The 144,179-nt window shown below is 47.9% G+C and overlaps 1 protein-coding gene across 2 annotated transcripts; it reads left to right on the plus strand.

The window, feature by feature from the left end:
• Window positions 1-3,473: 3,473 nt before the first annotated feature.
• Window positions 3,474-86,282, plus strand: LOC146829966 (uncharacterized). 2 transcript variants are annotated; one of them, XR_014961120.1, is made up of 2 exons: window positions 3,474-3,510; window positions 14,009-14,419. XR_014961120.1 is itself a non-coding variant. In XM_085603999.1 (2 exons), exons 1-2 carry the CDS (start codon window positions 3,483-3,485, stop codon window positions 86,232-86,234), a joined length of 972 nt encoding a protein of 323 aa, XP_085460125.1. In that variant the 5' UTR covers window position 3,482; the 3' UTR covers window positions 86,235-86,282. The 2 variants fall into 2 exon arrangements, 1 of the variants encoding a protein (XP_085460125.1); XM_085603999.1 differs by lacking the exon at window positions 14,009-14,419 and adding an exon at window positions 85,291-86,282 and having other exon boundaries at window positions 3,482-3,510.
• Window positions 86,283-144,179: the final 57,897 nt, after the last annotated feature.

Here is a 144,179-nt window from a genome sequence, read left to right on the forward strand (position 1 = left end):
TGGGAAGTTCTGCATTGGAAGGGGTTTTCTTTAAACTTTATATATGCCCTACAGTCATTGTATATCACACCCCGTGCAACTCTATCCATAGCAGGGCTGGTCTCAAGACCTTTTGAAAATAGCAGGGGCACCAGGCGGGGCTGCCCCTGCTCGCCCCTGCTATTTGCTCTGTATATAGACCCGCTTCTGTGCAAATTTGAGCTCTCTCCGAATATACTCCCGGTTAGGGTCAATACATTTGAATTTAAAATGTTGGCATATGCCGATGATATTATAGTGTTAACTAGCGATGTGTCAACCTAATTTTCAGCTGTAAAAAACTTAGCAGAACAGTATGGTCACTGCTCGGGTTATAAACTCAATGTTCAGAAGACTTAGGTGGTTCAATCTACGGCTATGGGCCCCTCTGATGCACCAGTAGTTCATAGTGCAATGTACATAGGGATAAGAATAACAGCCGCGGTAGATAGGCTAGCTGATATAAATATCATACCCATTATAGACTCAATTAGTCTTACTTTATTTAGATTGGATAATCTACATTTATCTTTGTTTGGCAGAAGGAATGTGCTAAAAATGCTTATATTGCCAAAATTTCTTTATTTATTTAGGACCATTCCGTTAGAATTTGCTCAGTCAAGTATTGCTCGTGCAGAGAGATGTTGTAGTAGGTTTTTATGGCGCTCTCGTCAGCCCCGAAGGGCAGCGAAATGGATGCAGCTACCACCGCATAGGGGTGGGTGGTCAGTTCCCAATTTGCTGCTATACAGTTGGACAGCTTTACTTCAACACTTCACTGTTCCACTTTTGGAGACAGAGCAATACTACCACTATGCCGTGCACCCTCCATCTATGAGATAGGTTTAGGAGAAGATGCTAAGGGAATATTATTGTCAGTTCTCAAACCTAGCTATTATAAAAAAACTAAATTTAAGGTTATCTTGTCAATGTATTCAGTCTGGAGGAAGGTACGGCATAGGTGGTCTATCCATAGGATTAACTTGTATACCCCCCTGTCGGCAGCTAGACTGCTACCCTCAATTTTTCAAGATCAAATCACAATTTGGTGGAGGCTGCATGGCATTGCTGTCCTGGGGGATTTAGCACATGAGGAGAGTATGGCCTCCTTTCTGTTTCTAAAAAATACATTTACTTTAGATATGCATGAATTTTTTTAATATTTACAGGTTTGAAGTCACTTAGTTAAACTTTTGCATAATAACCCTACTTTGTTTGTTAAGAACTCTCTCATGGATTTGATTCAGAAGAATTCACGAATTGGGCCGCTTTATCAAAATCTAGTGTCAGGTCTCCCGGATGATCTACTGCTTTATAACACTAAATGGGAAACTAAGCTAGGCACCTCTGGTATGGATATTGCACATGCTTTAGAGCTATCCAGTATGGTCTTAATCTCAGGGACCCCTGCGCTCACAAAGCTATATGGCCCTATATGATCTCTATTATACTCCAGCTAAAATATATAAATGGGGAAGTAGGGGGGGTCATAGATGTTCGAGATGTGGCTTACTAGCAGCTAATGATGTTCACATGTTTTTCACTTGCTCTAAACTAGATCAGTTTCTTCAAGAGGTTCAAACATTTATTAATTCAAATCTTAAAATTTCGGTGGTTTTATCTTCGGAATTAGTAATATTAGGATGTGAGACTGATGCTGGGTCATTTAGAGCAAGTCATACTGCAGCTTTAATCTTTATTGCTTTGTCTTTAGTACGACTATGTATCACATCGGAATGGATTAGCCCCATCCCCCCCACTTTTACGAACTGGAGAGCAAGGATTTTGGCTCTCCACAATCTGGAATTATCAGTGTTCATGAGGGGGGGTAGAAGGAAACGGGAAAGAGGGGTACAAATATGGGCTCCAATTACACAATGGTTGTATAGCTGATGAGTATAAGCAGTTCTTCTAAGGGCATATATTTTTTTTCTTTTCTTTTTCTCTTTTTTTTTACTGGGTTATAGGGGCTCGGGGTGGTTTACCTCGGGGTCTCCCTCCTACTGCATATGTCTGATGCTATATATGAAATGTTAATTTATATTGATTTCCATGATAAATTTATGTGATATAACCTACTGTATTATTTCCAAGTTGTAATAAAAAAAAAAAAAATTTAAAATGATTTTTTTTCAGTTTTTTTTTTTCAATTTTCAGAAAAAATATATTATGTTATTTAATGAATAAAATATTTATAAATAAACAGTTAAACACGTGGAGAAAATCAATAGAAAAAAATAGATGTTACTACTATTACACTTAAAAATTAGCATTTAAAAAACCTTTGAAATTCACTGAAAAAACCATAGGTTTCAGACACGTTATAGTCAGAAATTAGCATTTAAAAAGCCTTTGAAATTCACAGAAAAAAATACATAGGTTTCAGGGGCGTTATAGTTAGCTGGACATTTCACTCGTACAAAACCATAGAAATTCCTCCATTATAGTTAGTTCTTCTAACTATAACTTGCGCGCCCACAATGCACTGCTGATGATGTCACATATTACATAATTTATGACAAGATGATTGATAGATAAAGTTTATTGTTGAAGATATGCATCATATTACATGTACATGCTGATTATTGATTATTAATTACGATATATTTTATTTGTAGTTACCCCTGACGAAGGACTCACGTAGTCCGAAATGCATTGGGTTTTAATAAAAAGAACATGCCTGGGATGAATCATGCGTTTATCGTGTTTTTGACAGAAATCCGGATGGTCTCATCAGATACATAGGAAACCTGGGAAATTGCATGATGTTCTTAGTGTGGATCAAGTGGAGTCGAGTTGAAGCAGAAAATTTAATGAATAATTCACTAAACACGGATTAACTTAAACATTTGTGGACTTGTGCATGTTGCAGTGCGACTGGTTTTGGGGCGTAATGACGCCCCACCCAATTCATAGTATATCAAGTGCCATCAGGGCAAGGCACTACACCAGCTTTGCACGCACTCTTGGATGACTTTTGACAAACATTGGAATCAGAACTGAACTTTGGTGTGCATTCCCATTACTTTCATTCACGAATTATGGTTTGCACCCAGCATGTGAAGCAGGAGAAAAGACGGAATGGAGTTGGAAGCTCGTTTCACACAAAGGCTTTAACATCACGTTCTTTTTTAATTGGGGGATACAAGTTAAGCTGTCATTTCAACAAAGAGGGAAAGCAGCATTTTGTAAACAGCATTTGTTCCGTGCATGTTCATTCAATTAAGAACAGCTTTATTTTGGAAATCATCATTGAAGCACTTCTATGTTTGTTTAGGCATTGAAAACACGAACAAGCAAAGCACTTTGGGGATTGTAGTTTCAATTAATTGCGGAGTAGCAAAGGCTCTGACCAGGTGAATAATTAGTACACGCACACACCAGAGAGGGATTTCAATTTTCACGCGAGGTTTAAAAACCGAGCGTTTCTGAAGGCGGGTTAACATTTTGTTTCCGAGAGGAAGATGGAGAGTTTGCGATATCCCAGGGCAGGTACGTTTGTATTCAGCAGAATGCATGTGGGCAGGACCGTTTTAAACAGGGTAAATAGAGGGAGGTGTATTGGATTTAACGGGTGGAATGTCTCATTACGTGGTGGCAAATCATTCACAAGAGTCAAACACTGATGCTTTAGAAACAGAGCGCGATGGATAGTGGAAACTTACATCAGTTCAAAGCGAGTGGCTGTTTTTTGAAGGGTTTTTTCATTAAATATACACGGGCCATGTTGATGGTTAGTTAAGAAACTCCGTAGCATTAGGCAGAAGGGCGCTAGATAGGGGAGACTCACACCAGTTTTGAGCGAGTGGCTGTTCTTTGAAGGGCTTTCATTCAAATACACATGGGGTATGTTGGTAGTCAGTTAAGAAACTCCGCAGCATTAAGCAGAAGGGGGTGTTCACGGGGGCTGGGCATGATAATGAGGGGGATGTGTGTATATTTCATTTCATTTATTTATTTATTTTTTCGTTTTCACATTTGTGCACAATAATTCATGGAGTGCAACAAGATGATTGATAGATAAAGTTTATTGTTGAAGATATGCATCATATTACATGTACATGCTGATTATTGATTATTAATTACGATATATTTTATTTGTAGTTACCCCTGACGAAGGACTCACGTAGTCTGAAATGCATTGGGTTTTAATAAAAAGAACATGCCTGGGATGAATCATGCGTTTATCGTGTTTTTGACAGAAGTCCGGATAGTCTCATCAGATACATAGGAAACCTGGGAAATTGCATGATGTTCTTAGTGTGGAGTCGAGTTGAAGCAGAAAATTTAATGAATAATTACCTAAACACGGATTAACTTAAACATTTGTGGACTTGTGCATGTTGCAGTGCGACTGGTTTTGGGGCGTAATGACGCCCCACCCAATTCATCATTTATGACATGTCATGGTAACTGATGACATCATCCATGTGACAAGCTAATCCGCCTCATCACACACAAGTATAACCTTTGATAACTCACTATACAATACGGAGTACCATTTTTTAAACCATTTACATACCAATACTACATACCCACTCACTGATTCCTAGGTCTACACACACAACTACCCATTCACACACAGAATAACTCATACATGCAGTCACTGATCAATAGAACACTATCAAATGCACTCATACACCTATATAGACATTGACAAACCAGCACTTATCCTAGTCGGTTATGCAGTCATCCTACTCATTCAGGCAAAAAATCAATCCCACTTACATTTACTCACATATACAGTTATACACACAACACCTCATTTATTCATACAAATAGTAACTCATACTCACTGTGCTATAAAATCACTATTACATGTATGCACTCATCCATACAGTCACTCTAAAAATCACTAACTCTTACTTATAGCTATTTATATACACTGCTTTTTATTTTTGTTCTTCATTAGAGATGTACCACTGAGACATATTTTCACTCATCAACACACCCAAAAAAACACTCACTCACCTAAACAACTGTTCCCACATGTACTCTTAACCCCTTCGCTGCCAGGCCTTTTCCCCCTCCTGTGCCAAGCCTTTTTTTGGATATTTGGGGTAGTGCGCGATGAGGCCCCTGTAACTTTTTGACCACATAAAGTATCCACGCTAAATTTGCGTCCTTTTCTTCCAACATCATGGGGATTCTAAAGGTACTCAGGATTTGTGGATTCTCCTAGAGGGGTCACAGAAATGAGCCAAAATACAGCAAAATTTTGTTTTTTTTGGGAAAAATGGGGAAAACGGGCTGCAAATGAAAGCATCTGGGTTTTTCCCTGCAAATGTTATCAAAAAAGGGTTTGTGGGGTTGAAATCACCATTTCCCCAGCTTTTCGGGGATACCAGACTTTTGTCAGAAACCCAACATTTTTTACACAGTTTTGGCATTTTTCTGGGACATAGCCTATTTTTGCTATTTTTTGTGCTTTTGACCTCCTTCCAGTTAATGGCAGAAATGGGTACAAAAGCAATAATGGATCCTGGAAAGATATACATTTTCGAAAAGAAGACAAAATTCTGAATTCAGCAAGGGGTCATTTGTGTAGATCCATCAAGGTTTTTTTATAGAAACAAACAGTTAAATATAGGATAAATTGAAAATTAGTTGAAAAAACAGCCTTTTGTGTCAACGTTTTCACCTGTAACTTCTTCTAATTATGACAATTCTTTGAAAGCAATATACCATTGCATCCGCTGGACATTATCTTTCCTAAAAGATGCGTTATCAAATTCTGAGTTCAGGGATACCAGACTTCAGCTTCCCAACTTGCTCCTATTGGGAGATATGCAGGTACACATGGGACACAGCATTCCCCATTCTATCCTATGGGCAAGATGGCCTTTCAATAGTGAAAAACGAAATTGGCAGTATTTCAATATCAGGACATGTTACCCACACTAGAACATGTCCTACCTTTCACATACACTGCACCTTGCCCAGGGGGGTACCTTGGGCCTACCATAGGGGTGTCCAATGTGTAAGAAAAGGAAAGGGTCGGCCAGGACAACATGGCAGTTCACAGACTGCGCACAGGCACTGCGATGGCAGGTCTGAGACACCATTTTAGGGCTACTCAGGTGGGTGGCACAATCAGTGCTGCAAGCCCACTAGTAGCATTTGAGTTACCAGCCCTGGCACACTCAGTGCACTTTCCTAGGGACCTACTGGTAAAACAAATATGTCAATCATGGATAACCAATCACAATAACAATTTAACAGAGAGCATATGCACTTTAGCACTGATCAGCAGTGGTAAAGTGCCCAGAGTCCGATTGCCAACAACCACAGGTCAGGAAAAAGAAGGGAGGAAGAAGCAAAAAGTTTGGGGATAACCCTGCAAAAAGGGAAAATTCCAACAAGAGACCAAAGATGTCAACAAGAAATAAAAGTTAGTTATGGTGGCTTCAGAGCTATTGCTGTAGATGGTTATTCAGGAGTAACCATTTGATTTATTTTTTGATTGAGGAGGTCAAGGGGTTAGATATGATCTCGGGAGGAAGAGTGATCCATATTCTTGGTGCAATACCAGAGAAAGCACAGTTGTAAGTTCTCTTCTTTTTGAATTTGAGAGGTTTCAGCAGGAGCATGTTAGAGCTTCTTAGGGTCCAATTCAAACCAGATAGTTTGAGTTTTTTAGCAAGGTAAAGGGGGGTGTTATGATGAAGAGCTTTGTGCATCAAGCAGGCTATCTCGAACTGAATCCTTGCTTTGATCGACAGCCAATTGAGTTGAATTAGGTCTGGTGTGATGTGGTCATGTTTTCTAGAACCAGCGAGGAGTCTGGCAGCAGAGGTCAGAGTGGCTCTTAGATGTGCCAATCTAGCTTTGGGTACCCCGCTAGGGGCACCATTCCATACTACAAGTGTGAGATAACGAGGGATTGGACTGCAGACTGAATGTCCTCAGAAGGCAAGAATGGCTTGATTTTTCTTAATGGGTTGAGCTGATGATTGGCTCCCCTTGTTGTAACACTGATGTGATCTTGCATATCCAGGTATTTGTAATACAACAAGTAGAGAGAGCGAAGAGTTTGAGAGAGCTCGTCCTTTTCCCCTGGTTAATATGAATTAATAATTCTCACAAAATGTCAAATGCATCCAAAACTGAGTCGTAAAAGGGAACAACCAATAGGTTTTTGAAAAAACTTTCACCCACTAACCTAGTTGGTGGCATGCTTCATCATTGGGTTCCCACCTAGGGTACAGAGTATATCCTAGGTCTGCTTCTACGCCTGACTACAGTGGAGCAGGATCTCTATTTTGGGTGAAAATTTGTGAAAAAGAAGTGAATTTAAAACGGTCTCCAGGAAACTCCTCCTATCTAAGAGAATTCTTTAATGGTGGGAGCCTGAGGCAGGGTTAAAAATAAAATGTGGATGTTTTTGAGGTGTGAATGATCTCATACATCCTACAACTAGTCTACATGTTTCAGCCAAATAGAGTCGATTATAATGGCTTTCGTCAGGACAAAACATGAAAACGTCAAAGGAAATTAAACCTTTGGTGATGTGAAAGCACACGCACTAAGGTGTGCTTGAAACGTGAAGCATATTATCTCTATTTTCTGCTTGAAACAGTAACTTACTGTTTCCACCTTAATCAATCAATCAATCACTGCATTTGTAAAGCACGCTACATACCCAAGAGGGTCTCAAGGCGCTGGGGAGGAGGGGGGTGCTACTGGTTGAAGAGCCAGGTCTTGAGGAGTCTTCTGAAGGCCAGCAGGTCCTGGGTCTGTCGTAGGATGGTGGGGAGAGTGTTCCAGGTCTTGGCAGCGAGGTAGGAGAAGGATCTGCCGCCGGCAGTGGTTTTTTGGATGTGGGGGACTGTGGCGAGGGCGAGGTTGGCTGAGCGGAGGCTTCGGGTGGGGGTGTGGAAGCTGAGTCGGTTGTTGAGGTAGGTGGGTCTGGTGTTGTTCAGTGCTTTGTGTGCGTGGACCAGGAGCTTGAAGGTGATCCTTTTGTTGACGGGGAGCCAGTGCAGGCCTCTCAGGTGGATAGTGATGTGGCTGCGGCGGGGGACGTCGAGGATGAGTCAGGCCGAGGCGTTCTGGATGCGTTGGAGTCGTCTAAGGAGCTTTTTTGTAGTTCCTGAGTAGAGAGCTTTCCCGTAGTCGAGTCTGTTGGTGATGAGGGCCTGGGTAACGGTTTTTCTCGTGTCAAGTGGGATCCATTTGAAAATCCTGCGGAGCATACGGAGGGTGTTGAAGCAGGACGTGGAGACGGCGTTGACTTGCCTGGTCATGGAGAGAGTGGAGTCGAGGATGACCCCCAGGTTGCGTGCGTGGTCCGTGGGTTCCAGGGCTGTGCCTAGTGACGTGGGCCACCAAGAGTCGTCACAGGCTGATGGGGTGGGTCCGAGAATGAGGACCTCCGTCTTGTCTGAGTTCAGCTGCAGTCTGCTGCCCTTCATCCAGTCGGCTACAGCCTTCATTCCTCTGTGGAGGTTAGCTTTGGTGGTGTGGGTATCTTTGGTGAGGGATTTGATCAGTAGGAGATGATGTTGAGGTTGTGTTGTCGTGTGACGTGGGTGAGGGGGGCCATGTAGATATTGAACAGCGTCGGGCTGAGGGAAGATCCCTGTGGGACGCCGCAGATGATCTTGGTGGTTTTGGAGCGGAAGGGTGGGAGGCGGACGCTCTGGATTCAGCCGGAGAGGAAGGATGTGGTCCAGGCCAGGGCCTTCTCTTGGATACCGGCGTCATGGAGGCGTGCTGATAGGGTGCGGTGGCAGACCGTGTTAAAGGCTGCTGATAGGTCCAGGAGGATGAGGGCGGCTGTTTCTCCTTTGTCCATCAGGGTCTGGATGTCGTCAGTGGCGGCGATGAGGGCGGTCTCGGTGCTGTGGTTGCTGCGAAAACCGGATTGGGAAGGATCCAGGATGTTGTTAACTTCAAGGTAGCGGGTCAGCTGTTTGTTGACAATCTTTTTGGTCACTTTTGCCCGGAAAGGGAGCAGGGAGATGGGCCGGAAGTTCATGAGGTCCTTGGGGCCCGCCTTGGGCTTCTGCAGAAGGGCGTTGATCTCGGCGTGCTTCCAGCTTTCTGGGAAGTTTGCTGTCTCGAAGGAACAGTTGATTGTTTTCCGGAGGTGGGGCGCGATGGTTGCGCTGGCTTTGTTGAAGAAGTGGTGAGGGCAGGGGTCCGATGGGGATCCGGAGTGGATGGAGTTCATGGTTTTGATGGTGTCTTCGTCGCTGACACTGAACCAGACAGTCAGGCGACTGGTGCGAGTTGTAGTCGCAGGGGTGGTGCACTCGGTGGTGGGTGCGGGGGGGTCGGAGTTGAAGCTGTCGTGGATGTCAGTGATCTTGCGGTGGAAGAAGGTGGCCAGGGAGTTGCACAGGTCTTGAGATGGCGGGAAGTCGTTGGTGTTGGAGCTGGGGTTGGAGAGTTGTTTCACGATGCTGAAGAGCTCTTTGGTGTTGTGTGCGTTGTTGTCTAGGCGGTCCTTGAAGGCGGTCTTCTTGGCGGTCTTGATGAGTTGGTGGTGTCTGCGGGTGGCGCTCTTGAGGGCTGTGTGGTTGTCTGGTGTTCGGTCGTGGAGCCATTTCTTCTCCAGCTTCCGACAGGTGTGCTTGGAGATCCAGAGGTCCACGGTGAACCAGGCGGCTTTCTTGTTGGTGTGGCTGGTTGTAGAGGTCTTGAGAGGGGCGAGGGTGTTGGCGCAGTTGTTGATCCACTGTGTGAGGTTGGTCGCAGCAGTGTCTGGTTCGGTGGGGTCGGTGGGTGGTCTCAGGGCGAGGGCGGTAGTCAGTTGGTCCTCGGTGACCTTAACCCCGGCAGCGCCGTGGTAGCTGTTGGGTGCGGTGGTGGGTTTTCTGAAGGGGAAGTGGACGCATCTGTGGTCGGTCCAGTGTGGTTCGGTGGTGTGGTTGAAGGAGACGTGGGGGCTTGCGGTACCTGTAGGAAAAAATATGACATAATAATTCAAGTTCATTACTGTACAGTACTGTTTTTGTGATGCAGTCTGTGATGTAAAACCACCATCACACATAATCATAGGTGCTTGTGCATGCGCACAGATAAATCATCCCAGCATGCACAAGCATTTCTCTTTGTACATGCATAGGAAAAAAACCTGTCCGGTAACTTAAAGTCCGTTCCGGCACTCACAGGTTCCGTTAGCATGTATTCAGAAGTCAGCGTTCCAATTAGGTCATTGCAACCTCTTTTTTAAAAGCTCAGAATGTAATCACTTCCGTTTCCCAGGCAGAGAAATCTCGACATCCTGGTATAAAGAGAATGTTTGACACAATATTGAATTGCTTATTCAAGTTATTTTTTAATCAAGTAACATGGGTCCCGGCGAGGGGCGGTGTCTATAGTCACACTCTAGACAGGGGGCATAAGCAAGTTTGTTAATTGAGGCAAACCCATCAACCTTTTGGTGGATTACTGAGAAAAATCGATGCTCTCCCCGAACCAGCTTACTTCGTCAAGGTCCACCTTCCGTGTTGCATAGCTACTGCGGTCCTAGCAAGGAATACCGGAGATGCTCTGGTGGCTGCCTCTTGTGTCTAAATAATTGTTATTTCTGAAGTGCGTTGGAAAGAAATACTTTAATATGATCAAAATAAATCAATACACTAGGGGCCAGATGTATGACCCTTTCATTTAGCGCCTCGCAATTTTTGACTCATTGAATGAATGAAATGAAATTAAAAGACATTTGTAAAGCGCATGGCTACCCGGGAGCGTCCCAGCGCTAAGAACCGACACGGGAGAGGCGAAAAAGCTAAGGAAACAGAAGAGTCTTCAGATGTTTACGGAAAGCCAGATGGTTGGGAATTATACGAAGGTGTAGTGGCAGGGAGTTCCAGAGTTCAGCAGCATTATAGGAGAAGAGTTGTCAGCCGCTTCTAGCCTTCTTGATCCTGGGGACCTCGGCCAGCCACAGTTCGTCTGACCGAAGTTTCCTATTTGCTTTGTAAGGAAGGATCATGGCTGAATTGATGTGAGGCCCAATCCCTTGCATAGATTTCTGCGCTAGGCATAAGGCCTTGAATCTGATGCGTTCCTGCACTGGGAGCCAGTTGAGAGAGCAGATTGATGGTTTTGCCGATTGTCTGTTGGCGGCTCCCGTCAGAAGTCTGGTGGTACTGTTTTGAACAGACTGTAATTAGGAGACTACTGAGGTGGGGGCACCCAGATAGAGTGTGTTCCCGTAGTCCAACCTAGAGAGTATAAGGGATTGGACCTGTACCTTTTTTGCTTGGGGGGGAAGGAGAGGAAGGACTTTGCGGGCCATTCTGAGCAGGCCATAGCAGATAGCAGCTATCTTCTTGGCCTGTGTTTTGAAGTTCAAGTCCTGATCCAACCAGATGCCCAGGCTCTTGATCTCCATTTTAGGGACCGGGGTTGGACCCATGCCAGCTGGCCACATGGAACTGGGCTTAAAACTGAGGGAATTGCCCAGTATCATGAACTCAGTTCTTCCACCATTAAGCTTAAGCTGAGACGCGTCCATCCATTTCGAGATGTCCTCCAGACAAGTATAGAGGCCATTGGTATTATGGTCTGCTTGGTTAAGCGCTACCACCAATTGCGTATCATTGGCATAGGTCACCATGTGGATTCCAGAGGGGTCTACAATGGCTGCCAGAGGAGCCATATATACATTAAAAAGGGTTGGGCTAAGCGACGAGCCCTGGGGGACTTCGCTCATCAAAGGGGTGGGTTCGGGTGCAATGTTCTCCTCAAATACCTGAAAGGTTCTACCCTCCAAGAAGGAGCGCGGCCATTGGAGTACTGTGCCTGTTACTCCTATACTCCTGAGATAGGGCCTCATGTAGGTAGCGAAATACCGGTCGGTAACGGCCGATTATCGGTAAATATGCCGTTACCGACCGGTATTCAGACAAGTGAGATGTAGGAGTCCAAAAACCACTTTTCGGTAAATATGAGGCGGTAAATACCGATTCATAGTTACCGAATTCCAAAATACCGATTCATGTTTACCGAATACATAATTAACGAATCGGTAAATATGAAGTGGTAAATATGAAGTGGTAAAAATTTAAAATGACATGTAGGAGCAGGCGGTAATTAAGAAATCCAGGAAAATCGGTAAATAAGAGTCGGTAATTAACACGGATTGAAAGCAGGTGGTAACCATCAACAATGCACATAAGCAATCCCAAAATGCAACAGCGTGGACTACATGGCCGCCATGTACGTCATTGCAAGGCGCCTACGTCTACAGGCAGCAGGACTGAGGGTGTGGCGACGGGAGGAACAAATCTACAGACAGCGCATCACACTATTACAGCTGACTGATGCAGAGATACATGAGAGGTACAGGCTACACCCCGAAACCATCATGGACCTGATAAGGGACCTGCACCCACTCCTGGACCAGCCAACAAGAAGGTCGCACGCCATACCACCACATGTGCAGGTGCTCTGCAGCCTACATCTACTGGCATCCGGCAGTTATCAGGTGGTGATAGCTGCGGTGGGTGGTGTATCCCAGAGTTGCCTGTCCCGTTTCTTCAGGAAGTTCCTGGATGCCATGATGCAGAGAATGCACCACTACATAAGCTTCCCAAACACACAGGCTGCACTGCAGAAAACAAAAACAGACTTTTATCACATGGCACAGTTCCCCCATGTCATCGGCTGTATTGATGGTACACACATCCCAATCTGTCCACCAGCTGATACAGAGCACATCTACAGGAACAGGAAGTCCACCCACTCCATCAATGTGCAGGTGATCTGTGATGCAGGGAACATCATCACAGATATTGTTGCAAAGTTTCCTGGGAGCACCCACGACTCATACATCTTCCAGAATAGTGGGATCTACACACGACTGAGTGCCGGCGAATTCGGAGAGGGATACCTGCTGGGTAAGTAACAGTGACGCCCCTTGAAACCTGCAAATCAGAGTGTATAGAGGCATGTAACTGATGGTTCCCTCTTACTCATCCAGGCGACAGTGCATATGCATGCCGTTCATTCATCCTCACTCCCTACCTACACCCAGCAACCCAGAGTGAGAGACGATACAACGTGGCCCACAAAACAACACGCAATGTGGTGGAGCGCACGTTTGGACTACTGAAGAGCAGGTTCCGCTGCCTCCACAAGAGCGGAGGCGCACGCCAGTACAAACCCATCACCTGCTGCAAGATTATTGCCACTTGTGCAATGCTGCACAACCTTGCCACGAAAAAAGGTACAGATGTGGAACTAACATATGTTGAGGACAACGAGGATGAGTCAGGCCAGCCAGAGGGCAGCGCAGCTAGAGTGCCAACTGCAATCGATGGGAGAGAGAGACGGGCAGAGATCACATGCAACTATTTCTGAGTAAGTGAGGGGACACAGCGAGTTGTGAGAAGTCATGACGTAGTTTAATGTGGCACCACGCCATGAACACATGAACAGGCCAATCTGGCAATATACCATCTATACAAGGAGTATGTCCAGGGTTACGTCACCCAATGGGAAGTGGCTAAGCAGGGCCACATCAATGTTTGCGCATACGCGCTGCAGTGGTGGATTGCACGGCCTGTGCATCCTCACTAGAGCCAACCCCAAGCCGCCTGCTGCTCCTGCGTGCTTCTGGGACGGGGGGTGTGATGCTGCTGCTGGTGTCGATGCGCTCCGCAGCATCCCCTGCAGCAGTTGTCGACGCCTGACTAGTCAATAGCACCCCTAGTGCACTTGTCACCTGCACCATCCCCCGAGACAGGTCGCTGCAGCACTGTGTTAGGCCCTCCTGCATCGTCACAGAGCGCCGGCAAAGTAGGGAAGTCGCAGTTGCCAGACGGTTGAGTGCCCTGCTGGTAGTGTCCCTTCTCTGGCGTTCCCGGCGCCGTGCTTCGATGTCAGCATCTAATTTGCTGCCCAACTGCTGGATTGACTGGGACATGTCCCGAATGCCCGCAGCCATGCCGCCAATGTTTGTGTCCATGTTGACTAAGCTTGTCTTCATCACCCGCATGTGCCTCTGGACTGACATAACTGCCTTTGATTGCAGGCGCTGTTGCTTCAACATTTGGCCCTCGAGCCCCAAGAAGACACCATGGCCGTCAGTGGGTGCTGGTGGACTCTGGACACGCGACCTGCGGCGCCCTCTTGCTCCCGTCTTTGCTGCCTGTGAGGTGTGGGGCACAGTGGGATGGCTCCCTTCCTGGTGCCCGGTGCGGTCTTCTGGGCCCATGCTGTCGTCTGACGAGGTGTCGAAGGCTCGTAGCCTGGCTGCTGGACGCCTCCTCATTCTCACACCTGCAAGCGGAGATGTGGCCGGTGATTCGAACATGAGTGGCGATGCTGGCTGTGGTTGTGGTGATGCTGGCTCTCGGTGAGGTGATGCTGGCTCTGTGTGCGGCGAGGCTGGCTGTGTTGGTGGTGCGGCTGCCAGTGGGCCTGCTCCCTGGTCTGAACTCGTGCTGGCTAGAGGTGATTTTTGTGGCAGGTGTGCCGTCTCCCCTGCAGCATGCCCTGTACTGCATGATGTCACATCTGTGGACAGAAAAACAACATTGGCTCAGTGTCCCCGAAGGGCTGCATTGCAAGCGTCACAATAAATCATTTCACATTCCAATCTGTCCTCTGTCTCCTTGTGCCTCGAGTGCGTGACATGCCCTGTTGCCCTGTGACATTTACGTCATGGTTAGTGTTGCCCTGACTACATCTCCCGGAATGCATTGCCTGTCTGCACTGACACGTGTGGACTGCAGTGTGATTCTCGTTTCACAATGGGGGATGTGGGATAGGGGTAGGGGGGGCTACATTGCTGTGCTTTCGTCTTACCTTGGTGTGTTGCGGCTCTGGCAGAGCTGTCGGCGTCCCCAAGACCCACGACGCTCTCTTGCTCGATTGTGGCCGCCACCAGCTCCTCCAGTTCGGTGAGGGCAGGTGCCCTGTTGGTTCCACCTCCGGTCTGGCTGGCCTCCTTCTGGATGTCGCCCATCTTCCTCTTGGTCACAATCCTCAGGTCATACCAGCGCTTTTTGAGGACCTCAATGTCCCTGTGGGTCACTCCCACAGCATTGACCTGCGCCTGGATGGCCAGCCATATGTTGCGCTTTTCGGCCTCAGGCACTTGCAGGGATTGCCTCCCAAACAGCTTCTGGTGCTGCTTCACCACCTCCTCCACCAGCACCTGGAGTTCCTTGGGGCTGAATTTGAGCTTCCTCCTCCTTTCCCCTCCGTCTTTCTGTGTTCTCTGGCTGGACATGCTGTTCGTTTCCCGCTCGCACATGCAACTGCTCCCTGCCTCTCCTCTGCACTCCAAGCCTCTCCAGGGTCGGCTAATTATGTACACCTGCCTGGGTGTGGCCACGTCGGCTAATTGTGTACACCTGCCTGGGTGTGGGCAGTTCCTGGTTGGGTGGGCTGTCGTTGCACAGGATTAGCTGTTTCGTCAAGTCATGTGATGTTATTTACCGAATCCGTACATACCGATTCGGTATTTTCCGATTCGGTGGATACCACCTCGGTATTTTCCGAATCGGTAGATACCACCTCGGTATTTTCCGATTCGGTAATTATCACCTCGGTATTTACCGATTCGGTGAATTCCGATTCGTATTTACCGAATGTTACCGAATCGGTAACTGTTACCGAATTTTTACCTACATATAACTTACCGATTCTAATTTACCGATTCGGTACGGCTCGGTATTTAAGAACCGGTAAAATTTATTTACCTACATGAGGCCCATAGTGAGTCAGAATCGTATGGTTCACCGTGTCAAACGCTGCACTTAGGTCAAGGAGTATGATGGCTGACGAACCTCCCGAGTCTAAAGTTTTCCTGCTTTCCTCCACCGCTGCTAACAGGGCCGTTTTGGTACTCTGACGCGGTCGGAACCCTGTTTGAGAGGAATGGAGCAGGCTGTGGGTTTCGAGGAATCCCGAGAGGGTTTGCTTAAAGTATTTCTCTACCACTTTACCTATTCCCGGCAGGAGAGAGATAGGGCGGTAATTGCCCAAAGCTGTCGGGTCCAGGTTAGGTTTCTTGAGTAGAACTTTCACCATGGCCTTTTTCCAGTTGGTAGGAACAATTCCTGTGGACAGTGATGCGTTAATATGGTCCGTCAAGTTAGGGGCTATTGTCAAAGCTACCTGTTTTACAATGTTAAGCGGTGCAGGATCCCTAGGTGATCCGCTCTTTACCGAAGACAGCAAGGTAAGAAGAGTTTACCAGGGCAGGGGAGGGAAGATCTCTAGTGTGTGTTCAGAGGGGCGTGGGTCGGGATCCATCTGCTTGTATGTGGTCTCGCCCTCGTCATCCCACTACGGCAGGGATTCCAGAATATGTTGAAGTTTAGCGGTGAAAAAGTCTGCCAGTTTGTTACACCGTAGGCCGGAGGTGTCCGGTGCTATTCGTGGGGCGAGAGCTTTAAGTCTTTAATAATGATGAAAGTTTCTCTGGGCGAATTGGAGGCTGATAAATTCTTGCCTTCGTAATAGGAGGCCTGGGCTTTTTTCGTTTCTGCTTTATAGACACGGATAGCTGCCCTCTATTCCAACTTTTTTATGGGTAGGAAGTTTTTCCTCCACTGTCTTTCCTTGACCTTACAGCGCTGTTCTAAGGTGCGCAGTTCGGAGGAGAACCAGGGACAGTTATGAGACCCGTCTGTCTTTTTTATCCTAGTCTTTGAAAGAACCAAGTCAAGTGACTCCTCTATCCAGTTAGAGAAGTCCTCATTGGCTTTCACTGGGCATGGGTTCGGTCATTTCAAGTTCCTGGGTCTCCAGGGGGAGCTTGGCCCAGAAGTGGTCTTGGGTCCATATTGATAGAGCAGTGGGTTTAGTGAACTGTGGGGACCAGGAGAGGGCGACAAGGAGATGGTCTGACCACAGGAGAGGGGTAAGATATGTCCCTTTAAGGTCTTCTAGACTAGAGAACACCGGGTCAAGGAGGTGTCCCTTAACATGAGTGAAATGCAAGATTTTTTGGGACAATTAGAGAGCCATTAGGTCTCTGGCCAGCTCGACTGCGTTTACAGCCTGTGTATTGTCAAAATGGAGATTAAAATCTCCAAGGAGAGTGAAATTAGCCGCCGAGCTTGCCATGTTAACAGCTGCCTCCAACAGTGATTTGTTGAAGGATCCTATTACTCCAGGGGGACGATAAATAAGGATGCCTGTGAATGATAGGAGTGGCGTGAGTTCTATGATGAAATGGGCATTCTCACAGTCTGCAACGGGGTTCCCAAGCAGGCCGCAGGTGAATTGTTCCTTATGGATGATAGATATCCCACCCCTTCTGCCTGTTGTACAATCTACCCTCTGCATCACGAAACCATGAGGTAGTGCTTGCACAATATCTGGTTCAGAACTGGCATTAAGCCAGGTTTCCGTGAGAAACAGCACAACGGGATCAGAGTCTTTAAGGAGCATCCAGATCTCTGAAGTGTGTTTAGGGAGGGATCTGCAGTTTAGTAGAAGGATACTGAACTGGTCCTTGGATGTGGTGGGCCCTGAGCTATTTGAAGAGAAGTTATACCTGCAATGTGGGCATCTTTCGGGGACGTTATCCAGAGAGATAGTGTGGGCGCAAGTCGTCCCCAGGGTGCCATTTAACTGCTTGAGCTGAGTGCTGTAAAAATGGTACTGAGTTGAGGGAGGAGATGCAGGGGTTCTGGCCCCTGAGCCTAGTCAGGCATGGACGGGCGCAGACGGGCTTGACTTAGGCGCGCCCAATGTGCACGTCCGCTGCACGATCGCGTCATCAAACGCCTTTATACCAGTAAAAGCTGCGCCGGGACCAGCAACTAGACTGCTGACCAGGCGATCGGAAATGCAGAAGTGAGTGTGCCCCTTGAGCCCCAGAGCATTGAACACAGCTCTGCCCCCACACATTGCAACAAATACGTATTTAAAAGAAAGAACACAGTTAAAACAGCAGTAAAAGAGCTTTTTTTTAAAAAACACTGACCTACAGACTCACTCTGTGTGCAATAGTGATTTGCCTCTGGCCCGTGTCAGGCGAGTCGCAAATTGCGAGGCACTAAATGAAATGTACAACATTGTTATTATAGCGTTTCGCAATTCCCACTGGGGTCGCAAATTGCGAGGCTCAATAATATTAATGAGCCTCTCGCAATTTTTGAGCCATTGGGAATGGCTGGCCTTCCCAGGAATGGTGACCTGCTGGGCTCAGCAGACCACCATGTCTGGGACTGCTTTTTAATAAAGCAGTATTTTTCTTAAATGCAGCCCGTTTTCTGGATGCATTAAAAAAAAAAAAAATGAAACATTTTCGTTTCATTTTTTAAGGGCAGCCTGTGGTTCCTGGGACCAATGCCTGCCCTTAAAAAATATTTTTAGAGACAGTCACAAAGTGGAAGGGGTCCCCTGGGGACCCCTTCCAAATTGCGACTACATTACCACACTCTTGAAGAGGGTGGTAATTTGTGAGAGTTTCGCGACAGCAAATGCGATCACAAAACATTCACACATGGCATTGCGGATGCAATTAAGAAGGGAACGCCCCTTTCTAATTGCGACTCGCAGTTCCTAAATCGCGATTCGTAGATACATTGCAACTCGCTATTTAGGAATTGTACATGGATAACATTGATTTAGCATGTGCAAATGGGTTTGTGAACCCGTTTGCGCATGCAAACACATATCATACATCTGTCCCTAAATGAATCATTTTCCACACAGTTTTGTTTGTGCATTGTATAGTTTTATTAGTAAAACTGTATGTCTGTGCAAATGTAATGGTCAGTTCAATTGAAAATGTGTTGTCTGCAGTGGCAGTGCGCTACCCTACCAGGCATACTCCGCTCTACACCATCCACTCTACGTTCACAACTCCACACCACTGCCCTGTACTCTGCACCACTCCACTATACACCACACCATGCCACTGCACTCTGCACCATTCCTCTCTATGCCACTTTGTGCTACACCTCTCTACTCTACCCTGCACCACTCTACTCTACACCACTGCACTCTTTGCAACTGCACTATACAGCACTCCAGTCTAGGCCACACCAATCTACTCTTCACAACTCCATTCTATGCCACAGCACTCTACACCACTCTGCAATGCTGCACTCCACGCCATTGCGATCTGTGTCAATACACTTTACTCTTTAACACTCAACTCTGTAACCCTGCACTCTACGGCAATCCTCTGTACGCCACTCTAATTTACTCTGCACCACTGTACTCTATGCCACTGCACTCTATGCCACTCAACACAACTGCACTCTACCATGCACAACTCCCCTCTATGCCACTCCACTCTACTCTGATCCAATCTAATCTACGGCTCTGCACTCTACGCCACTCTACTCCACTTCGCACCACTCCACTCTATGCCACTCTAATCTTAACAACTGCACTCTACACCAAGAATCTCTTCAACAACTGCACTACATGTCACTGCAGTCTACTCTGCATCACTGTACTCCACACCACTATGCTCTACGCCACTCTAATACACTCTACAAAACTGCACTCTTATTCTCTACTCTGCAACACTGCACTCTCCGTCACTGAACTCTATGACACTCTACTCTGCACTACTGCACTCCACGCTACTCCACTCTGCCACTGCACTGTACAACAGTATACTCTACTCTGAAACACTCTATGCCACTCTACTCTCCACTTATCTACTCTGTGCCACTCTACTCTGCCCACTCTACTCTACACTACTCCGCTCTGTGCCACTGCACTCTATGCCACTGCATTCTACAGCAGTATACTCTACTCTGAAACACTCTTTGCCACTCTGCACCTCTCTACGCCGCTGCACTCTATGCCAATCCACTCTACTCCGCATTCTACACCACTGCACTCTATGCCACTCTACTCTCCACTTATCTACTCTGTGCCACTCTACTCTGCCCACTCTACTCTACACTACTCTGTGAGAAGTTGGCCTGGCATATGCTGGTCACTAGTTCTAGTGGCCACCTTGCACCAGTCCAATTCGACTCTTGGTAGATAGGTTTAAAGACAACCTTTTAAAAGAAAGCTATCCTAGTGGTAGCTGTGGAGAGCAGCCTTCAGGCTAAGTCTCTGAGGAATGTAAAGCAGCTTGTTTTACCTTATAATCTCTTGAATTACCAAATGAAAAGACACCACACAGGTATATATATGAAATATATATGTATTTATTACTAAATATACTCTACTAATCTCTTTATGAGATTAGTCCCAGGTAAACATTTAAAAGATCAACATTTCTCAACAAATTAAGCACATAAATCACTGTAGCCCTAGGGGCGTACCAGACCATATACTAAGTAAATGGTATAACAAATTCGACAAGCAAAATGAAGAGGCCTAGGGCCTTGGGAATCGCTGGGGCTTCACTGCTGTAGTGTTTTCAGGTAAGTAACTAGCCCACAGGAGGCGCGTGCAGTGTCTAAACACGCACGCGAGTTTCTCATAGACTTCAATGCAAAAATGTTGCGATTTGTATTTTAAAGTTCTAGGGCACGTCTGAGTGGACAACAAGCACACAACTTACAGGGTAAGTATTTCGATAGCCAATGCACACTTGGGCACCGTAATGCCAGAGTTACCTCACCCAGGGAGTCCGGGTGCACAGGTGTCCTTTGGTGTCGGGTCGCGATGCTGATTTCAATGGGAATCGAGGTGTTCTTGCTGCTTGTGTCGTCGAGAGAGGTGTCCGTTCGGTTCCAACAATGGATTGGAGTTGCAGGCGACCTGGAAATTGAGGGGACAGAGTTCAGAGTCACTTGCCAGTGACCGGTGGCCTTCAGGATAGATGACCACAACTGTTGCGTCGCTTTCGTCGCTGATGGTGTTTTTGTCTCTTTGCCCACGTCGTCCAGGAGGGATCGATGATGACCAGCAGCTGGAGTTGGAGGGTCCCACGACGTCTGCAGCTGTTGGCGGTGTCGGCAGTCGGATTGGAGCCAACAAACCTTGGCAACTGCAAGTCTCGGGGAGAGTGAAGATGGTGGATGGCTCAGACCAGCAAGGTCCGAGGGACTTACCCAGCGAGGGTAAGTGAGGGTAGGCCCAGAGCAACCAGGCCAACCCTTGGAATAGTTGAGGATGTCTTCAGGAGGGCTACTAGCCAACGGGCAAGCAACCGCGAAGACGCCTTTGCTGGAAAACTTCAGCAACAGCCCACGGTCACTCGGGACGGGATAGGCCGCTGATCTTTGGTTCAGTACCTGCTCGGGACTTGGACATTAAGTGGTCCAAAGCACAGGTTTGTAGTTCGTCGTTCAGGGCTTGCACTCGAAATCAGTGCACGGTTCCCTGGTATTGTCGTTCCTCGTCACTCGTGGGGTCCAGACGCCACAGCTTTGCTGGGGACTCAAAATGGCCGTAGAGAGGTCAGGAAATCGACTTCAGGGGACACAGGGACTTCGGGCTCCGGCGGGAGCGGTAAAGTTTGCAACCGTTGTTCAGTCCTTAAGGTACCTGCAAAGCAGGGGAGCCACTCCTTGGCTCCAAGGGAGATCCTTCGGTCTTCTAAAGGTAGTAGAACGTTGAAGGGACCGGATTCTTCTTCGTAGAGCATCGTCCAGGTGTAATCTGAATTGCATTGGCAATGTTTGGTATCTTATACTGTAAAGATGGGAGGGACTAGCTCTATGGCCACTCCTCTAGGAGGGCCAGGGTAGGGGTGGTTACACCCACTTCCCTTTGTCCAGTTTCGCGCCAGGACAGGGGCAGAGGCCCCTGAACCGGTTTGAGCTGGCATATGCACAGAGGAGCCTACTGCTCCCCCAGTGCAGGACTTCAAAGGCACTCTAAGAGTGCACCCACCCAGCTCCAATACACTAAATCCTGTCTGGAAGGTTGTGACACCTCCCTGTGACAGGAAACCCTTTGTTGAGCTCCCTCCACTGCGAGTTTCGGTCAGCAGCAGGAGGGCAGCCCGGTGTCTGTGCTGGTGGCATCCATTTTGTGATGCCAGGGCTCTAGAAGATTTCTACCGTTTGGTACAGTGGGTACATGTCGTCCCCTCTAGTAGGGTGGGATCATACTCCCACACCAGTTACTGGTGTGGGGGTATGATTCCAAAACGTTTGACACCAAACACGACATGTTTTGATGCAGTCATTCCAAAGTTAGCATTAACCGGGAGGTTATAATGCACTTAAGAGTATATGGTTTAACCGCATCCACAAACAGCAGCAGAGAATAGACTCTGCCAGCTGCAGAGGGGTCCTGCTCAGGCAGAAGCACCCCCTCACATAGTAAACCACGCACCCTGCCCTTGGGATTGATAGGGCCTACCATAGGGGTGACTGATAGGTTCATATGTGTGTGTATGGTGAGATATAGAAACCTATACCTCAGTGAGGAGTGCTAACACTACCTCACACAGGCTGCTGTAGCAGGCCTGTGGTGTCAGATTGAGAATGCTTCCCAGGGGTGGCATAATACATGCTGCAGCCCCTGGTAGGCCTGTGAAGTACCAATGCCCTAGGTACCTAAGGTACCATATACTAGGGGCTCACAAGGTACCACAGTATCCAATCACTAGTGCACCTAGTATGCACATCAATCATTTTAGGGAGTAAGCAGATAGGCTGGGGTCCTGAATAGCAGGATCCCAGCCAGACTAGTCAAAAATCACTCAAACACCAGGAAAAAAGTGGGGGCAACCATATAGTCAGATTCCACCTTCCTACATAACCCCCCCCCAAAACGAAAGGAGATAAGGCTAACCTTGTCCAGATAAGCCTTTATTTCCTGAGTGGCCATATAAGGAAGAACCTGCACTAGCATGGTTGCTCCCTGTCTCATGGTCCACTTGGGAAATTCTACCCCAAGGGGTTCTAGAGTTTCTCCAAAGTCTAGGGAAATTACCTGTATTGGTTTTTGGGTCAGAGGTGGGCTGGTGGGGTGTCTGAGTCTGGAAGTGAGGCCCTATTTGGGTTGGTCTCAACCTCCTCAGACCACTGGCCACTATGGAAGCCTTTCTGCCCATGACTGTGTCATATCTGGCCCTAAGGGTCAACCTCTGGCTGCCTAAAGCTGGGGGTTGGATCCCTTTGGTTGGAATAGTGGAGGGCACTGGAAGGTTTGGGGCAACTAGGCCCCAGGTTTCCCTGTGTTCAACAACATCCATTTGAGGGGTGCCTATACCTAGGGGTAAGGGGGATCCCTCAGGTTGTAGAGGAATTTTCACCTGGCTAGAACTACTCTGCTGGGTGTCCCTAATCTGCTGATGAGGGGGTTCCTCTGGACAGGGGCCCATTAAGGGTCCACTGACCTCCCTGACCTCTGCAGCCCTGGGCTGACTGAGGCAGGGTAGAGAGGGGCAGGATACCTGCTCCAGACTGGGTACCACCTTGGAAGGATCCCCTGCCATCAGAGAGGTGACCAGGCCAGGCCTGTCCACTTCTGGGGCAGTTACTTCACAAGGGGCAGGATCAGTTCCCTTAGAAACTTGACCCTTGCCCTTGGTCTGGTGGGGGGAGGACTGTTCCTCTCCCCCTATGCTCTCTGTTTGGGTAGAGTGATCCATAGTTTCAGGCTTCACTCCCCTTACTTTCTCCTGGGGTGGAGGTGAGGCCCTCAGGGTCTCATCCACTCTCTCAGGGATGCCTAACATTCTTAAATGGGCATTGTGGTCTACCTCAGCCCAGGCTGAGATCTCTAGATCATTCCCCAGTAAACAATCTACAGGCAAGGTTGGGGACACTGCCACTCTCTTGGGGCCAGTGACCCCTCCCCAGCTGAGATTTACTACTGCCATGGGATGGTCTGTCCTAATTCCATCAATGTTGGTCACCTGGTAGCTAAACTCAGGTAAAAGCTGTTCTAGGGGCACTAGTCTCCTTGTCACCATGGTGACACTAGCCCCTGTGTCCCTGTAGGCCACAGCCTTCTGACCATTGATCATAGGCTCTTGTCTGTACCTGCCCAAGATATTGGGACTCATGGTAAAGTTGGCAAACCCCATGCCACCATCACAGACTAGAGTTGCTTGTGTAGGGGACCTGGTTAGGCCAGAGTCCACCTGTGTTCCCCAAGAAAACCCAACTAAGTTTTTGGATGCACTCCCACCACCTGGGGGATTACTACTGGTAGTAACAGGAGGTGTTGGAGCTGCTTTGGGAGGAACATTCTCTTTATTGCCATTCTTTGGACAGCTGGAGTCAGTTTTCCAGTGTCCAGGTTGCTTGCACATATGGCAATATGGTTTCTTATTGGAAGAGAAAGGATTTTGGGACCCACCCCCAGAACTTGGTTTTTGGGGCCCTTCAGAGGACTTTTCTGTTTTGTCATCCCCACCTTTCTCTTTGGGCTTAGTGGAATCTTTCTTCTGGTCACCACCTTGGTTCTTGGGCTTAACCCTGGTTCGGACCCATTTGTCTGCCTTCTTTCCCAATTCTTGGGGAGAGGTCAGATCAGAGTCCACCAGGTACTGGTGTAAGAGTTGGTTTTGACAATTATTAAGGATCTGCTCTCTCATAATCAAATTATACAATCCCTTAAAGTCAGTGACTCTACTGCCAACAATCCAACCCTCCAGAGCCTTGGTAGCACAATCTACAAAGTCCACCCAATCCTGAGTCTGTGCTTTCTGGGTATCCCTGAACTTCAACCTGTACTGTTCAGTGGTTAAGCCAAACCCATCTATCAAAGCACTCTTCAGGGATTCATAGTCATTAGCATCCTCTTCTCTAACAGTGAGGAGCTTGTCTCTACCTTTATCTGAAAAGGAGAGCCACAAGATTGCTGCCCACTGTTTCTGGGGTACCTGTTGAACTTTACAGGCCCTCTCCATAGCAGTTATCCATTTGTGGATATCATCCCCACTCTAGCCTAGCTTCCTCATACTGTAGCAACTTGTACCTTCTCTCAGAAGAGGTCTCCCTGGGAAAGTTGGAGTTCTTCTGTGGGACAGATTCTCTTCCAGAGTGGTATGAATGGTCAGATTCCCTTGAGAGGGACCTAGGCCTCTCTCCCACTCTGTCAGTTCTCTTAGAGAGAATTCCTCTGTTCCTTTCAGACTCTTCTGAGTCTGGCCCTTCAATCACAGACTCCAGGTCATCTTGATTTTCATCATCAGACCCAGAGACTATGTTTGACCCACCCCCTGATCCAGACCCACTTGCTCCTAGAGCTTGTTTCAGGTCATCTGCTACTAGCAGATCTATCAGGTGCTGTGATGAGGGACACCTGCCCACCCTCAGTCCTCTTTCAAAGCATAAGGCCTTCAGGTCAGTGTAGGCCAGGTCTTTGTACTGAGATGGGATGGACCCACTGGCTCCATCCTGGTGAGGCATACTAGTGTTGTGCAGTGTTGTACTACCTACACTAGTTGTGGCCAACTAAACCTAGCTTGAGCTGTAGCAAGGGTGTGCTTATCCCTTTACACACAGCTCTAAGTTCAGTAGAACTTATTGATACTAGCTTGACTTTATATGTACCTTGAGTACCTTAAGTGGTTTTCAGTTAGTAATTCAAATTGAGATTTTCTGGTAAAACAATGGCAAGCTGTAATCCCACACGCTGCCCACCAATGTGAGAAGTTGGCCTGGCATATGCTGGTCACTAGTTCTAGTGGCCACCTTGCACCAGTCCAATTCGACTCTTGGTAGATAGGTTTAAAGACAACCTTTTAAAAGAAAGCTATCCTAGTGGTAGCTGTGGAGAGCAGCCTTCAGGCTAAGTCTCTGAGGAATGTAAAGCAGCTTGTTTTACCTTATAATCTCTTGAATTACCAAATGAAAAGACACCACACAGGTATATATATGAAATATATATGTATTTATTACTAAATATACTCTACTAATCTCTTTATGAGATTAGTCCCAGGTAAACATTTAAAAGATCAACATTTCTCAACAAATTAAGCACATAAATCACTGTAGCCCTAGGGGCGTACCAGACCATATACTAAGTAAATGGTATAACAAATTCGACAAGCAAAATGAAGAGGCCTAGGGCCTTGGGAATCGCTGGGGCTTCACTGCTGTAGTGTTTTCAGGTAAGTAACTAGCCCACAGGAGGCGCGTGCAGTGTCTAAACACGCACGCGAGTTTCTCATAGACTTCAATGCAAAAATGTCACGATTTGTATTTTAAAGTTCTAGGGCACTTCTGAGTGGACAACAAGCACACAACTTACAGGGTAAGTATTTCGATAGCCAATGCACACTTGGGCACCGTAATGCCAGAGTTACCTCACCCAGGGAGTCCGGGTGCACAGGTGTCCTTTGGTGTCGGGTAGCGATGCTGATTTCAATGGGAATCGAGGTGTTCTTGCTGCTTGTGTCGTCGAGAGAGGTGTCCGTTCGGTTCCAACGATGTATTGGAGTTGCAGGCGACCTGGAAATTGAGGGGACAGAGTTCAGAGTCACTTGCCAGTGACCGGTGGCCTTCAGGATAGATGACCACAACTGTCACGTCGCTTTTGTCGCTGATGGTGTTTTTGTCTCTTCGCCCACGTCGTCCAGGAGGGATCGATGATGACCAGCAGCTGGAGTTGGAGGGTCCCACGACGTCTGCAGCTGTTGGCGGTGTCGGCACTCGGATTGGAGCCAACAAACTTTGGCAACTGCAAGTCTCGGGGAGAGTGAAGATGGTGGATGGCTCAGACCAGCAAGGTCCGAGGGACTTACCCAGCGAGGGTAAGTGAGGGTAGGCCCAGAGCAACCAGGCCAACCCTTGGAATAGTTGAAGATGTCTTCAGGAGGGCTACTAGCCAACAGGCAAGCAACCGCGAAGACGCCTTTGCAGGAAAACTTCAGCAACAGCCCACGGTCACTCGGGACGGGGTAGGCCGCTGATCTTTGGTTCAGTACCTGCTCGGGACTTGGACATTAAGTGGTCCAAAGCACAGGTTTGTAGTTTGTCGTTCAGGGCTTGCACTCAAAATCTGTGCACGGTTCCCTGGTATTGTCGTTCCTCGTCACTCGTGGGGTCCAGACGCCACAGCTTCACTGGGGACTCAAAATGGCCGTAGAGAGGTCAGGAAATTGACTTCAGGGGACGCAGGGACTTCGGGCTCCGGCGGGAGCGGTAAAGTTTGCAACCGTTGTTCAGTCCTTAAGGTACCTGCAAAGCAGGGGAGCCACTCCTTGGCTCCAAGGGAGATCCTTCGGTCTTCTAAAGGTAGTAGAACGTTGAAGGGACCGGATTCTTCTTCGTAGAGCGTCGTCCAGGTGTAATCTGAATTGCATTGGCAATGTTTGGTATCTTATACTGTAAAGATGGGAGGGACTAGCTCTATGGCCACTCCTCTAGGAGGGCCAGGGTAGGGGTGGTTACACCCACTTCCCTTTGTCCAGTTTCGCGCCAGGACAGGGGCAGAGGCCCCTGAACCGGTTTGAGCTAGCATATGCACAGAGGAGCCTACTGCTCCCCCAGTGCAGGACTTCAAAGGCACTCTAAGAGTGCACCCACCCAGCTCCAATACACTAAATCCTGTCTGGAAGGTTGTGACACCTCCCTGTGACAGGAAACCCTTTGTTGAGCTCCCTCCACTGCGAGTTTCGGTCAGCAGCAGGAGGGCAGCCCGGTGTCTGTGCTGGTGGCATCCATTTTGTGATGCCAGGGCTCTAGAAGATTTCTACCGTTTGGTACAGTGGGTACATGTCGTCCCCTCTAGTAGGGTGGGATCATACTCCCACACCAGTTACTGGTGTGGGGGTATGATTCCAAAATGTTTGACACCAAACACGACATGTTTTGATGCAGTCATTCCAAAGTTAGCATTAACCGGGAGGTTATAATGCACTTAAGAGTATATGGTTTAACCGCATCCACAAACAGCAGCAGAGAATAGACTCTGCCAGCTGCAGAGGGGTCCTGCTCAGGCAGAAGCACCCCCTCACATAGTAAACCACGCACCCTGCCCTTGGGATTGATAGGGCCTACCATAGGGGTGACTGATAGGTTCATATGTGTGTGTATGGTGAGATATAGAAACCTATACCTCAGTGAGGAGTGCTAACACTACCTCACACAGGCTGCTGTAGCAGGCCTGTGGTGTCAGATTGAGAATGCTTCCCAGGGGTGGCATAATACATGCTGCAGCCCCTGGTAGGCCTGTGAAGTACCAATGCCCTAGGTACCTAAGGTACCATATACTAGGGGCTCACAAGGTACCACAGTATCCAATCACTAGTGCACCTAGTATGCACATCAATCATTTTAGGGAGTAAGCAGATAGGCTGGGGTCCTGAATAGCAGGATCCCAGCCAGACTAGTCAAAAACCACTCAAACACCAGGAAAAAAGTGGGGGCAACCATATAGTCAGATTCCACCTTCCTACATACTCTGCTCTGTGCCACTGCACTCTATGCCACTGCATTCTACAGCAGTATACTCTACTCTGAAAGACTCTTTGCTACTCTGCACCTCTCTACGCCGCTGCACTCTATGCCAATCCACTCTACTCTGCATGCTACGCCACTGCACTCTATGCCACTCTACTCTCCACTTATCTGAAATACACCAATCTCAGGGCCCGATTCACAGAACTAACTTAAGACAAAATCCTAAACTTATTACCATTTTGGTATTCACAGAACGTACTTACTCATTTTGGTATTCACAGAAGGCACTTACGCATTTCGGTATTCACAGAAGTTAGGACTCCTAACTTTAGGACTCCTAAATGCCTTCTGTGAATACCGAAAGTCTTAAAATTAGGATTTTTCTCAGTTTAGTAGTAGTATAGTTAGGACTCCTAACTTTAGGACTCCTAAATGCCTTCTGTGAATACCGAAAGTCTTAAAATTAGGATTTTTCTCAATTTAGTAGTCCTAAATTTAGGACTCCTAACTTTAGGACTCCTAAATGCCTTCTGTGGATACCGAAAGCCTTAAAATTAGTTTTTTTTTCAGTTTAGTAGTTGTAAAGTTAGGAGTCCTAACCTTAGGACTCCTAAATTGAGAAAAATCCTAATTTTAAGACTTTCGGTATTCACAGAAGACATTTAGGAGTCCTAAACTTAGGACTCCTAACTTCTGTGAATACCGAAGTAAGTGTCTTCTGTGAATACCAAAATGAGTAAGTGCCTTCTGTGAATACCAAAATGGTAGTAAGTTTAGGATTTTGTCTTAAGTTAGTTCTGTGAATCGGGCCCTGAGATTGGTGTATTTCATTTACTGTCAAGCCTTAGTATAGTGCACAGGGGTGCCCGGGACGAGTAAATCAAATGCTGCTGCTGGGTTTGCCGCACCGATTGTGCCACCTGCCGGAGCAGCTTGCAAAGTATGACTCGGGCCTGCCAACGCAGAGAGCTGTACGCAGCCAGGGGCTGCTGTGTGACTCGGCGAGTGCAACCACTCACCGGTCTGTGAACCTTCCCTTTAACGCATGTTGGTCACCCCTACAGAAGGCCTGGGGGCAGGGTGAGTTGTATGTAGAAGGCAGGTCATGCCCTGGAGTGTATGGCATGACCTGGTAGTGCGTTACCCCTGAGAGCATTTTTCACTATTGAAAGGATACCTGTTCCCCGTAGGCCAGAATGGGCAGATTGGTTATAGCATCCTATAATGCCAACTGACTTAGGGAACCAGGTAGAGAATCGAGTTTAGTATGCCTGAACTCAGAATGATAAGATACATCTTTTAGTAAAGTTAGTTTTAACATTCTGTGTTTGAAAATACCACTTTTAGAAAGTAGATATTTTCTTGCCTGACCATATAGCCTGCTTCTGCTAGCATGTGTATTGTGTGTCTGGGTTTTACAAGTGACAGGGCTGGGGGGACTCCAGGAGGTAGGGCATGAGGGCACTAGGCTGATCATCCTGTGAGTGGTGGGAGGAGTAGGCACCTGGGTCTGAATAGAGCTGGAACATTTCCTCCAACGCTGGCTCCGCTTCCTGTGGTGAGTCTGAAGACCCTGGCCCACCCGACAAAGGAAGAAGACACGCACTGGTAGAATGCACCTGAAGCTGGTTTTGACCAGGCAAAGGACCCTCTGCCTTCAGAGGACAAAGGATTGATGTGTATAAATACAGGGGCCCAGACCCCAAATCTTTGCAATCACTCTGGAACGAACAAGACGACCCTCTGCTGAGGAAGAGCACCCGGAGACCGCAGGAGTTGTACTGCCCCTCTGCCAGAGCACTGTAGTGGGTTGGCCTGTGGAGGTGTCTCTCATGCCAAGGAGAGGTAGAAAGGACCAAGGAAGAAACTTTCATCATCTTGCCGATTATTCCCCGAGGGCTAGAGTTCAGCTAGCCTCCTGTTTGAGGACGCAGGTATACCGACGACTCCACCTCTTCTGTTAGAGCAAAGCTGGAACTGCAGTTTCAGCTGCTACAGAGGAACTCTGCAACTCAAGCCAGCTATCGTCACCGCCATCTGCTAGGAGACCATGAGCGCTTCTCCGACTCGCACCATAGACCGATGTCTGGCGCTGTGCAGCAAACCGACTCCGAGATCGCCATCTGGGCGGAGCCGCTCATCGACAGGAGGGACCAAGCAAGCGCTCACTGACTCAATGACATCAGCAACGACCTGTGGTGCCGACTCTACCGTAACGTCACCTCTTCTCCGGTAAGGACCTAAGTGGCCCCCTGCCTGCATCTGCCTGCCAGGGTCCCGCCGCATCGCTTTCCCCCGAAGCAAGGAACCGACGCCACCAACGTGCCACACGACATCGCAGCTCCCTGACACTGAGAAGAGCCTTTGTTTGTTTTCTTAAAGGTACTGTCCCGTGAGAGTCTAGTTGTGGCTCTGGGCCAGACGCTGTGCTCCTCACAGGCGGACTATACCCTGAGAACTCTTTTGTGCGTGGAAGAGATAACTCCCGTTGGGTTATCTGTTGCCAGAGACACTTGAAACTAAGAACCTATCTTTGAGTAACCGCAAAGCATATTCGAACAGTGGATTGTAGCTGTTAAGGTCTTGTGTTAATTATTTAAAGCTTACTTATTTTTTTATACATCCCGGTGTGGTGTCTGTTTGTAGTGGTTCATCTATATTACTGTATGTGTTCACAAGTGCTTAACACACTGTCTCTGAGATAAGCCTGTCTGCTTGTGCCAAGCTACCAAGGGTGTGAGCAGGGGTTATCTACAGCGTGTAAACTCCCTTGCCCTGACGTAGACGAAGGGTCCCTACTTGACAAAGGTGCATACCGTTGCCAATTAGAGACTCCGGGTTCAAACAGTTATTTTGAGCCCAAAGAGGGGGATACAACTGAGACATTCTTTAGACCCCCTTAGACACTGCTTATGCTCACAGATACAATTTGACTTGCATTTTGACAGCTTTATGTGCCCGGGTTAGGCCCATGTTGCAAAGCTGCACATTGTCCTCTTTCCAGCACAATAATGTTATAGATGTGTCAATGTTGGATTAGTTTCTCTGCAACTACTTTTGTTTACACATCTGGCTTTGCATAACATTATCACAATGCCTCAAACACTGAGTACAAGGCCTTTTACCGCAATTTAGAAATATTATCCTATCCTTATCCACGGCGACAGGGTTATCTGCCTATCCATAACAATGCTAATCTATACGTACATTGCAAGTATGCTTTTTATTATAAATAATAATAGGCATCACAATGGAAGGGCAGAGGAGGCACTTCAGCTGACACCGAGGGTCCCTGCATGCTGAGACGTCACCACGCAGCAGTATGACATCTTTGTAAGGGATGTCCCATTCGGGACCAGGATGGGGTCCTACATTCTCTCCCACCTGGTAATGGGGATGGATTGTCCCTTGGGGGGATTCTTGGCTCTACACCAACATACATTGTAGGCATCCACAGAGTAGGGCTTACATAGTAGGAGTACGCGTAATTACTACCTTGTATAATATGCCTGCATATATATGCTGTCTTGGCACCATTGTGTTAATGTTAATGTTAACAGGATTTATAAAGCGCACAGATACCCGGAGGTGTCATGGTGCTGAGGACACAGCATGCAAGGCTAAAGTCTAATTCATGAACAGCCAGGTTTTTAGTTCTTTCCTGAAGGTGGAAAGGGAGCTCGCCTTCTGAGCTCACTCAGAAGAGTGTTCCAGAGTTTGGAGGTGCTGCAGTGAAAGCTGCGGCCGCCCCAGCGCAATGTTCGAATTCTGGGCACTGTCAAGAGTCTGGCCCCTGTTGAATGGAGGTGTCTTGTTGGTTCATACCAGACAAACAGGTTTTGCCGAAAGGAAGGACCTCTCTGGATCAGTGCTTTATACGCCAAACAAAGAGCCTTAAAATTGATGCGTTGTGACACCGGAAGTCAGTGCAGATTACGAATCTCATTAGATACAGATTCTCCCCTAGGGATGTTGACCAGCAAATGTGCCGCTGAGTTTTGAAACATCTGAAGCTTTTTAAACACTGTTTCTGTATATTCAGGTAAAGCCTGTTGCAGTAATCCAATTTAGACTGGATTAGCCAGGTTACCACAGTTTTCCTGGTGTCTACAGGAATATAAGGAAAGATCTTCTGTATTTTCTTGATAAGCAAGTGGGAGGCGGATACAGTTGCATTTATCTGCTGAGAGGGCGATAATTTGTTATCAAACCAAACTCCAAGGTTTTTAGCCATAACTGCTGTTTTTGGTGGTTCTCCCATCTCTGCCGGCCACGACAGATTACCGCCGTTTGGCTGCATATTGCCAAAAATCAGGACCTCTGTTTTTTCAGAACTAAGATTGAGACAGTGTGTACTCATCCATCTGTTTATGGTACACATACTGTTCTTAAATTGTTGAATCGGGGGAGCCTGGTTTTTGTAGGCAGCCACCATTTTCTGGGTGTCGTTGGCAAACGTCATCAGACTAAACCGAAAGTCCCGGATCAGAGGAGCCAGTTCGGAGATGTGGACATTAAAAGGAGAGGGGCTCAAGGAGGAACCCTGTGGTACTTCACACGGTAGGGTGTAAGGTTCCGAATGATACCCATCGACCAAAACTGTTAATCTCCTATCCTTAGGAAAGGAAGACAGTAGGGCTAGTGCCGTGCCTCTGACCCCCAGACACTCCAGTCGCTGTTCAAGGAGAGAGTGGTCAACCGTATCAAAGGCAGCTGACAGATCGAGGAGCACAAGGGCAGCTGTGCCTCCTCCGTCCATCACCGCTCTGATCTCCTCATTGGCTTTGATGAATGCCATTTCCGTGATGTGTTTTTGGTGGAAACCAAACTGGTAGTGATCCAACAGGTTGTTTTCACGAATAAATTGTGATTAATTGAGTATTCATGATTTTGTCTATTATTTTGGCTGGCATCGGCTACCGGGCTATTGGTCGATAGTTGTTCAGGTTAGCTGCGTCCAGGTTGGGTTTTTTTAGCAGCGGAAGGATGGAGGTATCTTTCCACCTGGAAGGAAAGTTGCCAGATTCAAACATGGAATTAAAGATTTCTCTGAGCCCGGACTCACCAAATCTGCTATTTATTTCAGAAATGCTGGCGGGCATGGGTCGGAGGGAGATACTGACTTAGCTCCTTTATATATTTTTCCACTGCTTCAGATGAAATAGGGGAGAAGCTGCAAAGGGTAATAGTTTCAGAGACAGGGCTTGTCAGTAGAGTAGTAGGGAGATGAGCTGATGCATTCTCGAAGATCTTAAAAATGTCCAGGACTTTGGTTTTGAAAGCGACTACGATGTTGTCACAGAACTTTTGATTGCCTCTAAACTCAGTTTCTTTGGGTATAGTAAGCTTATTTACTGCTACAAATAATGCTTTAGAGGACTTTTTTGCGTTCTCAATCTGTGTGGTGAAATAGTCCCTCTTTCCTGAAATCAGTAAATTTTTATATTGTATTAGGGCCGTTTTGAACGCTTTCCTTTCAGGTGAGTAATAATTTGCTCGCCAACACCTTTCTAGTCGACGGCATTTCTGCTTCTCTTTCCGTAGTGCATTAGAAAACCAGGGGGCAGAGGGGGTGCTCCTATTCCCTGAAGATTTTTCAGAGGGTACTGAGGCCTTGACAGCTTCATTGAGCCATTCAGTGTATTTGGTGGCACCTAGTTCTGAGTGACCATTTAATTGGGGTCGAGAACTCTCCAACTGTAAACAGAAGTTATTTTATCCATTTTACTCCACTCTATATGGGTGGAGACAAGGGACTTGGAGATAGCTCCGAGCCCGACCGTAATGTCAAGGAGATTGAACTTAATTAATGAGTGGTCTGACTATGTCAAAGGGAGAGTTTCTTTGAGTATGAGACCATGAACCGAGGTAAAGATACCCTCTAACGTGTGTCCCGCCTCATGAGTGGGGGTCTGTACCTGTTGAGTTAGGCCTACAGCTCCCAATGTGTCTAGGAGAGTCCCTGTCTCCCTGTTATCCTTGTCTACAAGGTAAAAATGTAAATCTCCAAGGATGGTAAAATCATTGTTTAAAAAAGTGGGTTCCAGAAGGCTATCTAGATTAGAGATAAAAGTGCTTCTAGATCCTGGAGGCCGATACAATAAAATGCCTCTAAAAGTCAGCCTAGGGTTAAGTTCAAGAGCAAAGTGAAGAGCCTCATACGAAGGTGTAAATATAGGGTAGTAGGTTATTGGGAAGTGCTCCCCAAAGATGATTGCTACTCCCCCACCACGTTTAAGTGGCCTATCGACCCTGATAGCCCAGAATACGGCAGTGGTTGTGGGTGACAAAGTCAGGGTCCGAGGCAGCATCTGCCCAAATTTCTGTTAAAAAAAGTATGTTTAAGTCTGAGTTTAGAATCATATCTGCAATTTCATACTTGTGCTATGACAAGGATCTGACATATGTGAGGCCACAGTAAATGACAGCACTCTCTATGAATTTGGAGGCGTCAGGACTACGGAAACATTTTGGAGGCTGAAAAGCACTAGTCCTTTAAGGAGGTGGGGGCGTGAGACCGCAGGGACAGTATATGCTACCGTCTCCAGGAAATGACGGGCAGCAATTCTCCTTGTGGTTATTAGGAGGTGCAACTCCCTTGTGGTATATCTGAGCGCAGGAGGATTTAAAAGACATGGGGTTCTGGCCCTGTCCAGGCGCGGACTGGTGCAGACAGGCTTACCTTAGGCGCGCCATCTCGGCGCGTCCACACCATCGGGCATTTTATACTTAGTTCCGGTGGACGACTGGACCGCGTCCCAACCAGATGTAATTTGCGGGCGAAAGTGAGGCGAAAAGTAATGGTGGTGTGTCAGCCCTCCGCGCAATCGGCACAACAGCCGTGGCGGATCGGGGACGGCACTCAGGACTGAACAGATTAAAGTGCAGGCTAACGGTGGGTGCTATAATACCATAAGGAATTAGCAGTGATAAATATCTAAAACAAAATTAGCAGCAGTAAATAGCTAAAACACACAGTTTGAAATGTACAACCAAAGTGGAACTGTATCTACTATTTAATATTTACTATTTACTATTTACACCCCCCACTCCTGACACCCCCACTCCTGACACCACACAACCTACACTCGACAGCTGGTCCACCCTCACCATCGAAGACACCCTGAAGACCATGAAGTCTACCCACTCTGGGTTCCGCGCGGACCCCTGCCCTGACCACATCTACCACAGAGCCACTGACATCATCGCCCCCGAGCTTCAATAAATCATCAACTGCTTCTTCAAGACCGCCTCCTTTGCCAACGACTGGAAACACGCTGAGATCTACCGGCTCCTGAAAAAACCCTCGGCGAACCCCACTGACTTCAAAAACCTCAGACCCATCTCCTTACTCCCGTACCCAGTGAAAGTCATCGGAAAAGCCGTCAACAGCCAGCTCGCTGCCTTCATTGAAGGAAACAACATCTTGACACCTCCCAATCCGGCTTCAAGAAAAACCACAGCACCAAAACCGCCCTGTTTGTGACAACAGATGACATCCACTCCCTCCTCAACAGAGGGGAGACTGTGGCTCTCATCCTCCTGGACCTCTCTGCAGCCTTCAACCCAGTCTCTCACCGCACCCTAGCCTGCAGACTCCAAGACGCAGGAATCCTGAACAAGGCCCTTGACTGGATCTGCTCATTACTCTCTGGCAGAATGCAGCGGGTCAGACTCCCACCCTTCCTCTCAGACCCCACACCGACCATCTGCGGAGTTCACCAAGGATCCTCTATCAGCCCCACCCTGTTCAACATCTACATGGCCCCGCTCGCACATATCGTCATATCCCATGAACTCCACATTGTATCCTACTCAGATGACCCCCAACTCATCCTCTTCCTATCCAACGAACCCAACATCTCCAAACACAACTTTCAAGAAGAAATGGAAGGTGTCCCCAAGTGGATGAAGAACAGCTGCCGACAACTCAACATGGACAAAACCAAAGTGCTCATCAAGGGCCCACACCATGACACCTGGAACAACAACTGGTGGCCCCCTGCCTTAGGGAAGAGGCCCTCCCCCACGGATCACGCAGGCAGCCTCAGAATCATCCTGGACTCCGAACTCACAATGGACCGCCAAAACAACGCAGTCTCATCCTCCTGTTTCCACCCCCTCCGCTTCCTACTAAAGGCTTTAAATTGGAGCCCCCTCAAACACAGGAAAACCATCACCCACACCCTCATCAGCAGCAGATTTGACTACGGCAACACTCTATCCGCTGGAATCAACAAGAATCTCTCCCGTAAACTTAAGAATGTCCAGAACGCCTCCACCAGACCCGTCCTCAACCTACCACATCACTGCCACATCACCCAACACCTGCAGACACTGAATTGGCTCCCCATTGAGAAGATAATCACCTTTAAGCTTCTCATCCATGCCCACAAAGCCCTCCACAACACTGGACGAGCCTACTTGAACCACGGCCTCTTGTTCCACACACCCCAAAGATCCCTCCGATCAGCCCAGCTCTCCCCCGTTAGGATGCCGCGCATCAAGAAGACCAGAACAGGAGGTCCCTCCTTCACCTTCCTCGTGGCCAAGGCATAGAACATCCTACCACTCCACCTCAGCCAGACGCCAATACTCTCCAAGTTCACGAAGGACCTCAAGACCTGGCTCTTCGACGGATCACCATGAACTTCCAGGATCTTGCGCTCCCCCCTCACCACCTTGAGACCCTTTTGGGTGAGTAGCTGCGCTTAACAAACCCATGATTGTGTCACCTCTCGGTTTCTCCTGTCGAATCCTCGGGATCGATTTGTGGCTCAAGTGGGTCCCCCCCTGGATAGCCTCAATTCTGTTTGCTATGATAGCACAGAAGGTTAAGGTGATCAAGAGAGGGAAGGAAAGGAAGGGGACAGCAGGGAGGGAGATCTGAAACGAAAAAAAACACCTTTGAGTATGGACAGCAATGTCTAACACATATAATGCGGAAACTAGCGTACCTATTACCTGTAAAGAAAACAACACAATCTTGTGCAAGAGCATATTTAGGAATGTCCTATTCCTATTTATCCAATGATGAAGAGATAGCTGAAATACAGAACTAAGCAATGAGGTCCTGCACAATGTTATACTTCATCTCTCTACATCCGAGCAGTTAACATTTGAACACACTCTCTCACGCTGTACCCACCAAAATGATAATGAAAACAGGCATCACAGGGGATGAATCCTAGAAAGACCTCATAGCCCCCTGTTAGGAAACAATAATAAACAATTATACTTCGATGGGTTGTGGTTGTGAGTGCGCGATATCTGGGTTACACTGTGGTAAATAAAATTCCTTTACCGGGACTGAATTTGATACAGAAACATTATAAAATAGCTCAGTAAAATGAGAGGCAGAATCCGTGATATTAGAGTTTCGGAATGGGCTTTATTCCAATAATCGATTATAATCGGATGCTTCAAGTTCCATCACCCCGAAGGTTCAGGAAGTGAAGTACATACATTATTGACATGAAATGGCTTTTATAGAACATACATTACAATGAAGCGAATACAGTAGGCGTAACAATTGATAAGGAAAATGACAATTTGTCTGCGTAACCAGAAATGGGTGTAATAAAGAGTAAAAAGGAACATAATTGGTTGTGATGTCATGTATAGGTGGATCTATAAGATAATACTTGGCATAGATGCGCGCGCAGCAGTATGACGTGTAATTGACGTGTAACTAGGGGGTGAAGGGGACTTGACATTTAACTCTACATGTGGAGACAAAAAGTCTGGGGGGTCAAGTCAACCTAATCCCAAATCATATCTAACATCCTATGTTTAAAGAACTATGTTATCCAAGAAAGAAGGACTCTCGGACAGAATCTATTCTATACTGACTGTGCGTGCATGTACAAGCGTCTAAGTGTCTACACTGAATGCGAGGGGGTAGGAATATTCCATGGTAACAGGGCTATGAATTACTTGCATAAGGGCAGAGAAGCCGGGCCTTTTGCTCGGTGACTGGAAGAATGTTTACTTAAGCTACTAGGCAGGAATGCATCGGCTGAGGGGGAAGCAGATAATTCGAAGGTGAAATACAGTTCTTGGCAGAGATTAGGCTGATGTCAGGCTTCGTGAGCCGCGCAGAGAATGAGACAAAGTTCATGGTCACAGATGCAGGCTCAGACTGGAGCTTTCAGAGGCAGAAGGCAAAAGGAGTTTTGATGCCAGAATCAGGGCCTACTTGCCTGGACTGTAAAATGGCATAAGTGAGCCATACAAAGCCGGTGGCCTTTCATATTTAGGAATGGAATATCCGGCCTGTTCATGGCGGATCTGACAGAGGACATGTTGACGGTGGACGCATATGTATTTGCGTCTTCATAACTGGAACTGGAGGGAACATACATGTACTTGTGATATGTACATAGAACTGTTGGGGTCCAAGATAGGGGACATAACTGACCAGAAAAATCCATATTTCCACATTCCCTCCTTGTCCCCTACTTGCCCTTCAAGAGATATCAATCTTCATTAATCCATTGATCTGTTCATATAACATCATTTGTTCTTCTTTCTTCTTCCGTGACGAATGAAATCTTGGTGGTGGAATACACGATGTGGTACACAGACCACAGATCGCTGGTCCACATTGTAGACATAGACAGCAACTGAATAGTAGGAGAAGGCCAATACCTAGGAAGGATAAAACTCTCCATCCCCAGGCTGATATCACATTCCAAAACCAACTGGACCAAGTCCAAGTGCCTGGGTTCTGGTGTATCTGGCTTACAATCTTATGAAGGCGAGTGATGGCTTTATATACAGATGACGAATTTTCTGGTATGAATACGCAGCAGCTTGATCCGATGACCCTACAAGCTCCGCCCCTATCAGCCAGGATGACGTCAAGGACAAGACGATTTTGAAGCACAACAATCCGCATAGCAGACTGCTCTTCTGTTAAATTGCCTAAGGCGGAAATAGTCTCATTCACTACTGCTTCAAGGGTTCTAGTTAATCTACGTATCAGCTTACTATTGGTAACTGTACCTATATAGGGAAAGATGCCTTTATTGAAATCTACATACTTGTCCCATGCCGTCTCAGTATAATCGACAATTGGGAGATCTCTCCGCTCTCTATTGTGTACTAAATGAATATTTCTATAATAATCAGGAGGAGCTAGGAAAACAGGTGGCAAAAGGAATGCAATGTAGCAGGTACCATCCCAATCTAGAGGTAAACGCATATATGCAGTCTGACCACATACAAAGTAGGAATGGCGAGAAGCTCTAAATGAAGATTTGCCTTGATCACTGAATTCTACTGTAGTGGTGCATTTACTATGGCCCATATGTATGGAACCAACTTTTCTTACACATAATTCACCCTTCGCTGGGAATACTGACATGGTGGGCAAGACTAGTTCAATTTCGGATACGACATTTAGAATCATGAGATTAGGTGTAAGATTACCTAATCCATATACTTCATTTTCTAGATCAGTTCCTGTTCTTTTGGGGCGACCCTCCTTGTCAGGGTAGCAGACCTTGAGTAAAACTAGGTTCAGGTTTCCCCATACCCAATGATCTTGGTAAACTGCTGTGTCTGGGTCTATGGAATTGATTAAACTGAACCATGCTCCACAGGAGCCATTGTGTGTAAATGGGTGTGGAAAGAATGGCAGGACTCCTTCATAATTCTGATAGGGAGGGAGTCGGCCACACACCCAACAATTAGTAGCATTACTAGTCTGATGGGAATGATGTAACATACTAATGAAAGTGTTATTGCGCAGCGCAAGTCTATAAGACAATTCATGTGGAGGTAAGTCACTAAAAGAATGTTCAGCAGCAATATTATAAACATGTCTAGAAATAGGGTAATATATGTGCAACAACATACTTGTAACAATTATTAAAAGACTCAATAAAAACAAAATTAATAATGTCATTATGCAGTGGCTACGCAGTGATTTACAATACGCCTGTCGTTTCAACATTTTCCGGGTATTTTCTCTACTCAGGTCCAAGGGATACATGTCAGAGACAATTCAACCGCTTCACCTTGGAGAGGACTTAAACAATCAAATTGCTCGACTTGTTGGGCCTAAGCTTTAGTTTGTAAAGTTCAGTTTCAGTTTTTTTCAACCAAAGGAAGTTTTGAATCAGTCTGTGAGGTAGTGCAGGGCACAATGTCTATATCCGAGGATAGTCCATGAAATTTCTTGATATGACTTGAATGAATCCAGCCCTTGCGGCCCTCGATCTTCACGGCTGTCCTTGTGGTCAGCAGGACCAACTTGGGTGCTTTCCACCTGGGCTCCAGCTGAGTCTTTCGGTCGAAATTCCTCACACAGACGAGATCCCCCGGAACTACGTCATGGGGTTTCACCTCAGTGTTGTCAGGAAAGGCTGCAGCTACCTGTGAACGACAAGATTGTAGTGCAGACATCAAGGAAGCCAAGTAATCTGTCAGCATATTACAGTCAACATCAGTTATTTTTCGTGGTATAGGCGTCCCCCACATATTTGGTGGTCTACCGAAGATCACCTCATACGGGGATAGCCCTGTTCGTGAGTGTGCTACCATTCTCATGTAAAAGAGTGCAACTGGTAACGCTACTATCCAGTCGACACCTTTCTCTCTGCATATTTTGGACAATCTGATTTTCAGTATCTGGTTATGTCTTTCTACGAGACCTGCTGCTTCGGGGTGTCGGACACAGTGGAATTTCCACTGATATCCTAACAGAAGTGAAACGTGTTTCATTAATTCGGATGAGAACGGCTGGCCGTTATCTGAGTGAACAACACGTGGTAAACCGTATCGTGGGAAGAATTCTCGAACCAACTGTTTGGCAGTAGTCGGGGCAGTGTAATCTGAAACCGGGTACGCCTCTGTCCAACGGAACAGAGCGCAGACAACTACGAGAACATATTTGAATCCTCGACATCGTTCCATCTGGATATAGTCCATCTGGAGTACTTCAAAGGGATTATTAGGAGGATGAAATCCACCCTGTTCTACGGGGACGCTTTTTCCTGGATTAAACTGGCAACAGATCATACAGGTACGGACCTTTTGTTTGGCTGCTGCTCGTAAATGTTTATTAAACCAAATGTGTTGAATGCTGTCTAGCATAGCTTTTTCTCCTAGATGTGCTGGACTATGTATAGTGTTAATTATAACTTGGACCATTGAATCAGGAAGGAACCATACAGACTTTTCCTTCATCATCCATCCTTGGTCCGTTTGGATCCCTCCTAATTCAGTCCATTTCTTTATTTCGTCTGGTGTAGCATGTGTCTGTATGTCAATCACGTCAAGAGTAGGATCTTTAACTGTCATACAATGTGTCGGTGTCGGGACTATTGTCTTTGTCATGTCGGGGGTTTGAGTTTGAGCCGTCTGTTTAGCTGTTCTGTCGGCTAGATCATTGCCTTGAGAAATGATATCAGTAACTTTCGTATGAGCCTTACATTTCATAATTGATATTGCAGTGGGTAGATGTATCGCATCTAATAAGGCATGAATGAGGGGTCCGTGCTGAATGTGGGCACCGTGGGAAGTTAAATAACCTCTCTCTCGCCACAGCACGCCGAAGTCATGTACAACTCCGAATGCATAACGTGAATCAGTGTATATGTTGACTTTTTTATTCGTGGCTTGAATACAGGCTTGTGTCAGAGCGATGAGCTCTGCGGCTTGAGCTGACAAAGTATTTATACGATTAGTTTCAATGACTTCAGTATCTGTTGTGACTGCGTAAGCGGCCACTAATTCTCCTGTACTTGTTCTCATACATGAACCATCTACATACAACGTCAGGTCTGGATCGGACAATGGAACATCGGTCAAGTCTTGTCTGGGTTTTGTCGTTACAGTAATGACTTCAATACAGTCATGGGCTAGTGGGTCTGTTCCGGTTACTGGCAAAAGTGTGGCAGGATTCAATGTGTTACAGCGTCTGATTTCTATGTGTGGCTGAAACAGTGTAAGTTCGTACCCTGTAAGTCGCGCTATAGTCAAGTGTTGTGTTTGCGTTCTATTTACAAGAACCTCTACTGCGTGTGGTACTTGAACTGTCAATGGATGTCCTAACACTATGGCATCGCTTTGTCTGATTGCTAAAGCTGTCGCTGCTACTGATTTCAGGCATGCAGGCAAAGCCTGAGCTACGGGATCTAGTGTACTAGAAAAATAAGCACATGGTTTGTGTGCTCCTGCTTGTTCCTGTGTGAGTACTGACAAGGCAGTACCTTCACGTTCTGTAACAAAGAGTGTAAACTGTTTTCTGTAACATGGTGTTGCTAAAACAGGTGCTTGACATAAAGCTTTCTTTAGGCTTTCAAAAGCTTGTGTATGTTCTTGAGTCCAAGGGAGAACAGTCGATGTGGCTGCCTCTTGTGTGGTTAACTGAATGAGTGGTTTTGCTAGAAATGCATACTGAGGGATTCACTGTCTACAGTATGAAGTGAGGCCTATGAAAGCCCGCACCTCCTTTTGTGTCTTGGGTATAGGCATGTTAGCTATCAACTGAATGCGGTCTGGTGTAAGCTGCCTTCCCTCCTTGGACAGCGAGTGTCCAAGATAAACAACTCGCTGGACACAGAATTGCAGCTTAGAAGGGGACACTTTGTGCCCCTTTTCGGCTAGAAATTGTAAAACTGTCAGTGATGCTTTTTCACATTCTGGTTCGCTTCTTGCGGTGATCAGCAGATCATCGACATATTGAAGCAGAGCAGTGTTAACTGGCATGTGGATACTGTCAAGTTCTCGTTTCAGTGCTTGGCTATAGATGCTGGGGCTTTCTGTAAATCCTTGAGGTGCGCGTGAGAATTTAAAGCTACGTCCATTTAAACTAAATCCGAACAAATATTGGCTCTCCGGATCTATTGGGACGCTGAAAAAGGCATTCTTGAGATCAATTACAGTAAAGAATGTTGCTTCGGAATCAATGGCTGTCAGCAATGACGAGATATCTGGGACCACAGGGAATTGTGGCACAATGCACTTGTTTAATTCGCGCAGATCAATAACCAATCGATATACTGGCGGGGCCTTCGGGTCCGTTCGTTTAAGAATCGGAATTATCGGTGAATTACATACATTGGAGTCTGTTTCCACAACTACTCCTTGGGCAATGAGCTCGTCAATGATTTGTAGTAAAGCCACTACAGCATCTGGTGGTAACTTGTATTGTCGCATTCGTGGTAGCACCACTCCTGCCTTTAATGTGACTCGATATGGTGTAATATTCATGCATCCAACATCAGTAGGGCCTTGTGCCCATAGACGTGTAGGTAAAGTCTGCAGTCGGGGATCCATGTCTCTAGACACATAGTGACCTTTAAAATCACGTAAAAACAACCTTACACCTTCCGGAGAACAACATATTATGGCTCCTAGAGCTTTCAACGTTTTTATTCCTAACAGATTTTCTGGACATGATTTAGTAAGCAATAAATCTGTAGTTCGGGTCAGAGGTCCTATCGTAAGTGGCAGAGGTTGTGACACTTCATTAACAATAGGTTTTCCTGAAAAACCAAGGGAAATATTCTGTGAGCCTGAGAGGGGTGCCCCTGGAACTTCACTACGTTTTATGGTCGTTCGACTTGCCCCTGTATCGAGTAGAAATTTTCTATCTTGGCCTAATAATTCACTATGTACATAAGGTCCTTCTTGGTCTACTGGGATTTCAATAAGGGGTAAGTCAACTTCCCTCTCTAGGCTTGTTCATGCGTAACGCTGATACTCAGGATATTCATACTGTGCGGTCTGATACATTTGTCGTGTTGTTGTCTGTGTGGCAGCAACAGGCAACGGTGGTGCAGCTGGCACAAACTGTATTGGCTGTTGTGCGGCTGGCATGGCCTGGGCATGCTGCATAGCTCCTTGTTCATTCTGCTCTTGTCTAAATGGCCGTGATCTTTCTTGTGTTTTACCTATGCTGATATTATGTTTTAAAACTGGACAATCGTGTACGTAATGGCCTGGCTTTTTACAATAATTGCATGTCCCTTTTACAGGTCCTGCTGAATCGGAATGTGTCATACCCTTTTTATGTCCTTCAGCTGGAACAGTCTGGGAAACTAGCATTTTCATTTTCGTGTCTTTCATGCGTCTGTGTTCATGTTCTTGTTCCTCTCTAATTCTATTGTGATGGTACTGTAGCATTTGTAACATTTGTGATGGAGTGTTACCTTGCCAGGTACTTTCGAATTTTAATACTCTATTCTTTACTGGGGGCAGGGCATTTTCCACTAACTTTGTTACAAACAGATGCGGGTATGATTCGCTACTTGCTTTTATGCCACTATTTATACCAAAACATTTTTCAAATCGGGCATAGTAATCACTAGTGTCTTCATCTTGCTTCTGCTTACAGGCTGAAATCGTTCCCCAATCTTCCTTTTTCGTAGTTAATAGACGTGGCAGTACCTGTACTAATAAACCTGGTAATGCTTTAGTTTTATCCCCAAGTCCTGCTCCTGCAGTTCGGGCCTTTTCTTCCGCTTCTAACACTGACCATTCTATCTTTTGGTCACCTACCTCCCACTCTTTTTCCTTGAGTTTTTCATAAATGCCAGCAGGCATCAATACCTTTAATATTGTCATAATGTCGGGATAGGTATACTCTCCCATGAGTAACATGTCTTTAATTTCTCGGTGGAAACCCGCTGGATCTTTGTCATGACTGGGTACCACTTTCTTCATTTGTAACAATTCTATTTTTGATATGGGCGTATATACAAATACGCGTTTAAACTCGTTGTCCTCGCCTCTTATTGGGTGTACTTCTCGTAACGGATTCTGTCTATCCATGTGATACGTGGTTCTTTCCTTGACGGGCAATGAAACATGCTCTGAACATACAAAAAGAATATACTGCTTTCTTGATTCTAGAATTTCTTTAATTAATTTAGTACCTGGACCTCTCCATTTATTCATAAGTAATTCAGTCAATATGTCAGGTAAGGGACCAGGGTCCGAATGCTGACTCCGATATAGTATAATGAGTTGTTGAATCATATAAATCCCAGCTAACCTCTGTTCATCTGGGGTGAGATTCAAAAATGTGCGTACTACTGTATCATCACTATATTTTCCGGGACTGTCCACCCAATGGACAGCTGCCTTGGCTAAATCTTGTTCGTCCATAGAATCGAGAAAATGATAACCCCTTCGTTCTCGGAGTAGTTTCTCGGCGGTTTGGAACGAATGCTCGTTAGACCTTATATTAATTATAGGTATTTGAAAATTCCTGTTATTATCTGGACATATCGGATGTATTGAGTCAGTATGACATCTAGTCTGATTCCTATTACAAGATCTTCCTCTACCTACATAGGCTATGGTGTCCGACTGTCCTGCGGGCAGTCCTGACCCTTCTTCCTCGCTTTGTTCGAACTCGTCTGCCTCTAATCTCTCTTTGTGTAGGCGTTCTATTTCTTTACGGATCTTTCGGCACATGGCTATTATACAATTTTGTTTATCATGTCTCCCTTCTGATATATTCTGGCTCCATCTTGTAAGAATTGTCATTGCTTCCGGGTCTACCCCCGGTCGGTCTTGATTTCTGATCACACAGTTTATGAGGAAACGTAACAGTTCCCCCTGTATCTCTACTTTCTGGTATTCCATAGCTCTGTAAATACATTCTGGATCTCGCCCTGTTCGGACAAAATGATATATTTCGTCTAGATGCGCAGTCATTCCTGGTAACTTCGCTAAATACACTGCGGCTCGTCTGATACGCAATGAGGCCAAGGTCATTTCGTCCTCTATACCGGGCACCGGGTCATATCTACAATCTACGAGAAGCTCTTTAAGTGCACGAGCACTTACGAATTTGGGTGTACGTGAATGCGCTGACTCTTGAAAAGTAAGTTTATTTATTCTGGGTGGCGTAGAAAAAATATTGGTAGCACCTCCCGTGGCCCCATCTGGGGCGTCGGGTGTGAAAGGATTCGTTGAACGTGACACAGCAACTATAGGTGTGGACACGGCTATAGAAGTAGCTGTAGGAGCGGATGCAGAAACAGATGTGCTTGCCGGAACTTGTGACTCGATTTGTTGCTGTAGGGATACGGGCACTGGATCTTGGCGTTGAACCTCCCTGGTATGCGGTCTATGTGGGGCGGAATTAGCATACTCGGGAGCTGCGTCATCTAAATATGAGGAAAGAAAAACATCTTCTGCGGTTCTAGGATGCCCCTTAGGATGTACCTTGATTGGGAATAATGGGGGTGGCAAGTCTTTCGGTATTTCTGGAGTAGCCTTAGGTAATCCTTCGGCCAGAAGGGGATACATACCATTCATAAGGGCATTTCTTTGTCTGTCTACTTGTTCTGATTTCACTCGGCTACCTTCCTCAATTAATAGATTCTCTCGAACTTTATTTGAACTTTCTTTATTCTTTTCTTCCTGTCTACGTGCTTTTTCTGTGCGTCTATGAGATTCTTTACGCCATAACTCAACGGCGTCCTTCTGTGACTGTCTGACTTTCCTTTTCCATAACTCTTCCTCGACTTTCATGATGCACTCTGCATCCCAGGTCCCCGCTGTGGGCCACCTCTGACTTTCTGGTAATCCCTTGGTATAGTCTACCCATAAATCAAGAAATAATATAGCGTCTAAGCCATGTTTGTGATACATAAAGTGCCCTGGAGTGTCCCTAGGAGGAATAGGAACGGCTTCTTCGAGAACCCCTTTTCTAGTAGTGATCTGTCTTAATTTCGAGAAGAGCGGCATATTGAGAACTGACCTTATACTTGATTTTGACCAACTGACCTGATACTTGAATTTGAACAGACTTAATACAAAAGCACAATAATGAACAGTCATTCATACCACACTATACAGGACGTTTTAAACACATTAAACATTTAACATTAAGCCTTTAACTGAAACAACAATGATGATCGTCTGCATAACTAATCACCAAGCTTAATTCTTGACAATAACTGGATACTTCGGAATACTAGATATACTGCTAAACAGTACAGATACACTGCTAAAACAGTGCAGACCGGATTTGTGTACCCAAACCCGTCTTGACCGGCACAACCTATGTGCACGTCAGAAATGCCTCCCCAGCAATGGTACTCACCGGGTAGCTTCGGAAACGGAAGGCCTCAGTAACTTGAACTTGAACCGGACTGGACTCGACTCGACTCGTCGGACACTGGGCTTGACTTCGGACTGGTGGGTCTCTGTATACCTCGGATCTTGTTCTCTCAGCTAGGCTCTGGTCGGGATACTTCGCACTTCTCACCGCCTCGTCTGGGTGTTGATCGCAGTCTCAGTCGCCCCCGCTTGACTGGAGGGAGATACAGGAAATCCTGCTGGTACGCGTTATTGTCCGTCCAGCTGTGGCAGGAGACCGGGCCTGCAACTCACCGCCGGCGCGTGAGATGAGAAAGTGTCCCTGTTCGGGCGCCATCATGTGGTAAATAAAATTCCTTTACCGGGACTGAATTTGATACAGAAACATTATAAAATAGCTCAGTAAAATGAGAGGCAGAATCCGTGATATTAGAGTTTCGGAATGGGCTTTATTCCAATAATCGATTATAATCGGATGCTTCAAGTTCCATCACCCCGGAGGTTCAGGAAGTGAAGTACATACATTATTGACATGAAATGGCTTTTATAGAACATACATTACAATGAAGCGAATACAGTAGGCGTAACAATTGATAAGGAAAATGACAATTTGTCTGCGTAACCAGAAATGGGTGTAATAAAGAGTAAAAAGGAACATAATTGGTTGTGATGTCATGTATAGGTGGATCTATAAGATAATACTTGGCATAGATGCGCGCGCAGCAGTATGACGTGTAATTGACGTGTAACTAGGGGGTGAAGGGGACTTGACATTTAACTCTACATGTGGAGACAAAGTCTGGGGGGTCAAGTCAACCTAATCCCAAATCATATCTAACATCCTATGTTTAAAGAACTATGTTATCCAAGAAAGAAGGACTCTCGGACAGAATCTATTCTATACTGACTGTGCGTGCATGTACAAGCGTCTAAGTGTCTACACTGAATGCGAGGGGGTAGGAATATTCCATGGTAACAGGGCTATGAATTACTTGCATAAGGGCAGAGAAGCCGGGCCTTTTGCTCGGTGACTGGAAGAATGTTTACTTAAGCTACTAGGCAGGAATGCATCGGCTGAGGGGGAAGCAGATAATTCGAAGGTGAAATACAGTTCTTGGCAGAGAATAGGCTGATGTCAGGCTTCGTGAGCCGCGCAGAGAATGAGACAAAGTTCATGGTCACAGATGCAGGCTCAGACTGGAGCTTTCAGAGGCAGAAGGCAAAAGGAGTTTTGATGCCAGAATCAGGGCCTACTTGCCTGGACTGTAAAATGGCATAAGTGAGCCATACAAAGCCGGTGGCCTTTCATATTTAGGAATGGAATATCCGGCCTGTTCATGGCGGATCTGACAGAGGACATGTTGACGGTGGACGCATATGTATTTGCGTCTTCATAACTGGAACTGGAGGGAACATACATGTACTTGTGATATGTACATAGAACTGTTGGGGTCCAAGATAGGGGACATAACTGACCAGAAAAATCCATATTTCCACAACACTCTTGCCTTGCGGAAGTAGATAATATGTCTTATCTGATCACACAATTGTTATAAAGCACAATTGTGAGAAGTTGGCCTGGCATATGCTGGTCACTAGTTCTAGTGGCCACCTTGCACCAGTCCAATTCGACTCTTGGTAGATAGGTTTAAAGACAACCTTTTAAAAGAAAGCTATCCTAGTGGTAGCTGTGGAGAGCAGCCTTCAGGCTAAGTCTCTGAGGAATGTAAAGCAGCTTGTTTTACCTTATAATCTCTTGAACTACTAAATGGAAAGACACCACACAGGTATATATATCAAATATATATGTATTTATTACTAAATATACTCTACTAATCTCTTTATGAGATTAGAGTCAGGTAAACATTCAAAAGATCAACAGTTCTCAATAAATTAAGCACATTTATGGCTGGAGCCCTAGGGGCGTACCAGACCATATACTGAAAAAATGGTATAACAAACTCGACTTGCGATATGAAGAGGCCTAGGGCCTTGGGAATCGCTGGGGCTTCACTGCTGCAGTGTTTACAGGTAAGTAATCAGCCCACAGGAGGCGCGTGCAGTGTCTAAACACACACGCGGGTTTCTCATTGGTTTCAATGGCAAAATGACGCGGTTTGTAATTTACAGTTCTAGGGCACTTCAGAGTGGACAACAAGCAAACAACTTACAGGGTAAGTACTTCGATAGCCAATGCACACTTGGGTATGGTAATGCCAGAGTTACCTCACCCAGGGAAGCCGGGTGCATAGGTGCCCTTTGGTGTCGGGTCGCGATGCTGTTTTCAATGGAGATCGGGGAAGTCTTGCGGCTTGTGTCGTCGAGAGAAGTGTCCGCTTGAATCCGACGATGGATTGGAGTTGCAGGAGACCTAGAAATTGAGGGGACAGAGTTCAAAGTCACTTGCCAGTGACCGGTGGCCAGCAAGATGGATGACCACAGCTGTCGCGTCGCTTCAGGTCGCTGATGTCATTTTGTCTCTTCGCTCCCGAGGTCCAGGAGGTATCGATGAAGACCAGCAGCTGGATTCGGAGGGTCCCACAACGTCTGCAGCTGTTGACGGTGTGGGCACTCGGATTGGAGCCAACAAGCCTTGGCAACTGCAATTCTCGTGTGGATGGAAGATTGTCGATGCATCAGACCAGCAAGGTCCGATGGACTTACCCAGCAAGGGTAAGTGAGGGCTGGCCCAGGGCAACCAGGCGAGCCCTTGAAGTGGATGTGAAAGTCTTCTGGAGGGCTGCTAGCTAACGGGCAAGCAACCGCAGGAAGACGCCTTTGCAGGAAAAGTTCACCAACAGCCCACGGTCACTCGGGACGAGGTAGGCCGCTGATTTTCGGTTCTAGACCTGCTAGGGACTAGGACAACAAATGGTCCAAAGCTCAAGTTTGTAGCTTGTAGTTTAGGGCTTGCACTCGAAATCAGTGCACGGTTCCCTGGTATCGCCGTTCCTCGTCACTCGTGGGGTCCAGATGCCACAGCTTCGCTGGGGACTCCAAATGGCCGTCAAGAGGTCAGGAAATCCACTTCACGGGATGCAGGGACTTCGGGCTCCAGCGGGAGCGGTAAAGTTTGCAACCGTAGTTCAGTCCTTTAGGTGCCTACCAAGCAGGGGAGTCACTCCTTGACTCCAAGGGAGATCCTTCAGTCTTCTAGAGGTAATAGAAAGTCGAAGGGCCAGGATTCTTCTTCTTAGAGCATCGTCCAGGTGTAATCTGAATTGCATTGGCAATGCTCGTAATCTTATAGTGAAAAGATGGAGGGACTAGCTCTATGACCCCACCTGTGGGAGAGTCAAGGGAGTGGGTGGTTACACCCACTTCCCTTTGTCCAGTTTCGCGCCAGGACAGGGGCAGGTAGCCCCTGAACCGGTTTGAGCTGGCATATGCACAGAGGAGCCTACTGCTCCCCCAGTGCAGGACTTCAAAGCACTCTAAGAGTGCACCCACCCAGCTCCAATACACTAAATCCTGTCTGGGAGGTGGTGACACCTCCCTGTGACAGGAAACCCTTTGTTGGGCTCCCTCCACTGCGAGTTTCGGTCAGCAGCAGGAGGGCAGCCCGGTGTCTGTGCTGGTGGCATCCATTTTGTGATGCCAGGGCCTTAGAAGATTTCTACCGTTTAGTACAGTGGGTACATGTCATCCCCTCTAGAAGGGTGGTATCATACTCCCACACCAGTTACTGGTGTGGGGGTATGATCCCAAGTTGTTTGACACCAAACACGACATGTTTTGATGCAGTCATTCCAAAGTTAGCATTTACCGGGAGGTTATAATGCACTTAAAGTACAGCTCCCACACCCAGCTCTGAAGCATCTGTTTGGAAAATGAACTTCTTTTTGTAATCTGGACTCTGTAAAATGGGGGCAGTGCACATTGCCTGCTTGAGGTCATCAAATGCCTTTTGACAGCTAGCTGTCCACTGAACCTTTTTTGGCATTTTCTTGGAGGTTAGATAATTTAATGGGGTCACTATAGATCCAAATCCCTTAACAAACCTCCTGTAGTACCCAGTCAGGCCCAAGAAGGCTCTCACCTGTGTCTGGGTGGTTGGAGCTACCCAGTCCATTATGGTCTGGATCTTGCTCTGCAATGGTTGAACCTGGCCTCCACCTACAAGGTGGCCCAGGTACACAACCTGACTCTGCCCTATCTGGCACTTAGTGGCCTTGATAGTGAGGCCTGCTTTCTGCAGGGCCTCCAATACATTCTTGAGGTGGACCAGGTGATCCTGCCAGGTAGAACTAAAGACAGCAATATCATCTAGATATGCTGAGCAATAAGTTTCCATACCAGTCAGAACTTTATTCACCAACCTCTGAAATGTGGCAGGTGCATTCTTCAAACCAAAGGGCATTACCACAAAGTGATAGTGCCCACCAGGGGTCGAAAATGCAGTTTTAGCCTTGGCATCATCAGCTAATTTGATTTGCCAATAGCCAGCTGTAAGGTCAAATGTACTTAGATATTTGGCTGAGGCCAAAGTATCTATTAGTCCTTGTGACTGCATTGAGGCCTCTGTAGTCAACACAAAACCTCATCTCTTTCTTACCGCCCTGGGTGTGAGGCTTTGGGACAAGTACTACTGGGCTAGCCCAAGGGCTATCTGAGGGCTCAATAACACCTAGCTCCAACATTTTCTGGACTTCAGTCCTGATACAGTCCCTAACATGGTCAGGTTGCCTGTAGATTTTACTCTTTACAGGCAGACTGTCTCCAGTGTCCACCTCATGGGTGCACCAGGAAGTCTGACTTGGGGTCAGGCTGAACATATGTCTATACTGCTGTAGCACTTGTCTACATTCAGTTTGTTGATGTTCAGTGAGCCTGCTTGCCAAAGCAACACCATCAACTGATCCATCTTCAGGGTTATGTGAGAGCAGGTCAGGGAGAGGGTCACTCTCCTCCTCCTGGTCCTCATCAGTTGCCATAAGCAAGCTCATGTCAGCCCTGTCCACATATGCTTTAAGTCTGTTGACATGGAGCACCCTAAGGGGGCTCCTGGGAGTGCCAAGATCTACCAAGTAGGTGACCTCTCCCTTCTTTTCAACAATTGTATGGGGGCCACTCCATTTGTCCTGGAGAGCTGCTGGGGCCACAGGCTCCAACACCCACACTTTCTGGCCTGGCTGGTAAACAGTCAAGACAGCCTTTTGGTCATGCCAAGCTTTTTGGAGTTCTTGGCTTGCCTCAAGGTTTTTGGTGGCCTTCTTCATGTACTCAGCCATCCTGGAGCGGAGACCAAGTACATAGTCCACTACATCTTGTTTGGGAGGTTTGAGAGGTAACTCCCATCCCTCCTTCACCAGACATAATGGTCCTCTCACAGGGTGCGCAAACAGAAGTTCAAAGGTGCTGTAGCCAACCCCCTTCTGAGGAACCTCCCTGTATGCAAATCGAAGGCAAGGAAGTAAAAGGTCCCATTTTCGCCTTAGCTTTTCTGGGAGGCCCTTAATCATTCCTTTTAGGGTTTTGTTAAATCTCTCAACTAACCCATTGCATTGTGGGTGATAGGGAGCGATGAATTTGTAGTTCACACCACACTCCTTCCACATTGCAGTTAGATATCCTGACATAAAGTTTGAACCTGTGTCAGAGATGACCTCCTTAGGAAAACCCACCCTGGAGAATACTCCAATGAGGGCTCTTGCTACCACAGGGGCTGTGGTAGTCCTGAGGGGAATAGCTTCTGGATACCTGGTGGCATGATCCACTACCACCAGTATAAATCTGTGCCCAGATGCAGTTGGAGGGTCAAGGGGACCACCTATATCAATCCCTACCCTTTCAAAGGGAACCCCCACCACAGGTAGTGGTATCAGGGGGGCCTTTGTAGTGCCACCTGTCTTGCCACTGGCTTGACAAGTGACACAGGAGCGACAAAACTCCTTTGTGTCTTCAGACATGTGTGGCCAATGAAAATGTGGTACAAGCCTGTCCCAGGTCTTGTTTTGGCCCAAGTGACCTGCCAATGGGATATCATGTGCTAGGGTCAAGAGGAACACCCTAAACGTCTGAGGAATCACCAACCTCCTGGTGGCTCCAGGGGTAGGTTCCCTAGCCTCAGAATATAGGAGCTCCCCATCCCAATAAACCTTATAGGACCCACTAGCACTCCCAGCATCCTCAGCAGCAGCTTGCTGTCTTAGGGGTTCAAGAGTGGGGCAGCACTGTTGCTCTTTGCTCAGATCTTCCCTGGAAGGGCCCCCTGCCCCCAAGAACTCAACCTGACCAGGCTCAAGTTCCTCTGGGGCAGTTCCTTCTTCAGGCTCTGCTTCTCCTCCCTCTGGAGTGGAATCTGTGATCTGAGACAGAGGGGAAGGCCCAGCCTTAACCCTACTGCTCCTCCTCTTGGGTAGCAGCTGGTCCATAGTTTCAGGATCCAGTGCTGGTTCAGCTCTATGCATTTTGGCTTGTGACCTGGTCACAGCAAATACCTCTGCAGGTATGCCCAACATCTCAGCATGAGTCCATAATTCTACTTCAGACCAGGCTGAAGTCTCCAGATCATTGCCCAACAAACATTCGACAGGGAGGTCTGCACTGACTACTACCTTTTTGAGGCCAATTACCCCTCCCCAGGAGAAATTAACAACTGCCAGGCTATGGTTGGTCCTGGTGTTGCTAGCATTGGTTACCTGGTACATTTAACCCAGGATGATCTGTGCAGGATCCACTAGGTCCTCTGCCACCATGGTGACACTAGCACCTGTGTCCCTGAATGCCAAAGCCTGTTTGCCATTTATAATAGGCTGCTGGTTGTATTTGCCCAGATTACTGGGGCTCACTAGGAAGGACATATCAGGGTCTCCCTCACAAACTAGCAATGCCTGTGTTGGTACTCTGACTAGGCCAGAGTCCACATCAGAACCCAGGGTCAACCCTACTACACCCTTATTCTGAGCATTACCTCTACCACTGACTGTACTAGGGGGAACAGGTGCCTTAGGGGCTGGAGTGGTGGTGGTTTGGTCTTTGGACTTTGTACAATCAGAAGTCCAGTGCCCTTTCTGTTTACAGAATTTGCACCAGGGCTTCTTTTGGCATTTTCCCTTTGCAGAATGTGACTCCCCACCAGATGCAGATTTTTGGGGCCCTTGTGAAGACTTCTGGTCTTTAGACGTATCCCCACCTTTCTCTGAGCCTTTAGGATCTTGCTTCTTAGTGTCACCACCTTGGTTCTGGTTTTTCTGCCTCACCCTGGTTCTGACCCATTTGTCTGCCTTCTTTCCCAATTCTTGGGGAGAGGTCAGATCAGAGTCCACCAGGTACTGATGCAACAACTGGTTCTGGCAATTATTAAGGATCTGTTCTCTCATTATAAGATTATACAATCCCTTAAAGTCAGTTACTCTACTACCAACCAGCCAACCTTCTAGAGCCTTGGTTGCAGAATCAACAAAGTCAGTCCAATCCTGAGTCTGTGCATTATGGGTATCTCTGAACTTCAACCTATACTGTTCAGTGGTTAAGCCAAACCCATCTATCAAAGCACTCTTCAGGGCTTCATAATCATTAGCATCCTCTTCTCTAACAGTGAGGAGCGTGTCTCTACCTTTATCTGAAAAGGAGAGCCACAAGATTGCTGCCCACTGTGACTGGGGGACCTGTTAAACTTTACAGGCCCTCTCCATAGCAGTTATCCATTTGTGGATATCATCCCCACTCTGGTAGGGAGGAACAACCTTGGACAGGTTCCTATGGTCTGGGATATAATCCCTGCCTCTATGACACTGTTGCTGCCACCAGGGGTATCTAACCCCTCCTTCTTTGAAGCTCTTTGGAGCTCGAAGGCTTCCCTATCTAAGGCCAATTGCTTGGTTCTGAGAGCAAGCCTAGCTTCCTCATACTGCAATAATTTGTACCTTCTTTCAGAGGAGGTCTCCCTGGGAAAGTTGGAGTTCCTCTGTGAAACAGATTCTCTTCCAGAGTGATATGACTTGTCAGAGTTTCTTGAGAGGGACCTAGGCCTGTCTCCCACTCTGTCAGTTCTCTTAGGGAGAATTCCTAAGTTTCTATCAGACTCTTGTGAGTCTGGCTCATCAACCACAGAATCCAGGTCATCTTGATTTTCATCATCAGACACAGAGACTATGTTTGACCCACCCCCTGATCCAGACCCACTTGCTCCTAGAGCATGTTTCAGGTCATCTGCTACTAGCAGATCTATCAGGTGTTGTGATGAGGGACTTCTGCCCACCCTCAGTTGTCTTGCAAAGCACAAGGCCTTCAAGTCAGTGTAGGCTATGTCTTTGTACTGAGATGGGATGGACCCACTGGCTCCATCCTGGTGAGGCATACTAGTGTTGTGCAGTGTTGTACTACCTACACTAGTTGTGGCCTACTAAACCTAGCTTGAGCTGTAACAAGGGTGTGCTTATCCCTTCACAAACAGCTCTAAGTTCAGTAGAACTTATTGATACTAGCTTGACTTTATATGTACCTTGAGTACCTTAAGTGGTTTTCAGTTAGTAATTCAAATAGAGATTTTTAAAACAATGGCAAGCTGGAATCCCACCGCTGCCACCAATGTGAGAAGTTGGCCTGGCATATGCTGGTCACTAGTTCTAGTGGCCACCTTGCACCAGTCCAATTCGACTCTTGGTAGATAGGTTTAAAGACAACCTTTTAAAAGAAAGCTATCCTAGTGGTAGCTGTGGAGAGCAGCCTTCAGGCTAAGTCTCTGAGGAATGTAAAGCAGCTTGTTTTACCTTATAATCTCCTGAACTACTAAATGAAAAGACACCACACAGGTATATATATCAAATATATATGTATTTATTACTAAATATACTCTACTAATCTCTTTATGAGTTTAGAGTCAGGTAAACATTCAAAAGATCAACAGTTCTCAATAAATAAAGCACATTTATGGCTGGAGCCCTAGGGGCGTACCAGACCATATACAAACAAAATGGTATAACAAACTCGACTTGCGATATGAAGAGGCCTAGGGCCTTGGGAATCGCTGGGGCTTCACTTCTGCAGTGTTTACAGGTAAGTAATCAGCCCACAGGAGGCGCGTGCAGTGTCTAAACACACACGCGGGTTTCTCATTGGTTTCAATGGCAAAATGTTGCGGTTTGTAATTTACAGTTCTAGGGCACTTCGGAGTGGACAACAAGCAAACAACTTACAGGGTAAGTACTTCGATAGCCAATGCACACTTGGGCACCGTAATGCCAGAGTTACCTCACCCAGCGAAGCCGGGTGCATAGGTGTCCTTTGGTGTCGGGTCGCGATGCTGTTTTCAATGGAGATCGGGGAAGTGTTGCTGCTTGTGTCGTCGAGAGAAGTGTCCGCTTGAATCCGACGATGGATTGGAGTTGCAGGAGACCTAGAAATTGAGGGGACAGAGTTCAAAGTCACTTTCCAGTGACCGGTGGCCAGCAAGATGGATGACCACAGCTGTCGCGTCGCTTCAGGTCGCTTAAGTCGTTTTGTCTCTTCGCTCCCGAGGTCCAGGATTCGGAGGGTCCCACAAAGTCTGCAGCTGTTGACGGTGTCGGCACTTGGATTGGAGCCAACAAGCCTTGGCAACTGCAATTCTTGTGTGGATGGAAGATTGTCGATGGATCAGACCAGCAAGGTCCGATGGACTTACCCAGCGAGGGTAAGTGAGGGCAGGGGCAGAGAAACCAGGCAAGCCCTTGAAGTGGATGTGAAAGTCTTCTGGAGGGCTGCTAGCCAATGGGCAAGCAACCGCGAAGACGCCTTTGCAGGGAAAGTTCACCAATAGCCCACGGTCACTCGGGACGAGGTAGGCCACTGATTTTCGGTCCTAGACCTGCTAGGGACTTGGACAACAAATGGTCCAAAGCACAAGTTTGTAGCTTGTAGTTTAGGGCTTGCACTTGAAATCAGTGCACGGTTCCCTGGTATCGCTGTTCCTCGTTACTCGTGGGGTCCAGATGCCACAGCTTCGCTGGGGACTCAAAATGGCCGTCGAGTGGTCAGGAAATCTGCTTCAGGGGACGCAGGGACTTCGGGCTCCAGCGGGAGTGGTAAAGTTTGCAACAGTAGTTCAGTCCTTTAGGTGCCTGCCAAGCAGGGGAGTCACTCCTTGACTCAAAGGGAGATCCTTCAGTCTTCTAGAGGTAATAGAAAGTCGAAGGGCCAGGATTCTTCTTCTTAGAGCGTTGTCCAGGTGTAATCTGAATTGCATTGGCAATGCTCGTAATCTTATAGTGAAAAGATGGGAGGGACTAGCTCTATGGCCACTCCTCTAGGAGGGCCAGGGTAGTGGGTGGTTACACCCACTTCCCTTTGTCTAGTTTCACACCAGGACAGGGGCAGGTAGCCCCTGAATCGGTTTGAACTGGCATATGCACAGAGGAGCCTACTGCTCCCCCAGTGCAGGACTTCAAAGGTACTCTAAGAGTGCACCCACCCAGCTCCAATACACTAAATCCTGTCTGGGAGGTTGTGACACCTCCCTGTGACAGGAAACCCTTTGTTGGGCTCCCTCCACTGCGAGTTTCGGTCAGCAGCAGGAGGGAAGCCCGGTGTCTGTGCTGGTGGCATCCATTTCGTGATGCCAGGGCCTTAGAAGATTTCTACCGTTTAGTACAGTGGGTACATGTCAGCCCCTCTAGAAGGGTGGGATCATACTCCCAAACCGGTTACTGGTGTGGGGGTATGATTCCAAGTTGTTTGACAACAAACACAACATGTTTTGATGCAGTCATTCCAAAGTTAGCATTAACCGGGAGGTTATAATGCACTTAAGAGTATATGGTTTAACCGCATCCACAAACAGCAGCAGAGAATAGACTCTGCCAGCTGCAGAGGGGTCCTGCTCAGGCAGAAGCACCCCCTCACATAGTAAACCAAGCACCCTGCCCTTGGGATTGATAGGGACTACCATAGGGGTGACTGATAGGTTTATATGTGTGTGTGTATGGTGAGATATAGGAACCCATACCTCAGTGAGGAGTGCTAACACTACCTCACACAGGCTGCAGTAGCAGGCCTGTGGTGTCAGATTGTGAATGCTTTCCAGGGGTGGCATAATACATGCTGCAGCCCCTGGTAGGCCTGTGAAGTACCAATGCCCTAGGTACCTAAGGTACCATATACTAGGGGCTCATAAGGTACCACAGTATCCAATCACTAGTGCATCTAGTATGCACACCAAGTTGTTTAGAGAGATCAGTTAGACTGGGGCCCTGATTAGCAGGGACCCAGCCAGACTATAGCCAGAAACCAGTGTATACATCAGAAAAAAAAGTGGGGGCAACACAAGTGCAGATCCTACTCTCCTACAACAATGCCTCCTCATGGTAAATATAAATGCTGGTAAACATAATTTCCACAACATAAATGGCAGTCTGTGGATTTACTATAGTCACAAGCGACAATTTTCTCCGTGTAATTTTAAGCTCATCCAATTTGATCAAGGTAAGTTGAGCTCAGGGGTTTTTTAGCAGACTTTCCCTTGCATCCGCCACAGGTACCCTCCGTCACCTTACCGCACCAAAGCAGCCTCCTCGATAACGCGTGATTCTTCATGAAGCAAAATAATCTGCATCGTCTTCAACTCGGAAGTCTCTTTTGACGGCTTCCGGGTTGGCGTCCTCGCGCACGCTCCTCCCGCTGCGTAGCCTCTCCCCGTATTCCAGGTAGGCGCGGAAGGCAGCCCGAGCCACACATATGTCAGCGTTGCTCGCGGCATTCCCCACGGCACCTAATGGACCCGTGACAGCACATCCCTCTTCCGAGGAACGCTGACATGGGCGTGGCTTGGATGGATTTAGTCTATGAAATTTGCGTATGCACTGAGGGGCATGGATGCCTGAAGCTGGTTCCCATGTGTTTTCCTCTGCCCCATATCCTTTCCAGGATACCAGATACCAAATTTGTGTTCCTCTTTTTCTGGAGTTTAATATACTTTTCACCTCATATTCTGGCTCGTCATTTACCAACACTGGAGGTTTTTTTTCTGTGGTAAGACGTATGAAGGTTTGAGTAAAGAGACATGGAATGTCGGGTGAATGCGAAGTGTTTTTGGTAGGTCCAGCAACATGGTAACTGGATTGATGCGTCTCTTGATTCGGTATGGGCCTATATATTTAGGATTAAAGATACTATACTTCCGAAAACGGAGATTTTTGGTGGATAACCAGACAAAGGAACCAGGTCTATAGTCAGGGCAGGTTCTACGGTGCTTGTCTGCTTGACTTTTGTATCGTATCTTGGCTACCTTAAGATGTTTCTTGGTGATCTTGATAGTTCTCTGTATGTGTGTTACTCTCTGGTGGATATCTGGGGTCTTAGTGTTTACCCTGGGATGTAGAAAAGGAATTATTCTAGGATGAAACCCATAATTACTGTAAAAGGGAGTCATAGAGGTGGACTGATGAATAGCGCTATTGTATGCCATCTCAGGTATCCATAGTAAGTCCACCCATGAGTCGGAACTGTCCTCCACATAACAGCTCAAGTATTGTTTCAAAGTCTGGTTAAGGCGTTCGGTCTGGCTGTCTGTCTGAGGATGGAAGCTGGTTGACCTTGCAGAGGCCATATGTAATGCACCAGGCCGTCCAAAAGTGGGCGGTGAATTGGGAACCCCTATCTGAGACTATAATCCGTGGAAGTCCATGTAAGCGCACTATGTGTACCAAAAGTAAATTGGCCAATTGTCCTGCGCTGGGGATTTATGTACAGGCTATAACATGCCCCATTTTGCTTAGGCTGTCAACCACCACTAGAATTACTGAGAACCCTTTATCCTTGGGTAGACCAACAATAAAATCCACTGAAATGGTTTCCCACGGTTCTTCAGGAGAGGGTAGTGGTTGTAATAGTCCTGCTGGTTTTTTGTGGTCTGTCTTGGCTTGACTACAGGTCGTACAGCTGTAAACGGCTTGTCGTACATCCTTGTGGACTGAAGGCCACCAGAAGTTCCTCAATACTCGGTGTAACGTTTTGTCCACCCCGTTGTGTCCTGCACTGGGCATGTGATGACACCAGTGAATTACTTCCTGCTGTCTTGCCTTAGTGGGGACTAGTAACTGGCTATGACACATAGTGAGCCCTTGTATGACCTTCCAGTGGTTGTGTTTCCTTAGCCAGTTTCTCCAAAAAGGTTGTTGTATGGCGTCTTTTACTTTTTGGAGGAATGCCTTGGTTTGGAAACCTCCAATGACCTGAGCAGGATTCATTTTGGAGTGTTCTTGTTCCTTATTTTCGTTTTGTGCTGACTCTTGTCGGGAGAGAGAGTCTGCCTTTTTATTTTCTGTTCCTGGTCTATAGGTAACTACAAAGCTGTATTCTTCAAAGAATAGCATCCATCTCAGTTGTCGTGGAGATAACAGACGTGCAGATCTCATAAACTGAAGATTGCAGTCATCGGAATATACTGTGACCATGTGTTGTGCCCCAGCAGATAGTGCCTCCATACCTCAAATGCCCTTTTTATTGCCAATAATTCTTTTTCAGCAACGGTATAGTTGCATTCTGCTTCATTTAGATTGTGTGACATATATGCCACGGGGTGCATTTGTCCAGTGGTTTCATGTCTTTGAGACAGGATAGCCCATAGGGCCACATCTGAGGCATCAGCTTCTACTATGAAAGGCCGTTTTGGGTCAGGGTGAGCTAAAATGGGTGCAGATGTAAAGGCGTCCTTGAGACGTTCAAAGGCTTGTTCGGCTTCAGCCGACCACTGGAATGCGGTATTTTTCCTCAGGAGTTTGGTAATGGGAGATACTACTTTGGAGAACTGGTGTATAAAACACCTATAAAAGTTGGCAAAGCCAAGAAACCACTGTACCTCTCGCACTGAGGAAGGGGATTTCCACTCTTTCACGGCCTGGACCTTATGTTTAGCCATCTCTTGTCCGTTAGGTGTTATTATAACACCCAAAAATTCTACTTCCTGCACATGAAACACGCATTTACTGATTTTACAATACCAGCCGTTGTTGCGTAATGCTAGGAATACAGATTTGACATGTTGGCGATGGATGTCTTCGTCAGCAGAAAAGATTAAAATGTCATCGATATATACCACGGCAAATATATCCAAATATTCTCGGAGGACATCAGTGATGAAGTGTTGAAATGCCGCAGGGGCATTACAAAGCCCAAAGGGCATCACATTATACTCGAAGAGACCGTACTTGGTTCGGAAGGCCGTCTTCCACTCGTCGCCTTTCCTCATGCGGACCAAGTGGTAAGCCCCCTTTAGGTCTAGTCGAGTAAAGATCATAGCCCCTCTTACCTGATCGAGAAGAACAGGTATCAGGGACAGTGGGTATCGATTTTTTATCGTGATAGTGTTAAGAGCACGAAAGTCAATAAGGGTTCTGAGTTCGCCATTAGCCTTAGTTGTAAAAAATAGGGGCAATGTTGCAGGGGATTTGTATGGTTGAATAAAACCGTTAGCTACCTATCCAGGTATTGTTTGAGATGTTGTTCTTCTGGCTCAGTGAGGGCACATATCCGTCCACATGGTATTTTTGCACAGGGAACCAGATCGATTTGGCAGTCGTATGGCCTGTGAGGCGGTAGCATTTCTGCCTGATTTTCGCAAAAGACATCCGAAAACTCATGATAACAAGGAGGAAGGGTAACGCGTTGTTCTGCGGCTGTGGCTATAGTGTGCTTATTGGCTAAGGCAGCGACTGACATGGGTAGAGGACTTCCGCAATGTTCTTTGCACCAGGAAGAGTCGAAGGTCAATGTTCTGGACACCCAATCCACCCTAGGGTTATGTTTGACCAACCAAGGTAACCCTAATATAATCCCATACTGGGGGGCTTGGATGATGTTGAAACTAATCTCTTCTTTATGTAGACCATTACTTACTACTTCTACTTTTCGTGTACAGAAGCAAATAGGACCAGATACCAAGACTCTACCGTCTACTGTGCACACCCTTTTGGGTTTAAGTTTTCTTTCTAACTTAACCTGCAATCTCCGTGAGGTATCCTCGTCCATAAAAAGACCAGTAGCTCCAGAGTCAAACATAGCCTTAGTTTCCTTCCACCCTGTGTCAGTATATATGGAAAGCGATAAGTAGAAGTGTTTTGAAGGTCTGGTGATAGATCAATTATAGAAGGGATGGTAGATATGCCCAAGAACTCCCCTTTTTCTATTCTTGAGCATTTCAGTTTCCCGCCTTCGTCTCAGGTACGTCCGACACAGCTCTAGGAAGACCTGCTCTAAATTTAGGCTTAACCATACAGTCTTTAAGGTAATGTCCCTTATGGCCGCAATATAAGCATAGACCATTCCTTCTTCTCTGTTCTCTCTCTTCAGAGGAGAGAGGGGGTCATACTGTCCCTATCTCCATAGGTTCAGGGTGGTTGATATTGTTACCCCCGGATACTCGAAGTTTTTCAGGTTTGGGATATGGATTCTCTACTCTACGTTTATCCCCTCACCGTTCGATTAAACGGTGATCTAGTCGCAATGTAAGATTAATTAAATCCGTACAAGTCGTTGGCTGGGGGTCTATTTGGGCCAGGACATCCTTTAAGTCGTCCTTCAGGCCTTGATAAAAGATTGCAGCTCTTTTCTGTTCAGGCCACTGTGTTTCCACGATTGATAGCTGGAAGGAGTTGATGTACACTACTAAATCTCGTGAACCTTGTTTTAATTCTAACAACTCCGTGTCAGCCGATAGAGTAGTGGCTCTTCGATCAAATACCTTTTCGAATTCAACTCGAAACTCATCCCAATCATATAGGAGCGGGTCGTCCATTTTTACCAACGGAACGGCCCATAAGGCTGCGTCACCTGCCAGGTATGATATCATGAATGCAACCCTCGCTTGGTTAGTAGGGAAGGCCTTGGGTCGGCAAGAGAAGTGTAATAACACTTGGGTTAAAAAAACTTGTACGTCCCCATAATAACACTCGGGTGGGGCTAAAGGAATGGGCGTTGGGATTTCCACAGATATAGGAGGGACCATCTGTACCCCCCCTCTGTTGGGCCATAACCCACCCACATTAGGCTGCTCAGCAGGAACGTCAAAGGGGTTTCGTGAAAATCTATTAAACTGTTCTTCCAGGGCAGCTGTCTCGGCTCGAGAGGCTACTACTTCCTGTTGTAAGATGGCTAAAGTAGCTAACACGTCTTCTAAGGTGGCCATCTTTATCCCCGAATCGACCAAGAGGAGAGATAATACTTGGGCAGATTATTTTGTCACCCCTTGATAGCCTCAATTCTGTTTGCTGTGATAGCACAGAAGGTTAAGGTGATCAAGTGAGGGAAGGAAAGGAAGGGGACAGCAGGGAGGGAGATCTGAAACAAAATGTATGGACAGCAATGTCTAACACATATAATGCTGAAACTAGCGTACCTATTACCTGCAAAGAAAACAGCACGATCTTGCGCAAGAGCACATTTAGGAATGTCCTATTCCTATGTATCCAATGATGAAGAGATAGCTGAAATACAGAACTAAGCAATGAGGTCCTGCACAATGTTATACTTCATCTCTCTACATCGGAGCAGTTAACATATGAACACACTCTCTCACGCTGTACCCACCAAAATGATAATGAAAACAGGCATCACAGGGGATGAATCCTAGAAAGACCTCATAGCCCCCTGTTAGGAAACAATAATAAACAATTATACTTCGAGTGGTTGTGGTTGTGAGTGCGTGATATCTGGGTTACTCTCTTGCCTTGCGGAAGTAGATAATACGTCTTATCTGATCACACAATTGTTATAAAGCACAATGCCTCCTCATGGTAAATATAAATGCTGGTAAACATAATTTCCACAACATAAATGGCAGTACGTGGATTTGCTATAGTCACAAGCGACAATTTTCTCCGTGTAATTTTAAGCCCATCCAATTTGATCAAGGTAAGTTGAGCTCAGGGTTTTTTTAACAGACTTTCCCTTGCATCACCACAGGTACCCTCCGTCACCTTACAGCACCAAAGCAGCCTCCTCGATAACGCGGTGATTCTTCATGAAGCGAAATAATCTGCATCGTCTTCAACCCGGAAGTCTCTTTTGAAGACTTCCGGGTTGGCGTCCTCGCGCACGCTCCTCCCGCTGCGTAGCGGAAGAGCGTTGGAGCTTCCGTCCCTCTGGACGTCACACCACAGGTTCTGAAGCCTCTCCCCGTATTCCAGGTAAGCGCGGAAGGCAGCCCGAGCCACGCATATGTCAGCGTTGCTCGCGGCATCCCCCACGGCACCGAATGGACCCGTGACAGCTTGATTGATTGATTGGTGCCTGTAATAGCTTTCATCTGTCTCTGTTTACTAATTATTGCAGTAAATGTATTCTATTCAAGAATAACGGTGGTTCAATACATATATTTTGAAAACGTCCCACTGTGTATTCTCTGTATATTTCTCTGAGTAAGCACGAATGGCTGAGCAAAAGGTTCTGATCTGTTACCACGATCCCTGACTGATCAGGCTTGTTATGTTCACTGGTTGCCAGAAACCATTTGCTCCCTGTTTGAGTTCAGACGCTAGTGGTGGCACTGTGAGCTAGCTGGTTTCTAGGCCAACATATTCTGTGGGGGTGCCTGGAATCAGTTCAGGCCCCTCACCCAAAGTTTATGTTGTCTAACAAATGCACAGATCCTACAGATTAGTTAGAACTACACAACAACAGACATTGAAAACAGATTTATTCATTTGGTAGGGGATAGTACGAGAGAGATGGAGTCCAGATCTGAATCCGACAGAAATACTCAAAGGGAGAATACGTGGATTAAAGAGGAAATTGAACACTTAGTGGCAGGAAATTCAGCAGCATTACCTTTAGACAGGGAACATAAAGGGAAGTGTGCTTATGGATAGATCTGACTGTGACATTCAATTTGTAGGTAATAGTGATTGTGATCACACTTTTCAAATTAAGAGAATTTTGAATTTCTTTTAGCAGGTAATGATCTTTTTATCCCTGGAGTTTTATTTGTGGAAAACATTCATATGTCTAATTACCCAAGAAGTGGTATGGTGTATGTTATTGGGGGGGGAGGGGGAGGGTGTCTTCCTGAGTATTTATCATGTGGAACATTTTGATGATCCGGTTTGGGAACAGAAGTCCAGGCCTAAATGAGGATTTATTGCTGGAGAGGTGGGAGGAGATTTTTTTGGTGCAATGATTCCATCTGTGGGTGTGGTTTTGAATGACATCAAGATCAGAAAGTTGTCTGCCATAGTGGATAAGTTGGCCACTAGTACAACAGGATCTTTATTAGTTGTAGATTGTGAAATGATAGCTATTAGATCTATGGTTTTGTAGAAAAGACTTGTGTTAGACATCCTTCTTGCAAAAGAGGTTTGAGTCTGTCTGATGTTAAAGGTCCAACAATGCTGCACCTATATTCCTGACAAGAGTAAGGATTTAGAGCACTATGTTAAGAGTATTTCCTGTTTGAAGGGGGAGCTAAGAAAGTTGGAAGCGACAAGTGCTTGGGAAGCTATTGGGAGCGGATTTGCTTCAGTGGGCAAGTGGTTTGGAAACCTGGGAAGTGGAGTTTTGGGCACCATCTTGAATCCCCTTGTGATAATTGCCCTCTGTGTGATACTCTTAGTAGTGATTGTCAAGGGATATAAGTGTATCGGAGTAAGGCAGTGCGTGAAAAGGAAGGGGGCAGATATAGAGTTAGAGTAGAGTCAATAAACATATTATGATGACATGAAAAGTTTAGAAGAGTTTAAACAAAAAACTATGAAAAATACAATGTTTTAACTGGTCCATCTGTTAAGATATATAACTTTACTGTGATGACTAAATTCACCATCAGAGGGGGGAACTGGAGATGGACAATTTAAGCTCCACCCCTACATGTCACAGAAGTGTTCCCTAACCATTTTAATGTAAAGTGAACTACTAGATATATGACTGAAGTGTATTTATGGTAGATGTAGGAGAGTAGGATCTGCTTCACATGGGTACCCCCACTTTTTGCTGGTGTTTCACTGTTTTTCAAACTAGTCTGGCTGTGGCCCTGCTAATCAGGACCACAGCCTAGCTGCTTCCTCTCTAAAATGGTTTGCATGTACATTAGGTACATATCTTAATTGGATTCTGGAGTGCCTTATAAGCCCCTAGAATACTATGTACCTAGGGCATAGGTACCCCAGAGGCCTACCAGGGGCTGAAGCATGTATTATGCCACCCCTGGGAAGCACTCCAAAATGGCACCACAGGTCTGCTACTGCAGCCTGGGTAAGGGTGTGCTTGCACCGCTTACAGTGGTATGGGCTACCTATATGCACATATATATACAGACACATATAAACCAATAAGTCACTCCTATGGCAGGCCTTGACAATCCTGAAGGCAGAGTGCTTGGTTTTGTGTGAGAGGGTGCCCAAGCATGAGCAGAACCCTTCTGCAGCTTTCGGAAATCCTTCCGTATGGCTGTTCTGTGATACATGCAAAAACAACAGGTAATGGACAGTGTAGGACCTGGGGTCACCAGGCCCTAGGGGGGTAGCATGGCGCGAGCAGGTAGGCACCCGAAGGCTTACGTGTAAAGTGACCATACAGCACACACATCCACTGAGACAGGAAGCGCACGCAATGACTGACACCACACCAGTGAAGTTGAATTAAAACCAATTCGCTTTATCTAGATCAAAGTCAGGTTCTCAAAGCATTTCATTAATCGTTTCACTAGAAATAAATCTTGCATTTCCTCAAAGCGCTAAACTGGGCATTTCATTAGAGCGTCAAACATAGCATTCCTTTAAAGCGCTAAACTGGGCATTTCATTAGAGCGTCAAACATAGCATTCCATTAAAGCGCTAAACTGCTTAGCATTACCCGTAGCGTTGAATCACAGCATTCATCAGAGCATTGAATTATGGCATTAAATCAGAGCATTGAATCAGAGCATTGAATCAGAGCATTAACCATGGTCTTTGAGGCAGGTGTTCAATTAAGCATGAGGCCGTCTGCCTGGTGGGGGTACACAGTCTCCCCTTATGCTCCAAAATATCCCTTGAAATAGGCTTGCACTTAGCCCCTCACAGAGCGAGAGATACGGAGGCCATCGGCCGGTGTTGGGCCCCGTTCCGGGCCATAGGGGGCCAAAAGACCCAGCGATGGATCACCCCGGGGGAGGGGCGCGCTCCGGGCCTCTCTCGGGCCTCCCGCCCTCCGCCCCGGGGGTTACCTTGGTTTTCGGCCTTCCGCAGGCCCTTGCGATGGTTCTCCAGCCAGGACAGGGCTCGCGCTCCTGGGGCCCTTCCTGTCAGCCACCTGGGACACCCAGCGATGTCCGGGCCGAGGGGAAGAGCGTGGTGACGGGCCCTGCGGGGCCTCCCACGAAGCAGGGGGACCACGAGGCTATCCGGGGTTTACGCGCACCCGCAGCTGCCGTTGGCAGCGCGGCCTGCAGGGGCGCGGCCTCAACTTTTGCTGACGGCGGCAGGGGTGGCGTTTAGCAGTCTGCCCCCCATCACGTGATGCCGGGTGATGGCTTTGCGGCCTTCGCCGCGTTCCGGTGGCTTTCTCCTCACTGAGGGCCGCGTTGCGCAGGCTGCGCAGGCTGCGACGGCAGCGACAGGGCCCCGGGCTTCTCCGTGGGCCTCGGTGATGGCGGGGGCAATCTTCCCAGCCCAGGGCCGCGGCCCAATAGGGGCAGGGAAAATGAAGGCCTGGCCTGCAGCTAAAGGGGGCAATTTGATTGATGCCCAGCGCCCCCCCTATACCCACAGGGGGGTGCTAGCTCAGGGCAGGACAGCTGGTAGGGCAGGCCAAACGTCAGTGGCAGGGCAGTATAGGGGGGATCCCGGCAAGGTCAGGGAGCGCAGGGGTGGCACAGCGCTGGTACCTGGTCGATCCCCCCAGTAATTCTGTGGTAAGGTGAGAGGGTCTTCTTCGGCGCTTGTTGGTTCCTGCACCCTTAGTGGCTAGTTTCTTGAGGGGGGGGTAGTTCAAGTTGGTGACTGGATAGAGTTTTTAGTCAGTCTCTGTAGGTGGTCCCTGGGTTCCCCTCCCGCTGGGCCAGATCAGTGGGCTAGTTGAGTGTTCCTCACTCAACTTAGAAGGCAGCACCTAAGCCCTGTCACTTCCAGTGGTATAGGTCCCTGACTAGGCCCTACCGCCTAAATCTCCTGCGTAGGTTCCCCCAGGTCTGCGTCGCCCCAACTGACTGATAAGATTCCCTCCTTTCCTTAAGTATCCCTAGGTCAGGTGACCACTCTCTAAGGCGGCAAAAGCAGACCCCCACCCTTATTCTAGAAGGTTCCAGCAGGTTCCAGGAGCTTTCCTACTCTAGCAATGGGAGAAAAAGGCGGGCTGGTGTCGCAACAATGTTGTAGGGTCCCAGCCAGCTCCTGGCAACTAGGGTGCTACTAAAAAGGCTTCTCCGCAGTAGCAGGAGCCGGTGGCAGCCATATTGGGAGAAGATGCACCTTAGCATTGATTAGCAATGGGAAGGAGCTTGGAGACCTAAGGCCAACAAAAAAGAGGGTGTAAAAAATGAGGCAAGGGCAAAAACTCAGGGAAAGACCACCCTAGGGCTGAAAGGTCTAACACGTGTCCCCCCCAGCCGAAAGAGGGGAGAGCTACCCAACCTCTAGGGAGTTCTCGTCACTAAGGCGGAAAAACCAGGAAAGACCGTCAGCATTGGCGTGGTCAACTCCGGGCCGATTTACCACCCGAAAGTCCATCCCCTGTAGGGAAATGGACCACCTTAGCAACTTGGGATTTTCGCCTCTCATCTGCATGAGCCAGCGAAGGGGTCGGTGGTCTGTCTAAACCAGGAAGTGAGAGCCAAAGAGGTATAGCCTCAACTTCTTCAGAGCCCAGACCACCGCGAAGGCTTCTCGCTCGATGGTGCTCCACCGTTGTTCCCGAGGGAGGAGTCTTCTTGAGATAAAGGCCACAGGTTGGTCTTAGCCGTCGTTGTTCAGTTGCGAGAGCACAGCACCTATGCCGTGCTCAGAGGCGTCCGTCTGAACGATGAATTCTTTCGTGAAGTCCGGTGTCGCAAGCGCCGGAGCGGTACACATCGCGTGCTTTAGGGTCTCGAATGCCTCTTGGCAAGCAGCCGTCCAGATTACTTTTTGTGGCTGCTTCTTGGACGTCAACTCCATCAAGGGTGCTACGATGGTACCATACCCCTTGATAAACCGGCGGTAATATCCAGTGAGGCTGAGGAAAGCTCGGACCTCAGTTTGGGTCTTGGGGGCTCCCAGGCCATGATGGTTTCAATTTTGGCCTGGAGGGGTTGCACCTTACCCCTGCCCACCAGGTGTCCCAGGTAGACGACAGATCCCTGTCCAATCTGGGACTTGCTGGCCTTGATGGTCAGACCAGCACGTTGCAGAGCCTGTAGCACCTCCTGGAGGTGCTGCAGATGGTCCTCCCAGGTGCTACTGAAGACAGCTATGTCATCCAGATATGCCGCTGAGAAGGACTCCAGGCCAGACAGCACCTGGTTCACCAACCGCTGGAAAGTGGCCGGAGCATTCTTGAGCCCGAAGGGCATAACCCAAAATTGGAAGTGTTGGAAGGCGGACCTCGGGGAGTCGGAGAGACCACCCAGAGGGGCCCCCACACTGCATGAAGTAGCCGAGCGCTGCTGAGAAGCCTCCAGGGAGGTCCTTCTCCTATCATGTACTAGCACAGTAACACCACCACACAGGACTCAAGGAGGTTGTCTCAAGACGAGCAATTCATTATCAGCACTTAAAGGTTACGGGATCAATATTTACACGAAAGGGATCAAGGGATCCACAAAAGTCTCAGTGTCTCTTTAGAAGGGAAGGGGTAGCGGGACAGTCTTTGGCAGGAGCTTGGTACGAGGGTACCTGGGGCCCTGTTCTTATCCTCAAGCTGGAGGGCCTCCGGATCTCGGAGGGGTCGAGCCGCGACGGCGTCAGCAGGGCTCTGGCGTTCAGTTCGTGGAGAGCCGCGACCAGGTCAGCGGGGCTCTCAAGATGGTTTCTGCTCAGCTCGAGCCGCGACGTCGTCAGCAGGGCTCCGAGGGAGGCTTCAGCGAGGTTGGGCCGCGACAGCGTCAGCAGGGCCCCGATGTTCCGGGTGGCTTCAAGTTTTCAGCAAGAAGGAGCCGCGACGCAGTCTGCAGGGCTCGTGGTGGTTTCAAGCAAGAGTTCTTCTCCATAGGGTCGGCCGCGATTCGATCAGCAGGGCTCTCGACTCCGGGATACAACTGCCGGTCTGTTGCGGGGTCGCCCCAGATATAGGTCTGGAGCCCTTTGATGTCCGGACCCTTGCGCCCGGGGGGCGGAGAGGCCGGGTTGGGAGCGGCCAGACGCCCAGCAGGAGAGGCGCCCGGCCCAGGAGAGATGGAGGCCGATCGCACCTCGGTGTGTAGGGACGGTTGGGGGTCCCATCGATACCGCCCGCCGCCAGGGGCGAGGAAGTGTTCACGTGATACCCCCTGGCCAGTTCTTGGTGCCTCAATGTCTGGGCCTTGCTGGGGCCGAGGCCGGGTTGAGCGGGGTCATGTGGGCTGGTGTGCAGGGTCACGTGGCAGGCAACAAAATGGTGGAGCCCCGAGGTGTATGTGACCTCGTGCGGCTCGAACAGGTGGCCCGTGGAGGCCAGGGCGGGGAACGGGCCCAATCCCAGGGAAGTCAGGACCACGCCACGAGGCCGGGTACAACAGGCGTCCCCCCCAGCCGAAGGCAGGGAGAGTCACCCATCTCCTTGGGGATTCTCCTCGTCAAGGCGGAAGAAGCGGGATAGGCCGTCAGCGTTGGCGTGGTTATTGCCGGGCCGGTGCTCAACAGAGAAGTCCATCCCTTGCAGGGCAATGGACCACCGCAGCAGCTTGGGATTCTCGCCTCTCATTTGCATTAACCACCGCAAGGGCCGGTGGTCGGTCTGGACCCGAAAGTGGGTACCGAAGAGATAGGGCCGGAGCTTCTTAAGGGCCCACACTACTGCGAAGGCCTCGCGCTCGATGGTGCTCCATCGTTGCTCCCGGGGCAGCAGCCGTCGGCTGATGAAGGCCACTGGTCGGTCGAGTCCCTTCTCATCAACCTGAGACAGGACGGCCCGATCCCATATTCGGAGGCGTCTGTCTGCACGATAAACTCTTTACTGTAGTCGGGGGCCTGGAGCACAGGGGCAGTGCACATCGCTGCCTTGAGAGCCTCGAAAGCTGATTGGCAGCGGGGAGTCCAGTGCACTTTCTTGGGCTGTTTCTTTGAGGTGAGCTCCGTGAGAGGCCCAACAATGCTCCCATAGTTCCGGATGAACCATCGGTAGTATCCGGTGAGGCCCAGGAAGGCCCGTACAGCGGTCTGGGTAGTGGGGGGTTCCCATGCCTGGATGGCCTCGACTTTTGGCTGGAGGGGGGCCACCTGACCGCTTCCCACCTGATGGCCCAGGTAGGTCACCGATCCTTGGCCGATCTGGCATTTGCTGGCCTTGATCGTGAGCCCGGCCCTTTGGAGGGCGGCCAGGACTGCTTTGAGGTGACCCAGGTGCTCAGCCCAGTGGTTGCTGTACACGGCAATGTCATCCAAATAGGCCACGCTGAAGGCCTCGAGCCCGGCCAAAACCTTGTTTACGAGTCTCTGAAAGGTGGCCGGGGCGTTCTTCATGCCGAAGGGCATCACCCGAAAGTGGTAATGCCCATCAGGGGTGGAAAAGGCGGATCGTTCTTGGGCGCCGGGGGTGAGCTGGATCTGCCAGTACCCGGCAGTGAGGTCCAGCGTGCTCAGGTAGTGGGCGGACCCCAAGCAGTCGATGAGTTCGTCGGCCCGGGGTATAGGATGGGCGTCCGTCTTGGTCACCGCATTCAGAGCTCGGTAGTCTACACAAAATCGTAACTCCGGGGGATGGCCTTGTGCAGCGGCCTTCGGTACCAGGACGACAGGGCTGGCCCACGGGCTGTCGGAGGGCTCGATGACCCCGAGGGCCAACATCTTCGCTACTTCGGCCTGGATGCATGCCCTTACTCGATCGGGTACCCTGTAGGCTCGGTGTCGCACGGGGGGGACTGTCCCCGGGTCGACGTCGTGGACGCACCAGTGGGTCACCCCCGGGGTGAGGGAGAAGAGGGCTGCGTAGTCCTGCAGCAGTTGTTGACAGTCGTTACTCTGTTCCGGGGTCAAGGAGGAGGCGAGTTGGACACCCTTGATGGATCCGTCGTGGACGTCGTTCTGCAAGAGGTCGGGTAGGGGCTCTGAGTCGTCCTCGCCCCCCTCGTCGGTCGCCAGTAGCAGGCTCAGTTCGGTCCGGTCAAAGTGGGGTTTGAGCCGGTTAGCGTGTAGAACCCGGAGGGGGTTCCGTGGAGACTCCAGGTCGACTAGGTAGGTGACGGGGCTCTTCTTCTCCACCACCTTGAAGGGCCCGGTCCACTTGTCCTGGAGGGCGCAGGGCTCAACAGGGGCCATGACCCAGACTCGCTGGCCTGGCTCGAACTCGATTGTAGAGGTGTTCCGATCGTACCACCGCTTCATATCCTCCTGGCTGGCCTCGAGGTTGGCTTCGGCCAGGGCTCGGAACTTGCGGGTCTGGTTTCGTAGGGTCAGGAGGTATCGGTAGACGTCAGGAGGGGCGCCTTGGAGCTTCGTCTCCCAGCCCTCCTTGACCAGGCTGAGGGGTCCGCGGACCGGATGCCCATACAACAGTTCAAACGGGCTGAACCCCAGGGACTTCTGCGGGACCTCCCGATAGGCGAACAGGAGGCATGGCAGTAGGACATCCCATCTCCACCGGAGGGGCTCTTCCAGGCCCTGAATCATCCCCTTTAGGGTTCTGTTAAAGCGCTCGACCAGTCCGTTCCCCTGAGGGTGATAGGGGGTGGTGAATTTGTACGTGACCCCGCACTGCTGCCACAGGGACCGCATGTACTTGGAGATGAAGTTTGTGCCCCGGTCGCTCACCACTTCGCGGGGAAATCCCACTCTTGAGAAGATTCCCATTAAGGCCCGGCCCACCACGGGGGCCGTTACAGTTCTCAGCGGGACAGCCTCCGGGTACCTGGTGGCGTGGTCCACGAGGACCAGGATGAAGCGGTGGCCCAGGGCAGTCCGGGGGTCCAGGGGCCCCACAATGTCGATCCCGACCCGTTCGAACGGGGTGCTGACGACTGGAAAGGGCTGGAGGGGGGCCTTGACCCGACCCCCCGTCTTCCCGCTGGCTTGGCAGGTCTGGCAGGACCGGCAGTGGTTTTCCACGTCTCTCCGCATCCGGGGCCAGTAGAAGTGGGTCACCAGACGGCTGTAAGTTTTGTCTTGCCCTAGGTGTCCGGCGAGGGGCACGTCATGTGCCAGGTTGAGAAGGAACTCCCGGAAGCGGAGGGGGACCAACAACACGCGGCTGGCCCCGAGTTCTGCCACTTTCTGTTCACTGTACAATAGGCCCTCGGCCCAGTAGACCCAGTGGGTGCCGGTCTGGTCACCGTTGGCTTGTGCGGACGCCTGTTGTCGGACCCCTTCGAGAGAGGGACAGGACTGCTGTTCTTGCTGGAACTGCTCTCGGGTGGGGCCCCCTTCGTGGCGCCATTGTGCAAGTTCTGGTAGGGCGCCGAGGGAAGCGATCTCTTCGGGGGAGGGTTCAGTAGGTCCAGTGTCGGTGTCCGCCTCCCCCTCGCTGCAGGCGGGGGGTGGTCCGAGCCCCGCGGGCTTGGCGGAACCGGAGACCAAGGACGAGCGGGGGGCCTGGGCGGCCATGGACCGGGTGATGGCGCAGGCCCAGTCGGATAGTCCCAGCATTCGGAGGTGCTCTCGTCGCTCCACTTGAGCCCAGGGGGAACTCTCTAGGTCGTTCCCCAGGAGGCAGTCCACTGGTGCGTCGTCGCGGACAGTCACTTTTAGTAGGCCTGTCACCCCTCCCCACTCGAAGGGGACCAGGGCCATCTGGCATAGGCTTTCGCTGTTGTCGGCCGTCCGGACGGGGCACAGCACATTGGGTAGGATTTGTTCGGGGGTCACCAGGTGGCAGCGGACAGCGGTGACACTGGCGCCGGTGTCGCGAAGGGCTTCGGCACATCGTCCATTGATGGTGACCTGCTGCTGGTATTTCTGGGTGTTGCTTGGGATGGGTGTGTGGGGCACCATTTCTCGGCTGCCCAGGCAGACCAGGGACATGGCCGCCGGCTCCCACTCGGTGGTTCCTCGGTCGAGGGGTTCTTCCTCTTCCTCTCCTTCCCCCAGGGCGGCGGCCGCCAGCTGTCGGCCCCGCTTCTTTGGTTCAGGGGGCAGACCGGATCGCTGGCATAGTGCCCGGTTTGTTGACAGCCGTAGCAGGTTATTGGGGGCCGTGGTCCGGTTCTGGCTGGGGTCGCCCCTCTTCGGGCTAGGCTCGGGGAGAGGTGTTGCTGAGGCGGCCCTCGAGGTGGGCTCCGGGGGGCCCCGGCGGGGGGGTCCCGGTTCCGGTTCGGCCCTCCCCCTCCACCGCGTTGGCAGGGAGGTCCGGTGGGGTTCCTCTGGTACTCCCCCATCGAGTTCCGGGGGACTCGGGTGTTGACCCATCGATCGGCCTCGACGGCGAGTTTTCGTGGGTCGGTCATCTTGCTGTCGAGGAGGTGTTGCCTTAGCTCCACGAAGCAGTTGTTGGAGAGATGTTCCCAAACAATGAGGTCGACTAGCTGCCCGTAGGTGGTGACCTTGCTACCCTTGATCCACCCTTCTAGGGCCCGGCTGAAAAAGTCCACATATTCCACCCAGGTGGTACCAGGGATCTTCTTGCAGTCTCTGAACCGCTGGCGGTACATTTCCGCGGTTAGCCCGTAGCGGGTGAGCAGGGCCTCCTTCATGTGGTCGTAGGAGGTCATCACCTCTTCTGGCAGCTGGAGCAGTGTGTCTCGACCCTCACTAAGGAACCGACCCCACAGGCCGGCACCCCAGTCCTTTCGGGGCACCCGATGGGAGGTCATGGCCACCTCGTATGCCTTGAACCATTGTTGGATGTCGTCATTTTTGGTTCCATGATGGAATATCGTTAACATAAATATCGTCAGAAATAAATATCGGCACTAAAATATCGCTTACATTAATATCGTCATCCTATACTTAAACAAGAATTCACACAAATATCGATTTTTTTTTTATCGACAACCCTAATATCGTTCACACTAATATCTACAACATAAATATCGACTACTACATTATCGACTTTATTTTAAATATCATTACCTTAGGCATTTATATCGACTACACTAACATCGACGACCTATCTGCTTATAGAAATATACAAAAAATATTGTCTTTTTATTACCAACTCGATATGCACGATTCTTTTATTTTACTCACTTGTTTTTACTATTTTACTTTACAAAACTATTCACACATATAATTATTTAGTTTTCCTAATACTTATTGATATAAAAATATATAATATATGTTAAAAAAAATTACATTTACTGATACTATCATACACTCCGATGGCCTAAATGTGAAACACATTTCATTATTTTCTACATATAAACTATTTACATATAAAACAAAAAAGCACATATAAAACTTTTTACAATGTACTTTAACAAACAAATAGTGATGCAACAAACTCTTACGAAAATAACGGTTTTCTAATTCGAAATTACGTTCTCGACCAATGATTTTGAAATTTCACTAATTGAACCAATCAAAAGCTACCATTAATTAACTCACTAATATAAAAACAATTATACACTTAACGTAATTTACCATTTTTGGCACAAACTTGGAGAAAAACGGTTACCTTGCTGAGAGAAGAGAATACAAACCTACGACTACAACTACAAAACGTCATACTACACTTCAAGTAAGTAAAATCCCATTGCTTTTTTCATTCGAACTTAGCAAAAAGTAGATAAACTCCCTAATTTAAAAACTGTTCTTCTTTAGAGTGAAAACAAAACATGTTGAACTTATCAACAATGACCAAAAAATTAGATGTAAAAACATTTATAAACTACCTTATCCATGTCTACTTAGATAGCTGATAAAAATTATTTAAACTTGCTAAGTAAATGTACTATTTACTTCATATGTTAACAACTACTATCATCCAAATACTATAAGTAACACAATGATTATTTTTTCCACAGACTCTACAAAATTATTTACCTATCTACAACTACACTACCAACATCTTCTACTACATCAAGTAAGTATAGTCACTGTATGTATAACAATTCTGAAAGTAAAATCAAACACCTATAACACTAAATCATGTCTTTCAATTATTCTTTAACACTACTACAGAACTTAAAAAGAAGAAAATTCAGAAAGAGAAATAAGAATAAAAGAATTACCAGTGAAGCCACATAGTAAGTATATGTTCACGCTTTTTCCTGCTCTCATATACATCTCTGTAAATCGTCTTCAATGTTCTTAAAAATACATATATATATTTTCCACAGATCTACCTTAGACATGGCAACTGGAGCTACTTTCATTACTTCGCAAAAAGGGAAACTAATGCTGAACTACATGGGTTACACCTACACCCAAGAAAGAGTAAAAGCGAATAAGACCCATTGGAAATGTAGCAAATATTACTCAAGTGCATGCTATGGTAGAGCAACAACTGTTGATAACAATGTGGTAAATGTACGTGAGCATAACCACCCACCAAATGTAACAGAAGTGGAAGTTAGAGAAGCACTGGAAACATTGAAAGATGCTAGTAAAGGATCACAAGAAACAAGCACTAGTATTTTGAAAAATGTTTTAAGCAAAGTGCCAGAACATGTGACAGGACAGCTACCTTCTATTCCCAACTTAAAAAGATTAATTGCAAAAACTAAACGTGCTTCAGATCCAACTCCACCAACGCCAGAAAGTTTTAAGGATATAAAAATATATCCTGAATATACCATTACACATAATGAGGATAAATTCCTAATGTATGACAACCAGAGTCATGACAAACGAGTTTTACTTTTTGCTACTAATAGTAATTTGCAAAAACTTAACTCATGTGAAACATGGATGATGGACGGGACTTTTAAAGTTTGTCCCAAACCTTTCTATCAACTTTACACCATCCATGGGGAATACCAAGATACAAATATCCCTCTAATTTATACTCTGCTGCCAAACAAAACAAATACTACCTACGTTAAACTTTTAACAAAGATCAAAGAATTAACAGATAATTACTATCCTCAAAGAATTATAATTGACTTTGAAATAGCCATGATTCAAGCTATCCTTAAGATATATCCCCATACCTCAATACAAGGTTGTTATTATCACTACAACCAAAGTATATGGAGGCACTTACAAAAATCTACCTTAAGCATTGAATATTCTACAAACAGTAACTTTGCTTATCAAATAAAAAAGTTGATTGCATTGGCATATGTACCAACAACAGAAGTAGCTAACTACTACAATTTATTAATTGACAGCCCTTTCTACCGCACCAATGAGAAAATACTAACTCCCTTCTTGGACTATTTTGAAGATACCTGGGTTGGAAGATTACATCGTTCAGGCCACCGTAGACAACCTAAATTTCAAATTCCATGGTGGAATGTGTATGCTAGTACAATAGCACAGAAAGCTAAAACTAACAACGCAGTTGAAGGATGGCATAATGCCTTCCAAGCCACTTTAGGAAGAAGTCAACCAACACTTCACAAACTAATCCAAAGCATTAAAAAAGAACAAAGCTACCAAGAACTCAGAATAGAGCAATCCCTTTCTAAAATTGGCCCTAAACTAAGTAAACAAACATTAAATATGTACGAATATCTCCAGCAAAAAACTAGACTGTACCCAAGTATAGAAGGTCTAGCATACTTAGACCTAATAGCTAAATCCATCCTTTAAATATAAATTTACCATGTTTAGTAATAATTTACTTTTTATTCTTAAAAAACAAATGAATATTGTAAAATATACATTAATATGTTCAATAGAATTATGTATTAATTGTTTATTGTATATTAAAAAATGTTTTTCATTGTTAAATATTTTTCTCAGATGTTAAAAAATGTAAATTTATGTTATGTACATATCGTGATAAAATCAATGTCATAAAAAATATGTAATATATTACATTTTTATTAAAAATATTAAAATTTAATATACTAATGTATGCATAATTTAAACTGTATTTATGTACAAAACTGCAATATCATTTGTTAACAAAAATTATGTTAAATGTTTTATAAAATGTTCAATATCTTTGCAGTAACAAATTAAACTATGAATAAAAAAAAGATCTAAAATTTTTTATTTCTTATTTTAGAAACTTGTCATATGTATGTAAAAATGTTATAAAAATGTTTTTAATTTATATTGTTGAAATGAATATTACAACATGACATATATTATTCTTATTAAAAATAGTAAATAGATAATGCTGGATAATAAACCATAATAATTAACTATTCTAACTCCAATCCTACGTAAGTCAGGGTAAATGGTGGATAGTAAACCATTATAATTAACTATTCTAACTCCAAACAAAACATAAGTTAAGGAAAGTGCTGGATTGTAAACCATAATAATTTACTAATCTAACTCCAATCCAACATAAGTCAGGGAAAGTGCTGGATTGTAAACCATAATAATTTACTATTCTAACTCCAATCCAACATAAGTCAGGGTAAGTGCTGGATAGTAAACCATAATAAATTACTATTCTAACTCCAAACATAACATAACTCAGGGAAAGTGCTGGATAGTAAACCATAATAAATTACTATTCAAACTCCAATCCAACATAAGTCAGGGAAAGTGCTGGATAGTAAACCATAATAAATTACTATTCTAACTCCAAACATAACATAACTCAGGTAAAGTGCTGGATAGTAAACCATAATAAATTACTATTCTAACTCCAATCCAACATAAGTCAGGGAAAGTGCTGGATAGTAAACCATAATAAATTACTATTCTAACTCCAAACATAACATAAGTCAGGGAGAGTGCTGGATAGTAAACCATAATAAATTACTATTCAAACTCCAATCCAACATAAGTCAGGGAAAGTGCTGGATTGTAAACCATAATAATTTACTATTCTAACTCCAATCCAACATAAGTCAGGGAAAGTGCTGGATTGTAAACCATAATAATTTACTATTCAAACTCCAATCCAACATAAGTCAGGGAAAGTGCTGGATAGTAAACCATAATAAATTACTATTCTAACTCCAAACATAACATAAGTCAGGGAAAGTGCTGGATAGTAAACCATAATAAATTACTATTCTAACTCCAAACATAACATAACTCAGGGAAAGTGCTGGATAGTAAACCATAATAAATTACTATTCTAACTCCAAACATAACATAAGTCAGAGAGAGTGCTGGATAGTAAACCATAATAAATTACTATTCAAACTCCAAACCAACATAAGTCAGAGAAAGTGCTGGATAGTAAACCATAATAAATTACTATTCTAACTCCAAACATAACATAAGTCAGGGAGAGTGCTGGATAGTAAACCATAATAAATTACTATTCTAACTCCAATCCAACATAAGTCAGGGAAAGTGCTGGATAGTAAACCATAATAAATTACTATTCTAACTCCAAACATAACATAAGTCAAGGAGAGTGCTGGATAGTAAACCATAATAAATTACTATTCTAACTCCAAACATAACATAAGTCAGGGAGACTGCTGGATAGTAAACCATTATAAATTACTATTCTAACTCCAATCCAACATAAGTCAGGGAAAATGCTGGATAGTAAACCATTATAAATTACTATTCTAACTCCAATCCAACATAAGTCAGGGAAAATGCTGGATAGTAAACCATAATAAATTACTATTCTAACTCCAAACATAACATAACTCAGGGAAAGTGCTGGATAGTAAACCATAATAAATTACTATTCTAATTCCAATCCAACATAAGTCAGGGAAAGTGCTGGATAGTAAACCATAACTAATTACTATTCTAACTCCAATCCAACATAAGTCAGGAAATGTGCAGGTTAGTAAACAATATAAATTTTTCTATCTAAATTATTTTTTATACCCTATTACCCTATAATACCAAAAAAACGCTTCTTCAATATTAATTTAATATTTTTTATTAATATTAAAAAATAAATTTCATGTAAAATTTAAAATTTCGAAGTTAAATTTTGATTTCATGATAAATTTCTAATTTATTAATATTTTATACAATTTTAAAACACGACATTTTTAAATTACTACCCACCCTAATCCCCTATAATACCAAAAACCCGCTCCTAAAATTTTTTTGGCGAACTTTAAAATTTAATTACAAATTTAATTTGGTGAACAATTCGAAATTTCTAATTAAAATTTAGATTTCTTAATTATTTTCTAATATTTTTATATTTTAGAAATTTTGTAAAAACCTAATTTTAAATTACTACCCACCCTTATCCCCTATAATACCAATAACCCGCTACTAAAATTTTAACAATTCTTTTGTAGAAAATATTTTATAACACATATTATTACTAGTAGGAGTTTTGTAAGTTTTTTAAAAACATAATAGATATTTTTTTATAAATTTTATAACAACTTATATTTTTCTGTCGATATTATATAAAACGACATTTTGATCAACGATATTCTGTTCATCGATATTTTTTCTTGACGATATTTTTGTCATTCTCAAGAAACGATATTTTTTACAAAGATATTTTCTATTACGATATTTTTCACAGTCGATATTCTTACCACGATATTAATGCTAGTCGATATTTTCCCGTCGATATTCTATCTTTATACCGTCATTTTTATAGTACTCCTTGACGACATCTTTAGGGATATGTACCTTGGCTTCGGCAGGCGGTAGGGCGTCACTATTACTGGGGGTGTCGGTCCCCCCTTTCTGTGCCTTGAGCTCGAGCTCTTTGAGACTTCGCTCGTGCTCAAGGGTCAGTCTCTTTTCTTCCAACTCTCTATGCCGTCTCTTCTCTTCTATTTCCTCTTGTAGCCGTAGCTGCTCTAGGGCTATTTTCTTTTCCGCCTGCTGGAGTTCGCCATCCAGCCGCAGTCGTGCGAGCTCTAGTTCGTGGTTCCGGACCTCCTCCCGTTCTCGTATCTCCTCTGCGGAGAGGCCGGTTTCTAGGCTGTTTCTTCCTCCGGTTGCCGGAGTCGGTGCGGTTGGTGGGGCCACAGTCAGGGGCAGGGGACCTTCGTTCTGGGAGGGGCCTGCCTCGGCCTCTAGCCAGGTCTTCAGGGCTTTCTGCATCTCTTCTTTGGTACCTAGGCCGGTGGTTGCAATGCCCTTGTCCTTGCAGAACTGTTTCAATTCTTTGTGGTTGTATTCCTCCAACCGTTCGGGCTGGAACTCCGTGGTCGCGTTGTTTTCTTGGTTGCTCATGACTTCCGTTTGTCTGGATGGGTAGCTAGTTGGTTACTGGCTTGTACGTACTGCATTCGGCTCGGATCCCGTCGCTGGCCACCAAATGTTGGAAGGCGGACCTCGGGGAGTCGGAGAGACCACCCAGAGGGGCCCCCACACTGCACGAAGTAGCCGAGCGCTGCTGAGAAGCCTCCAGGGAGGTCCTTCTCCTATCATGTACTAGCACAGTAACACCACCACACAGGACTCAAGGAGGTTGTCTCAAGACGAGCAATTCTTTATCAGCACTTAAAGGTTACGGGATCAATATTTACACAAAAGGGATCAAGGGATCCACAAAAGTCTCAGTGTCTCTTTAGAAGGGAAGGGGTAGCGGGACAGTCTTTGGCAGGAGCTTGGTACGAGGGTACCTGGGGCCCAGTTCTTATCCTCAAGCTGGAGGGCCTCCGGATCTCGGAGGGGTCGAGCCGCGACGGCGTCAGCAGGGCTCTGGCGTTCAGTTCGTGGAGAGCCGCGACCAGGTCAGCGGGGCTCTCAAGATGGTTTCTGCTCAGCTCGAGCCGCGACGTCGTCAGCAGGGCTCCGAGGGAGGCTTCAGCGAGGTTGGGCCGCGACAGCGTCAGCAGGGCCCCGATGTTCCGGGTGGCTTCAAGGTTTCAGCAAGAAGGAGCCGCGACGCAGTCTGCAGGGCTCTCGGTGGTTTCAAGCAAGAGTTCTTCTCCGTAGGGTCGGCCGCGATTCGATCAGCAGGGCTCTCGACTCCGGGATACAACTGCCGGTCTGTTGCGGGGTCGCCCCAGATATAGGTCTGGAGCCCTTTGATGTCCGGACACTTGCGCCCGGGGGGCGGAGAGGCCGGGTTGGGAGCGGCCAGACGCCCAGCAGGAGAGGCGCCCGGCCCAGGAGAGATGGAGGCCGATCGCACCTCGGTGTGTAGGGACGGTTGGGGGTCCCATCGATACCGCCCGCCGCCAGGGGCGAGGAAGTGTTCACATGATACCCCCTGGCCAGTTCTTGGTGCCTCAATGTCTGGGCCTTGCTGGGGCTCAGGCCGGGTTGAGCGGGGTCATGTGGGCTGGTGTGCAGGGTCACGTGGCAGGCAACAAAATGGTGGAGCCCCGAGGTGTATGTGACCTCGTGCAGCTCGAACAGGTGGCCCGTGGAGGCCAGGGCGGGGAACGGGCCCAATCCCAGGGAAGTCAGGACCACGCCACGAGGCCGGGTCCAACAGGAAGTGGCCCTCGGGGTGGAGAACGCTGTTTTCTCCTTTGCTCCATCGGCCATGGCAATCTGCCAGTACCCTGATGTCAAGTCGATAGTGCTGAGGTACTGGGCTGCTCCCAGCCGGTCCACCAACTCATCTGCCCATGGGATCGGGTGAGCGTCTGTTTTGGTGACAGAGTTCATTCCCCTATACTCCACACAGAACCGAAGTTCTGGTGTGGTGCCCGGTGGGGCCGCTTTCGGCACCAACACTACCGGACTAGCCCACGGGCTCCTGGAAGGTTCAATCACCCCCAGCTCCAGCATTTTTGCCACCTCACTCTGGATGCTGTTCTTCACTCTATCCGATAGCCGGTAAGACTTGGTTTTTACCGGTGGGCTGTCCCTGTGTCCGCATCATGGGTACACAGATGAGTGATTCCAGGCGTGAGGGAGAACAACGAGGCGTACTGCCCCAATACCTGGCGGCAGTCCCTCTGTTGCTCTGGGGTTAAGGATGGGGAGAGGATCACGCCCTCCACCGATCCATCCTTCTCCTAGGCCGCCAGAAGGTCAGGAAGAGTCTCACTCTCTTCCTCCTCGCTCCCATCTGTCACTATGAGGAGAGCAAGCTCAGATCGCTCATGGTGTGGCTTCAGGCGGTTGACGTGGAGCACCCGATGGGGCTGTTGGGGGGTCTTCAAGTTTTTTTTTTTTAAACGACATAGGTAGTCTGGCCTCGTCGCTCCACAATCTCGTACAGACCAGTCTACCGGTCCTGGAGGGCACTAAGCTCCCCAGGCTCCATGACCCACACCTTCTGTCCAGCGTCCAACTTCACCGTCCGAGCGTTGCGGTCATACCACTCCTCCATGACGGCTTGGCTAGCCTCCAGATTGTCTGAGGCTTCCTTCCACAGCTTGGCCATTTGGCTGCGGAATGCCAGAATGTAGCTGACAACATCACAGGGAAGCTTCTTTGAAGTCTTCTCCCACCCCTCCTTCACCAGGCTGAGGGGCTTCCTAACGGGGTGGCCATAGTGCAGCTCAAAAGGGCTGAACCCGACTCCCTTCTGCGGCTCCTCATGGTATGAGAACAGCAGGCAAGGGAGGAGGACGTCCCACTTCCGCCTCAAGTCCTCTGGTAGGCTCCGGATCATCCCCTTTAGAGTCTTATTAAAACGCTCCACGAGCCCGTTAGTCTGGGGGTGGTAAGGAAAGGAGAACCGATAGGTCACTCTGCACTCCTTCCACATGGCCTGCATGTAGGCCGACATGAAATTCGTGCCCCTGTCTGACACCACGACCTTGGGGAATCCCACTCGGGTAAAAATCCCCAACAGGGCCCGCGCCACCACCGGTGCAGTGATGGTCCTCAGAGGGATAGCCTCCGGGTACCGAGTGGCGTGGTCCACTAACACCAAAATGAACCGGTGTCCGGCAGAGGTCGGAGGGTCCAACGGCCCAACAATGGTGCACATGCATCAACATTGTGAAAAGCGAATCCTTAATAGCGAGAAATAAGGAATCGGTATTAAGGAATCGCATTTCAGAATGCATCAACAGATTCGGTGAAAATGAGCGATTCCTTAAAAATCGCTAATATTTACCGAATCCACATTAGTGAGTAGAGCAAACACCGAATAGCAAAAAGCGAATTCGGTATTAGCGAAATCGGTAATAGCGATTTCGGTAATAGCGAAATCGGTATTAGCGAAATCGGTAATAGCGGAATCGCAAAAAACGGGTCGCTCTGGAAACGGTCTTATGACATCACTACCAGGAAGTACAACTGCCCCACCCTCAATCACTCGCCTGAAGAGCACACAGGAGGAGGAACAGGACACAGGCTGGGGCTACAGAATCCACACTGACAAGACTTCCACCCTACCCTCAGCAGGATGGACAAGAATGCACCAGGCACCGCTGAAACAGCCAGGAAGAGAAAGCAAAAGTTCTCAGACCGGGAACTGGAGCACCTGATCGAGGGGGTGAGCAGCAAACATGATAGGCTGTTTGGAAAGCTGTCTCTCAAGGTGCCAGAGGCAGAAAAAAGATGCATATGGCTGCGCATCAGGGAGAGGGTCAATGCCGTGGGAGTGAGGCCCCGTAGCATCGACGAACTAAAGAAGAGGTGGTACGACCTCAAGAAGAGGGCCAAGGAGAGGATCGCAGAAAGGGTTAGGGAGGCAGCTGGCACAGGAGGGGGACCATCCACAGTGCCTGCATACACTGCCCTTGAGGAGCTAGTCGAGGGGACCATCGAGCCAGAGGCGGTCGTGGGTTTCATGCAGATGGACACCTCCGGCGCTGCCACAACTGAACAAGGTAAGATGCATGCCTGCGCCCATACTCTGCATATCGTATACCCATTCCCGTCCCCCCAGCTCGATCACAGTGTGCAGGCAGAAGTGCACCACACATCTTCCCTCATATCAGTAGTGCATCATGGGAGTCGTAGTCATGTCAGCCCGGTGTGCAAGTATAGTCATAAAAGCAAAATTATTTCCCAACAGCAGTAGAAGGAAAACATAGACTAAAAAATTGTAATTAATAGAAGGACATGTATGAAAGATTACAAACTGATGTAGTAATAATCCCACTAACCATGCACTGTTTCACACACAGATGCATCTCCTGCCGATTCAGATGACAGCGGCCGCCTCATCATCTCGGAGACACCAGCTGATTCTGATGGTGACACTCCGCAGGAGGGTCAATCCCCACCTCCACCAGCAACCATACCACCACCACCACCACCACCACCTGCTGCGCCAGCTGCAACCAAACCGCGAAGACGCAGGGCACAAGCCCCCCTCAGGCAGGTGATGGATGCATGCCCGAGTCCTGCAACACCATCTCCCCAAAGTCCCACTGTTGTCACACCGCCAGCACCACCACCAGCACGTGGCCGAGTCACGCAGCGGCGCAGGTCCCTGCGCAGTACTTCGGATGTAGCCGACCAAGCAAGCTCCCCATATGGTGGCATCGAGGCACAGATGCTGCGTGTCCAGCGCCTGCAGGGGAGACACATGGGGACCATTAGCATACACATGTCGCGCCTTGCAAAGCAGATGTGTACCATGACAGAGGCAGTGCGGGACATGACCACTGTAGTGGCAGAGGGGAACGGAAAACTGAGTGAGGACCTCCAGGAACTCACCCGTGCCATCAGAGCAGGGCATCACAGTGAGCGACGGAGGCACAGACAGAACTTGCTCCGTTCCACTGCATCAACCAAGGCCATCACTAGGCTGTGCAACAGCACTGCTGTATTGTCCCAACGCTCCGTGTCACTGCAGGTGGACCTCGGCCATTACTGTGGTGACGTCGCAAAGGCCCTAGGCCAGGTGACCAGTGCAGTGGTACACTTGCAGAGCGGAACTTACAGTGGCAGCACCTTGGGAGGGGAGGACGGCAGTGAGGCTGCCTCAAGTTTCAGCAGCGTATCCGTGGTGGAGACCAGCACCAGGAGGCGTAGTTCGCGCTGCTCCACAGCCACAGGGACAGGCCGTGGTGAGGTGGAGGAGACAGGTGATAGGAGGCTGGGCGTTCGTGGCAAGCACCACTAGACATACAGTACGCCATCCCTGACCATGGTGGGGTAACCATGGTCCTCTCCAATTGTACAATTGCACACCCGTGACTACAACGGGCATGTTTAGTTCCTCATTGTGTGGGGGATCTCTAAATCGCATTTATGTGTGCCCGCACATACATCAGTGCTCCTGTGCATTAAACAGTAGCACCACAAATTATTTTGTCATTGGCTCATTCTTACCTGGATCAGAAATGATGTTGCGTGATGTATGTCCTTTGGCCCTCAGCTGTGTTAGGAACTTGTGCCTGTCGGTGTTGTGCGGGTGGTTGGTCATCCCGGTAGTCGTCATTCCTGTCCACCTCTATGGGTATCCCCCTTCTGGTTGCGATGTTGTGCAGCATGGCACATACTGCTACAATCCTGCAGCAGGTGTCTGGTTTGTATTGCAAGGCACCACCAGTCTTATGTAAGATTCTGAAGCGACTCTTCAGAATCCCAAAGGTCCTCTCTATCACATTTCTGGTGCTCATGTGGCTTGCATTGTAGCGTTGCTCCTGTGGTGTTGCTGGATTAATGTAGGGGGTGAGGATGTATTCACGCAGGGCATATGCACTGTCACCTACAGGATGGAAGCAAAGGCTTAGCGACAGTGATGAATATACATGTGTGATGCTCATTTTATGAAGAGGTATGTGTACGTACCGAGCAGGAGTCCCTCTCCAAATTCTCCATTGAGTAGGCGCCTGTGGATGCCACTGTGTCGGAATATGTAGGAGTCGTGTGTGCTCCCTGGAAATTGTGCCACTAGGTCCGGGATGATGTGCTTGGCATCGCACACGACCTGCACGTTGATGGAGTGGTAGGACTTGCGGTTACGGAAAATGTACTCATTGGCTGAGGGTGGACAGATGGGGACATGCGTGCAGTCAATGCATCCTATGACATGGGGGAATTGGGCCACCTGGTAGAATGCCTGTTTGGTGTGGTCCAACTGCTGTGGGGATGTGGGGAAGCTGATGTGGTCATGTATCATTGTCAGCATGGCATCAATGAATTTGTAGAAGAAGCGTGATAGTGCGCTTTGTGATACGTCTCCCGCAACGGCGATGACCCCCTGAAAGCTTTCAGAGGCCAGTAGGTGCAGGCTGCATAGGATCTGGACGTGCGCAGGAATGGCATTGGTCCGACGTGTCTGGTGCTGCAGTAGTGGTTCAAGGTCTGCAATTAGGCGCATGATCATGGCACGATTGAGACGATACTTGTCGTAAATCTCATCCTCATTTTGGCCAAGCAATGTGATGCGCACTCTGAAGACTCTCTCCTGGACCCTTCTCCTGCGCTGTCCTGCTGCATTTATTCGCATCCTCCTTGCAAGCATGTAGAGGGCTGCCATTTTGTGCAAGGTAACAGGGTCTCCTGGCCCTATTTGTATGGCTTTCTGATTGGTAGCATCTGTGGCACTTTTAGTTTTTTTTTAGTTTTTTTTTTTTTTTTTATGCAACTTTACCTCCTGGTTCTGATTCCCCTTAATCTGCTCATGCAAAATTGCGATTTTTGGGATTTTCGGTATTTGCGACTTTTGATGCATTCCTTAGCGATTCGTCATTTGCGATTGGCACATGCCGGGCGCTCTTAGGGATTTCGGTATTTGCGATTTATTCTTTTGCGAATCTTTATTTTGACGGGGCTTCTTTTTGCGATTCTTTATTTTTGCGGGGAATTATTTAGCGATTCTTTATTTTAGCGGGGAATTATTTAGCGATTCTTTATTTTTTCCCGATTTATGTTGATGCATTGGGAATCGATTTTTGCCACTCGCTAACGGGTGATTTTTGCGATTCTGTATGTTTGCGAGTTTATTTTTGGTTGATGCATGTGCCAGAATGTCAATTCTGACCCACTCAAAAGGGGTCCCGACCAACGGAAGCGGTTCCAAAGGGACCTTCAACTTAGTCCCAATCTTGCCACTCACCTGGCAAGTCTTACAGGTCTTACAGTAGGTGTCAGAGGCAACTCTCATCCTGGGCCAATACAAATGTGGGACCAACCGCGCAAAGGTTTTGTCCTGACCCAGGTGTCCAGCTAAGGGTATTTCATGTGCCAATTCCAATAGGAAGGCCCGGTAGCATTGGGGGACCACTAAGGCCCTCGAGGATCCATGCACCAGAACCTTAGGCTCACTGTAAAGGAGGCCATCCTCCCAATACACATGATAACTGCCAGTCCCCTGATTGGTCGCTTGGGCTTCAACCTGCCGCCGCATGCCATCAAGCGTGGGGCACTCCTTCTGCGCCTGACAGAATTCTTCCCGGGTAGGCCCCCCTTCCACATGCCACTCGGCAAGGGTCGGCAAGTCCCCCACGGGAACAACAGCCACCTCTGCGGACTCCGGGGGTACCTCCGCCGGCTCCCCATCCATCACACGGGGCGTGTCCGCCACCAAATTCTCCTCTCCAAGACCGGCGTTGGGTTGGGCCATTATCCCAGGCTCCAACCCGGATTGAGTTCCATGCCGGGCAGCAATGAACCTCGTGACTACTCAAGTCCATCCTGGTAACCCCGGCATCTCAGTGTGGGTTCTAAACTCCACTTCTTTCCAGGCGGTGTGCTCTAGATCATTTCCTAGTAAACACTCCACAGGCAAGGCAGGGCTCAACGCAACTCTCAACGGGCCTTTGATGCCTCCTCACTCAAAGGGAACGTGAGCCACAGGATAGTGACTCACACTGCCGTCAGCCAATACAGCCGGATGGAACTCATCAGGGATCACCTGCTCAGGGGACACCAGCCGCCTCACTACGGTGGTCATGCTGGCACCTGTGTCCCTCAGAGCCTCCACCTCCTCCCCGTTAACCTTCACCCTCTGCTGGTACTTAGCAGTGTTAGGGGGTAGGGACACCACTGGGACCATCTCTCTATCCCCGAGTGAAACCAGGGTCAGGCCTGTCCACTTCCCTTCCCTATCTAGGGGCAGCTCCACCCCAAGCGCTACACTAGCCACCCCGGGGCTCTTCCCGCTCGTGGGGGCCGGGGGTCTCTTGCGACACTTAGGATCGCCCTTGTAGTGTCCAATCTCCCCACATTCATAGCACCGGACAAAAATTGGCTGCTGACTCTTGTCAGGGTAAGTGAGCTTTGGGGAACTGGACTGAGGTGGGGTCCCTACTCCTTTCCACAAACTGTCTAGTTTGTGGGCCTCATGAGAACTCCACCTTTTTATCTCCCCCCTCTTTCTTCTGGGGGAAACCCTGCCCGCCTTTCGGGCCATCTCCCCCGGGGCCCTTGTGAGACACCAGGGTGCTAACCCAAATGTCCACCTCATTCGCAAGCTCACGGGGATCGGTCAGCTTGCGATCCACCAGATGTTGGCGCAGCTCCGGAAAACACTTATCCAAGAGGTGCTCTCTCAAAAACAGATTGTATAGACCCTCATAATCATGCACCTCGCTGCCACGCACCCAACCATGTAGAGCCTTACGGGCATAATCAAAAAAATCTACCAAATTTTGCGTGGACAGCTTATTGCTGCCACGGAACTTCTGGAGATACCTTTCAGGGTTGAGGCCAAACTTTTTAAGTAGCGCCTCCTTAATGGGGATATACTTGACCTGGTTCGCCTTTGATAGGTACAAAAGGGTGTCACTGACATTGGGAGGTATGTAACGATACAGCCCCCCCCCCCCTAGTTGCTTTCAGGCACCCCATGGGCTGTCAAGGCTACCTCATACGCCTCCAGCCACTTGGCGATGTCATCCCCCACCGTGTAACTCGCAATCACATCCTTGGGTAGATAACATTTAGGCTCCTGTAGAGCCTTTGGTACGCTGCCACCATTAGCATTACCTGGCGCATTCAACTGTAGTGCTCGCAGCTCCAACTCTTTAAGTTGAAGCTTGTGCGCCAGCTTCTTCTCCTCCATCGCAAATCTTCTACTTTCCCTTTCTCTTTCCCTTTCGTGGTCCAGCTTGGCAAGCTCCCACTTCAACTGCCTCTCCTCCCTCCTGTCCTCATACTCTTCTGGCGACGCACTCCTCCTAGACCCTATGCTACTGCTTGCCCCGGAACGTCTCCCTGGCGGCAAGTTTTCAGAAACATCCTCCTGCAGTAGGTCTAGCTCCTCCTGCGCGCCCGCCTCCTGAGGTGCACCCTGTCCCTCCTGTCCCCCATCCCCTCTCCCCTCTGGGTGGGCCTCTACCCATGCCCTCAAGGCTGCACGGAGCTCCTCTCCTTTGGCTCTCTGCACACCAGGCAACCCCATCTCCTGCCCGAATTCTCTCAGCTGCCTCACTGTATACCCTTCAAGGTTGGCTAACTGGAACTCCATTTTGACAGGTGGGGACCCAGACATCAAGGAAAAAAACACTAGGATGTAGGTAACAGTACTGGGCTAACCAGGATTCCGCACACTCAGTCTAGACAGTGGGGGTCAATTGATGCAGAAATCACATACACAATAGGCGTCCAATTGCGGTGCCCACCGTCTCACCGGAGGGTGCTGTATAGTCACAGGTCCTTATCCCACCGCTCGCCAACAATTTAGGACTGGGGTCACCAGGCCCTCGGGGGGTAGCTTGGCGTGAGCATGTAGGCACCCAAAGGCTTACGTGTAAAGTGACCACACAGCACACACATCCACTGAGACAGGAAGCGCACGCAATGATTGACACCACACTAGTGAGGTTGAGTAAAAGCAATCAGCTTTATCTAGATCAACGTCAGGTTCTCAAAGCATTTCATTAGCAATAAATCGGGCATTCCATTAAAGCGCTAAACTAGGCATTTTATTAGAGCGTCAAACATAGCCTTTCATTAAAGCGCTAAACTGGGCATTTCCTTAGAGCGTCAAACATAGCATTTCATTAAAGCGCGAAACTGGGCATCTCCTTAGAGCGTCAAACATCGCATTTCATTAAAGCGCTAAACTGGGCATTTCCTTAGAGCGTCAAACATAGCATTTCATTAAAGCGCTTATCTGGCAAGGAATCAGGGCGCTATAGCCATGTCAGGGCATCACAGCATTACCTGTAGCATTGCCTCAGAGCTTTAAATCAGGGCATTGAATCAGAGCATTAGATCAGACCATTAAATCCAAGCGCTGCACAAATCAAAGCGCTAACCATTTAATTAATCAACAGCGCTTCGCATAGCCATTACATAGCGCACTCCGCTTCACTCCTCAGGGCATTAAGCTGGGCATCCGATTCCAGCTATGCAGCCTCTTAACCGGGCAAACTGTCTCTTCTCCTGGAGCCCCTGCGGTGGACTCCTTATGCCCACGATGTTCAGTGTTCCCTGTAGGTAACTAGCCCTGCACGGGGCGAGAATCAAGGGGGCCGGGGGCCATCTTATTCCCCCTCTTCTGGGGCCGTGGGCCCACCCGGCCCAAAGAGAGACCCCCCTGGGGGAGGGGCGAGTCCAGGGTCTTTCTCCGGCCCTCTGCCCTCCTCCCCAGGGGGTTACCTTTGCTGGAGGTCCCTCACGGGTCGTCCAATGATCCTCGGCTGGGCGGGGGCTCGCACATCTCAGAGCCTCTCCCGCCAGCCGCCAGCCACCTGCGACGCCCGGCGGTGTCTGGGCCGAAGAGGACTGCGCAGGGCTCGGGAATTTCTCATGGTTCCGGAAAAGATGCGCCCGCAGCCGCCAATGGCAGCGCGGCCTGCGGGGGCGCGGCCTGGACAGCTAATCACGAAGCGGGGGCGGCGTTGAGGAGTCCGCCCCCGTCAGGTGACCCGGGACTTGGCTTCAGGGCCTAACGCGGCGTCCGCTGGATGGCTCAGGCCTAACAAGGTCTTCCCTGGGTGTCTTCAGGCCTAACGAGGCCTACGCTGGACTCCGGCGGCCTTCTCCTTGTTGAGGGCTGCCACGGGAGGCACGAACATCGGGTCCCCACCAGGGGATCGTGCCCTGAACGCGCTGGTGTCGGCGGGGCCCCGTAACCTGCAGCGGGCCCCGGGAGGTGAGCTTCGTGGGGCCCCGGGCTCAGTTTTTGGGGTTGTCATGTTGGCGCCCAGCGGAGGGCAAGAGCGCCAGCCACGGACAGGAAAGTTCAGAGAGACAGGCCCCACAACGGTGCTGCTTGGGTAAGGGGTGGGGGGATCCCAGGTGGGGCCAGGGAGCGCCGGGGTGTCACAGCGCTGTTACCTGGCTGATCCCCCAGCAGTTCTGTGGTGAGTTTAAAAGCTCTTCTTCGGCGCTTGTTGGTTCCTGCGCCCTAGGTGGTTAGTTTCTGGAGGGGGGGTTGTAGTTTGAGTTGGTGACTGACAAGAGTTCTTAGTCAGGCTTTGCAGGTCATCCCTGGGTTCCCCTCCCGCTGGGCCAGATCAGAGGGCTAGTTCAGTGTTCCTTACACAACTTAGAAGGCAGCACCTAAGCCCTGTCACTCCCAGTGGTATAGGTCCCTGACTAGGCCCTACCGCCTAAATCTCCTGTGTAGGTTCCCCAGGGTCAGCGTCGTCCCAACTGACTGAAAAGTTTCCCTCCTTTCCATAAGTATCCCTAGGTCAGGTGACCACTCTCAAAGGCGGCAAAAGCAGACCCCACCCTTATTCTAGAAGGTTCCAGCAGGTTCCAGGAGCTTCCCCACACTAGCTATGGGAGAAAAAGGCGGGCTGGTGTCGCAACAATGTTGTAGGGTCCCAGCCAGCTCCTGGCAACTAGGGTGCTACTAAAAAGGCCACTTCGCAGTAGCAGGGGCCTGTGGCAGCCATATTAGGAGAAGAGAGCACCTGCACCTTAGCATTGATTAGCAATGGGAAGGCGCTCAGAGACCTAAGGCCAATGAAAAAGAGGGTGAAAAAAAATGTGGCAAGGGCAAAAACTCAGGGAAAGACTACCCTAGGGCTGACAGGTCTAACAGAATGCTAACAGCATTCAGAAGAAAACTGCAGAACTGCTGCACCTGATGGAAACCATGGATGTGAGTATAGCGCTTATCTCTGAGACCCATGTCCAAGGAAGCCAGAAGCTCAACCTAGCAAACTACAGGGTGTACCGCACAGATCGCACCAACGGAGCCAAGGGCGGAGGAACAGCAGTGATTTTCAGCACAAAAGTGAAGCACCACGAGATCTCACTACCACCAGTGGGGAGTATTGAAGCAACTGGCATACAGATCCAGACATGTGTAGGCCCCCTACAGCTGATTGCCGCCTACTCACCCCCAGGCAAGCTAAGCCCAAAGGACTTGGATGCTTTATTGGACCCCCGCATCCCAACATTAATTGGCGGAGACCAGCGGTGGCCCGTGCGCTCTTATCTAATATAGTGGCGCTCTGGTTCTCACCAGTGTGCCAGGAAGGGATGGTGCTGGGGGCGTCTCCAGTCACATTTGTTGCACCCTGCAGCGCCAGGCCTCAGTAACTGAGCTGCCAAAGGATGCTCCCCGTACAGCTGGGGAGGTAGAGGTAAGCTCAACCCGGGTTTTCGACAGGCAGGATGGTGGGCCCACCACTGGAACCGGTGTGATGCCCACCAAGAAGACCAGATAGGATCAGGCAGAAGCAGGACGTCTGGCTATTGGCATATCACACTAAGGGCTGTCGGTTCATATCCATGCCCTGACCAGACATTGCCCCCTTCGCCTCAGGCGATGTCACTTCATAGTCGCGCCCACCTTGCCAGGCGGGGGATGCCAACCGCAGGAGAAAGCATGGCCCTGCTATCGCTGTCGAAGTCCCGCCGGACTCGAAGTGACAAATTCTTTAGCTGCTCTGTGCCGGACCGCGGGAGCAGCAATGATCATTGTGGGGAATTGAGGAGTGCCGGGAACGAGGGTTCTCAACAGCTAAAACCCACAGCCCCCAACCAGAGTTCCAGGCCATGGCTCGCGAGCTGGCCAGCACTCCGGGGCCCGCGCCACCCAGGGTCGCCCCCAGGGCACCAGTGCTCACTTGTGGGGGGAACGGTTGGAGTGATGGGTTGGACACGACTAATCTCACTTCCAACTCCGACTGACGACACAAGTAGGGACTCGTCAGTGATCCCACGGCACGACCAGCAAGACGGCGTGCCTGGCACAAAGAGGATGCCAGAGAGGTGGGGGGAGGTATAAGTACCCTCCCCAGACCTGTGTCCACTGAAAGTGACGCGCCTAGCGCGCCAAGGCGAAGGACTCAATCCTGAGTCCAACCCTTGGCCAGTGGGCAGCGTGTGCCAAATGGCACTAAAGGGCTGCCCGTTGTGATGGCACCATGAGGGGGCCACGGACAGCCGCATTATTTTCCTTCTGCTACACTCCACACCAGTCCTTTAGCCTGGCACACTTGTAACTAAATAGCTGGCCGGTGCCAAGAGAGTTAAGTGCTAGATGGAGATGAGGGTGCTTGAGTCCTCTTACAGCCGCGAGGTCTTCACTCGCTGGCCTTGACTGTAGTGCTTTAAATGGGCCAGTACTGTCCAGTAGTAGCTCCTACGCAGACTGCCCCTGTGCCAGCTTATCGCACCGTCGACGGCCCAGCATCCCTTTCTCAGCTCACCCACCAGTGCCAGCTCCTCAGTATACTGACCGGTGCCCCCCTCCCCTGCTTGTTGCTTTCTCACACCCTGCAGTGTACCGGGTTTTCGCAATGACTGCAAAGCGTTTTGGCAAAATGTTTGTTTCCACGGCCTCAGTGTGTCTGTCTGTCCCTCATACGCCAGGTGAGCAGCTGTCCTACACTTCAGTGTAAACAGTGCCAGCTGCTCGCTGCTTACCACTGGCAGCACTTAAGTTCTCACACTGCCACGCATTGCACTTAAGCCTTCTCAGGCTGTTACAGGATATTTAAGGCTCCTCTTTTCTTCTACCATTGGCCACGGTGGTATCGGATATGACGTTGGCTTATGGCATGACTCTGCATTCTTGTGCCAGACTGGAAGCTGAGTAGAGTCTACGGCGTCCTCTTCAGCATCTCGTGAGTTCGAAGTAGAAGTTGTCCTGGACAGTGCTTTGACCTGCGTTCTAACTGGAATACTTTTATCTTGCGGGTTTCTTTGGGATACTCACGAATAAGGAAATGTGTACGGGGTATTACGGGTTACATCTGATACGACGGTAATTTCACGGTAATTTCTGAATGCAAAACCTCATTACCTCCAATTTACCGCTGTAAAGGTACTGGATCCTTCCCACTGTATATTACCTTCAGGAGACTTTACATAAACATGAAAAATCAAAAATGAATTTAAAATTCAAGCCAATAAAGAGAGTTGTGAGTATTTTGAAAGGGTTTTATTTTCTTATTTAAAAGTGAAGTTTTTCTAACCCTTTATTCATTAGTCAAATATCAATCAGGTTACAGAATTTGGCATTTAGGAAAAATAGCATTAACACAGAACATATTACAGTCTGCATATGAGCATCACATGTAGAAGAGAAAATGTGGCGCAAAATGTCATTCAAAACTCTTAAAGAGTTTCTAAGGAAAGAGTGAGTCTTGCAATGCTAATCAATAATTATTAAATGGCAAAAATCTCCCATAAAGAGAAATAAATGCATAAGACAAATACATCTTTTCAAAACTAATTAATTAGTCAAAGCATGAACTTAAAAGTTTTAGCATCTAATATCTAAACCAGCTCCACTCACTGCCCTGGTCTGATCCTCTGTGTCTCTGTGTCTCTGTGCTACACAAGGAGTAAGACAGTCCCTCCTTCACAGACTATCAGAGGAATGGGATCTGCCTTGCCAAAAATTTGACGTGCAAGGACCCTCTGAAAAAAATATGAGCAAAAGGCTCCTCACCTCCCTCTGTTTCTCCCCGGACGCAATCTCCACCCAGGCTGCACCCGCGATGATCACGTACCTAACCCATATGATGTCTGGCCTCATCTGCTGCCTTTTTTCTCTCCTCCTCCTAAAAGCAGCCAAGCAGCAAAAGAGCACCCGCCCCAAAGATGTCATTATTTATACTCTAATTCTTGGCAGACTGTACTAATAATTGTTGCAGTTTTCAATAAAGCTTGCACTGATTGTTTACTATAGATGATATGAGGGTCTCACCAACTTTTGTTGCGCTGTGATTTCTTAACGGGAGTCAAGCTTGACAAGCCCTTAGAGTTCTTGGGGTGAGTGGATGTAGAGGGCAGAGTCTTTCCTCCCACACTGCAGAGGCAGCAGGCCGACATAACAGATAACAGTGCAAAGTGGCAGTCCCTTCCTGGCAGCACAGCAGTCAGCAGGCCAACATACCAGAGCACAGTGCAAAGTGGCAGTCCCTCCTGGCAGTGCAGCCCCTCGAAGTTGCAGAGTCTCCTGAAGACCCCAAAGGGAATAGTTTGGAAACCATCCCTGTGGATGGGCAAGGTGGCGGTGTCACGATTCCACAGGTCCCTATCATCAGCACAGTGAGTAATCACCCCCACACTCCCTTTCTGGTACGAATGCACGGGAGTGAATGGAAAAAGGGCCCGCGGCACTACAACTCCCAGAAGGCCAAGGGACGGGACTTCTCCCAGCTGATTGGCAGCCTCAGATTCAAACACCCTCATAAGCACCTCCTATACAGGAAGAAGGTGCTTGACAATCGTTTTGCTTTCCTGAGTCGGGGCGGACGCTTTCCTTCCCGCGGAATCCAGAAACACCGCCGCTGCAATTTCCTCGAGGTTCCTCTCGGAACACCGAAGCGACGTTCCTGAGACGTCGTTCCAGACTTCGAGATCACTGAGGATTGCAGAGAATCCTTGACAGCGCACACGCAAGTACTTGCTCCCTGTGGGTGTGCGAACTCGAATTCCTAGTTTACCTGTTTTCTTCGTGGGATTCCAGTGACAGTTGTATTCCCCGTGCAGAGGTTTGCGGAGAGCCCGTAATTCCTCAGAAAGAGACCCGCTTGGGGGAGGTTCCAGAAGCAACCATCCTCCTCTGTTTCTTGATCCCGTCTCTCCTTTCCTTCGTACTCTGGCATCCCCTGCCCAGGTGGTACAGACATTCGTGCCCAGATCAGGGGCGGCTCCCCCGTCGTCCTCATTTGACCCTGCTGTGCATCTAACAGCACTCTTCGAGGACACCGACTTTTAGAAACATTTGCCAGGGATTAGGAGTTCCCAGTGGAGAGTGGACTGCTTTCCTTTCCTTTGTTGAAATCCGGAGAGATACTTTCAAGCTGTTACTGTCTGGATTTTGTAAGTGCCGTGGTGTCGACCATGGGAGGGGGAAGAGTATGAACGGGTGGATGAAAGGCAGTATAGTAGTTTATGCTTGTGTTCCTTCTTCTCGTCCCCTCTGTAGGGTGCTCCCGCTGTCCGGATTCGAGCACAGAGCAGCCTCAGGCCAGACGTTCCCGAGACAGTGACCTTTTTTATTTTATCCCCTTCCCTTCTTCCCCGGGGTGCTGGGTTCCATAGCTGCGTTTAATTGCACTGTGGGGCTTATCATTTCGGAGAGCTGGGAGGACTCTCAGCACATCATCGTTCCTGCTGGCTGCGGTTCAAACGGTTAGTGGTGTCTAATTCTGTCCGTCATCACTAACCTTCGTGACATATTGTCAAGCCCACGAATAGACGACCAGCCTGAACGATGGACACAAACGTAGTGTTGTCCTCTTTACTTGAGAGCCTAAATGCGCTACAGGTAGAGGTGCAAACTACGCGTTTAGAAAATCAAGACATCAGAAAAGAAATGGGGACCTTGCGTAGAGAGGTGGCAGGTCTAACGAGGAGAGGTCCTTACATTAGAGAAGCAACGCTCCCCCCCCCCCCCAGGGGCTACCGCACATCCTCCAGCCAGAGAGGATCAGGCAAGTGGGGGTTTTTTCACCATGTCTTCGAGACCTTTACAGTCGAGCGATTCAGGACCCACCGTTTATGTGATTCAGAATCCTAGTATCCCGTTGGCACCCCCTGAAAGGTTCTATGGCGAACCAAAGAAGTTTGAGACTTTTTTAAATCAGTGCAGACTGCACTTCTTGTGTAAACCCGCTGTGTTCCAGGACGATACTGCGAAAACGGCATTCATGATGTCATATATGGGAGGAAACGCCGCTAGCTGGACCATCCCTTTGATGGAGAGAAACGATCCAGTGTTGCATCGGTTCCCTGAATTCTGCCTTGAATTACGTAAACTCTTTGATCGCAAGACACACATGTTAACCTTGGACCGTGAGCTAATCACATTAAAGCAATGAACACAAGATTTGCTTACCTACATCACCTCATTCAACCGTCTAGTGGTAGAAACCGACTGGCCACCTGAAAAACGAACCTCCTTCTTCTACCAGGGCCTGAGAGGGGAATTGAAAGATGTACTGTCCCAAGTAGTTCAATTACCTCCGACGTGTGAAGAGATGATCGAATTAGCCGTGCAATTAGACCACCGGTTACAAGAACGCAAAGGAGACAAGACACGGGGGGATTCACGCCTCTGGTACCCCAAACCAAAAGAGGCTACCGACACGAGACCCAAGACTTCGGAAGGAGTTGAACCGATGCAGAACGGAGGGATACGAGGACCTCTCTCCGTAGAAGAGCGAGAGAAACGGAGAAGGATGAAATTATGTTTATACTGTGGAAAAGGAGGCCACTTCATTCGAGAATGTAGAGCTCGAGCACAGCTTCCCGAAAAGAGCCTGTCTCCAAGAAGCCCTGCCTTGTTGGGAACCAAAGAGACGGCGGAAAACTGAAGAGCTCGAACCAGATTGAGATCGCTGGATCGGGCGGAAGAAGAACCCAGATCTCCTCCATCATAGCCAATACCCTACAACCCGCTGTAGCTCACATGAATGTATCCGTATACATATGGGAAATCAGTGATTTACCCCTTAACACCGACGCTTTATTGGATTCCGGGGCTACCGGGAACTATATGGATATCACCTACGCTCAAAAAATAGGCATAACCAGCGTAAGAAAAGAAAAACCTGAATGTGTAAAGGCTGTTGATGGCTCCGTGTTAACCTCAGGACCAGTTACCTCACATACGCCACCCTTACTAATGCAATTCGGGGAGAACCATCTAGAATGCATACAGTTCGACCTCATTGATGCACCGCAATTCTGTCTCATTTTGGGCATGCCCTGGCTAACTCTGCATGATCCTGAAGTCCGGTGGGCAGCCCGCACAGTTACCATGAACTCCCAATATTGCAAGGAACATTGCACGCATGACAAATTCCCCGCCGGCTCCGTCGAGAACACCAAGGCAAGGCTAGTGGCAAGCGCAAGCACCCCAGAAACCTGTGTTAACGCAACCCAGCTACCAGAAGAATACGCTGACTACAAATCCCTCTTCGATAAACAATCTGCGACACGACTCCCTCCACATCGAGTCTACGACTGCCGCATTGACCTGATTCCGGGAGCGGATATTCCCTGCAGTAGGGTGTATGCATTGACGGAGGCTGAAACCCACTATTTACAGAAGTACCTGGAAGAGAATCTAGCCTCAGGATTCATTACTCATTCCTCCTCTCCTGCATCATCTCCCCTCTTCTTTATACCTAAGAAGGATTGCGACGAACTCCGCACGTGTATCGATTATCGTGCGCTAAACCGCGTTACGGTGAAAAACCGTTATCCATTACCCTTGATACCGGTACTCCTAGACCAAATAAAAGGGGCACGTTATTTTACCAAACTCGACCTTCGTGGAGCATACCACCTTGTGAGGGTAAAGAGCGGAGACGAGTGGAAGACCGCCTTCCGAACAAAGTTCGGCCTGTTTGAATACAGGGTGATGCCCTTTGGGCTCTGTAACGCCCCAGCAGCGTTCCAATACTTCATGGACGAAGTATTGAGGGGATATCTGGACAGTTTCTGTATGGTCTATATAGACGATATTCTCGTGTATTCCACCACACTCCAAGAACATGTCACCCACGTTACGGCAGTTCTAGATCGACTCCGTCAGCATTCCTTGTATGCAAAATTGGAAAAATGTCTCTTCCACGTACAAGAGGTCGCCTTCTTGGGCTATGTAATAAATGCCCAAGGGTTCAAAATGGATACGAGCAAGGTCAACGCTATCATACAGTGGAAAACACCACAGCACCTCAAGGCAGTACAAAGCTTCCTAGGCTTTGCAAATTATTACCGGCGTTTTATAAAGGACTTTTCAAAGATCATCCAACCCATCTCACATCTCCTGAAAAAGAACGCTCCTTTTGTCTGGGGTGAGGCGGCAGAACACTCATTCCGAAGTCTGAAAGAGAAATTCACCCAAGCTCCCATCTTGCGCCATCCAGACCCTCAAATTCCCTTTATCGTGGAAACAGACGCATCACAATACGCCATTGGAGGTGTTTTGTCCCAAAGACATCCCAAGACAGGGCAACTTCACCCGGTGGCCTACTATTCGAAGAAACTGAATCTTAGTGAAATCAACTATTCCATATCGGATAAGGAACTATTGGCCATAAAAAGGGCCTGTGAAGAGTGGCGACACTATCTGTTGGGGGCTCATCATACGTTTGAAATCTATACAGACCATCGAAACCTGCTCTTTTTAAAGACAGCTAAAGCATTAACCCCTCGCCAACTAAGATGGACTCTTTTCTTTTCAGACTATGATTTCATAATAAAATACCGGCCAGGACCCCAAAACGGGAAAGCGGAGGTCCTCTCCCGTCTTCCTATCGAGGAGGTAGACTTGGAGGACACATTCACGGAAACACCGTTCATTTTGGGAGATGGAGTAGTAGAGACATCCACCATTGCAGTCATCACAGCAGACCAATTCCTGAACGAAATCCAGGCATCCCTGACCAAGATAGACACTCAAGCCTGGTTAAAGAATGCCCCTGAGACGAGGTCGGAAAATGACGGTCTGCTGTTTGTTCAACACGCTCTGTATATCCCCACGACAGAATTACAAGAGCAAGTGATGTCATGGGCTCATGATACGGCCTTGGGAGGTCATATGGGAATACAGAAGACAATAAAAGGGATAGAACGTTCCTTCTGGTTGGCAACGTTAAAAGCGGATACTCCAGACTACGTAAAAACCTGTGCCGTGTGTGCCCAGGGTAAAGCAGTGCATGCGAAACCCACAGGACAGTTACGACCCATCCCAATTCCTCCACGCCCATGGCATACCATATCTATGGATTTTATCGTGGAAATGCCCCCTTGTCAGAGATATACGACGATACTGGTGATTGTGGACCACGTGACAAAAATGGGACACTTTATTCCCCTGGAAAAGCTCCCTACGTCATACGAAGTAAGTAGGTTATTAGATTCCCGAATGATTCGGGGACGGGTACAATATCTGGTAGATTGGAAAGGATTTGGGGTGGAGGACAGAACATGGGAACCAGAGCAGAATCTCCATTGCCCCGAGGTAATAGAACAATTCCACGAAAACAATCCAGGAAAACCTGGACGACCGCCGAGTCGGCGTTCCTTCAGGAGGGGTTCTGTCATGATTCCACAGGTCCCTATCATCAGCACAGTGAGTAATCACCCCCACACTCCCTTTCTGGTACGAATGCACGGGAGTGAATGGAAAAAGGGCCCGCGGCACTACAACTCCCAGAATGCCAAGGGACGGGACTTCTCCCAGATGATTGGCAGCCTCAGATTCAAACACCCTCATAAGCACCTCCTATACAGGAAGAAGGTGCTTGACAATCGTTTTGCTTTCCTGAGTCGGGGCGGACGCTTTCCTTCCCTCGGAATCCAGAAACACCGCCGCTGCAATTTCCTCGAGGTTCCTCTCGGAACACCGAAGCGACGTTCCTGAGACGTCGTTCCAGACTTCCAGATCACCGAGGATTGCAGAGAATCCTTGACAGCGCACACGCAAGTACTTGCTCCCTGTGGGTGTGCGAACTCGAATTCCAAGTTTACCTGTTTTCTTCGTTGGATTCCAGTGACAGTTGTATTCCCCGCGCTGAGGTTTGCGGAGAGCCCGTAATTCCTCAGAAAGAGACCCGCTTGGGGGAGGTTCCAGAAGCAACCATCCTCCTCTGTTTCTTGATCCCGTCTCTCCTTTCCTTCGTACTCTGGCATCCCCTGCCCAGGTGGTACAGACATTCGTGCCCAGATCAGGGGCGGCTCCCCCGTCGTCCTCATTTGACCCTGCTGTGCATCTAACAGCACTCTTCGAGGACACCGACTTTTAGAAACATTTGCCAGGGATTAGGAGTTCCCAGTGGAGAGTGGACTGCTTTCCTTTCCTTTGTTGAAATCCGGAGAGATACTTTCAAGCTGTTACTGTCTGGATTTTGTAAGTGCCGCGGTGTCGACCATGGGAGGGGGAAGAGTATGAACGGGTGGATGAAAGGCAGTATAGTAGTTTATGCTTGTGTTCCTTCTTCTCGTCCCCTCTGTAGGGTGCTCCCGCTGTCCGGATTCGAGCACAGAGCAGCCTCAGGCCAGACGTTCCCCAGACAGTGACCTTTTTTATTTTATCCCCTTCCCTTCTTCCCCGGGGTGCTGGGTTCCATAGCTGCGTTTAATTGCACTGTGGGGCTTATCATTTCGGAGAGCTGGGAGGACTCTCAGCACATCATCGTTCCTGCTGGCTGCGGTTCAAACGGTTAGTGGTGTCTAATTCTGTCCGTCATCACTAACCTTCGTGACAGGCGGCCGCCTGAGACCGTAGTGTAGTGCGATTTGACCGGTGCTCACAGAACTTTGACTAAAGGCTGTTATGTGGAGAATGGAAATCTAAGGTTATTGCTATGATCAGGGGGAAAAAACTGAGCTAAGCAATTGCAGTATGTGAAGTTATAATGCTGCAGGAGGAGTTTGCCAAGAAAAACGGAACACTGGTTATGAGCCGAGTCTCAGCGTTGGCCACGGTGATCGGCCTCTCTGTAATCCGGTATCTGTGCAGTATCAGCCAAACCCATAATAAGTGTTACCAAACTTACCGGAGTGTCGCAGGGGCTCAGCAGGGTGGCAGGATGGCTCCGAAGAATGCTTCGAAGAATACGGCTGCTGCGGCGGCTATGAAGGCAAGAGAGGCAAGAGCGGTGAGGCTGGCCACCCGAGATGCAACAGATACACCTGCGGTGGGGGTAGCGGAGAGGATCTCATCCAAAGCTCCGAGTGCAAGTGGCGCTGCCCGGAAAAGCGACCAGACTGCCCCCTCAGTGATGGAGCTCCTTCGCGGGACCCCGGCGCGACCTCTTCCGGGCCAGGGCGGGCGGAGCCAGCCTAGTACTCGGAACGCGTCTGAGGCTCTGTCGGCGGGCGCTGCTCGAGTCACTGCAGAGTCAGATGTGGAAGCCGGGATTGATGTGGGAGGCAATTCCCCAGCTGGAGACAGGCAGACTCAGGAACATACGGTGAGAGGAGGTATCTCCCCCCCAAGAGGGGATGATCCCAAAGATTTAGCAGATGGAGCCAGACACGAGACACAGTTGCATGCTCAGACCGAATTAAAGGGAAAAAACGACAGCAACCTCCCTCTAACACTCACCTCTGACCCCGGGAGCGATGTTTCTTTGGCCAAACACCTACAATTAGCTCTTTCTATTCAAGCAAATAGCTTAGGAGGTCCACAATTAGACCAGGCTTTAGCATCTTTACCGGACGGACTTGAATCTGTGCAACTCGGTTCCGAAAATCCGAGTGAGGAAGATACCGATAAGGATAAAGATAGAGATAAGGATAAAGATCCCAGTGATTTCTATTCTTTTTCAGATGAGCTGGGGTGGTCAACTGATACTGCATCTCATCTGAGTGAATCTAGTGACGAGGAGATAAACGCCAATAGAGTCGGAACCGCTCAGAAAATGGTGCTCAAACACAGAAAAAGCCATTGTGATTCAATACACCTGACTTGGGATTATAAACCTACCAGTAATCTTCTCCCAGTGGTCACTCCTATACAGCCACATGGGCTTACTCCCGGCCCTGATCAACACCAGGAGCCAGGAACCTCCCAAGACACAATAGCACCAACGTTAGAAACTGTTTTGCTAGCTATAGCCGCTCACAAGGAAGAGACATCCCATGACGGCCGTGAGGCTCAAGCAGAGCTACGTAAGGTGCAGGGTGTGGTCCGTAAACTCTCAAGGAAAATTGGCTCCTTTAATGATCGAATGACTGAGATGGAGTCAAGATTACTGGTGAATGAAACAAAACAGCTCTAAATCGTGAAAAGACTGATGCGCATGACAATGAACTTTCGGATATGATGTGGAAGCTCGAGAACATGGAAAATCGCCTATGGCGAAGCAATCTACGAGTTTTGGGAGTTCCTGAAGGAGCGGAAGGGGGGGACGTTCGCTCCTTCATGGTTAAATTATTTCAGGACTCCCTCCTGAAGTACTGGGAATTTTAAGCCCAGCGGTGCAGGGGAACACACCCTATGACTTCGGGTTCTTCCTGTTTCAGACCTACAGAAACACAGAGTCTTCTGGGTGAAGTCAGAGATCAGTTTATTGGCTGCAGACCAATTACAGGTATCCTAGAAGTACAACAGCGTGTATGTTCTCAGGAGACTGCTAAAAATCACAGAAACGGGCTTCTCCTTAAATACAAAATATTCTGCTTCAGGCACACATTCCTTGTTTTATGGCATGGTCATTCATATGTATACATTTCAAACGAAAAGGCAGAGTCATGATGACCATCCCACATTCCAGTTAAGCCAGCCCGCAATTATTTACCCAGCAAGGCTCAGATCCCACATCAGATATCGATAGGCCCCAATAAACATGAGCATCTCCTGTTTGGAAAACAAGCCATAAAGCAGGAACAGTCAGGTGTGAAAGAGATTAGCTGGAGGCTCGTGTTTAATGTAAAGGCTTTATGGTGTGTCAAGCCCTGATGCTAATCACAGGTGGCCAGAGGACGGGGAGCTCGTGAGACCGGACTGACCTGGGGCAGCGGAGCCAAGCTGCCCAGGTCACAGAAAAGTGAAAGGAAGGCACATGTGCTCTAAAAGGCCCGTATTGCTTCATGATATGTAGCCTATGTGAGGGCAACCATAAGATGGCCACCACTCTAAGATGGAGCCCACGGAGTCAATGTATAATAACGTATACACAGTGCATTCATAGCTAAAACGTTACACAAAGCACTTGTACATACCGCATTGACCATTCGCGGTTCGCTAATACCGGGATAGACAGGGGTAGGGCCCTGCCTCCTACGCGGTCCCAAATTCTAAAGTACGACAGACCCTCCTTTTGCCCTTACATAGGCAATAACTACACTCATTTCAATCCGAGTCTAGGTCAATATTCACGAAGTCATGGAGATGTTGCTGTAGCATCATCCTATTACTTAGCTCGTCCCTCGATACAGGTTTCCTTACACATAATGTAGCACAGAGGCCACATATCGCAGGAGCACACTGTATGCACAGACAGAACAGGAAAAGGATGGCTAAGATCATTCCAATGACCATCAGAACTTTCCAACCCCAGGCAGATATCAGTTCCCAGAACCACCCCACCAGTGACCAATCTCCTTTATCCACGTGTATGGACTCAGATATTTTATGCAGTTTGGAGATGGCTCGATAAACTGTTGGAGCGTTATCCGGTATGAAAATGCAACAACTAGATTGGATAACCTTACATACCCCAGCGCGGTCTGCAAGTATGACGTCTAGAACCATGCGGTTCTGCAAAGTCATGAGGCGATCCGCTTGGAGCTCAGCTGTCAAATTACCAAGGGCACCAGCCGTAACATTAACATTGGATTCAACCACACGAGTCAGTTGTCTCAGGTTCCTACTATTAACCATAGGTCCCCAAAATGGCAGGAAACCCAAAAAGAAATCTCCCGCTTCCTGACCGGCAGTATCCTCCTTACTAATTACGCCTCTCACAACTCTGGTCTTGTGATAGTCAGAGGCAGCAGTAAATGTTGGCGGTAGCAAATTTGCAATATAACATGTGCCCGAGAAATCCGGGGGCAACCATGTATATGCTCGGTCATTGCAGATAAAATATGTACCCTTGGCAGCCAAAAACGCAGGGGAAAACTGTGACGGAAAAGTGTACGTTTCAGTACAGTCACTTCTCCCCAGTTGAGCTCTTGGATTCTGACCATTACCTTGTAAACAGAACCGACCTATGTGGGGTACGACTAAGGGTGGGCGTAGTTCGCGAAGTAGCACTTCGCGAAGCTACGCAAAGTGAAGTTCGCACTACGCGAGCTACGCGTAGCACTTCGCGAACTGCGAAGTAACATGTTCGCACTGTGCAAGATGTTGTTTTCAATGATTGCACAGTGCGGACAAGCAACCGGCACTGTGCAATCATTGAAAATGGCATCTTGCACAGTGCGAGCTGTAGTTTTCTGCTGCTCGAGTAGATTTTTCCTCGAGCTGCAGCTTTCTCAACGCGAACTGGTAGTTTCTCATCGCGAGCGGTCGCGAGCATACGCGACCCCTCGCAATGAGAAACCTGACCTTCTCGCGTTGGGAATCTCGCCGGGAGGTTTATTTTCCATGCTCGCGATCGCGAACAAGGAAAAAGTCTCGCCAGGATGTCATTTTGCTTGCTCGCGGTCGCCAACTTGACGTTGAGGACCGCGAGCAAGCAAAAAATGCCCGCAGCACTACGCAACACTACGCTACGCGTGTTCGCACTGTGCTACGTGCAGTTCGCGTAGTGCGAAGTAGCGCGAACTTCGCAAACTACGCGAGCGTAGCGTAGTGCTTCGCCCAGGCCTAGGTACGACCCAGATTGGGGATGAGATTTTTCGCTGTCTTTCACCCAGACTAATACTATACCCCGTCGCGTTCCACCCTACATAAGCTCTCAACTCTTCTTTGGGAATAGATGAGTATGCATCGATATCTCTGCTCATATCGGCAACTCCTTTCATTAAAGCTTTATTATTGGTGCTAGGTCTGATGGAACGCGGCTGTCGCGGGGAGTACGCATCTAGAGCAAAGAGAAACATGGTCTGGAATGCCCATGACGATCCATTGTATCTAAACGGCAGCACTAGATAAGGAATACCCTTGTTAATGGTATGTGGCATTAAACCACACACCCAGCAATTGGTTGTATTCATAACTAGTTGGTGCTGGTGCAGGAGCTGAATAAATGAGTTGTTTACAAATTCTGTTCGTCTAGCTTGTTCGTGTTCAGGCAGAGGGTGAAAAGAGTGTGAGGAGACAGTAGGAGGAGTTATAGGCTGTACAGCGGGTGCAATGGGCTCTTGAGAGGAGAAGAATACAAATCCTACAGTAAACACTACCATACTACATAATACAAACAGGCATAAAAATACAAAACGTTTGCTCTTCATTATTTTACACATTCTTGCTTTAAAGTTCATTTCCTCAGCGGGTCTCTCCATCTTGAAAAACTCCATCCTCTAATCGTGCCGCTCGCGGAGGGTGAGTATCTTCTGCTAAGGAGTACGCCTGTCAGTCCAGGGAACGCCCTAGACCAACCAGAACCGTTGACCTAACGTCTTCGGCCTGTACCCCAAAGTCTTGGCACCGCGACCCTGCGGCTGAACCCGGATGGTGGTTCGAAAAACAAAAATCAAGAAAGTCCTTCAGATGGGAGAGCTATGGTATCAAAAGCAAAAAGGGGTAAGGAAAAAGAATATTTATTTGTCCATAGGCCTTGGTCTTAGATTATAATGAAAATGGCCAGGTACTGTCTGATCTTGAAACAAGAGTTCAGGCTCTGTGGTGTCAGAGTCTGCGATACCCTCCTGGACCCACTGGTCATACGGCAGAGGCAAAGGGATTCTTTTAACGTGGGCGCCGTGGATCCAGTTCTTCTTCCCCTTTACTCGAACAGCTGATCTTGTAGACAGAAGTACGAGATGAGGGCCGACCCAACGAGGCTCATCGTTGCTTTTGCGCTGGAAATTTTTCACGAGGACCCACGTGCCAGGTTCGATAGGGTGTCCAGGAGCTTCAGAGGCCTGAGGAAGAGTATCATGCACCTGTTGATGTAAAACACGTAATTTAGCCGTCAGATCATACAAGTAATCCAGCAGTACTGGATGCTCGATTTCACTGAATTTTGTCGGTCTTGGCACACCCCATACATTGGCTGGGCGGCCAAAAACGACCTCATAAGGACTAAGTCCCACTCGTGAGTGTACGGTCATTCTCGTGGATAGGAGTGCTAAAGGCAGAGCGTCAGGCCATTTAAGACCGGTGCTCGCCTGGATTTTGGCCAATTTGAGTTTTATAGCGCCATTGTAGCGTTCTACTAATCCAGCTGATTGGGGGTGATTTGCAGCGTGAAACTTCTGCTTTATACTTAGTCCCTCACACACATTCTTCATCACTTTACCCACAAACTCACTCCCATTATCACTCCACACCATTCTTGCCATTTTGAAAAAGCGCAGACAACCACCAATACATATTTCAGGTTGTTGCACCTTTCCATGTGGATAAAATCTAGCTACAAAACTTCAAATGGATATGATGGAGGCGCAAAATGACCACCTGGAGTTGGGGTTCCCCTACCAGGGTTGTACTTCAAGCATACGATACAATTATTGACCCCATTCTCTGCACACTTGGGAATTCCAGCATTCCGCCATACTGGAGCCAACAACTTACAGATTCCTTTCATACTGATATGTGCCATTCCATGTGCCATAGTAACCACTGGAAGCACATATGCATCAGGTAACAACCATCGCCTATGTTCTGACAGATCAATCCAACAACCATTCTCATCCAACTTACCCATACTTTCTCTCCACTTGCTCAACTCTTTCTCTGTGGCTTCAGCTTGAAGGGACTTTACACTTTCTATTGTGTTTTCACACATTCCAACATCACCAACCCATCTTGCAGGGCCTGCAACATACATTCGAGTCTTCACATCTTTCGCTGTTTCTTTCGCGACTTCATCAGCAAACGCATTACCACGACCAACATCATCAGTGATTTTCTTGGGCGCACTGCATTTCATAATCGCAACCTGTGACGGTAGGGTCAGCGACTCAAGGAGATCATTCACCAACTTGCCATTCTGAATCTTAGCTCCATGTGAAGTCAGGAACCCACGTTCTTTCCACAATCGCCCAAAACTGTGCGCCACGCCAAAGGCGTACTGGCTATCCGTATATATGTTCACTTTCATTCCTTCAGACAACACGCATGCTCTCGTAAGGGCAATCAATTCTGCTGCTTGAGCCGAATTTTGTGGCACACGCGCAGTTTCCACAATCGTGGGCAAAGTCGTGATAGCATATGCAGCAGTCGTATCACCATTTGGAAGCTTAAAACACGAACCATCCACCCATAAAGTACCATCACACTCAGTCAGGGGAGTATCTTTGAGATCTACTCTCCCTTTCGTCTCTTCTTCTGTTCTGAACAGACAATCATGTTGCTCAATCTCATCTAGGTCTGCTGGAATTGGTAATAGTGTAGCTGGATTCAACGTGTTGCATCTCTTTATGTGTATATGGTTTGCTAACAGTGTCAGCTCATATCCGGATAATCGCGCACTAGTTAAGTGTTGTGTCTTGGTCCTGTTTAACAATGTGTCCACAGCATGTGGAACCATAACAATCAATGTATTATCCATTACTAGGCCAGCAGACTGTCGAATAGACATAGCTGCGGCGGCTGTAGCTCTCAGACAACTTGGCAATGCCCTCGCTACAGGGTCCAAGGTTGACGAAAAATATGCGCATGGGCGCGGTCTGTCGCCAAAAGGCTGTGTCAACACTGATAATGCGCAACCATCTTTCTCATGAACATACAATGTAAAAGGCTTGCTGTAGTCAGGGGTACCCAACACAGGCGCTGAACATAATGCATTACGCAATTCCAAAAAACTTTTCTGACACTCTTCAGACCATGGGATAGGATTCGGTGTGTCTTTACATGTTAATGCTAACAAAGGTTTTGCCAGCAGGGAAAAATTGGGAATCCAATGCCTACAGTATGAAGTAATGCCCAAGAAAGCGCGCACTTCTCTCTGTGTTCTTGGCACACTCAACTGTGCAATGGCTTGAATTCTTTCTGGGGTCAGTTTCCTTCCCTCCTTCGATAAGAGATGACCTAAGTAGGTCACTTCTTGTCGACAATATTGCAGCTTTGAGAGAGACACTTTGTGATGAAAGGCAGACAAATGGCGCAACAATGACAAGGTAGCGTTTTTGCAAATCTTTTCAGTATCCGCGGCGATTAGTAAATCGTCAACGTACTGAATAAGGATAGCGCCACTGGGTAAAACCAGTGCATCAAGCTGCGCTTTTAAAGCCTGACTGTATATTGATGGACTCTCACAGTAGCCCTGGGGAGCGCGTTTAAAGCGGAAGCTTCGGCCTCCTAAACTAAAGCCAAAAATGTCTCTGCTCTCCTCTGCAATTGGGATGCTAAAGAAAGCATTCTTTAAATCGATCACTGAGAACCATGCAGCGGAGGCTGGAATCATGGTTAACAAGGCAGTTATGTCAGGGACAACTGGAAACTGTGGCACAACAATCTTATTTACCTCTCTAGGATCAATCACAAATCTGTAAACAGGTGGCTGTGAAGGGTCCGTTCGTTTTAAGACAGGTAAAACAGGACTATTGCAAACGTTGCCTCTTGTCTCTTCAATTACACCCTTTTTAATCAAATCATTGACAATTGCTAACAATGCTTTCTGACCTTCATTGGAGATCTTGTACTGGGGAATACGTGGCAATCTGACATTGGCTTTTAAAGTGACCACATATGGCGGTATTTCCAGAAGACCCACATCATTGGGACCAGTAGCCCAAAGGCCATCCGGAAGGGATGACAATTCAGGTGGCATTGCATTTTTAGACAAATACATTGGGGAAATCACTTTCTTACCTAATGTAAGTTGTACTCCTGAGGGAGAACAATATAGCGTTGCATGTAATCTTTTTAGCAAATCTAATCCTAGCAAATTCTCACCACAACCTGTTGTTAGAATGAGGGGTGCTTTTAGCTCACAAGGTCCAACAGAAAGAGACATAGGACTAGAAATCGGGTTCCTAACTGGGGCGCCAGAAAAACCTACTGAAACATTCATTTCGCCAGACAAAGGCGCGCCAGGGAGTTTTGAATGCATGATTGAACTCTTTGCAGCACCAGTATCCAGCTGAAAGGGCTCCGTTACATTTGCTGTAGTTACTTTAACATAAGGTCCGCTCTGATCCACTGAAACAACTCCCTCTCTCTGTCTACGGCTGTCCTAGTAATCATTATCTTCTACATTGTCGTCTTCTGCATAATAATCATTATTGTAGTACTGAGCTGTATTACCAGTCGCGTTGGCTTGCTGATCAAAGCTATTTATGGTATTTTGAGGCGGAAGAGGACGCGCGTTCTGGGGAACATTTCCACGCCCTCTGCCTCTAGAAGCTTGCTGACCACCTCTACCTCTTGCGCCATACACATTACTGTTACGCTGCATTAATTTAGGGCAACTATATTTAAAATGACCTTCCTCTTTGCAATATGAACATTGGTTGGGACCTACAGGGGTTCGTGGTTGATAATACCCATTCATTTGCTGATTATTCTGAAATTGTTGGGGTTGCTGATAGATACCTTGGGTTTGCCTATAATTATTCTGTCCTCCACGTGGCGGATAGGCCTGCTGTAAAAGGACCTTTGTTTTCAGTTCTTTCGTTTTCTTATCTGTTCTATCCTTCTCATCTTTATCTCTTTTTTCATAATACTGTGCAGTAGCCAGTATTTGCGCTGAAGAGGAAACAGCCCAGGAACTTTCTGAGTCTTTTAATTTTTTACACAACTCGGGAAGTAGATTCTGCACAAATTTATCAACAAATAACCGTTGGCCACCTTCAGTGCTCATGTCTTGACCACTGTGGTCGATAAATGTTTCTTCAAACCTGGTAAAGAAATCGGACACTGTCTTATCTTTCTTCTGCTTACATGCGGATAATTTATCCCAATTTACGCGCATCGCGGGCATTATAGTTTTCATGTAGGTAATAATTCGACCAGGGAGTTCTGCTACTAAAGGGTCAGGTTTCACGCCACCAACTTGGCCAGCATCTGCAGCAATGATATTAGCCCATGTGTTACCCAATTCTGCAGCGTGATCTACATTACGAATGGATCCCCATAAAGGCTGTGGAACAACATTCCCAAACAACATGTCTATGTCAGCCAGATTCATTACACACGATTCTGCAGTTTGTGATAACTCCTTATAATAACCTGTAGGGTTTTTACGGGGGTCAGGCAATGTCTGCTTAAGCGCTAACACTTCGGATCGTTTCCAAGGGACATGTACCCAAACACGCTGAAAATGTGCTGGAGCAGCAGCAATACCTTGAGCGGCATTAGCCGCAACGGCTTCTTTCCATACCGGAGGAACTTCTCTCATAGGGTATTGTCACGCTTTTCCCTTTCTCCCCACAGGGAAATCTTGTTCAAACAACGACTGTTGACAATCATCATTCCTCAAGGATAATAAGATCGCAACTGCTTTATTTACATCGGGGCCCACAATCGTACCTTTTCCAAAATCGAATCTCACTCGACACAACTCCTGCGGGTTTGGATCTCTACCATGATCATCCAATTCCTCACAGAGGATTTCACACATTTTCTCAAACACATACCTCTGTTTCGGGGCATCCCATTGGTGAAAAACGTCAACAACTGACTCCACATCATAGTGTGAAGAAAAAATAATCCACCTACGCGCCATATGATCTAATGTCTTTTTCTCTTCAGGATCAGGCAGCTGACTGCGCAATTGCTTACGTTGTATACCAGGGGTCGCACTAGATGACCCAAAGAGAGGAGACATTAAACTAGTAACCACATAAGCTAGACGTTGTCGCGCTGAAGGAGAAGTTGAGGCGAAAACGGGGGGATAGACAGAGGGAAGAAAAACAGATTCAGATACAGGTACCTGGGTAGTGAAAGAAGGAGCGCCAGGGGAGGCAGCTGGCGTGCTAGGCAAAGTCGCAGGAAGAGCGGGGGCAACAGGTAACAAAACTGGCGGCCCTTGAGAGGGCTGCACTGCAGGGATAGGAGCCAGCTGAGGAGGAGCTGGCGGCTGTGGGAAGGCTTGCGGCATATTTACTGGAGGCTGCGCATTTACAAGCTGTGGAGGCACTGTGGCATTTTTCGCATACGGGGGTGGCGAACTTAGCAAATGGGACATTAGGGAATCTTTCTCATTCTCTTTTGTTTCATCTTGCACAAGGGGTGACAAAACAGGGTAACATTTATCAATCCCTAGTTTGCGCTGTCTGTGCAATTGCTCATTCATTTGTTCCTCCTCATTATCTTTAAATTGCACAGCTGCTTGCATCACTGACATACCTCTTTCTCTCTGATTCCTTTTCGCTAGCTTAATTTCCTTCTATTTGGCTTCCTTTCGCCATAGGCGGAAAGAATCAAACATCGCCGGCCGGGCTTTCTTTTTAAACAATTTAACTTCCAAATTATCTAAGATATCTGTATCGAAACTACCATTTTGGGGCCATTTTAAAACACCATCCTTTCTGGTGTATCGGATCCATACTTCATTATATGCAATGGGGCCCACGCCATGTTTTACATAAAGCTCATAAGTTGGAGTTCCAATTGGAGGAACGGGACATGAATCCTCTAACTGGAAATCCCTTCCACAACCCAAACAAAACAATCTTCCAAATACACTAGCACCAGGCATCTTCGCTCACTAGTCTAGTTCCAAACTTCAAAGGATTATTGATTACGATAGTCTCGTGAATACACGAGTCCTCTGTCTTTGCCGTTTGCAAACTCCAAATCAAAATACTCCCGAAGGATACCAAATTCAAACTGGGAGATGCTCCACTTATACTTAACTGAATATCGATGATCAATGGCGTCACCAGAAGACTCTCTCGATTGTTTCGCTCTACCAAAATCGTCAAGGGTCCAAAACAGGGCGATTAATCAGGGCAGCAGTCCTTCGTAGCCGTCGGGACGCGGAGAACCTCGCAGAAAAGACCTTTGGACCACGTCGACATGCAGGGGTCGATGAAGTGGCGGCCTTCCTCCAGAATTTCCACACGAAGCTCCTCACGAACATCTGGCTTGGACCGGTACCGCTGAAATCGCGCTGAGTTGGGCGCCAACTGAAGTACTGGGAATTTTAAGCCCAGCGGTGCAGGGGAACACACCCTATGACTTCGGGTTCTTCCTGTTTCAGACCTACAGAAACACAGAGTCTTCTGGGTGAAGTCAGAGATCAGTTTATTGGCTGCAGACCAATTACAGGTATCCTAGAAGTACAACAGCGTGTATGTTCTCAGGAGACTGCTAAAAATCACAGAAACGGGCTTCTCCTTAAATACAAAATATTCTGCTTCAGGCACACATTCCTTGTTTTATGGCATGGTCATTCATATGTATACATTTCAAACGAAAAGGCAGAGTCATGATGACCATCCCACATTCCAGTTAAGCCAGCCCGCAATTATTTACCCAGCAAGGCTCAGATCCCACATCAGATATCGATATGCCCCAATAAACATGAGCATCTCCTGTTTGGAAAACAAGCCATAAAGCAGGAACAGTCAGGTGTGAAAGAGATTAGCTGGAGGCTCGTGTAGGATGAAAAGGCTTTATGGTGTGTCAAGCCCTGATGCTAATCACAGGTGGCCAGAGGACGGGGAGCTCGTGAGACCGGACTGACCTGGGGCAGCGGAGCCAAGCTGCCCAGGTCACAGAAAAGTCAAAGGAAGGCACATGTGCTCTAAAAGGCCCGTATTGCTTCATGATATGTAGCCTATGTGAGGGCAACCATAAGATGGCCACCACTCTAAGATGGAACCCACGGAGTCAATGTATAATAACGTATACACAGTGCATTCATTAGCTAAAACGTTACACAAAGCACTTGTACATACCGCATTGACCATTCGCGGTTCGCTAATACCGGGATAGACAGGGGTAGGGCCCTGCCTCCTACGCGGTCCCAAATTCTAAAGTACGACACTCCCTGAATTGTCAGTCTGGAAATGGGACATTGAGGTGCAGCGTGCACATCGGGTACCCCTCACTTTAAGAAATACGCCCAACCCTGGACCATATCCAAGGGCAATATGGTATACTTTGGTAACTTTCTTCTAAGACAGGCAGTCTGGGAAAAAGCAAGACCTGAGGCTAAAAAAACGAGTGGTCACATAATCTATTTTGTACGTCCTGACTTCTGTCATGCAACGGTTGAGCGGAGGTGGGGTCTTCGCCTGCTCATCAGACCGTTTCAGGACAAAAAGATTCAGGCATTCTTGAATAACCCGGCTTGTCTGAAAGTGATCAATGGTGATCAGACAAAATTCTTCACCTCGGAAATTAAGGCTAAGGAATATCTGGATAGCCTCTAGGGATGAATTTCTTGCCCACAAATATTGATAGAATCTGGGTAAAATTGAAACCTTTGATATCCCTTTTATTTCTCTCCTCTGTGTTATCTCGAAATTATTTTTTCGGGGGATGTGGTAAGCTTTGGAGTACTTCAAAAAAAAAAAAAAATGTTAAAGATATTAGGGCAAGGAGGTGTATAGATTCATTTGCGAGCACCGGCCATGCACTACACGTCCATCACTAAAGACTCTTAAGGAGTCTAATTGCCCTAAATGTGGGGAGCTGGGGCGGGGGGTGGGGTGGTTCAGGGCAGGGAGGGTAAGGGGATGGGGGAAGGGGGAGGGGGAAGAAAGCATATAAAAATGGCAACCGTAGTTGTAGAAATAAAAACAGAAGTAGAAATAGAAATGGAACTCATGAGATTATTGTTAAGTTTGGTTACATGGTAAAATTTGATTGGATTATAAATACAATAGAATATGGCTAGGTTAAAACTATGTTCCTGGAACATAGCGGGGCTTAATGATAGGTGGAAAAGGGATCAAATGTGTGGGTTGATTACCCAAAATACATTTGATATATTATGTCTGCAAGAGACACACATCCCATGGACAGAAAGAAATGTATTGAGGGTCCCGGGTTTTGATTTATTGGCAAGTACAAGCCATACTACTAGAACAAGAGGCGTAGCTATTTTGGAAAAATCTTTTTTAGGACAGCCTATACGCAAGGAAGCTGATCCTATGGGTAGGTGGGTGATTGTTGAGCTTAAAATAGGTATTACTCTATGTTCTATCTATGCACCCAATCAGGATGATCCCTCTTTCTTTACCGATTTAGAACTGGAGTTAGCATCCTTGCCTCATACGCTAATATTTTGTGGGGATTTTAACATCTCTCTGACTCAAAAAGGGCTAATATGCAACCATGATCAATTTAAATATGTTGGATATAAACCAAAGGTATACAGAGCCATTCTACAACTTAAGGAAAGTCTAGGCTTGGCTGATGTATGGGATATGAAGCATCACCAAGATCCTGGATATACGTACTTCTCACACCCGCATAATAAATATGTTCCCATCGACTACATCTGGATGACAAGTAACCGTGTTAATGAGACACAAATAAATAAACTCCCGAAGATTATCTCGGACCACAATCCCTTAGTGGTCACAATGAGTACGAACAATATTTCCAGACCTCGGTCAAGCTGGTCCTTCGATAGAAAATTATTAGTTAATAATGAATATGTAGAATACATCAAGGCATGGGCACAAGGATTTATCGACTGCAATCGCTACAGCACCTGGCGAGATATGGTCTGGGACTGTTTTAAGGCTTCAATCCGTGGGGAAACAATAAGCTATGTGGCCAGAAAGAGGAAGGAGCTTGCTAGAGTTAATGAATTACAACTTCAAGAACTAGCCGGAATAGAGGAGAAGCACACCGCTATAATAACGCAAGGTGGAGATGGAGGGCCGATTCTTAGAGAGATGACGATTCTCCAAATGGAGATTAATAGAAGGTTGTCCCAGAGAGTGGCCGAGACCTACCAATCTCATCGTAATAAGATCTACGAGGCGGGCGAGAAGGTCGGCAAGCAATTGGCTCTCTGCACTCGTCAAAAACAATCTTTGAGTTTAATTGCTAGTATTAAGGCAGATGGCCAAGAACATACAACACCTAAGACTATCTTAGAGGTCTTTAAAAAATATTATCAGAAGTTATATCAAAATGAGGATATGTTGGATCCTGTAATAATTAAAGACGAACTTGCTAGGTGGGCAACTGAGCAGGAGGGCAATCTAGGAATAGAGAGTGCTACTAGACAAGATCTAGAAAGGGATATAACTCAGTTGGAGGTACAAATGGCCCTTACAGAGCTCGCTCCAGGCAAGGCCGCAGGCCCAGACAAAATACCACTGGAGTTAAATAAAAATTTTGGGCAATATTATAACACCGTTACTTCTCGATCTATTTATAGGCATTCAGGTCCGTGGCATCCCTCCTAGATCATTGACGGAAACGAATATAGTTATTTTTCCAAAAAAAGATAAGCCTCCCAATCTGGCTGCATCGTACCACCCAATCTCTCTTATAAACACTGATTCGAAGCTGTACTCTAAGATTTTAGCTAACCGCCTCAGGGGGGTCATCGAGCACCTGGTCTCCCCGTGGCAGCACGGCTTCATTCCGGGCAGGGGCACCACGGATCAAATGCGCCGTGCTATTGCTTTGTTTGATGCCGTGGGTGTCACGGGGGGCCGGATGTCGATGATCCTCCTGGACGCTGAGAAAGCTTTCGATAGGGTTTCGTGGGAGTTTTTATGGGCGGTGCTAGAGCAAAATAAAATCGGTCCCCGTCTCATGAAATCTATCAAAGCTATGTACCATACACCTAAGGCAAGGGTTCTGGTAATGGGTCTGGAGTCTGGGCACTTTGATATATCTCGAGGGACTCGTCAGGGCTGCCCATGCTCTCCGATTCTCTTCGCCCTTTATATAAACCCCCTAATTTTAAAACTATTAAACACAGAGGTAATCAAACCGGTTACAGTAGGCCCCTTCGATACCAAAATTCTAGCTTATGCCGATGACGTGGCGGTAATAACATCCCACCCCACCGAGGCTATATTGATAATTGAACAGATTACCCACGTCTTTGGTCGGTTTTCTGGATATTCTCTAAATAGAGATAAAATAATGGTCATTTGCACTCAGAATACCCAATTTGTGGATTCAAGAAGGGTTGATAGCGCAGTATATCTAGAAGTTCGGATATCTCCCAAAATAGAGGAAATTACTAAAATAAATTATGATCCTCTTCTTCAAAAGATTAAGAACGATCTGAAAAGGGTAGATGGTCTACATCTCTCAATTATTGGAAGAGGGAATTTCCTTAAAATGAATATTCTACCCAGGGTCTTATATTTATTTTGTGCGATTCCGCTATTAGTGGATGATAAAATTATTAAGGCCCTGGAATCCCAGATGGCTAAATTCATCTGGGGCTATGGGAAAATAAGGAGATCTATTCGGTATCTCTCTTTACCAGTTATGAGAGGGGGCTTGTCAATTCCTAACTTGGGATTTTACTTGTGGGCTACCTTGCTCCAACAGATGACCATATTACTCTTTGTTAAAATACCTGAAAAAGAAATAGGGGATAAGTACATACCCTCAATTTATGAGCTGGTTATTGGAGATAAGGCTAATGGACTCCTGGTAAAGCAGTTGGAACCCTCGTACTATAAGAAAGTCAAGTTCAAGATCATAACAAGTGCTTGGGGAATCTGGAGGAAAACTATGAGGCACCTAAATATACCTAAATACAATAAGTATACTTCACTGTGGCATTCTACAGTTTTACCAGCACATGTATATGATAGCATATCTAGAAGATGGGAATATCTGGGAGTCTTAACGATAGGGGATTTCTTACTGCCTGGCATCATCAATAGATTTCAAGCACTGCAAAGTAAATTCTCCATCCCCGATAATAGTATATTTAAATTTATTCAGAAAAATACGATTTTAAATATAAAAAGTGTGGATTTTCTTCTGGATAATATCCCCCTATTTGATTGTAAGGCCAAATCTACAATTAGGATCGGTTCTGTATATGGAATCCTAATCGAAAGCCACCAGGACGACTTGGAAAACACGGAAGTGAGATGGTCAAGCAAACTGAACAATCCCAACGTGGATATTGATATGTCCTTAACCCTCTCAATGAAGATGTTTGTGACATCTAATTTGAAAGCTCAGTTGTACAAGACTATATATGATCTCTATTTCACACCATCTAAGCTTTACTCCTGGGGGAAAGAGCAATCTCAGAATGTCCGAGATGTGGTAAAACTGGGGCACATTTACTCCACATGCTTTATGAGTGTGATAAACTTACAGATTTGAGAGATATGATAGCTGGTTTTTGGCGGGATGTGTTTGGGCACTCAGTAGCTGAATCCCCACCCTGTATATGTTGGGTTATGATAATACACTGGGACATACTAAGGAGGAGGAAATATGTCTTTTTTTGGGGACTGCGGTCTATAGGATAATTTTAACAGCCCGCTGGAAGGATATAGACCCCCCCAATTTTCAGGTTTGGTTTGCCAGGTTGTTAGGTATGTATAACCAGGAGAAGGCGATTTTTGCCTGTAAGGCAAAACGGCGAGAGCCCTAGGTAATAAGATCTGGAAACCGATCGAGACTTGGAGTAATAATATTAGATCTGTATAATTGAATTATGTTTAATTATGTTTATTTATGTCTAATGGATTACTTATTTAAATCTCTAGACACTGTGCATTTAATTTTTCATATGTGACCAATGTTTAAGTTTAATCTTTAAGTCTAAAACTGGAATGAATTCTGAATGTAATTCTTAAAGGTTGCAATAAAAATATAATAAGAAAAAAAAAGGGAACTAGTTTGGGGGTGTCAGAGGTCCAGTGCTTATAGCAAAATGTGTCTTTGAAGTGGGGGAGACATAAAAGGGGCCTTTGATCCTCACAAGGTTTCTGCACATCCTTCCCGGGCTCCATGTGTACTCCAGGGAGTCTGCAGCTCTCTGTTTGGGGACAGGCACAGCCGTATTCAGGTACAGGTATCAGCTCCTCCACCCTAACCTACTGCAGGAAGGCCCATCAGACTAGTGATAGGCCATCAGGATGCAAATGACACACCCCAGCTCCCTCTGTTTGACTGCCTAGAGGGATGCACAAAGCCCAGCAGTCACCCTAACCCAGACAAGTATTCAGAGACAAGCAGAGACACAGAATGGTTAAAGTAAGAAAATGCCAACTTTCTAAAAGTGCCATTTTCAGACCTGCAATTTAAAAACCAAAATGACTAAATTATGTGTTTTTAAAATGGGAGTCCAGAGACACCAAACTCCAATATTGTACCTGCTCCAATGGGAAGTTATACGTAAAAGATGTTTGAAGGCAATTCCAATGTTTAGAGTAAAGAGCATATGTATTTTAGCATTGGCTAGCAGTGGTAAATTGCCCAGAACCTTGAAGCCAACAAAAAGAGTATCAGGAAAATAGGAGAAGGAAGGAAAAAGTTTGGGGTTATCCTTGCGGAACAAGCCAGGTCCAACAGAACTCTCTGTCCTTTTATTTCACTCTTGGAGGTTCTTTTTCACCCCTGCTTCCTTCCTCCATTTATTGCTGGCTACTGGTCTTTCTCTTCTTCCTTCTTTTTCCCCATTCTGCTTTTTTAGGTCGAGCCCATCAGACAGCCCAGATGTCTGTTTTTGAAAGGCACATTGTGGGCTTAACAGAAACATCCCTGGGCTTGCAGACCGCACATTGCTTACCATTGGTTAGACTGCCTACCACTCTTATTCTCCAGCTTCTTACTTGTGTTCCAGCTTGTCATTCGTGTGGTTGTCCCTCCCATGAAGAATTGCCTCTTTACTAATGATTTGATTAGCTGGCACTTCTGTTGGCTCTTCTTTGCACTACTTTTTTTCTTTTGGGTTTCGCTCTGTGACGGATAGCAACAGACTACAGTTAGCCAGCTGAGAAGACTGCCACCACCGCGGGAACGAGTCTGCTGATGCCACATCTATATACAGCGGGCAGACCACCATCAGCTTGACGGAGTACTTGGAACCACAGCCGTGGTGGGAAACCAGCAGACGAGAACCGCTTCTGCCTATGACGCAGTCGATGCAGGAAGAAGATTCTGTCAGAGATAGCTGACCTCTGATGTTCTTTCCTCCAAGGACTCGCCAACATCTAAATAGAGCAGGCGGACTTGGACTGCCAAGCCGGCCGGAGGGAATACAGTTGGAAAAGTGATGGTAGGGCCAGACCCAAAAACATGTAAATCAGGCCCAAAATCTAACATATCTTTAAGAAGAACTTTGCTTGGGCTGCCATCCTCTTCTTAGCATTGCAACCGCCACTACATAACCTTTCCCAAAATGCCATCTAAAGATTTTGACAGCAAATAAATCACACTATCGAAACAATGTTTTAGATTTAAACCACAAATGAATGCTGAAACAAATCCCAAAATGTGCTCTTTTGTTGGGCCTGTCTATAAGTCTGAAGAAATCCCCCATAATATACATGCACTGACTCCTTTGACTCGTATGCCCCTCTCATAATTTAGACCAATTTCTTTCTTTCAGATACACTTTGTTTTCAAAAGTTCAATCACCAGATTTTAAATCCTCATTACAATTGGAGACATGTTTTTTTGAGGAGCTTCCCTGGACGCTCTTCATCTGGCCAAACTACAACTGATTTACATCCGTTCCATAAATTTCAAGGGACAACCGTTTCAATGAACTCTCTTATCCATCAAAAAAACAATCAAAATTGTCATCAATTTGAAATGTCATCAGCGATGTCATCAATGATGCTGTTCAACATGTCATGAGTGATGTAATGTGTGAGGCCATTCAGTGAATTTCTGGAACGTACAATTTATAGCTACCCCAGAGAACTAGAACTGGTGAATTTCAGTGGTTTTTCATATTTCACTCACATATGTCTCCTAATCAAAACATCCCTTTAATCTTTTTTTTTACCAAATGTCTTTGTATTTTTAAGATTTTAACTTTTCTTTCATTTTCTTTATTTTTTTCCCCATTCAATACGAAATAATATGTGCCATTCAGGTTATTTTTGCTCCTTTTTGGCTCCAGACATTCACTGTGCCATACAGTTACCTATCGCTCTACTTCCTGTTCCGGGTAATAAAGAGAAATCGGGATTTGGTGTGTTTTTTTAAATACTGTGTTCAACATGTAAGAGACTCTGTAACTTGATCTTGAGACAAGAGTTTTACTTTTAGCCACACTAAACTACAATAACATGGTGTTTAAACAAAATAGCGACAAAAAATATTGTGATACAAAAACATTGTGTAAAGAATGTCGGCATGTCAAAAATATTGTCAGAAGGACTGTCTATGGCAAAATAGCATTTTAAGTGTTGATTGTAAAACTATAAGCGTAGGAAATGTTGTATGTATTTTCCGTTAAGTAGTATGTAATTTATTGTAGTGTGTTTGATTCTGTATATTTATTAAGTACACCGGAGGCCGCTCCTTCTCCCAGCTGGCAGCTAAGAACTGGACTCATTCCCCCTGCACCTCATAGTCTCACTATTGCTCCAGCAGCACACGAAGGACCTTAAAACCTGGATGTTCAACCAATAGGAACAGGCAGCGTGATCCCGCAGCATGATCCCACAGCGCCTCACAGGAGAAGCAACCATGCTCTACAAACCCCGAATGACTGATTGATTGTATTTATTTTTTAGTAAGATAATTTATTGGTTATGTGTATTTTTAGGTGCATTAATGTATATGAATAATGGTTACATATTTTTTTTAGTAGAGGGTATTGGTTTTTTGGAGAGAAGTGTGGGGAAAATTTTAAAACAAAAGTGTATATTTGAAAGAAAATGTAATGCTAATTATTTTATTAATATGCAAATTAATATTTTACAATTTCTACATTTCTACATGTGGTAGATTATTATTTTAATAAATGTTCTTTTATAACAATTTAACATATATCTTTATAAATGGTATTACAAAATAGATAAACATTTTAATAACGTAAATGAAATAGGATTTTTAAATAAAAGTTGTACATTTTATAATTTTTGCCAAAAATTCATTTGAATGATACAAATAGTTATTTATTTTGTTTTAAGAATTATTATTTTATAACACAAATATATATTTTTAGACAATATGTTCCTGTTTTTGGTGCATGACTATTTTTGATTATGTAGATACAGAGGACTATCTTCAGCCACACAACAGTAGGTCTTATTTATTTTATTTCTTTTGGGTAGGAAATATTAAATTTTGTTGTTTGTGCTAATATTATGTGTTTGACATTTGGAATGGTGTGATTTATGGACTCTGGATGCAGTAATGGCAATCTCCAGCTGTAGGCCAGTCACTCCTCCCAAGAAGGGTGAATGACTCACAGGCCCAACAGCTGCTTCATGGAGGGACTCCAAGCTTCATCCTTCAAGACTTTCTTCCGTCCTTCACGGCTAGTCTGTATTCCAGGCTACAGGCCTGTCCTTCCTGCAAACCTCTGCGAGATGTCGGCAGGGCTTTCGTGAGCCCCTTGTGTGCTTTGGAACCTACGGCGTCAAACCATCTTTGGCTCTCTCAGGTTGAGCGCCTCTTTGGCGCGGTTAATCCTTCCTTTATTTCCTTTCTTGTGGTCAAAAAGGCTTTGACCAAAAAGGCTTTACCCTAAACTCCTGAGGCGGAAGCCGGGAGCAACGCTTAGCACATAATCGTATATCTTTTAAAATTGTTCTGAATCTGTGTTTTTTAAACCCACTGTGCACTTCTCCCCCTGCACTCACCTGTGCCACTGGTAACAGCTGACTTGATCGCTGTGGTACACAGGACCCACTTTAATGCCGCCATTACCGGCCGCGAGGAGACCAGGACACGCCCCCTCGGGTGCCCACGCCCACCGCCCACGAAAACAGATAAAAGCGCGCTCTGATTACGAGAGCTGCACTTTACCCTAAACTCCTGAGGCGGAAGCCGGGAGCAACGCTTAGCACATAATCGTATATCTTTTAAAATTGTTCTGAATCTGTGTTTTTTAAACCCACTGTGCACTTCTCCCCCTGCACTCACCTGTGCCACTGGTAACAGCTGACTTGATCGCTGTGGTACACAGGACCCACTTGAACGCCGCCATTACCGGCCGCGAGGAGACCAGGACACGCCCCCTCCGGGTGGCCACGCCCACCGCCCACGATAACAGATAAAAGCGCACTCTGATTACGAGAGCTGCACTTTACCCTAAACTCCTGAGGCGGAAGCCGGGAGCAACGCTTAGCACATAATCGTATATCTTTTAAAATTGTTCTGAATCTGTGTTTTTTAAACCCACTGTGCACTTCTCCCCCTGCACTCACCTGTGCCACTGGTAACAGCTGACTTGATCGCTGTGGTACACAGGAACCACTTGAACGCCGCCATTACCGGCTGCGAGGAGACCAGGACACGCCCCCTCCGGGTGGCCACGCCCACCGCCCACGAAAACAGATAAAAGCGCGCTCTGATTACGAGAGCTGCACTTTACCCTAAACTCCTGAGGCGGAAGCCGGGAGCAACGCTTAGCACATAATCGTATATCTTTTAAAATTGTTCTGAATCTGTGTTTTTTAAACCCACTGTGCACTTCTCCCCCTGCACTCACCTGTGCCACTGGTAACAGCTGACTTGATCGCTGTGGTACACAGGACCCACTTGAACGCCGCCATTACCGGCCGCGAGGAGACCAGGACACGCCCCCTCCGGGTGGCCACGCCCACCACCTGCTCTCACCCCCACCGCCCATAAATAATGTGTCAGTTCAGGGAGCGCAGCGGACGGGCGCAGCGGGCGCGCCGTCAGCGTGCCGAAGGCGCGCCGAAGGCGCGCCAAAGGCAAGCCCGTCTGGGCCCGTCCGGGCCCAGCCGGACCCAGGCCCAGTTACTCTACCAGGTAGCCATCGTGACCGTGTGATATATACTGGAGAGGCACTTCGCGCACTACAACCTAAGAAAATTCTTGCCTGTTACCATACACATACTGAAGGTTATACCTTCTCTAATTGTATACGTTGCAATCCGACTCCCCCGAACCCGGCAAAACCCGCACTGAAGATGGGTCTCCTTAACTGCCGCTCCCTCTCTAAACACGCGATCGAAACCAATCTGCTTATTCAAGATCAGGATCTCGACCTCCTGTTTTTAACGGAAACATGGCTATCAGATAGCACCGACTCGGATATCGTGACGGCCCTTCCCCCAGGGTATCTTTGCCAAGCCCTACACAGACTCAAAGGGAGGGGAGGGGGGTAGCTATAGTCTTCAGGGAACAATTCACTTGCAGAACTTCCAACGCTCACATTGAGGACTGTGAGAGCTGTCAATTCTCCATTCAAACCTCCCCAGCTCACTCCCTGTCAGGGCTACTGATCTACCGCCCCCCAGGTGCCCCTGGTAATTTTATCAATGCTGTCATCGAATCAGTGTCACAGCTAGCTTCGTCCACCTCCAACTTTCTTATGCTAGGTGACCTAAGCTTCCACTTCATGGACCCTACGGATCGGTTAGCCTCTGACCTTCGGCAAGACCTAACATCCCTAAACATCCGATTGGTCAACAACGAGCCTACCCATGAGAAGGGACACTTGTTGGATCCCATTCTCACTAATGTAGCAACCATTACCACCAGACCTCCCGTAACCCTTCCATGGACCGACCATTTTATGGTCCCCATCTCATGGGAAATCTCCACCACGAACTCCCTAACCTCTAAAATCCAGGTTACCGACCGACGGTGGCGCAAACTCGCACCTGACGAATGGGCCGCTGCCCTCACAGACTCCATCCCCGAGCCTTTAACCGACCCTGCCATTGCTGACAGACAGTTTAATGAATGGATCACCTCCTCCTTAGACACACTTCTCCCAAAAACTGCGATCCTTAAACATCCTAAAAGACTTTCCTCCGCTCTCTGGTACACCCCAGAGCTCAAAGCTCTACGTCAAGAGTGCAAGAGAACGGAACGCTCCTGGAGAAGACTTAAATCGGAGATCAACAAAGACATCTATTCCACCTCTCTATCTACTTATAAAAACGCTATCCGAAAAACCAAAAGCATTTTCTTCCAGGGGAGAATAGAGAAAGCTGGATGCTCCAGTAAGGAATCCTATGCCATCCTTAAGGAGCTGTTGAAAACCCCAGAACCGGGACCGAGACACCACACTGACCCCAAAGCTGATCAGGAGAAATGCCAACAATTGGCTAATTTCTTTCATGACAAAATTCAAACTATTCTTGCTTCAATTCCCTCTGTGAATTCGTGTGAAGAAATTGCCTCCTCGTACCCTCCATCATCTGTCTGTCTCTCTTCCTGGGACCAAGTTACCACTGAAGAAGTAGGAAACACGCTTAAATCCATGAAGAGCGGATCCCCCAGGGACCCCGCCCCACTCTGGATCCTTAAGGAGGTAGCCCACACGATCACTCCCCCTTTGACCCAGCTGATCAATGCCTCACTCCAACAGGGAGTTGTTCCCCCGAGCTGGAAAACGGCGGTCGTAAAAGCCCTATTAAAGAAACCATCCCTCGACCCCGAAAATCTGGCGAACTACAGGCCCATTTCCTTCTCCCAGGAGTCAGCAAGATCGCTGAAAAATTAGTCAACAGGAAACTCTCGCAGTTTCTCGAGGTCAATAATAAACTAAAAAGTTCCCAGACGGGCTTTCGACCAGGACAGGGCACTGACATCGCCCTCCTGGCAGCGGTAGAAGAGGCCAGAACACTATTGGACGGAGGAGGATCAGTGGCAGTGATCCTCCTCGACCTAAGTGCAGCATTTGACACCGTCAACCACCAACTCCTTATTAAAAGACTTAGAAGAGTTGGTGTGGAAGGCTCGGCCTTAGCCTGGCTCTCATCCTTTCTGGCTCAACGGACCTACCAGATCTGGGAGAAGAACGCCTGCTCCTCCGAAATGCCCCTCCAATGTGGTGTGCCTCAGGGCTCCTCCCTGAGCCCCACATTATTTAATATCTATATGTCCACATTGGAGGAGGTCATCACCCCTTTTGGAGTGAGCGTCGTCAGCTATGCTGACGACACACAGTTGGTGGTGTCTTTGTCTCACCCCAGACAACAATCAGCAGACCTATTTGACTGCCTTACGCAGGTCCATTGCTGGATGAATAAGTCAGCTCTAAAATTAAACGGGACAAAAACCGAAGCCCTGCCTCTCACTCTCCCCTAACATCTGGCCTGCCTGCCTGGGCCCTCCCCCCGACCCAAAAGAAGAGGTTAAAAGTCTGGGGGTGTGGATCGACACTGACCTCTCATTCACAGTACAGGCAAAGAAAGTAGCCGGGACCTGTTTCGGCCTCTTAAAATCCCTGAGAAAAGTCCTGTCCCTCTTACCCTTCAACTCACAAAAATTGCTAATTCAAGGCCTCATACTAGCGAGGCTTGATTACAGCAACGTGATTTATCTGGGCGCTCCTGAAGTGACCCTCAACAAGCTTCAGAGAATCCAGAATACCGCAGCCCGGATTATCACAAATACCCCTGCCAGAACTTCCGCTAAACCTGCGCTAAAACTCCTCCATTGGCTTCCCATAAGGGAGCGAGTCAAATTCAAGGCTCTATGCCTAGCCCACAAACTTCTGCAAAAACAAGGCCCCCCAGTCCTTAATAAACTCATCAATCCCTACAAAGCCACAAGATCCCTCCGGTCTGACACAGAAAATTTCATCACTACCCCCAGATTCAAGAAAGCCAGAGCCGGAGGAAGACGTTTCTCAGTTCAAACCGCACGCCTTTGGAACTCGCTCCCCCGCGACTTGCGACTCGAACCACAATACCTTCGCTTCAGGAAGCAGCTAAAAACTCATCTTTTTCCCAAATAACTCACGCCTTACCCTACACTGAGTCTTTGTCCCCTCCACCCCGCCTCCTCACCTCTGTTTTGCCCCTGGCCCACCGAACTGGAGAGTTAGGGTTTTTTCGTTAGCGCTGGGATACCTCAGGGTGACTATGCGCTTTACAAAAATAAATAATAATAATAATAATAATAATAATAATAATAATAATAATAATTTGAGGATATCCTTGAGGTGAACTGTATCATCTGAGCACATCTCAAAGGCCTCCTTGTGTGCACTTCTTATCCTTTCAAAACATGTATTGGGAATAATCTGAGACCATCGCAGTGAGATCCATTTGTGATCAACAACACGTGGCATATACGCTTTAGATTGATTACTCAGAAGTTAAATGTGAAGATTGACACTTTATGGACAATGATCACTGAGGGAGTTACCATGGGTGAGGAAATGTGAAACCCTTGTGGGATAACGGTTGTAAAATAACATATAATCAATAACAATATTAATTGCCTCTACCATTAAAAGAGCATTTAAACGGTATGTGTGGGGTACACAGATCATTACAGAAGGCCAAATCATGTGTGAACAGCAGGTCATTTAGATGCTCGCAGTAGCCGTTATGGAAAAAGTGAGTTTGGTCACAGTTGTTGGAATTGCCATCTTTGTTGATTACAGTGGGCACAGATGTACATTAAAGTCATATAAGATATGCCACCTTTATGCCGTCATTGCTTCAGACATCGGTGGGTTGTTGAAAGTTGACCATCACAAATGAACGGGAGGGGGACATTTCAATCGTGGTGATTTGATAAGACACGTTAATCGCCACCATGGTTAAGTTGGAAAACGATAGGTGATTAGAAATATACGTACATAAACCACCCTTGGATCCGCCAGAACAGACAGGCACCGCTGGCACGCGATCGCTTCCATAGCCGTTGAGATGTATGGCCTCCACGGACCAAGCCTCCTAGAGATACAGAATCTGGAAGTTGGTTACACAATCTAACCATTCAGGTGTAATATATACCTGATCTGAATTTCAGCAAGGGAGCCTTCCTGATAGTAAGGTTTTGACTCGAGGATCCCCTGCCCGGTGAACATTTTGAAAAAGATTAAAACAAAAGTGCATTTAAAGCACAATTGTGGAATGAATTAGCTAAAATCACTAATGCATTGAAAAGGGACAATTTCAGTGCTGTATGTGCTGATTTGGGGAAAGGACAATACTGGAGTAGGGTATGCCATTTTTAACAGAGTCTATAAGTTCAAAGATACAACTTTTACATAGCTTATGAGGCAAAATAAACCAAAATGTTGTGAAAACACTCTAAACAGATAAACTGAATAAAATTATGCAATACACTTGAATGAGTCAGTCACTGTCACTTCCAGTGGCCGCAGGGGTATGGGGTTATTCAGTATAGTATATTAGAGAGAGTATTCCGTTAGAGAAACAATTGAAAAAAGAGGATTACCAATTGGGCTTGGATGGAAGCTACTAAAGTACTGGCTGGCTCGGTAGCGTTTTGTTCACCTATCGCGCAGTCCACGCTTCTTTCGCCTTCTTGGGAATCCTCCAGTGTAGCAGCTCTAGCTGGAGGGGGGACGAAATCTAGAGCGTCTGTTTTACCCAAAGAAGCCCTTCTATCATCGTTGATTTTGTTCACCATTTTAACGAGGAAATTATTCATGGAACCAGCCCCCGTGACCACCTTGTCTTTCTTAGAGCCAGACATAATAGGATAGAATATGGGACGTGGTTAAATGTCAGCTTTAACTACTGTCTTGCTGCCTGCAAGGTCTCACAGCCTTAAACCCAGGCTTCTCCAGGTAATAATGCGCTGATTAGCTCTCACGGGATCTTGGAACAGTTAATATCTCTACTCTTACATGACAATTGTCAGAGATCAATAAGTCACGAGCAGGCAAGAAGACGTAACGGTATCCATATTACAGCCAATGTACACTGTCGCTAACCGACTCCACAGCATCACACATGGAGCAAGAGTGTGAGAAACAACAGCAGTACCTGATATGGGGCGGATGCCCTGATGTCCAATGTCAGAGGGATGGCCCAGCCCTGCCTCCTCCTGCCCCGGACGGCCACAGAAGGCCCGCCCTTTGCCCGGGCTTAGCCCGGCGCGGTCCCGCGCGCGTCCCGCAGGTATATCGCGGTCAATAGAGTTGAAGGGCTTGAAGTCCCAGTGGGTAACTCCCTATCAGAGGGGGCTCTATATAGTGTCTTTTACTGCGGTTTCTCACAGCCCTGCTGTGTGTCAGATTAAGTAGGGTGTGGGTCCTTCTGCTCGGCCCCCACATCAAAAGGTGTGACAGCGTCTTCCCTTCCCGTCTTCTAGGCAGGGGATGGCAGGCCGTGGACATTCATACTGCCCTGGGGGCGTCGGTGTCATTTCAGCTGAAACCCAATTTAAATATGCTAGGTTCTCTCTTTGATAGTGGCACTTTTCTTTTACACTGACCAGAAGTGGACATTCTCCCCTTACAATTCATGTCGATCATAGACTTTACTTTGCAGCTAAAGCCTGCTTTCCAATCATTCCTGCAGAGCCTGCTGAGATTACCACATACATACAGCGCCGCAGTATATAGGGCTGACCAACTTGTGGAGGCCCGACAGTGATGTGAAACAGATCTGACACACTCTTTTCAAATGCACAGGAAGAATTTCAGTTTAGGGCCGCCGTTCTGAGCTGCATGCGTCCCCAGGCTGCAGTAGGCACTGGCAGGCGGCATCCTTTCTCCTACGGCTCGGCTTTGCTAGGCTGCTTGCTGCTCACTTAGGTTATTTTTTTATTAAAAGAACATAAAACTCGGTCTGCATGCAAACTGTGCAAGTGAGACACCCTTTGCACATCAGTGCATAAACATTTTTAAAAGTCTGAGGATCGGTTGAGGGCTGAGGATTCAGGAAGGTTTGGGAGTAGGAGGAGGACACGGAGTGATGAGGCCTGCTCAGACCTGCTGGAGATGAAATCACAAGTGGGCGGCAAAGTTCTATTTGTACAGGGCACAGACAGACTGCAGTAGTACAGTCAGCCACATAGCCAGGGCATCGCAGTTCAGGGGTGTCCTCCTAGAATGAAAGCGCCCAGTCTGCAATGCAATCTCTACGTCCTTGTAGAATTATATAACCACAGTCAGCCATTAGGAATGACTCGAAAAACACTTTCGGAAGCTTCAGATCATAACATGCCCAAAGTTCCATCACGTCACGTCGAAACACCGATTTAGTGTTATTACAGCCCCCCGAAATCGCCAGTCCGTCCCTGCAAAGAGGCCAAGAGGGGACATCATCGACACCACCAAGAAGAAACACTTTGTGTCACCGCACCTTGCCTATTTTATTTGCCTTGCACTTCGAAGCACTATTTGGAAGATGCGCTTTCCGTGTGTTTGTGTGTTTTTCAAAGTGTTCGTGTGACGTAACGTGACTGGTAGTTCAACAACTTAGAGATTAATATCTGCCCGGCCGCCGCAGCCCGTGGTGCCTGCCCAGGCCCAGCCTCACACACTGCCTTAGGCTGCTGCGCGCAGCTTAATTATTTATTTAACTGATAATCAGGCCTACCAGGCCCTGCTCCTCACCTGGTGCTGACTGTGAATCTACTGGTGACTGGGTTAGTCGGACCGGGATGTCGGACCGAACTCGGCGGGAGTCTAGCTGTGCTTGCCTGAGCCTCTCACTCAGAGCAGGTGGTGGTGAGGTCCGGCAAACGCCCTGCGGGTATGGCTCGGGCGTGGCTGGCTCAATGCAGGGAATGCACGCGAGCACACCTGCCCAGTGCCCATGCCTGCTGCCGCGCACAGCCCCAACCCGCGCTGAAGATCAAAATCAAGCCCTGGCTGGCTGCCCGGCGCAAGTGCAACTCAGTGTCCCGCCCACTCGCCCGGCAAGCATCTTAGATTGAACTTCAAGTCTGATCAAGACGTCGGTCCATGCCATCCGTGAAATAAGAGAACAGAAGGATCGGAGTCACAATCAGTAAGTCAGACAGACTGACAGTTGTCACATCAACAACAACACAATGACATGATACGCATACGCAACAGTAACAGCAGCACTAACGTAACGGTAGAGCAGCACTGACATTGTGCGTGCCATCAATTACTATGAAATGCAATTGCAGTCATTTCTTGTAGACCCGGCCCTGATAATTAAGTGCCGGTGCTAAGCACCGGAAAGCACCGGCACAAATTAAGCACTGCACCCGTCGCAGCTTCCTTTCTTCCAGGGGGGTTAGCGCCCACTGTTCCTGGGGCACAGTTCAGGGGGCAAGTTCACAAGAAAGCCCTTGGAGTTTGTTCACAAAAGCACAAGTTGATTCAAAAGTCTTTCTCAGTCTTTTCCTCTCCTTCTTGCAGCAAGGCACCCACCACAGGCGAGTCTCTCAGGCTAGAGACAGTACTCCTCCATGCAGCTTTCCCAGGTCCTTCTCTTCGGGCAGAGGTTCATCTTGGCGTAAACAGGATCTGATTTCTTAGGAGCAGGGCTCCTTCTTTTATACGCAGTTTCTTTTGTTCTTTGTGGCCAGGGGGCCTGTGCCTGGCTCAGTCCAGTTCTGGAGCACTTTGTTGTGGTGACTCTGCTCTTTCCTTTCAGCAGGCAGGGCAGAGACATCAGCTGCCCCACAGGGGGCGGAGCCGGCTTTGTGGTGGCAGAGCACAGGGCTATTCAGAGTCAAGGTGCACTCCTCCCACCCATCCTGGTGTAATCTCTCTACCCACCACCTGGCAGCCAGCCTGTCTCCTGCTATTCCCCAGCCCTGCTCCCCACTGAAACTAGGCAGCACACACACACACACACCAGAGGCGGACTGAAATGGCTTAGGCAAGTAAATACTAACTTTCTAAAAGTAGTATTTACAAATGCAGGATATTAAAATAAACTTTACGAAAAGAAGTATTATTCTGAGTCCGGGCATACTAAACTTGACTTTCTACCGTGCTCTCTGAGTCCCCTGGGAATATAGACTGTAATAATCCCAGCAGCCCATTCTGGCCTATGGAGAGCAGGTAGCCTTCAATAGTGAAAAACGAAAATGGCTGTAATTCACTATTAGGACATGCCACACACATCAGGGCATGTCCTACCTTATGCCTGCAATGCACCCTGCCCTAGGGCCTACCAGAGGGGTGACTAATATGTAGTTAAGGAAAGGTTTAGGGACTGGCAAGTGGGTGCACTTGCGCAGTCAGCATGACAGTACCAGACTGCACGCATGTTCTGCAATGGCAGACCTTAGACACATTTTACTAGGCCGCTTCTGTGGGTGGCACAACCAGTGCTGCGAGCCCACCAGCAGCATTTGTATTTACAAGCCCTGGCACTCCTGGTGCACTTTACTAGGGGCTGATAGTAAACCAAATAAGCCAAACATGGAAACCAATGAACATCAACATTTTTCATAGGGAGCACTTGCACTGTGGCACGGGTTGGCCGTGGCACAGTGCCCTGAGCAGTTAACACCAACAAAACACATGAGGCACATCAGCAAAAAGTGGAAGGGAGACCCACGCCAAGGTGCCAGGTCTAACAGGAAAGCATGCCCTACTACAAACATAATACACAACACCGCAATGAGAATGACTCTGAGAATGATGGCGGCAGCCAACAGCCGAAAATCTCTATCTTAACTGCGAGATGTTAACTCTGCGTAACTTTAACTTACAGCTCGCGGAGTCCTCTGTACCTTAGAGAGAAAGCATCAGAGAATTTTAAAATGTTTACCGGTAGCGTATGTCCTATGTGATTAAACCCAAGTCCCAAAGGACCCGGTCCACATCCCGGGTGGCATAAAGTGCAGCCAGCCAGGGAAGCACCAAATGAGGGCAGAAAAAGGAGCAGAAAGTCCACTGTCCACGTACCTTGAGTTCGCTAATGTCCAGCCAGAAATTCAAAATGAGGGTCAGGAGGGACCCTCTGCTGAGCCAAGGGGGTGGTCCTACCTCGGCTCTTCCTGGTGCTGACAGGCGCCCCCTTGGCCCAGGCTTTGCTCGGGGACATGTCGCACCGCAGGTATTCACATTACTTCATATAGCACTGGCACTGGAAACAGGCGTGGGCAATCGTGTGCCTCCTGAGCCCCGGGGGTGTCTGGCCCACGTAGTCCCCTGCTGCAGACAAAGCATCCTGCGCCGCGGGTATTCACAGGGCACCATATAGCACTGGGACTGGAAAGACGTGTAGGCAATTGAGGGCCTCCTCATCAACCTCGGGGGTGTCTGGGTGTAGGAACTGGGGTCACAAGTTCCCCAGGGGGGAGGCTTGGCACGAGCAGGTAGGCACCCGAAGCTTAGGTGTAAAGTGACCATACAGCACACACATCTACTGAGACATGAAACGCACGCAATGACTGACACCACACCAGGGAGTTTGAGTAAAAATCAACTAGTCTTTATCTAGATCAGGGTCAGGGTAATCAACACTCCCGGTATTCATCAAAGCATTTCATTAGAAATAAACATGGCGTTTCATTAGAGCGCTAAACCTGGCATCTCATGCGAGCGTTAAACATGGCATTCCATTAGAGCGCTAAACATGGCATTTCATTAGAGCGCTAAACTTGGCATTTCATTAGAGCGCGAAACATGGCCTTTTATTAGAGCGCTAAACATGGCATTACATTAGACAGAAATGAAACCATCGGGCAGGCAGGGGTGAACATTTCCTTCAAGTAGCATTGGTAATATCCTTGGGCCCAAAAATAACCTACACGTCAGGTAACTGCTCAGCCCTTCATAAGGCAGGAGGTATCAGGGCCTTGGATCGGTTTACTCCCCTTCCTGGGGCAAGTGGGGGCCAACAGGACCAAACGATGGTCTTCCCCGGGGGAGGGGCGAGCTCCGGTCCTTCCTCTGGCTTTCCGCCCTCCTCCCCACCCCCTGCTCATCTCAAGGAGCTTTTTTCCCAAATAAATCTGATGATTCAATAGGGAGCAATCCAAAAAGTCCCTCTCCTGCAGAAAGGAACGGGCTTTTATTCAAGATTTTTCCTCATCCGGAAAAAGTTACGAGAGTGGCGTCCAATTCTCGATCTTCGCGCTCTCAACAAATTTTTAAAGAAAATATCTTTCCGGATGTTAACGCTCCAAGAAATTCTACAGTTGCTTTCGATGTGGGATTACATGCCCACCCTCGACCTACAGGACGCTTATTTTCATGTACCAATCCTACCCAGGCACAGAAAATGTCTACGTCCTGGTCGTCGTCTTGATATTTGATGAAGAGCTCCGAAGGACCCCTTGCAGTCCGAAACCTTTCATCCTCTCCGGAGTCGTCCTCCTCATCCTCTTCCGATTGTAAAAGCTGCGCCGGCAACTTTAAAGGCGAAATAGCTTCCAAAGATGATCCGCGGCGCTGAAGAAGTGTAGTCGCCGTTGCCGTTTGATCAGATAAGGCAGACGATGGAGTCGCAGTCCATACCTGCATATCCATGCAGGTAGACAAAAGAGGTGGTGACAAGCGCGTTGATGGAGCCGTTGACGACGGCGGCATTCCTGATGTAGAAGCCATCTTCGACGACAAGGCTGTTTTCGTCGACGAGACGTTAGCCGTCGACGAGGCAATCTTCGTCGACGAGGGCATCGACGACGACTCCATCTTCGTCGACGAGTCCATCTTCGTCGACGCATGAATCTCCGTCGACGAGTCCGTTTTCGTCGACGGGGCAATCGTCGACGGTACAGCAATCTTCGTCGACGATGCAGCCTCCGACGAGGAAGTCTTCGTAGATGGAGTAATTTTCTTACTTCTTACCGTCGACGTAGCGGAGACGAGCGATGACACCTCCTTCGTCGACGAGATGAGCTTAACAATTTATCAGCGCTGTGCAGGGAGTGTTCCAAGCAGTGGGATGCTGTGCAGTGAGTGTGCCAGGCAGTCGGTTGCTGTGCAGGGAGTGTTCCAGGCAGTCAGCTGCTGTGCAGTGAGTGTGCCAGGCAGTTGGGTGCTGTGCAGGGAGTGTTCCAGGCAGTCGGGTGCTGTGCAGTGAGTGTACCAGGCAGTCAGGTGCTGTGCAGGGAGTGTTCCAGGCAGTCAGATGATGTGCAGTAAGTGTGCCAGGCAGTTGGGTGCTCTGCAGGGAGTGTTCCAGGCAGTGGGATGATGTGCAGGGAGTGTGCCAGGCAGTCAGGTGCTGTAAAGTGAGTGTGCCAGGCTGTCAGGTGCTGTGCAGTGAGTGTGACAGTCAATCAAGGGCTGTGCAGGGAGTGTGCCAGGCAGTCAGTACTGTGCAGGGATTGTGCCAGGCAGTCAGGTGCTCTGCAGGGATTGTGCCAGGCAGTCGGATGCTGTGCAGGAAGTGTCACAAGCAGCTGGGTGCTGTGCAAGGAGTGTTCCAGGCAGTCAGGTGCTGTGCAGGGAGTGTGCCAGGCAGTCGGGTGCTGTGCTGGGAGTTTTCCAGGCAGTCGAGTGCTGTGCAGGGCATGTTCAAGGCAGTGGAGTGCTGTGCAGTGAGTGTGCCAGACAGTCGGGTGCTGTGCAGTGAGTGTGCCAGGCAGTCGGTTGCTGTGCAGGGAATGTGGCAGGCAGTCGGGTGTAGTGCAATGAGTGTGCTAGGCAGTCGGGTGCTGTGCAGGGAGTGTGCCAGGCAGTCGGGTGCTGTGCAGGGAGTGTGCAAGGCAGTCGGGTGCTGTGTAGGGAGTGTTCCAGGCAGTCAGGTGCTGTACAGTGAGTGTTCCAGGCAGTTCAGTGCTGTGCAGGGAGTGTTCCAGGCAGTCTGGTGCTGTGCAGTGAGTGTGCCAGACAGTCGGGTGCTGTGCAGGGAGTGATCCAGGCAGGCGGGTGCTGTGCAGTCAGTGTGCCAGGCATTCGGTTGCTGTTCAGGCAGAGTGCCAGGCAGTCGGTTGCTGTGCAGGTAGTGTGCCAGGCAGTCGGGTGCTGTGCAGGGAGTGTACCAGGCAGTCGGGTGCTGTGCAGGGAGTGTGCCAGGCAGTCGGTTGCAGTAGGGAGTGTTCCATGCAGTCAGGTGCTGTACAGTGTGTGTGCCAGACAGTCGGGTGCTGTGCAGGGAATGTTCCAGGCAGGCGGGTGCTGTGCAGTGAGTGTGCCAGGCAGTCGGTTGCTGTGCAGGGAGTGTGGCAGGCAGTCGGGTGCTGTGCAATGAGTGTGCCAGGCACTCGATTGCTGTGCAGGGAGTGTGCCAGGCAGTCGGGTGCTGTGCAGGGAGTGTTCCAGGCAGTCGGGTGCTGTGCAGGGAGTGTGCCAGGCAGTTGGGTGCTGTGTAGGGAGAGTTGCAGGCAGTCAGGTGCTGTACAGTGAGTGTACCAGGAAGTCGGGAACTGTGCAGTGGGTGATACATGCAGTCAGGTGCTGTGCAGTGATTGTGACAGGCAGTCGGGTGCTGTGTAGGGAGTGTGCCAGGCAGTCGGGTGCTGTGCGGGGAGTGTTCCAGGCAGTCAAGTGCTGTGCAGGGAGTGTTCCAGGCAGTCAGCTGCTGTGCAGGGAGTGTGCCAGAAGGTTGGGTGCTGTGCAGGGAGTGTTCCAGGCAGGCAGGTGCTGTGCAGTGAGTGTGCCAGGCAGTCCGGTGCTGTGCAGGGAGTGTTCCAGGAAGTCAGATGCTGTGCAGTGAGTGTGGCAGGCAATCGGTGCTGAGCAGGGAGTGTGACAGGCAGTGGATGGCTGTGCAGGGAGTGTGCCAGGCAGGCGGGTGCTGTGCAGGGAATGTTCCAGGCAGTCAGGTGCTGTGCAGTGAGTGAGCAAAGCAGTCAGTGCTGTGCAGGGAGTGTGCCAGGAGTGTTCCAGGCAGTCAAGTGCTGTGCAGGGAGTGTTCCAGGCAGTCGGGTGCTGTATTGTGAGTGTGACAGACAGTCGGAAACTGTGCAGTGACTATTACATGCAGTCGGGTGCTGTGCAGTGAGTGTGACAGGCAGTCGGGTGCTGTGTAGAGAGTGTGCCAGGTAGTCAGGTGCTGTGCGGGGAGTGTTCCAGACAGTCGAGTGCTGTGCAGTGAGTGTTCCACAAAATCGGGTGCTGTGCAGTGAGTGTGCCAGGCAGTTGGGTGCTGTGCAGGGAGTGTTCCAGGCAGTCGGGTGCTGTGCAGGGAGTGTTCCAGGCAGTCAGATGATGTGCAGTAAGTGTGCCAGGCAGTCGGGTGCTCTGCAGGGAGTGTTCCAGGCAGTGGGTTGCTGTGCAGTGAGTGTGCCAGGCAGTCAGGTGCTGTAAAGTGAGTGTGCCAGGCAGTCAGGTGCTGTGCAGTGAGTGTGACAGTCAGTCAAGTGCTGTGCAGGGAGTGTGCCAGGCAGTCGGTACTGTGCAGGGATTGTGCCAGGCAGTCAGGTGCTCTGCAGGGAGTGTGCCAGGCAGTCGGATGCTCTGCAGGAAGTGTGACAAGCAGCCGGGTGCTGTGCCTGGAGTTTTCCAGGCAGTCAGGTGCTGTGCAGAGAGAGTGCCAGGCAGTCGGGTGCTTTGCAGGGAGTCTTCCAGGCAGTCAGATGCTGTGCAGTGAGTGTGACAGGCAGTCGCGTGCTGTGTTGGGAGTGTGCCAGGCAGTCGGGTGCTGTGCGGGGAGTTTTCCAGGCAGTCGAGTGCTGTGCAGGGCGTGTTCCAGGCAGTCGAGTGCTGTGCAGTGAGTGTGCCAGACAGTCGGGTGCTGTGCAGGGAGTGTTCAAGGCAGGCGGGTTCTGTGCAGTGAGTGTGCCAGGCAGTTGGTTGCTGTGCAGGGAGTGTGGCAGGCAGTCGGGTGCAGTGCAATGAGTGTGCCAGGCAGTCGGTTTCTGTGCAGGGAGTGTGCCAGGCAGTCGGGTGCTGTGGGGAGTGTGCCAGGCAGTCGGGTGCTGTGCAGGGAGTGTGCAAGGCAGTCGGGTGCTGTGTAGGGAGTGTTCCAGGCAGTCAGGTGCTGTACAGTGAGTGTTCCAGGTAGTTGAGTGCTGTGCAGGGAGTGTTCCAGGCAGTCTGGTGCTGAGCAGTGAGTGTGCCAGACAGTCGGGTGCTGTGCAGGGAGTGTTCCAGGCAGGCGGTTGCTGTTCAGTGAGTGTGCCAGGCATTCGGTTGCTGTTCAGGCAGAGTGCCAGGCAGTCAGTTGCTGTGCAGGGAGTGTGCCAGGCAGTCGGGTGCTGTGCAGGGAGTGTTCCAGGCAGTCGGGTGCTGTGCAGGGAGTGTGCCAGGCAGTCGGTTGCTGTGTAGGGAGTGTTCCAGGCAGTCAGGTGCTGTACAGTGTGTGTGCCAGACAGTCAGGTGCTGTGCAGGGAGTGTTCCAGGCAGTCAGGTGCTTTACAGTGTGTGTGCCAGACAGTCGGTGCTGTGCAGGGAGTGTTCTAGGCAGGCAGGTGCTGTGCAGTGAGTGTGCCAGGCAGTCATTTGCTGTGCAGGGAGTGTGGCAGGCAGTCGGATGCTGTGCAATGAGTGTGCTAGGCAGTCGATTGCTGTGCAGGGAGTGTGCCAGGCAGTCTGGTGCTGTGCAGGGAGTGTTCCAGGCAGTCGGGTGCTGTGCAGGGAGTGTGCCAGGCAGTCGGGTGCTGTGTAGGGAGAGTTGCAGGCAGTCAGGTGCTGTACAGTGAGTGTACTGAGGTAATTCAGTTTTCAACTCTGTTTCGTATTCAGCCCCCATTTTGTGTTCCATCAACATTTTGTGGTGCCCTCACTCAGGCAGCTAGGCGAACGGAGTGTTTTTGCTTTTCCTGCTGCGATGTGTCAAATAACCTTCTGCCTCTGTTTACGAAACCGGTGTCAGGGTCTGGCCGAGTCCACTAATCCTTGTCTGATCCCTGTCTCGACTATTTGTTGGTTCACAGCATTCTTTCTTAAATTTATCTTAATTGTAGGCTTTTGCCATTCTCCTCTTGTATTCTCTCATTTCACAACTGTCCTTGTGAGCATACAAACATATTTTGTCACCTGCAAGTCGAATTGTGAAGCACTACCACTGATTAACTTGAGGGGGAAGAGGGGAGCTTGACAAACACAGCTGAAAGAGGGTTTGTGTGGGTTACTTAATATCTTGTTTTCAAACTTTTCTCATTGGTCAGCCATGTATACATTGGGAGTGTTCTTGAAGAATCTGTGTGCTATAAAAGATTGTGCGCCACGGAGTGAAGTGGCAGTCTCCTGAGAACATACCGAGTGTACTTCTGGGATAACTGTGCCTAGCTGCAGCTAATAAACCTGATCTTCTATGCCCAACGAAATGTCCTGTGTCTCTGTTTGACAAGGCAGGTGAACTCGGAGATTAAGGCGTACCCTTCACCACCAGGCCCATAAGGCCTAGGTTCTTCAACTAGCACCCAACGTGGGGCGGCTTCAGAGGTAGCAGTTCAGCCCGAAGGTCGTGAGGGGTCCCGCAAGAAAATTCTTGAGGAATCGCGAACCACGTTAAGCAACCCCTGCATGTCGAAGTGGTCCGAAGGTCTTTTTCAGCGCGGTTTCTCCTTCCAGACGGCTGCTGACGACTGCTGCCCTGACTGCCACCCTGCCTCGGCCCTTTGGTGACGTTTGGTATTGCGAGACGATAGACTGACCTCCGTTGGCGTAAGAAGACATCTAGTTAAGCATTGGTGGGTAGCTCCCACTTCTTTGCTTTGTTTTGGGTTCTTTGATTCGGCTCTTGCAAAAGCCGAAGCCCAAGGGTGAGTACGTTTGTGCTGTGTTATTTAATTTAACCCCTTGATGTTTGTAAACAGTCCAGTGAAATGACGATGCCTGGTCTGAGTAAGTTTAGGAAGTTTTGTTGCTTTGGTTGTAATAGGGATTCCCGGCTGGAGGACTCATGTCCGATTCCTCCAGTTGGAACTCCAACTTATGAGCTCTATTCGAAACATGGTATCGGCCCCATTTCCTTTAACGAGGCATGGATCCGATACACGAAGAACGATGGTGTTTTGCAGTGGCCACAAAATGGTAGTTTTGAGCCTGTTATATTAGACAATTTGGAAGCAATCTTGTTCAAAAGAAAAGCCCGGCCGGCAATGTTTGACTCTTTCCGCCTCTGGCGTAAGGAAGCCAAACAGAAGGAAATAAAGCAGGCAAAACAAGATAAAAGAGCACAAGATATGACGATTACACAGGCTGCTCAGCAGTTTAAAGATAATGAGATAGTTAATGCAATGGAAGTTTCAGAAAGACAGCATCGTATGGCTATCCGGTGCTGCCTACTTCCCCTCCTGATAAAAGTAAGGATTTTGAGGAAGATCCCTTGCTGTCTCACTTATTGAGATTGCCCCCGCCCTATGTACAAGGTGCTAATACACCCCCGTTGGTACAACCTGTTCAGTTGCCTGTTGTGCCCCCACCTGTTCCCCTTCTGCCCCTTCCAGTATTGCGACCCCCACTTCCTTTGCCATCAATTCCTTTGCCATCGCCTGTTTTGCCTCCATCTTCTGTATCTCAATCTCCTTTGCCTTCAGCTCCTCTTCTCACTGCTAGTTCTTCTTCTGTACCACCTAATACTCTGTCCCCTGTCCTTATGTCCAATTCTCCTACTGTGCGCAAACGATTCACAGATACTCTTTCTAGTTTCTTGTCCCCTTTCTTTGGGACTTTGAATATGTCTCCAGCTTTTTCTCGAAGACAGTCTCGTAGTCAACTTCCAGATTCTGACGAACGGGTGGCATTGGACTCTCTCGCTCGTAAATGGATCGTGAAGGGTCCTCAGTATAGTGTACCCGATATCATGACCACCTTTCATCAATGGGATGCGCCCACGCAGAGATATATTTTTAATGTTATGTGTGATATCCTTGTTAAAAGATGGGAGGATATGGAGACGGGTTCATTTCCTCAGGGTTTGTTGGATGTTCAGGCTGATTTCGATAAAGGACTCATTGTGGGTCCTAAGGTTGAGGATGCTGTAACGACACTTGTTACTTTTCGATCATTGTTTTCTTCTGATCCTGCTGTTCGGCAGACATTGAAACAGTATCCAATGAGAGAGGTTCCCCCGATATGGAGGGAAGCGGTTGTACAAGCAGGTGCTAACCCAGCTGTTCCCGCTCATTTTCAGTGTATATGGGTACATGTCCCCTGGAAGAGATCTGATGTTTTGGCTCTTAAACAGTCTCTACCGGACCCCTGTAAAAACCCTGCTGGTTATTATAAAGAGCTGTCCCAAACTGTTGATGCTTGCATTATGAATTTAGCTGATATTGACATGTTAATGGGAAATGTGGTCCCACAAGCATTATGGGCTCGGATTCGTAGAGAGGATCACGCTCCTGAATTAGGTGGTACTTGGGCTGCTATAATTGCCGCAGATGCAGCCCAAGTGGGTGGTGCTAAGCCCGACGCTTTAATTTCGGAACTGCCTGGTAGGATCATTACTTTAATGAAGACGATGATGCCCGCCTTACGAGTTAATTGGGATAAACTAGCTGCATGTAAACAGAAGAAAGATGAGAGTGTTTTCGATTTCTTCACTCGTTTTGAGGAGACGTTTATTGATCACAGTGGTCAGGATATGACTACGGAGGGTGGACAGCGTTTATTCGTAGATAAATTTGTATTTAATTTGCTTCCCGAGTTGTCATATAAATTGAAGGACTCCGAAAGCTCATGGGCTGTTTCTTCTTCGGCTCAGATATTGGCTACTGCTCAATATTATGAGAACAGGGATAAAAAGGAGAAAGATAAGCAAGAGAAAAAGACTAAAGAATTGAAAACGAAGGTTCTTTTGCAACAGGCTTATCCTCCTCGCTCTGCTCAGCGCCAGTTTCAACAGCCTCAACAATTTCAGAAACTGTTTCAACAGCCTGAGCCCTTTGTTCCGCGACCTTTGCTTGGTCCTAATCAATGTGCCTATTGTAGGGAGGAAGGTCATTTTAAGAACAGTTGCCCGTTTTTATTGCAACGTAATAGAGCACTATCTACTCCATGAGGCCGTGGTGGTTTTCAGCAAGTACCCAGGGAAAGAGGTCGAGGTGTGTTGCCTCAAACACAGCGTTCCCTTCCCCCTCCAAACTCTACGAATTATTTCGATCAGCAAAATACTCAGTCTGCACAGTATTACAATGATGACTACTATGTTGAGGGTGAGAATGACGGTCTTCACGCTAACTAGGACAGCCAAAGACTAAGTAAGGGAGTTGTATTGATTCCAGTAGATCAGAATGGGCCTTATGTTAATGTCACTACAATGGGTGTTTCAGAGCCTTTTCTTTTAGATACTGGTGCGATGAGAAGTTCTATTATTCACTCCAAACTCCCTGGGGCACCTTTGTCTGGCTTAACAAATGTATCTGTAGGATTTTCTGGTGCCCCAGTTCGTAACCAAGTCTCTCGCCCTTTGTCTCTTTCAATTGGTCCTTATGAATTGGAAGCTCCGCTTATTCTAACGACTGGTTGCGGCGAGAATCTGTTGGGTTTGGATTTATTAAAACGACTGCATGCAACGTTACATTGTTCTCCTTCTGGTGTGCATCTTACTTTGGGTGAGAAAATGACGTCTTCAATGTATTTGTCTAAGGCTCAATTCCCACCAGAGTTGCTCTCTCTCCCTGCAACACTCTGGGCTACAGGTCCAAATGACGTTGGTTGTCTTGAAATTCCACCCTATGTTGTCACCATCAAGCCCAATGTTAAATTGCCACGTATTCCTCAATATAAGATTTCTAATGGTGGTGAAAGAGCGCTTTTGGCTATCATCTATGATTTGGTTCAGAAGGGTGTGATTGAGGAGACGAGAGGAAATGTATGTAATAGTCCTGTTCTTCCGGTTCTTAAACGTACTGATCCTTCTCAGCCTCCTGTTTATCGCTTTGTGATTGATCTTCGGGAGGTTAATAAAATTGTTGTACCTCAGTTTCCTGTTGTTCCAGATATCACAACCCTGTTAACGATGATACCTGCCTCAGCGGCTTGGTTTTCTGTTATTGATCTGAAAAATGCTTTCTTTAGCATTCCCATTGCTGAAGAGAGTAGGGATATTTTTGGCTTCTCTTTAGGAGGCCGAAGTTTCCGGTTCAAGCGCGCACCCCAAGGCTATTGTGAAAGCCCCTTCATCTATAGTCAAGCTCTGAAATCTCAACTTGATGGTTTTCCTTTGCCCCCAGGTGCTACCCTTATTCAGTATGTGGATGACTTGTTGATAGCTGCTGATTCAGAGGATGTTGGCAAGAATGTGACTGTTGCCCTGATGCGCCACTTGTCTGATCTTCATCATAAGGTTTCACCTTCTAAACTACAATATGCCCGCCAAGAGGTTACCTATTTAGGTCATCTCTTGTCGAAGGAGGGAAGGCGATTGACCCCAGAACGAATTCAAGCGATCGCACAAATGTCTGTGCCATCCACGCAAAGAGAGGTACGTGCCTTTCTGGGCATCACCTCTTATTGTAGACAGTGGATTCCAAATTTTTCTTTGTTGGCCAAACCTTTGTTGGCACTTACTTTGAAAGACACACCCCACCCCCTTCCTTGGACTGATGAATGTCAGGAGAGCTTTA

This window comes from Triturus cristatus, chromosome 5_1 (assembly GCF_964204655.1).
Source record: "Triturus cristatus chromosome 5_1, aTriCri1.1, whole genome shotgun sequence".
In the NCBI taxonomy this organism is placed as follows: Eukaryota; Metazoa; Chordata; class Amphibia; order Caudata; family Salamandridae; genus Triturus; species Triturus cristatus.

Bases quoted from the DNA above. Each gene is read 5' to 3' on its own strand.
- LOC146829966 (XM_085603999.1), top strand. From the start codon at position 3,483: ATGGAGAGTTTGCGATATCCCAGGGCAG. The intron at 3,511-85,290 runs GTACGTTTGTAT...TTTCACACACAG, and splicing joins TTTGCGATATCCCAGGGCAG to ATGCATCTCCTGCCGATTCA.